At 41.4% G+C, this 144,179-nt stretch overlaps 2 protein-coding genes across 12 annotated transcripts; both read left to right on the forward strand.

The window, feature by feature from the left end:
- Positions 1-6,388: 6,388 nt before the first annotated feature.
- Positions 6,389-50,469, forward strand: VPS36 (vacuolar protein sorting 36 homolog). 7 transcript variants are annotated; one of them, XM_036298229.1, is made up of 14 exons: positions 6,389-6,546; positions 22,557-22,625; positions 24,744-24,814; positions 30,897-31,011; positions 32,183-32,272; positions 32,995-33,081; positions 40,513-40,545; positions 40,668-40,745; positions 41,286-41,420; positions 43,417-43,482; positions 45,369-45,433; positions 46,215-46,299; positions 47,214-47,290; positions 47,371-50,469. In XM_036298229.1, the coding sequence occupies exons 1-14, from the start codon at positions 6,451-6,453 to the stop codon at positions 47,462-47,464; spliced, it is 1,161 nt and encodes a 386-aa protein (XP_036154122.1). In that variant the 5' UTR covers positions 6,389-6,450; the 3' UTR covers positions 47,465-50,469. The 7 variants fall into 7 exon arrangements, 6 of the variants coding, with proteins under 6 accessions (XP_036154122.1, XP_036154123.1, XP_036154124.1 ...); XM_036298234.1 differs by having other exon boundaries at positions 6,473-6,546; positions 24,744-24,819; positions 30,958-31,011; XR_004965894.1 differs by lacking the exon at positions 47,371-50,469 and having other exon boundaries at positions 45,341-45,433.
- Positions 50,470-52,741: 2,272 nt separating this feature from the next.
- On the forward strand, positions 52,742-114,143 carry THSD1 (thrombospondin type 1 domain containing 1). Of its 5 annotated transcripts, none has more exons than XM_036298851.1 (5): positions 52,743-54,410; positions 58,151-58,264; positions 65,628-66,593; positions 106,420-106,578; positions 112,522-114,143. In XM_036298851.1, the coding sequence occupies exons 2-5, from the start codon at positions 58,207-58,209 to the stop codon at positions 113,907-113,909; spliced, it is 2,571 nt and encodes an 856-aa protein (XP_036154744.1). In that variant the 5' UTR covers positions 52,743-54,410; positions 58,151-58,206; the 3' UTR covers positions 113,910-114,143. The 5 variants fall into 5 exon arrangements, with proteins under 5 accessions (XP_036154746.1, XP_036154744.1, XP_036154743.1 ...); XM_036298850.1 differs by lacking the exon at positions 52,743-54,410 and adding an exon at positions 57,200-57,905; XM_036298849.1 differs by lacking the exon at positions 52,743-54,410 and adding an exon at positions 57,200-57,458 and having other exon boundaries at positions 58,112-58,264.
- The last annotated feature ends 30,036 nt before the right edge of the window (positions 114,144-144,179 follow it).

Genomic DNA, 144,179 nt, shown 5'->3' on the forward strand with positions numbered 1-144,179 from the left:
CCACTGAGCCAAACCGGTTTCGGCTAGTTGTATTTTTGAAGTGGTTGTTCGAGGCAGCAAACTCCGGTGTTTACCTATGCCGCCATCTTGGTTTCTCTCCCTAAAATTCTTAGACCCATTTTCAAAGTGAGGGGTGCCTGAAACTGTTGCCCAGTTGGAAAGAAAACCAAACACCACTAGGAATGCATGACTTCAACCAATCAAACCCTGCCAACTTGGAACTCCTTTGTACTTTATGTTGCTCTTCCCATACCTTACTTCAATTGACTAAGTTCAGAATCACCCAATCAGATCCTCCTAAATTATAATTTATGAATAACTTCTTCTAATCCTCACCTCCTAAAACTTGTCTCCAGATTTTGTTAGGGGAGACAGACTTGAGCTTTTGTCATGGAACTGAACCAGAGTTCATTTGCCTGTGTGCACAAATGGAAAGAAATGTACAAGCAGGAGTTTACAGTGGTGAAAAGAATTAACTTATTAGGATTGGTGCCAAGCTGGAGAATGGTTGACTTCCTACTCCAAAATACCCAAGTCCCTGATGGCTTACAGACAAGAAAGAGACTTTATAGAGTAAAAATAATCACAAGTCATCCTGAGTAAGGGGCTTGGGATCATGGGTAAAACTGATTCAAGAATGAGGTGAGGGGAAGAGTTCCAGTCAAAATGACAATATAGAAAAACTCTGTGCTTGCCTCCTCCCATTACCACATTCTAATTACAAGTAAATTATAGAACAATCAACCTAGAGAACCATCCGAAGACTACCTGAACAGAAGTCCTGTAACTAAGTATATAAAGAAGCAGCCACTTTGAGATGGGTAGGAGTGGGTGGAGACATTAACCAGGCTGGCTTCATAGCCAGTTGTGGCAGTTGAGAATTGGGAGGGATAGTTCAGTGGCAGAGGTCTCCCGCTGAGAAACAAGGGATCCCAGCCCACACTTGGCTCCCCATCCCGGAGAAACAATGCCAGGAAGAGAAGCCCCACAACATCTTGCTGTAAAAATCAGTGGGGATTCTCCCGGATGAGATGGAAGGCTGCGGGAAACCCAGGTGTCCTCCTAAAAGGCCCTCACACAGGCTAACTCTCTCGTAGGCACTCACCCTGGACTCCAGGGAGAGACAGGGGCTGGGCTGGGCTGGGGGAGGGAGGACCAGAGACATACAGGGAAAACTGAGCTGGATGGCTTCAGGGCAAGGGCTGGAGGGACGGCCACCATTGCCTCTGTATTGAGCTCTTCTCTCACACAGCCAAATCTGAATCTGCACTAACCTGGTGAACACCATTCGCCCCACCCTGGTGACTCCCTGAGACCCTGCCTCACCAAACTTGCATACCACCTGGGGCTCTTTCAATAGCTGAGTCTTGTAAGCAGCCAGCAGGTGGCAGCAGACCTCAGCAAGCTCATTTGATGAGTGGCCTGAGGCTGGTACTGGTGGTAGCCAGCCTCAGTTCACAGCATGGCCTCTTCCACACATCTCCAGGCCCAGCACTTTGTAGCCCCTATGAAGTAGTGCCAAGGCTGTCATAGGCTGAATTTGGCCAACACCAGAGCCCCTTCCAAGAGGCCCCGGAAACAGAGGCCACATTCAGTGGCTGGTTTCAGACATCAGAGCACTACCCAATTAGCTACACAAGTGGCACACCAGAAGGGTGCTTTCAGCAGACATCAGAGCCCACTGGGGTGTCCTGCTCTGTGGAATCAGCCCCCCACCCCAGCAGCTTGTATGGGGTGGTTGCGGCCAAAACTTATAGCCAGTCAGCCTCAACCCCACCCACTGACATGCCAACAGCAATCAAGGCTCAACTATAACAGGAGGGCGCACACAACCCACACAAGGGACACGCCTGGAGCACCCACCTCAGGTGATCAGGAAGACTGTGCCACTGGGCCCCACAGAAAACCTACTCTATTAGGCCACCCTGTCAAGACTGGAAGATGTAGCAGATCTAACTTAATACATAGAAACAAACACAGAGAGGCAGCCAAGATGAGAGACAAAGAAACATGTCCCAGGCCAGCTAGCGTGGTTCAGTGGTTGAGTGTCGACCCATGAACCAAGGACACATGCTGGGGTTGCAGGCTCAATTCCTAGGAGGGAGCGTGCAGGAGGCAGCTGATCGATGATATTTCTCTCTCATTGATGTTTCTATCTCTATATCCCTCTCCCTTCCTCTCTCTCTCAAAATCAATAAAAACGTATTAAAAAAAAGAAAAAAGAAAAAGAAACATGTCCCAAATGAAAGACCAGGAGAAAACTCCAGAAAAATAACTAAATGGAATGGAGGCAAGCAATCCACCATATACAGAATTCAAAACACTGGTTATAAGGATTCTCAAGAAACTTAGTGAGAAATTCAATAAAGGTATAGTAAGCATAAAAAAAGAACATAGAAATAAAAAAATGAAGCAGTCAGAAATAAGAATACAATAACTGAAAGAATACACTATACTGTGATAATTATGTGTTTTATGGAGCCAGGCAGGTACTTGAAGCATCAGGGGAAGCACTCTGTAAAGTACATGATTTTCTAACCACTTTGCTGCACATTTGAAACTAATTGTGAATGTAAACTGTAATTGAAAAAAATAAATAAAAAATATTAAAAAAAGAATACACTAGAAGGAATCAACAGATTAAATGAAGCAGAGAATTGAATCAGTGATTTGGAAGACAAGGTGGCAGAAAACACCCAGTATTACAAGAAATGCTAAAGGGACTTCTTTAAGAAAAAGGAGGGGGAAAGAACATAAATATAAGTAATAAAATGACAATAATTACATACCTATTAATAATCACTTTAAATATAAATGGATTAAGTGCTCCATGCAAAAGACATAGGGTAGCTGAATGGGTAAGAAAATAAGACCAATACATATGCTGTTTACAAGAGAGCCACTTCAGAATGGAAGACACACAAAGACTGAGAGTAAAGGGATGGAAAAAGATATTTCATGCAAATGAAAATTAAAAAAAAAAAGCTGGGGGAGTAATACATATATCAGACAAAATAGACTTTAAAACAAAGGTTATAATAAGAGACAAAAAAGGACAGGACACTTCATAATGATAAAGGGATCAATCCAATAAAAGCATATAACCTTTTTAAACATTTATGCATCCAACATAGGAGCACCTAAATCTATGAAGAAAATATTGGTGGACATTAACAGAAGGGATCAACAGTAATAAAGTTATAGTAGCAGACTTTAATGTCCCTACTATGTGATCAATGTATTGATCTTCCAGACTGAAAATAAAAAAGGAAATAGTGGTCTTAAATGACACATTAGACCAGATGAATTTAATTGATATTTTTAGAGCATTTCACCCCAAAGCAGCAGAATATACATTCTTTTCAAGTGCAAATGGAACCAACATTGTTTATAACTAGAGGCCCATTGCATGAAGAGATTCGTGCAATAGGCTTTCCCTTCCCCTGGCTGCTGGCACCAGTTTTCCTCCAGCACCCGGGACCCAGGCCTTCGCTCCGGCCAGAGCCTTCAGTCTTCGCCGCTCCCACTCCGCAGCTTCGCACCTATGTATGCAAATTAACCGCCATCTTTGTTGGGTTAATTTGCATACTCTCCTGATTAGCTGGTGAGCGTAGCAGAGGGACAGTCAATTTACATGTTTGTATATTATTAGGTAAGATAGCTAAGATATGGAAGCAACCTAAGTGCCCATCATTGGACAATTAGATAAAGATGTGTGGTACATATCTACAATGGGATATTACTCAGCCATAAAAAGAATGAAATCTTGGGAGTGGCGGGGGAAGAGGGAAAAAGGAGACATATGTAATACTTTAAATAATCTACACTAATAAAAGAGAAACATGGTAATTGGCATACAACCGCTACCCTTTTCATTGGCTAATCAGCGAGATATGCAAATTAACTGTCAGCCAAGATGGTGGCCGGCAGCCAGGCAGCTTGAAACTAACATGAGGCTTTCTTGCCTCAGTGACGGAGGATCGTTGGAGGAAACCAATGTTTCCCGCCTGCGGCTGCAGGCCTCTGAGCTGGCAGTTTAAGAAACATTGTAACAAATACCTCCAGACTTTAGCCAGCAGATTCGCAACATTGTAAGCAAAGGCCAGAAACCTACTTTCAGCCACGGAGGCCTAAGAGCTGGAGCCAAGCCTCAAGCTAAAGCTGGCCCAGAATAAAAAAAAAGAAAAAGAAAAAAAGGAGCAGTTGGGAGCTTCAGTCACCCACAGCCTGAAAACAGCCCTCAGCCCCTCACCCAAACTGGCCAGGCACCCCAGTGGGGACTCCCACCCTGATCCAGGACACCCTTCAGGGCAAACCAGCCGGCCCCACCCATGCACCAGACCTCTACCCTATATAGTAAAAGGGTAATATGCCTCCCAGCACTGGGATCAGCGTGACAGGGGGCAGCGCCCAAAACCCCTGATCGCCCTGCGGCTCTGTGTGTGACAGGGGGCAGGGCCCCAACCCCCTGAGCAGCCCTTCTCTGTGCCTGATAGGGGGGAGCTCCCCAACCCCCCCCCCCCAACGGGCCCTGCTCTGTGTGTGATGGGGTAGAGCCATAACCTCCCCATCGGCCCTGCCCTGAGTGTGAGAGTGGCGGCACCCCAACCCCCTGATCGGCCCTGCTCTGTGGGTGATAGAGGGCGGTGCCCCAACCCCCTGATGGGCTCTGCTCTGTGTGTGACGGGGGCAGCGCCCCAACCCCCGGATTGGCCCTGCTCTGTGCATGACAGGGGGTGGCGCTGCAACCTCCCCATCGACCCTGCCTTGAGTGTGACAGGGGGCGGTGCCCCAACCCCCCAATCGGCCCTACCCTGAGCGTGACTGAGGGTGGCATCACAACCTCCTGATCGCCCTGCTCTGTGCATGACAGGGGGCGGTGCCCCAACTCCCCAATCGGCCCTGCTCTGAGCCCGACCAGGGGCTGCACCTAGGGATTGGGCCTGCCCTCTGCCACCCAGGAGCAGGCCTAAGCCAGCAGGTCGTTATCTCCCGAGGGGTCCCAGACTGCGAGAGGGCACAGGCCGGGCTGAGGGACTCCCTCTCCCCCCCGAGTGCACAAATTTTTGTGCACCGGGCCTCTAGTAATAATAATAAAAAAAGAATGAAATCTTACCATTTGTGATAATAGGGATGGACCTAGAGGGTATTATGCTAAGTGAAGTAAGTCAGACAGTGAAAGACAAATACCATATGATTTCATTTACATGTAGAATTTAACGAATAAAATAAATGAACAAACAAAATAGAAGAGAGCAAACTGATGGTTGCCAGATAAGAGAGGTGGTTGGGGGTTTGGGTGAAAAACTTGAAGGGATTAAGAAGTACAAGTTTACAGTTACAAAATAGTCATGGAGTTGTAAGTACAGCATAGGGCAGTGGTCGGCAAACTGCGGCTCGCAAGCCACATGCGGCTCTTTGGCCCCTTGAGTGTGGCTCTTCCACAAAATACTGACTTCTGCTCATGGGCCATGAAGTTTCAATCACACTGTACATGTGCGCCCGCACGTGGTATTTTGTGGAAGAGCCACACTCAAGGGGCCAAAGAGCCGCATGTGGCTTGCGAGCCGTAGTTTGCCGACCACTGGCATAGGGAAAATAGTCAATAGTATTGTAACAGCTATGTATGGTTACAGGTGGATATTAGACTTACCAATGGGATCACTTCATAAATTATATGAATGTCTAACGGTAGACTCTAACCACTACGCTGTATACCTGAAACTAATATCAAATAATATTGAATATCTGTAATTGAAGAAAAATTTTAGGACAGTAAATCATTTATTTCAGGTCTTGAGATCACCTTTGGTGTCCTTCAGTTTGGTTTCATGAGGATGTGGCTAGGGGGTCCGTCAGCTTCAGGAGCTGAAATACAACTCAGGTCATGATGTTATCTTTAGCTTAACAAACCCCTATCTTGCATCCATTCGTCAAGGGATGGCCATTGCTCTTGCTGCCTCAAGGGACTAATAACTAAGGTAAGGGCTTAACATTTAACGGCATGCTGTAAAGAAATTGAATAGAGTGCTGGGGCTACATATTAAATCAAAATCACACATTAAATCCGGACCCTCGGTTTCCATTGCAGCTGTGTAAAAACAATTCAGGCCATAAATATTCATTTGGGATGCAGGAATAATGAGCAATAAGGAAGTCCAAACTGCGGTCCCGGCTCCACCAAAGTCCCTTGTAAGCTCTGGGTTCCTGCCTCTGCGGGACAAAGGATGGGGTGGACAACCCGCCGGCCACTGGCGGAACGACAGCCAGGGGGCGCTGCAGGCACACTTGCACGTCCCTGGGGACCTTCGTGCCCGCGCACTCCCCAGGGCTCCCGCTGGCCGCTCCCTCCCCGCCCGCCGCCAGGGGGCGGTGCAGGCCACCCAGCGCTCACAAGCTGCCCGAGTGCGGCGGCGCGGGCGAGCCGGTGGGGCGGACCAGGCGGAAGGCATGGACCGCTTCGTGTGGACCAGCGGCCTTCTGGAGATCCACGAGGCCCTGGTGATCCAGCAGCGCGGGGTGCGCATCTACGACGGCGAGGAGAAGGTAGGGCGGCAGCGCGGCCCAGCCGGGCCTCGCTCTCGGTCCTCGGCGCGCAGTCGGCCGGCCTGCCGCGCGTCGGCGCCGCCCGAGCTGCGCGCTGGCTCCGAACTGGCTCCGACGCCGGGCCGGTGGTTCCCGGCGGGTGCGCACGGTGGCCCGCCCCCTCTGCCCCCCGAAATCTTCCTTAGAATGGCACAGCCTGCGCGGGCCGGGAGGGGCGCCGGCCGGGTCACCCGTCCTCCGCCGCCTGGTCGGCGCGTGCCCCGCGCTGGTGAGGACCCCGCCGGGGTCTCGTCCCTCCCACCGGGAGGGCGGGCCGTGCGGCCTCCCGGCGCCGCGGGGATTCCGGCCCAGCCCCCGGAGCGGCCGGCCGATTGCTTCAGTGGATTTCTGAGAAGAGGTCTCATCTCGTTGAGACGCCGAAAAGCTAAAGTTTTCTTTAAAAAAGAAATTTACGTTAGAAAGGGATTTTGAGCGTTTGTTTTGTCGAGTGATGCAGTGTAGCAGGCCGCGCCTCGTAATCCAAGCATACACCTTCGGAGATGGGTGTGCAAACCGAGGGGATAAGTGTCAGCTGTAAGCAGGCGTTCTGCGGGGACTTCATCTGACCGCCACTGCCCTCCTGTTCTGGTTGACCTGTGTGAGCTGGGAGTAGCAGAGCACGTAAACATCCACGTTCGTTTCCGGAGTGTCGCCCGCTCTGTCTCCGTCCTCGTTCTGCTGGTGACACTTCCCTCTGTACCTTCCCTGCCCCACGGCTGGTCCTGGCTGCGCCTGCGGGGGCGCAGGCTCCCCGCGGCCGGGATCGGAGGCTCCGCCGGCCCAGCTCTCCCTCCTCTGGGCATTTTCCATGTGCTGTGTTGTCTCCATTATGGAGGCAGGTCTTTTTCTTAAGTAATTTGCTTGGACTTAGCCATTTACTTCCTCAGCACTTTTATTGACTTGATTCCAAATCGGGTTTGCACTTTTTCGCTGGAGTGACAGCTAACTGTTTTTGTTTTTTAAACCAAGGTTACACCTTTGGAACCATTTTAAATGGGAAGCCTGAGTAACCCGGGTCTGATGATGCCCCGCTCTCAGAACTGAAAGCTGACAAGGGTAGATTAGTCTTCAGAGACTCCTCCAAAGCCACACCCTTCTGGAAGTCATGCTTTTGCAAAGCACAACACTCTAGTCTGTAGAATCCCAGCATGCAAATTAGGGACATCTTGGCTGACACGTAATGTAACTTTGATATATTTAAAATAATAAAAAATCAAAACCATTAATACCTGTATATGAAAAACGATTGTTAAACCAGCAAATTCTGTTTTTCTCTTAAAATTGTTTTGCTTCTTGGTTTAGCAGACAAGTAGATAATAGGTATCTGAAGATTAAGAAAAACTTGGTTGAGTTGAGACCTTTGATCTAGTCAAGAATTCTTAACTGTTCTAAACACTTGGGGTGGTGAAGGAGGGGTGTAGGTGTCTTGAAATGGAAACAGAACTCTAGGACAAGCCAGCTCACCACTGTGGCCCCTGGGCTGGAAATAGTCACTTGCTGAGGTGTTACTAGTGTGACTGAGGGCCCGACTGAGTCCCGGGGGAAAGCCCTGTGTCCTGGCCTCCTCCATCTGCTGGAAGGCTTCCAGATCTCACACGTCTGAAGACTCTAGGAAGCTGCAAGTCAGCTTCCAGGTCTGATCAAGTTTCCTTTCAAAATCTTTCACTGGCTGCCTTGACTGCTTAGCCTTCAGAGCTTTGTATCCCAACACATTTCCCAGACAAGTGTGCACAAGTGGCTGTCTAATAGACCAGGAGGGCAGGAAATCTGCCTTACTCATCCTTGTTTCTTCTGGCTCATTGTGGGTGTGAAATACATTGTTAAACAAATTTCTAAATAACTAGAGCACCTATTATATACAGGGCGCTTTATATACAATCTCATTTAATCCTCTCAATGGGTGTATGAGGTTAGTATTTCACTGACTGAGAAAAACTCAGAAAGTGACTTGCCTAAGTAAGATACATAGTTATCAGGAAAGACAGGAGTTAAACCTCTACTGATCAGACATGGGCCCATTATGGATGGATAATTTGTTATTTTCATAATCAGTATAGATAGGTTATTTGTTTTCATTCACAGAATCTTCTATAGCCTCAACTAATTTAAAAAATAATGTGATCAATAGCGTAAAGTGGCAAGTTGGCTGCATATACTATAAGATTTAGAAAATATTTCTTTGCTTTCATCTAGTTATTTCACTTTTAGGAATTTACCCTTGGTAAATATCCTATCTAATAATAGAGAAACATGGCAATTAACCGTAACTTCGCTACCCTTCCCATTGGCTAATCAGCGAGATATGAAAATTAACTGCCAGCCAAGATGGCGGCTGGCAGCCAGGCAGCTGAATCAAACATGAACATGAGGCTTGCTTACTCCAGTGATGGAGGAAGTCAACGTTCCCCGCCTGCCGCAGCTCAGCTCTGAGCTCCGGATGAAACAATGTTGCAATTATAGAATCTAAACAAACACAGGTACCTGCTTTCAGCCTGCAATGGCCTCAGAGCTGGAGCCTGCTCTCAGCTCCAGTGACAGCTATAGAAGGTAAATTAATCCCAGAATAAAAAAAAAAAAAGAAAAAAAGGAGAGGCTGGGAGCTTCAGTTGCCCACTAGCCTGAAAACAGCCCTCAGCCCCTCACCCAGACTGGCCAGGCACCCCAGTGGGGACCCCCACCCTGAAGGGTGTGTGACCAGCTGCAAACAGCCATCATCCCATCATCCAGGCTGGCCAGGCACCCAAGTGGGACCCCCACCTGAAGGGTATGTGACCAGCTGCAAATAGCCATCATCCCATCATACAGGCTGGCCAGGCACCCAAGCAGGACCCCCACCCTGATCCCGGACACCCTTCAGGGCAAACCAGCCAGCCCCCACCCGTGCATCAGGCCTCTATCCTATATAATAAAAGGGTAATATGGAAACTGACCCTAACAGCAGAAGGACTGGGAATGACTGATCACTATGACACACACTGACCACCAGGGGGCAGACGCTCAATGCAGAAGCTGCCCTCTGGTGGTCAGGGCACTCTCACATGGGAGGAGCTCTGCTCAACCACAAGCCAGGCTGATGGCTGCCAGCACAGCGGTGGTGGTGGGAGCCTCTCCTGCCTCCTCAGCAGCGCTAAGGATGTCCGACTCCAGTTTAGGCCTGCTCCCTGCTGGCAAGTGGACATCCCCCGAGGGCTGCCGGGCTGCCAGAGGGATGTTTGATTGCCAGCTTAGGCCCAATCCCCCGGGGAGCAGGCCTAAGCCAGCAAGTGGTCACCCCCGAGGGGCCCCAGACTGAGAGAGGGCACAGGCCGGGCTGAGGGACCCCCCATCTCCCCCGAGTGCACAAATTTTTGTGCACCGGGCCTCTAGTCTATAATAATAAAAGTATAATATGCTAATTAGACCAGATGTCCTTCCGGACGACCTTCTAGAGGAAGCCAGGGTTGCATGGGAAGCCTGGGTCCCAGGTGCCAGAGGAAAGCCGGTGCTGGCAGCTGGGGAAAGAAAGGCCTACTCTTGCATGAATTTTGTGCATCGGGCCTCTAGAGGATGTATAAAAATGTAACAAATGTGGATACTCATCTCAGCAATATTATATGTTATGTATTATTATGTATAGAGAAACATTGGAAGCAATCTGAATGTCTACCATAGGGATTGGTTAATTAAATATGACAGTCCTGATGAGGAATTGCTAATGATAGGCTGCTAAGTGAAAAAAGCATGTTAAAAAACTAACTATAAATATCATGACCTCTTTTTGTTTAAAGATTATACAAATGCACATACACATATATACACACATCACATATATGCACACACATATATGTGTATATATGTGTGTGTGTATACATATACTCTGGTATGATTATGATTGATTTCATTTTCTTTTTTAGTTTAAAAATTATTTTTCAGATTTTTTAACTGTCTGTTACTTTTATAACAGAAAAAATGTTAAATAAAAAAACAAAAGAGGGTAAGAACTTACTCATCAAATGCTTAAGTTAGATCAACGTTTAAGTAGTTAAAATTATTCAAGTGGTAGAAGCAAACCAGTCTAAACTTGTATATCATGTTTAACTCATAATCCCTTGGGATCCCTTGAAAGGGAGAGAGAGATAAAAATATCATTGATGAGAGAGAATCATTGATTGGCTGCCTCTTGCACGTCTACTCCTGGGGATCGAGCCTGCAACCTGGGCATGTGCCCTTAACTGGAATGGAACTTGGGACTCTTCAGTCCACAGGCTAATGCTCTATCCACTGAGCAAAACTGGCTAGGGCAAGATAAATAGCTCCTTAATCAAAACTATTATGCTCCAATGTAGCATCATGTACTACTCTTAAGTTGATAAAATATTTGCTGTTAGAAAAGGGCAACCTTATTGGCAAAAAGATTTAAAAAATATTTTCAATTATTTGGTTTTATATACACAAGATTAACCCAAACCTTTGAAACCAATCAGAATTAAGTGCCACTACTATGTATGTTTTACTTCTGATTCATAGGAAAACATGGAACTCATAAAATCTTTTCTCTGTGGTGTTGAATAATTTCTCACAGAGTATACAGTAGATGGTTCAGTAGGACTCTGACCATTAAAGTTTATTAACCATATTAGTTAATACTTATTAATATTAAGATATTGGTAATTCAGTAATGCCTTACTCTTAGAAAATAAATTTTTAAATTTCAACTCAAAAGTGTTGGTTTTTATTATACAAGGACTTTTTGGACAAAAGAATATTTCTGCATGTGTTTGATTTAACAAAAATCCTATCTAATAAAAGAGAAACATGGTAATTAGCGTACGACCGCTACCCTTCCCATTGGCTAATCAGGGCGATATACAAATTAACTGCCAGCCAAGATGGCGGCCAGCAGCTAGGCAGCTTAAACTAAACATGAGGCTTGCTTGCTTCAGTGACGGAGGAAGCTAACGTTCCCCGCCTGCCTTGCCGGCCTCTGAGCTTGCAGTTTGAAACATTGTAACAAATCTAGACGCTAAACAAAACCCCAGAAACCAGCTTTCAGCCGGCCGGGATCTCACTGTATCACTGGAGTTGATACAGTGTTTCGATTATAGAACCTAAACAAACCAGATACCTGCTTTCAGCAGCAGAGGCCTCAGAGCTGGAGCCAGAACTAAAGCTGGCCCAGAATAAAAAAAAATGAAAGAAAAAAAGGAGCGGTTGGGAGCTTCAGTCACCCGCCAGCCTGAAAACAGCCCTCAGCCCCTCACCCAGACTGGCCAGGCACCCCAGTGGGGACCCCCACCCTGAAGGGTGTGTGACCAGCTGCAAACAGCCATCATCCCCTCATCCAGGCTGGCTAGGCACCCCAGTGGGGACCCCCACCCTGATCCAGGACACCCTTCAGGGCAAACCAGCCAGCCCCCACCCATGCACCAGGCCTCTATTCTATATAGTAAAAGGGTAATATGCCTCCCAGCACTGGGGTCAGCGGAGCCGCGAGACCTCCAGGCACCGGGATCAGCGTGACAGGGGGCAGCGCCCAAACCCCCTGATCGCCCTGCAGCTCTGTGTGTGACAGGGGGCGGGGCCACAACCTCCCTATCGGCCCTGCTCTGTTCCTGACAGGGAAGGTGCCCCAACCCCCTGATCGGCCCTGCTCTGTGCCTGATAGGGGGAGCTCCCCAACCCCCTGATCGGCCCTGCTCTGTGTGTGACAGGGTGTGGCGCCCCAACCCCCCCCCATCCCCCCCACGGGCCCTGCTCTGTGTGTGATGGAGTAGAGCCATAACCTCCCCATCGACCCTGCCCTGACTGTGAGAGTAGCGGCACCCCAACCCCTGATCCGCCCTGCTCTGTGTGTGACAGGGGGTGGTGCCCCAACTCCCCTATCGGCCCTACTCTGTGAGTGACAGGGGGGAGCTCCCCAACCCCCCGATGGGCTCTGCTCTGTGCGTGACAGGTAAGGAGCCCCAACCCCCCTGATGGGCCCTGCTCTGTTCGTGACAGGAGGCAGCGCCCTAACCCCCTGATTGGCCCTGCTCTGTGCGTGACAGGGGGTGGCGCCGCAACCTCCCCATTGACCCTGCCTTGAGTGTGACAGGGGGTGGTGCCCCAACCCCCCAATCAGCCCTACCCTGAGCGTGACTGAGGGTGGCATCGCAACCTCCCACTCCGCCGTGCTCTGTGCATGACAGGGGCGGCTCCCCAACTCCCCAATCGGCCCTGCTCTGAGCCCGACCAGGGGCTGCACCTAGGGATTAGGCCTGCCCTCTGCCACCCGGGAGCAGGCCTAAACCAGCAGGTCCTTATCTCCCAAGGGGTCCCAGACTGCGAGAGGGCACAGGCTGGGCTGAGGGACCCCCCTCCCCCCTGAGTGCACAAATTTTTGTGCACCGGCCTCTAGTTACCTATATAAAAACCCAGCAACCCTTATGGCAGAACGACCAGAACGACTGGTTGCTATGATGTGTACTGACTACCAGGGGGCAGACGCTAAATGCAGGAGCTGCCCCCTGGTGGTCAGTGTGCTCCCACAGGGGTAGTGCTGCTCAGCCAGAAGCTGTGCTCATGGCTGGCGAGTGCAGCGGTGGTGGCGGGAGCCTCTCCCACCTCCATGGCAGCGCTAAGGAGCATCGAGGCAAGCAGTAAGGAATGAGCAGGTGGGCGGTTAGGAGCAAGGAGTCCTGGGTTGAGGAACCCCCCTTTCCCCCCAAATTTCATGCATTGGGCCTCTAGTTTATATATATTTTAGAGTTATGTGACATTATATATGCCTGTAATAAATTTTCTTAACTTTTTTATTAGACAAAGTTGTTAAATGTGGGTAAGCAAAAAAGAAACTTGAAATAATCAGTAATTTAACCACTAATAATGACTTTTGGTGTATTGTGTGTGTGTGTGTGTGTGTGTGTGTGTGTGTGTGTGTTTGCATGCACGTGTGCATGCTGTATGCTTATGTAATCATGCAGTGTATGCTATTTTGAAACCTGCTTTTTATATTAATATGAGTATCTTGTAATATAAGTGTCAACTACATTATGGTTATTTTTACTTATGTATGCTCTATAATGTTTGAATTGTTTATTTAATTGATAGACATCGCAACCACATTCTTTTAAACTCAAAAGGACTATTATTTGTAATAAACTGGACCCTCACTAAAATGCTTTTATTGAGTTTGTGTTGTAAGACAGCCTTATAAACGGGATTAACCTTGTAACTTTTGAAATGACAAATTGTTCCTCAAAAAGATATAAGCAAGTCCTACGGAAGGGCAATTTCTACTTTCTAGTAATTAGAGTTAATAGAAGCTTCTAGTATATTTTTGCTTTTAACTGAAATGAAGTAGTTTGGTTTATTAATCTCTTGGGTTGCAACTGTAAAATTTGCTTATTTATATAATTTTCAATGCATAGTAACAAATAATGGGGATTAAAAGTTTGGTCCTAAAGACTTAGCTGGCATTTTTTGTGATTGTATTATACTTAAAAATTTTTTTCCCCAATTTTTCATTTACAGTTGATGTACAATATTATATGAATTTCAGGTGTACAACCCAGTGATTAGACACTTATATAACTTATGAAGTGATCACCATGATAAATCTAGTCCCCATGTGATACCATACATAGTTATTACAGTACTAGAGGCTCTATGAACAAAATTTGTGCAAGAGTAGGCCTGGCTGCCTTGGCCCTTGCAGTCCCGTTCTGCTGTATGGCCCTTTGGCAGATTTGCATATTACGCTTTTATTACTATAGATTATTGACTATATTCCCTATGCTATACTTTATGTCCCACGGCTAGTCTGTAAGTACTGATTTGTACTTCTTAATCCCTTCACCCTATTTTTTTCCATTGATTTTAGAGGGAGTGGACAGGCGGGAGGATAGGAGGAAGAGAGGAGAGAGAGAGAGAGACATCGATGTGAGAGACATATCAATTTGTTGCCTCCTCATGAGCCCTGACCAGAGCTGGGATCAAACCTGCAACCCGATACTTTGGTGCGTGGGCTGAAGGTCTAATCACTGAGTCATGCTGGCCAGGGCAATGCTTTTACCCGTTTTACCCTCCCCCTCTGCCCTCATCCCATCTGGCAACCATAAAAATATTCTCTGTATCTATGAGCTTATTTCTGTTTTGCTTGTTTTTTTATTTTGTATTTTAGATTCCACATATTAGTGGAATCGTGACATTTGTCTTTGTCTGACTTATTTTTTTTTTAAATATGTTTTATTGATTTTTTACAGAGAGGAAGGGAGAGGGATAGAGAGTTAGAAACATTGATGAGAGAGAAACATTGACCACCTGCCTCCTGCACACCTCCTACTGGGGATGTGCCTGCAACCAAGGTACATGCCCTTGACCGGAATCGAACCTGGGACCCTTCAGTCCACAGGCCAACGCTCTGTCCACTGAGCCAAACCGGTTAGGGCTGTCTGACTTATTTTAATCAGCACAGTACCCATATTGGTGCAGATGGCAAGGTTTCATTTTTTTTATGGCTGAATAATATTCCGTTGTATATATGCACCACTTCTTTATCCATTTATCTATTGATGGGCATGTAGGTTGCTTCCATATCTTTGCTATTGTAAATAATACTGCAGTGCACATATGGATGCATATATCTTTTGATTTAGTGTTTTGGGTTTCTTTGGATAAATACCCAAAAGTGAAATTGCTGGGTCCTTTTTGTCTCTTGTTTTCAAGTCTATTTTGTCTGGTAAAAATATTGCTCCCCTAGCTTTTTTTTTTCTTTTTCTCGTTTCTATTTTCATGAAATATCTTCTTCTTTCCCTTTACCTTTACTTTAAGTCAGTGTGTGTGTGTTTTTTTTTTAATCTGAAGTAAGTATCTTGTAGGCAGCATATTTAAGAGTCTTGTTTTTATCTGTTGAGATACTATATCTTTTGATTGGAGCATTTAATCAATTTACATTTAAAGTAATTGTTGATAGATATTTTTATTGTTATTTTATTATTCCTATTTTTGATCTTTTTCTTCAAAAATTTTTTATTCCTATTTTTGCTCTCTTTTCTCCTTCTGGTATCCCCATGAGGAGAATGTCGGTATCTTTAATGTTGTCCCAGAGACCCTTTAAACTGTCCTGATTTTTTGGATTTTTTTTTTTCTGTTTTGATTGCATGTTTTCTTCTAACTTATATTCTAAACTAGAAGCCCAGTGCACAAATTTGTGCATGGGTGGGGTCCCTCAGCCTGGCCAGTGATCAAGGCCAATCGGGGCTGTCTTGCCCAGTCCTAATTGGGGCTGGCTAGCCAGGGGGAGGGACCACAGGAGTTTGGCTGTGGGAGTGCACTGACCACCAGGGGGTAGCTCCTGCATTGAGTGTCTGCTCCCTGGTAGTCAGTGCGCATCATAACAACCAGTGGATTGATCGTAAATGGTTGCTTAGGCTTTTATACTAGATGCCCAGGGAACAAAAATTTGTGCACTTGGGGGGTCCCTCAACCTGGCCTATGCCCTCTTGCAGTCTGGGACCCCTCGGAGGATGTCCACCTGCTGACTTAGGCCCGCTCCCTTGGGAATTGGGCCCAAGCTGGCAGTCAGACATCCCTCTGGCAGCCTGGCAGCCCTCAGGACATGTCCACTTACCAGCAGGGAGCAGACCTAAGTTGCAGTCGGACATCCTTAGTGCTGCTAAGGAGTCAGGAGAGGCTCCAGCCACCACCGCTGTGCTGGCAGCCATCAGCCTGGCTTGTGGCTGAGCAGAGCTCCTCCCATGTGAGAGCGCCCTGACCACCAGAGGGCAGCTTCTGCATTGAGCGTCTGCCCCCTGGTGGTCAGTGTGTGTCATAGTGATCAGTCATTCCCAGTCCTTCTGCTGTTAGGGTAGTTTGCATATTACCCATTTACTATATAGGATAGAGGCCTGGTGCATGGGTGGGGGCCGGCTGGTTTGCCCTGAAGGGTGTCCCGGATCAGGGTAGGGGGGTCCTGCTGGGGTGCCTGGCCAGCCTGAGTGAGGGGCTGATGGCTGTTTGCAGGCTGGCCACACCTCCTTTAGGGTGGGGGGTCCCCACTGGGGTGCCTGGCCAGTCTGGGTGAGGGGCTGAGGGCTGTTTTCAGGCTGGCCAAGCCCCCCAGCGATGGAAGCTCCCAGCCTCTCCTTTTTCTCTTTTTTCTTTTTATTCTGGGATTTATTTACCTTCTATAATTGAAACTTTGTAGCCTTGAGTGGAGATCAGAGCCGGCCAGAGCGGGCGGGAAGCTTGGCTTCCTCCATCACCAGGGGCAACCCAAGCCTCCTGCTCGCTCCAGCTCCGTGGCCACGGCGGGCTGAAAGCAGGTATCTGGGGTTTATTTACCTTCTATAACTGAAACTTTGTTGCCTTGAGTGGAGCTGAGAGCCAGCCATGGCAGGTGGGAAGCTTGGCTTCCTCCATCACTGGAACAACCAAGCCTCCTGCTTGCTCCAGCTCTGTGGCTGCCAGCCACCATCTTGGTTGGGTTAATTTGCATATAGTTGCTCTGAGTGGCTGGTGGGCGTGGGTTAAGGCATAATGAAGTTATGGTCAATTTGCATGTTTGTCTTTTATTAGTGTAGATATTGCTGATTTGATCCTCTACTTTATCTAATCTACTATTGAGTCCCTCTAATGTATTCTTCATTTTTGACTGGTTCTTTTTTTATGTTTTCTATCTTCATTTTTATGTTTCCTATTTCTTTTTCTTTTTTTATATATATTTTTTCTTAATTAAATCTTTATTGTTCAGATTATTACATTTGTTCCTCTTTTTTCCCCCCATACCTCCCCTCCTCCCAGTTCCCGCCCCACCCTCCGCCCTCATTCCCCACCCACTGTCCTCATCCATAGGTGCACGATTTTTGTCCATCTCCCCCACCCCTTTCCCCCCCAAGAATAGTCAGTCCATTCCCTTTCTATGTCCCTGATTCTATTATGATCACCAGATTATTTATTCACTTGATTCTTAGATTCACTTGTTGATAGATGCATGTTTGTTGTTCATAATTTGTATCTTTACCTTTTTCTTCTTCTTCCTCTTCTTAAAGGATACCTTTCAGCATTTCATATAATACTGGTTTGGTGGTGATGAACTCCTTTAGCTTTTCCTTATCTGTGAAGCTCTTTATCTGACCTTCAGTTCTGAATGATAGCTTTGCTGGATAAAGTATTCTTGGTTGTAGGTTCTTGGTATTCATCACTTTGAATATTTCTTGCCATTCCCTTCTGGCCTGCAAAGTTTCTGTTGAGAAATCAGCTGACAGTTGTATGGGTACTCCCTTGTAGGTAACTGACTTTTTTTCTCTTGCTGCTTTTAAGATTCTCTCCTTGTCTTTTGCTCTTGGCATTTTAATGATGATGTGTCTTGGTGTGGTCCTCTTTGGATTCCTTTTGTTTGGGGTTCTCTGCGCTTCCTGGACTTGTAAGTCTATTTCTTTCACCAGGTGGGGGAAGTTTTCTGTCATTATTTCTTCAAATAGGTTTTCAATATCTTGCTCTCTCTCATCTTCTGGCACCCCTATAATTCTGATGTTGGTATGTTTGAAGCTGTCCCAGAGGCTCCTTACACTATCTTCGTATTTTTGGATTCTTTTTTCATTTTGCTTTTCTGGTTGGGTGTTTTTTGCTTTTTCGTATTTCAAATCTTTGACTTGATTCTTGCGATCCTCTAGTCTGCTGTTGGGAGTCTGTACAATATTCTTTATTACAGTCAGTTTATGCTTAATTTCTAGTTGGTCCTTTATCACAACCTCGAGGGTCTCATTAGATTTCTTTTAGGTCTCATTAAGTTTATCGCAGTTTCTAGAAAATTCTTGAAAAACCTTAAAAGTGTGGTTTTGAACTCTATATCCAGTAGTTTGCTTTCCTCCATTTCTGTCATTTGTGTCCTTTTTCTTTGTCTCCGCATTTTTTATGCTTCCCTGTGTTGATAAAGTGGTTTTCTGTGCTAAGTGTCCTCTAGGGCCCAGTGGTTCAGCCTCCCCAGTTGCCTGAGGAGGACACTCTTGGTGCACCCCCTTGTGGTCTTTGTGCACAGTCTTGTTGTAGTTAAGCCTTGATTGTTGTAGGTATCATTGGGAGGAATTGACCTCCAGGCCAATTGGCTGTGAGAATCAGCTGTGTCTGCAGTGGGAGAACTTCTGTTCTGGAGACACCCCTCTGGGGCAGGACTTGCTTCAATGGGGCTTTGGTGCTCAGAGTCTGCCCCCTGAGTGTGTCCTTTATGGTTCCAAGGAGCTGCAAACTGGATGGTCCCACTCTGACCTCTGGGTACACTGGCTCCTGGATCTCTAGGGAGGTGCTAATCTAGCCTCTGCCTTAGGCTATCCAGCAAAAGTCTCCCTGCAGGGCGTGGGCAGGGCGGGTCCCACGGGATCAACAGGGCGGGGCTAGCAGTTATGGCTGCTCTCAGAGGCCCCAGTTCTCAATGTCTTGGCAATTGCTGCAAGCCCCTCCGAGAGAAAGCTGCCCTCGAGTTCTGACCGATGCCAGACAGTCCTGCTTCTCCCGTATGAGTCTGGGTCCCCAGAGACTCACCCGGAACTGGAGCTCAGAGCCTGAGATCCCTCCCGATTGAAAACGACAGCCGCGCCCTCAGCCGCCAGCCTGCTCTGTGTCCGCCTCTGTACCTTAGCATTTTACTTCCGCAGTGCGCCTCCTCTGAGTCTCGGTATGCTTTTCTCTTTCCTTCTAGTTGTAGAATTTCCACTCAGCCAGCTTTCCTGTGGTTCTGGATGATGTCCGTTCCATCTTTTAGTTGTATTTTTGAAGTGGTTGTTTGAGGCAGCAAACTCTGGTGTTTACCTATGCCGCCATCTTGGTTTCTCAATTTATATTTTTGATACTTATTTAATATATTTAAATGCCATTTAACAAAGAAAAATCAACCAAAAAAATGAGTTCGCGTGTCAGATGGTTCATAGGTTTGCCATCACTGCTCTATGTAGTAGTTGTCCTGTAGGACCCAGTGGCACAGGGCTCCCAGTCACTCAAGCTGGGTGTTCCAGGTGCGCAGTCCCCTCTCACCACCCCATTTGGGCTCTGAGCACCCTCCTGTTGTAGTTGAGCCTTGATTGCTGTTGACACATCACTGGGAGGGATTGACCCCCAGGCAGATCCGCTGTGAGGACCGGCCATAACTATAGCGTAGGAACTGCTGTGCAGAGGCTGATTTCATGGAGAACTTGCTTCAGTGGGGCTTTGGTGCCGGTCGAGTCTGCCCCTTGAGTCGCTCATGGAGGTGGTTTGATGGTACTCTGGTGTGGTCTGAAGCTGTCCACTGGTTGTACTTGTTCTGGGGCCTCCCAGGAGGTATAGGCCAAGGTCAGCTGCTGCCTATGCCCTGCTCGGGACCACCTGATGAGCTACAAAGTGATTTGCAGATGATTGCCACTTGTGCTGAGGTTGGAGGTGCCTGTGAGATGCTAAGCTTCAAATTGAGGCTGGCTGCCACTGGTGCTGGGTTTCGGACTATTTAGCAAGAGTTCTGTGACGTGGTGAGGCCAGGTGCTGCTTGTTAAGTGTTTTTGAACCTTTGAGAAATTTTAGGAAGGTCTGCAGCATGAGCCAAGAGAGGTTGGTTGTATGGAAAAGCCATTGGAAGTGGCTTGGGTGGGCCTAAAAGTTGGGTGGGGTGGGTGTCTCAGGTAATCACCATGCCTGGGAAACAGTTTTAGCCAGGTTAATGGAGACTCAGATATGGCACCCTCCTGTGCTGACAGGAGGAGGGCTCAGCAAAGGAACAGTGGCTTTTCTTCCAGCACTTTGTCTGGTAGAAAGCTGCCCCTCTAGCCCTTGCCCTGAAGCCAGAGGATTTACCTCCTCCCCATATGTCCTGGCACTTTTCAAGCTGCCACCCAGTGCTGGAGCTCAGAGTGAGCAGGTCAGTCAGCGAGTAAGTCTGTGTGAGCCCTTTAAGAGGACCTCCTGGGACTCCAGCAGCCCTCCATCCCACTGAGCCACAATCCCAGCTGGTTTTCACAGAAGTTGGGGGGACTTCTTTAACCAGCACTGGAACCACGGGCTGGGAGGCCTGGAACCCCTTGCTCTTCAGGGGGACCTCCACCTCTCACAGCCAAGATATCACTTCTGATTTTTAGCCAACACACATGGGTGTGAGACCAGCATTGTCTACCTCTCTATCCTTCTTACCAGTCTGGATGTTGCTTCTTCTGTATGTCCTTAGCTTTAGGACTTCTGTTCAGCTAGACTTCAGGAAGATATCAATGATGGTTATTCTGTAGTTTTTTTGTAATTTTGATGTGGTTATGAGAAGATAAACATATGGTATTTACATGCTCTGCCATCTTGACAAGAAGCTCTGTATTCTAGTTTTAAAAAACACGTTTACATTTGTGTTTTGAGTAGATGACAAAAATTTCATGATAAAAATTAAAAACCCACGGCAAGTATAAAGTAAAAGTCTCCCTCCTACCCTGTCTCTTTGGCATCCAATTCCCCATTAGAGGCCACCAGTGCATCATTCTAGAGAGCTGTGCTACATAGGTATTTGTATGTGGAATACATAGGTATTTGTACTTTTGACAGATATTAATACACTGCCCTCCTGAAAGGTTAGCCTCCCAGCTAAGTGTGCAAATGCTTATTTCCCAACAATTCACCAACACAATCTTATGAAACTTTTGGGTCTCTGCCAATCTCATGGACGAAAGGGTATCTTGATATTGCCTTAATTTGCCTTTTCCTTATCAATGGGGTTGGGCATCTTTATGTACTTATTGTATTTGAAAATTTCTAAGATGCCATTGATTATAAGATGCATACTTATTAAAATGTGTGTATAAGGGATGTGCATTTAAAATTGATGAAATAAGGTAAATCCTATTAATGTGTTATTTGTGGTTCCTTTTTTGTGGACTTCCTGTTAATAGCCTTAGCCTGTAACCCATTAGAGAAACAGGCAATGTTCTCATTGATTTGTAAGAGTTCTTTATATTTTAAGGAAATTAGCCCTTTGTCTCTGATAGGAGTTACAATTATTTTTCTCAGTCTGCTAACTTTGCCCTTGGTGGGTTTTTCCATGAAGAATTTGTGTGCGTACATGTTTGTATAGTTGAATTTATTGATCTTTTCCTCTAATGCTAATTGGTTTAGTGTTTTTCTTACAAAGACCTTCTCCACTCTGAGATTATTTTAAAAATTCTCTCATGATTTTTTGGTATTGCTTTTATATATATTTTTAAACTCAGATATCTGATCCATCCTGTACTTATTTTGGTGCAGTATGTTAGGTATAAATCCAACTTTATGTTTATTGTTTTTTCCTACTGGGCAACCCACTTGTCCCAGTGCTACTGGTTGAATCTTCATTCACACTTACTTTTTATGTGTTTGTGTCTATTTCTAGATTTTCTTAGTATTTAAAAATTATTTCTAAAAATTATATGAGTGTTACACACGAATCCAATCTCATGAAAAAATTCAATCAATAGTGAAGTTTTAAAAAAGGACCCTTTGCTTCTCCCTACTCCTTCATCCTTTTTTTGAGATAATCATTGTTAATAGACCAGCAAGTATGCCATGTAGACCCTTTTCTATTACTTTTATGTATATGTCTGTAGTTTGAGGAATGTGGAGATTATGTTTGTGTGTCTGTCTGTCTGTCTATCATCTATCTATCATGTGTAATATGCTGTAAGTTGCTTTTCAACCCACTAACTCTATGTCTTAAGAGTTCCATGGCAGTCTGTGAAGTTGTACCTCATTATTCTTTTTAACCTCTGTATAGAGTCCATGTTAGGAATGTTCCATACTTGATTTAACCACTCCCTTATTGTTGCACATCAAGGTTGTTTGCAATTTTTTCCTAATTTTAGCAAGGCTGTATATATAGCTTATAAAGTGTGTAGCATTGTTTCTCTTTAATTTGTGATAACCCAAATTCTAAAATATTTATGTGTGAAAAACTATTGTATAATTTGTGCGGAAGAACAACTGGACCACATTGAGTGATACGTTATTAATATTATGTGATGATCTTGTCTTTCTAGATAAAATTTGATGCTGGGACCCTCCTTCTTAGTACACATCGATTAATTTGGAGAGATCAGAGAAATCATGTAAGATACAGTTTTTTACATCTGTTCTAAGTTTTAAATCACTGAATTTTTCTTCTTTTTCTCCCTTTTTGGCATACTATAAATAGATGCAGCAAATTTTTAATTTCAGAACGTTATTAGAGTGTGTATCCCATAAGATCTGTCTGAATGGAGTGCACATAGAGGGGGTATGGTGTTGTCCCTCATTCAGCTCCAGAAAAGTCTGTAGTTACTGAATAGAGAATCATGATGACTCCTGTTTTTAAAATACCCATCAGGTCCTACCTCATACCTGAATGTTCCATGTGTAACAGGAATAATTCTCCCATCAGTTTTTAGGGGTCCTTAAAAAGCCTCATTCATCCTCAAAACAACCCAGCTCTCTGATTGCTTTTGAGAATCAGGAGGATGGGTCTGCTGGGAAGTGCATGCTTTTACCCAGATATTGAGAAAAACAGCCTCTAAGTCACTCAGCAAGAGGAGAAACTCCTGTTTTTTCATTTCTAGGAAGGGAGAACAAGTTATGTGTATGCTAGTAGAGCTGATGTCTTTATTCCAAAGAACTTGAAAGTATTTGTGTTTGTGAATAAATTTCTGTGTTGCTGGTACAATAAACAATGTCTTCTACATTATTTTTATAATAGCTGTCTCTCCATGAAATTTTAATATCACAGGTAAACTGTATACTATACTGAGGCTCTTTGAAAGGTCACTAACCATTGCAAAATATAAGACTCTTTTTGGTTCCCAAGATCCAATTTTGTCCCTTTAGTGGTGATATTTCTGTTGTTGATAATGCATGCCTTAGAACTATTAATGTTTTCTAACTCTTTTAAAAGAAATATACACTCAAGAAAAACATTTTTTTTTGAGGGATAGGTGTCTTTAAACTGTGTGTTTATGAGTTAATCTTAGTATAATTTTTTGATTATCATATAAAGAGGCAAATTTAGAAATCCTTAAACCAGCCATTGAATGCCATTCATTTATAATTAAAAAATTAAATTTACTAATAAAGGAAAGCTATATTACTATTTTCTGTTTAAAATTTTGGGTGGGTGAGTGAACTATCTATACTAATAAAAGGGTAACATGCTAATTAGACCAGATGTCTTCCAGATGTCGTTCCGGACGTCCTTCTGGCAAAGCCACAGTGGCGGGGGCGAAGGCAGAGGTGGTTAGGGGTGATCAGGCTGACAGGGGAGAGCAATTAGGGGCAATCAGGCTGGCAGGGGAGGGCAGTTAGGGGTGATCAGGCTGGTAGGGGGAGCAGTTAGGGGTGATCAGGCCAGTGAGAGCAGTTAGGGGCGATCAGGCAGGTAGGCAGAGTGGTTAGGGGCGATCAGGCAGGCAGGCAGGTGAGCAGTTAGGAGCCAGCGGTCCCGGATTGCGAGAAGGATGTCCAACTGCCAGTTGAGGAGGATGTCCTTGACAGTCAGACATCCTCTGAGGGGTCCCGGATTGGAGAGGGTGCAGGCAGGGCTGAAGGACCACCCCCCCCTCTGCAAGAATTTTGTGCACCGGGCCTCTAGTAGGAAATTTTAAAGGAAAATGAATAACACTCTTTATCTTTGTTTTGATTTACCTGTTTTATTTTTGTTTTCTATATAAGAACATATTATAGCCTAGCTCTGGTGTGGCTTAGTGATTCAACATCAATCTATGAACCGAGAGTCACTGATTTCCAGTCAGGACACATGCCTGGGTTGTGGGCTCGATCCTCGGTGGAGGGCGTGGAGGAGGCAGCCGATCAGTGATGTGTCTGTTTCATTGATGTTTCTGTCTCTCTATCCCTGTCCCTTATTCTCTTGAATCAATAAAAACATATTAAAAAAAAGAATATAGTATATGTAAAAAGTCGCATATAAATATTACGTTTTAAAAATGTACCTACTGTGAAAACAAAGGTAGTTATAGCTGTTTTTAAAATCTTATGTTTTTCCACGTAGTAAAATGCCACCATAGCATTGCTTTCATTCAGTTATTCCTTAAATTTATTTAAGGAATAAAGTAACATAGTTATTATTTATTGTTTTTACTATTAAGTACCTTAAAGGTATTTGACATTCTATTAAGTGCTATAAAACAAGGATTTCTGACTGGTCTTATGACTCATATTTTCTATTGATTTCCTCCTAGGAATGCTGCATGGCTATTCCTCTTTCTCAAATTGTGTTCATTGAAGAACAGGCGGCTGGAATTGGGAAAAGGTAAGGTCTGTAAATTATAGTTTTTATTCACAAAATACATTTCCATTCAAGCTATTATCATTAATTTAGTTAATTTACTGCTGTGCCATGACTACATATGGGGACATGAATCTAATGATTGTGTTTGAGGGCTTTATAAATAACTGTCCTTGATCAGGAGTTCCCCTCGGAAGGTATTATCCTACCTTAAGCTCATTGATAAATGGAAGTCATTCTTAAAGCATGAATCAAGTACTAAGGTTTGCTATAATATCCGTGGGTCATAATAACTAAATGTGGTCCAGTTGTCATTGTATATATTTCCACAGACATTTACTTTTAAATGTCTGTGTATCTTATTTAGTACTTAAAATCAGAAATGAAGAAAGGAACTGATTTTGCTCCTATTTCTAGTTGATCATTAAGTTTCTCACTTATATTTTTGATATACCAGTGTTACGGTATCATAATATTTATTGTCCAAATTGGGACATTTATAAGTAATGGGAGTGCTGTTTATAATTGGACCAGTCAAGCATAAAATGGGACTGTCCCAGGCAAATCAGATGTGGCTCACCTGGTTTAAAACCACAGGTTAAAATGTTTCTGTTTACTCAAGGATATACAGAATTCTGGCTTTATAGTTTAAGTGTATGTAATTGAGGTCAACTTATGAACAGATATTGCTGATGAGGAATTTTTTTCCACATGGGCCCATTTTTAGCTTTAGCATAGTTAGATACTTTAATAGATGTTAAATAAGTGCTGAACTTCACTGGAAATGCAATGTATGCCTTAATTATAATGTAGCTAGCCTAAAAGATTGCTTACTTGACATAAAAGAAACTAACCAACATTTTGAAGAGTAATAAGGTATTTATTTTTAGAGTAGGCTATTTCTCTAATTTATGTTTTGCCCCTTGTCACTTCTTTCCATCTTATATGTTCTTTCTTTAAAATTTATTTTATTTTTTTATTGAGGTATAATTAACATACAACATTATATTAGTTTCAGTTGTACAGCATTTGATATTTGTATATGTTGGTTTTCTTTTTAAGTTCTACAAAGTAAAACTTTAAGAGTCTTTTAGATCATTTGAATTTTTCTCTGCGGTGTTATAAGGAAATCTAAACTGTAACAAATATATTCAAAATAGTTACCTTCATATTAGTGTCTTATTTTTAAACATCTCCAGTGAGGAGGAATTTAATAATTTGCCAAGTTAACTTTTTTCAAATATTCTCTATAGTTTCTAGCTCCCCCTGCCCCAAATATTTATCATATCTTATTGATTCAAAGATGTATGCATATTTTCATCCTTTAACAAAGAACCCAAGATGCTTCTTTGATTTGGTGGATTTTAAACTTAATGAAATATGATATTGAATGACTCAAGAAATGAATAGGTGAAAAAATTTGCATGAATCTTTTATGCTAACTTTGGAATTTTTAAACTTCATGTTGTATCATAATATTTTAGCTTTTCATTAGGTTTCATTTGACAAAATCTGATAGCAGGACTCAGGTTTTTTTAGTTTTAAAGATTATATAATGCTTTTGCTCAGTCATCCTATCCCAATGGTCATAGTTTAGTTGCTCTAGTTGGCAGTTCATTTCAAACAGTCCTGTGGTTCTGCTTGCAGTTAAAAAAAAATTTTTTTTATGGATTTCAGAGAAGAAGGGAGAGGGAGAGAGGGAGAGAGAGATAGAAACTGAATGATGAGAGAGAATCATTGACTGGCTGCCTCCTGCACCCCTTATCCCCCACTGGGGATCAAGGATCAAGCTTGCAGCCCAGGCACGTGCCCTGACTGGGAATCGAACCGTGACCTTCTGGTTTATAGGTCGACGTTCAATCACTGAGCCATGCTGGCCAGGCTGCTTACACAGTTTGTTTGCTTATTGCACTTAAAGATATTCACCACAAAGGAATAGATGAAGAGTCCTTACAAATTGGCCCCAGTTCACTAAACAAAACATTTGTTAAATTGAGGAGGCCCCACACATGGTATTTCACAGTGATATTTATGTAACCACCTGGGCCTAAACAAAGTTAAATTGCATTATAGGTGAATCTGTACTGTGGACATAAAGAAAAAGCTTTAAGCTAGATATCCAAGATATTTTGGCTAAGTCTTTTGATTTTGCTAATCTTTATAGAAGAAGATTGTTTATTGAGCAGGTTGGGAAAAAAAAGAAAAAAAACACATAAAACTGAACAAATATAGTGGTATTTTTAATAGCATAGAAGATAATGGTAGTCATAAAGATGATGGTAATTTGTGTTCCTAGAGCAGCACTGTTTTGAAAAATGTTTTTGCTACTGAATATTTTTCTAGGTCATACTGTTGATCAAGTGGCATTTTCCAAAAATGACAGTATAGAATGTTAGTTTTGGATGGTGTTTTAATAAAATGTCTGCTGGCCAGTTTTACAGAGATAAGTTTTTAAAAAAATATTTAAAATCTTTTTTATTTATCAATTACAGTTGACATATTAGTTTCCAGTATACACTCCAGTGATTTAGACATTATATAACTTACTAAATAATCATCCCAATAAATTTAGTACCCATCTGACACCATACATAATTATTAGAATATTATTGACTATACTAGAGGCCTGATGCACGAAGATTCGTGCAAGAATGGGCCTTCCTTCCCCTGGCTGCCAGCACTCCTGTCGCTCCGACCGGGAGCCACCTTTCTGCCTTCCCACGCTGCCCAGAGGCCCAGAGCGGCTGGGGGCAGTGTGGAATGCCTGCTCCAGCCACTCAGTGCCTGGGTATGCAATTTAACCCACCATCTTTGTTGGGTTAATTTGCATACTCCTAACTGGCTGGTGGGCATCACAAAGGTACGGTCAATTTGCATCTTTCTCTTTTATTAGTGTAGATTCCCTGTGTTGTACTTTACATCCTGATGACTATTCTGTAACAACCAATTTTTACTACTTAATCCCCTCACTCTTTTCACCCGTCCCTCCAACCCCCTCCCATCTGGCAACCTTCAAAGTGTTCTCTTTATCTATGAGTCTGTTTCTGTTCTGCTTATTTATTTTGTTTTGTTTTTTAGATTAATTTGTTGATAGATACATATTTATTCATATTTTTTTCCTTCTTCTTAAAGGAGACCCTTTAACATTTCATGTCGTATAATACTGGTTTGATGGTAATGAACGCCTTTAGCTTTTTCTTGTCTGTAAAGCTCTTTATATGTCCTTCAATTCTAAATGATAGCTTTACTGGGTAGAGTGATAATTGTTTTGTTTTGGTGTTTTTTTCTTGTTGATATGTATTTATTGCCTTTTTATTGCTCATATTTTTTAAATCTTTTTCTTCTTCTTCTTTCTCTTCTTAAAGAAAACCCTTCAACATTTCATGTAATACTGGCTTGGTGGTGATGTACTCCTTTAGCTTTTTCTTGTCTGTGAAGTTCTTTATCTGACCTTCAATTCTAAATGAGAGCTTTGCTGAGTAGAATAATTTTGGTTGTAAGTCCTTGCTTTTCATCACTTTGAATATTTCTTGCCACTCCCTTCTGGCCTGCATAGTTTCTTTTGAGAAATCAGCTGACAGTCAGATGGGTAGGTAACTAACTGCTTTTCTCTGGCTGCTTTTAAGATTCTCTCTTTGTCTTTTGCCCTTGGCATTTTAAGTATGATGTGTCTTGGTTTTGGCTTGTTTGGGTTCCTCTTTCTTGGTACTCTCTGTGCTTCCTGGACTTGTGCCAGTAAGTCTTTTTCTTTCACCAGTTAGGGGAAGTTTTTTGTCATTATTTCTTCAAATAGGTTTTCAATATCTTGCTTTCTCTCTTTTTCTGGCACCACCATAATGCAAATGTTGGTACACTTGAAGTTGTCCCAGAGGCTCTGTTGGGGTCCAGCCCCAGCAGGTCCAGGGGTTCCCAAAGGTGTGGACGGAGTCGGCGAAGAAGGAATGACATGGAGGCAGTGTTCAAGTGATCAGCATAGTTGGGTTCTCTCCAGGTTCTCCAGCCAGTTTCTCCAGCCAGGTTCTGTAGCCAGGTTCTGTAGCCAGGTTCTCCAGCCAGGTTCTGTCTCTAGGTTCTCCAGCTAGGTTCTGTCTAGAGCAGGGGTCCTCAAACTACGGCCCGCGGGCCACATGCAAATACAAATTTGTATTTGTTCCCGTTTTGTTTTTTTACCTCAAAATAAGATATGTGCAGTGTGCATAGGAATTTGTTCATAGTTTTTTTTTAAACTATAGTCCGGCCCTCCAGTGGTCTGAGGGACAGTGAACTGGCCCCCTGTTTAAGAAGTTTGAGGACCCCTGGTCTAGAGTGATATTTGTTATAGGTCTTTGCTTTTCATCACCTTGAATATTACTTGCCACTCCCTTCTGGCCTGCAAAGTTTCTGTTGAGAAATCAGCTGACAGTCTTATGGGAGCTCCCATGTAGATATACTGGAGGCCCAGTGCACGAAATTTGTGCACTTGGGGGGGTGTCCCTCAGCCTGGCCTGCCCCCTCTCTCAGTCTGGGAGCCCTTGCTCCTTACCACCCACCTACTTGCTGCTCTTTACCGCTCTGCTTGCTGTTCTTTAGCGCTGCCACAGAGGTGGTAGAGGCTCCACCACTGCTGCTGTGCTCACCAGCTGTGAGCCTGGCTTCTGGCTGAGCGGTGCTCCCCTTGTGGGAGCGCACTGAACACCAGGGGGCAGCTCCTGCATTGAGTGTCTGCCCCCTGATGGTCATTGCACATCATAGCGACGGGTCATTCTGCCATTCGGTCAATTTGCATATTAGCCTTTTATTATATAGGATAAGTCTGTTCTCTTGCTGTTTTTAAGATTCTCTCTTTGTCTTTAACCTTTTGCATTTCAATTATTTTGTGTCTTGGAGAGGCCTCTTTGGGTTCATCTTATTTGGGACTCTCTTCACTTCCTGGACTTGTGTGTCTATTTCCTTCACCAGCTTAAGGAAGTTTTCTGTCATTTTCAGGTTTTCAATTTCTTGCTCTTTCTCTTCTCCTTCTGGCACCCCCATGATGTGAATGTCAGTATGCTTGAAGTTGTCCTAGAGTCTCCTTACACTATCTTCATATTTTTGGATTCCGTTTTCTTTTTGTTGTTCTGATTGGGTGATTTTTTGCATCCTTATATTCCAAATCACTGATTTGATTCTTGACTTTGTCTACTCTACTGTTGAGTCCCTTTAAATTATTCTTTATTTCAGTTAGTATATCCTTCATTTCTGACTGGCTCTTTTTTATGGTTTTCATGTCCTTTTTTATGCTGTTGAAGTACTCTCTAAGTTCAACTAGTTTTTCCCTAAATTTTTTGAGCATCCTTATAACCATTGCTTTGAACTCTGTATCTGGTACTTTGCTTGCTTTTAGTTCTTTTTCTGGAGATTTCTTCTGTTCTTTCATTTGGGACATGTTTCTTTGTCTTCTCATTTTGGCATCCTCCCTGTGTTTGTTTCTGTGTATTAGGTAGAGCTGCTATGTCTCCCAGGCTTGATAGAGTGTCTTGTAGGGTCCAGTGGCACAGCCTCTCTGTTCACCTGAGCTGGGCACTCCAGTTGCGTCCCCTACCCTTGGTGGGATATGTACACCCTCCTGTTGTAGTTGAGCTTTGATTACTGTTGGTACCTCAATGGGAGGGATTTATCCTTCAGGCCAATCTGCTGCAAGGACTGGCTGTGACTGTGACCACTGGGAAGGATTCCATAGATAAGTTTTCACATTTTGTTTTCAAATGAGTAAGGTACTATGGTTAGGCAGAAATTATAGGCCCTGAGGTTACCTCTGTAGATGACTCTGTAGATGGACAACCCTAATCATAAACCAAAATCATAAACCAACCCAAATTTTGCAAATTTATTTTGAACTTATTTCCTGAAACCACATTATATTTAATCTATAGACCCACTAACTTGAACTTTTTTGTACATAGCTGGCAAGTTTTAAGTAGAGATATTTTTGAAAGGTTCATTAATACTGAATTAACACAAACTTTGAAAGGATAGTCTTTGTTTCTATGTGAATTTTAAAAGTGACCTGAAATATATTAAAAGTTATAAAAATAGATTAGTGATTTTTAAAAGGCAATTTAATACATTACATTTGCTTTTTCTTTAGTGCTAAAATAGTGGTTCATCTTCATCCAGCTCCTCCTAACAAAGAGCTTGGTCCATTACAGAGTAGTAAGAACTCTTACATCAAACTCTCCTTCAAAGAACATGGCCAGATTGAGGTAAGTATATGAATAAAATTGGGCCATAAATGTGTGCTTGCATATACTTTTGTTGTTTGTTAATACGATGGGAGGCAGTATTGTTTTCATATTGTTAATATGATGTAGGCAACATAGGTTTCACCACATGTTTATAACATTTTTGATAGCTTACGTCTTACCAGTAAAGTATATGAAGTTTGGGTGACAGTGGGAACAAGAAGCAGGAGTGTATGGTCACAAGGAAAGAGTGGAAGCCAAGTCATGCCATTAGGCTACTAGTGAAGTTTTCAGTGGCATATGTAGTCCAATTGAAGGCAGTGTATGAACTCTAACAAATCTAATCACTTGAGTGGTTCTTTTTTTTACATATAAGCACTGGTCCCTTTCCATTTCTGAGCTTTTCTGTTCCTGTGCCAATACCATATTATGTTAACACCACATTGTCATAATCTCTATAGCTTCAGAATTATGAGATTTTCAATTTCTCCACAATAATCTCTATTTTTTGTTAGTGTCCTGTCGTTATTAGCCCTTTATTCTTACGTATTAATTTTAGAATATAGTTTATATGTCCTGATTAATAAATTGCTATATAAATATTTTTAGACATTTATTAGTGTGTTTTTATCTTCCCATTGATGTCATAACTTATTTATGTTCTTTTTCAATGGCTTTGCACCCAGTGCTCTTCACAACAATAGGCACTAAGTAAATATAAGTCACTAACTGAAGTCAGTCTCACTGTAGGTGAAAAATATAGTTGATTTTTTTGTGAGCAGAGGCACACAATTTCTGACTACACGTTTTAACTAGACAAATTATTCTTAACTTTCTTCATGGTTAATGGTTGTATATTTTTCTTGGCACTGTGTCTGTTTCACTATAAGTTGAAAACAATCCACATAGGCAGAATTGTTTAAAGTAAGTCTATTTATTTCATTGTCACTCATCTCTTTGTTGAAATAGCTCGCTTTATATAGAAGGTCAGTTCCTTCTTTTTTTTCTTTATTCTTTCTGAAGTTGATCCAAGAAGAGAACTTCCTTTGATTTTCTTTGATGTCTCTGAGAACTCTAGGCTTGTTGCAAATGATTGACTAGACCTTTCAACTAAAGAAATGTTAAGCAATTAATTCAATGAGGATACCACAACCTGACTGACCTATTTAAAGTGTATCTGTGTGTATACCAGTTTTATAGGCGTTTATCAGAGGAAATGACACAGAGAAGATGGGAGAATATGCCAGTTTCCCAGTCATTCCAAACAAATAGAGGACCACAGGTATTTTTAAAACTGTTTCTTAATCTAGTGTTTTCAGCTCTGTACTTGGATCTTCATTAAGTAATAAGATATCTGTGATTATAGAACTTTCCAGAAACAAAATAATGATATTTGGTTAAAAATTTATTTTCATAGAACCTAATTTAGTGCTCATAGACAGTAAACACTTAGTAAAAAATAATTACTACTTACCAAAGTAATTCCTGGAGTGGTAGAAGTTAGATTCCACTGACTTCATCCTGTTGTTCATAATCCGTGTGGCATCAAAGAGAACTGACAATAAATACTACTGGTGACATTTTCCAGGCCAGTCTAAATTAACCACCAACTGTGAACAGATGCTCATATGTGTAAAAGCAATTTGTACAATAACTATCAAGTACCAAAACTTTTAACTAGTTTTTGAGACCCTATTAAGTATCTGATACATACAAAATAGGTTGCCAAAGAACAAAAATGGATAGGAAATTTAATTTATATCTGAAATGAAAAGTAAAATATGCCATTTATTGTATCTTTGGTGCTTCTTTAGAATGATTTGAAGATTGTCATATACAGCAAGAAACTGACCCATGTTTTGAAAGGAAACTAGATGGAATTGTATGCTGTTTTTCTTTGGTTCTTTGTGGTCCTTTCCCGTCATTGAAAACACAGTGTGGTGGGTTACAAAAGATTGTGTCCTTCCTATTTTGTATGTTTTATTTTCTACTTTTGATTTTCAGCCAGGAAGAATAAGGGCGGTAGGAATTGTAGGTATTGAAAGGAAACTGGAAGAAAAAAGAAAAGAAACTGACAAAAACATTTCTGAGGTAATTCTTACACAAGTTCCGGTCATCTGTCTTTTTCAGCCATGTGTGTTTATTCTTTTGGATAAAACTGACTAATTCCATTCTGTATATTGGAATATTTAGTTTGCCTGAAGCTATACAGTATCTTATTCCATTTAACAGGTCCACTTCAGGTTGGCAAAATTTAGCCAAAATGTGTTTTGAAAACTATTTCTTTGAATAACAAAGAAATGCAAATCTGATTTTTGTGATGTTAGAAAATATCATGGAATATTGTGTGTAAATTTTAAAATCTAGATGAAATCGATTGGCGGATACTCTTAATGAATTCAAGGTCCACTTTATAATTATTTTGGTTAACTTAATTGAGGGGAAAATGCTATTCTGTGGCCCTTAACCCTGGTCAGACTGCACATAATATAATGCTCATAACTACTCAGGACCAGACACAGAAACAGTCAGGAATGGATCAAACCAGCCCATCTAACAGTGGTTCTCAACCTTCTGGCCCTTTAAATACAGTTCCTCATGTTGTGACCCAACCATAAAATTATTTTCGTTGCTACTTCATAACTGTAATGTTGCTACTGTTATGAATCGTAATGTAAATATCTGATATGCAGGATGGTCTTAGGTGAACCCTGTGAAAGGGTCGTTTGACCGCCAAAGGGGTCGCAACCTACAGGTTGAGAACCGCTGACAAGGAGAACAACCCTGAGTATTACGTTAGACTGTTTCTGAAACTTTATATGAGAAAATTCAAGCAAAGGGAACAGAACTGTGGTCAAGAAAACCAGTTATGCATCCAGAGACTTATTTAGACTCATATTTGATCCTTTTGGTAAGAGTAGAGGTCTGCGTTCTTTCATCAGGAGGCACATCATGTCTCTTTTTTAAAAATATATTTTATTGATGTCAGAGAGTATGGGAGAGGGAGAGAGATAGAAACATCAATCAATGATCAGAGAATCATTGATCAGCTGTCTCCTGCATGCACCCTACTGGGGATCGAGCCTGCAACCCCAGCCTGTGCCCTGACTGGAATCAAACCTGACCTTTGGTTAATAGGTCGACACTCAGCCACTGAGCTACACCGGCCGGGCAATGTCTCTTTTTATGATGTCAGCAGATGTTAATGTTCAGTGCATAAATCTATCGGTTTATTGGTGGTTGCAAATGGTGATAGTCAATGATTTATTTTTCATTTATTAGTTGGAATACTCTCTAAAGAGATGCTTCCCTTCATTTACTATTTAGCTACTCAGTGATATAGTTCATATAGGGAAGGCAAGGATAAGGGTTTTTTCCTCCCCTTTATTCTCAGGATAATAAATTGGTTCCTTATCCTCCAAAGGTGATTAACTAGGTTACCTTTTTTTACATATTACTATGAATTCATAAATTTTAACATATTTGATAAACTACAATATTATTCTATTTAAAGCTCAAATTGTCTCACCTTTGGCCAGTGGTAGCCTCTTCAGGTTGGCTCTTGAGTGCTTTTGAGGTGACTTGGTGGACTTTGGTAGCTTACTTACAATCTTGTGTGACAATAGTTCCAGGACCATCTTGAACATAGCCTGCCCCAGATATAGAATCAACCACACCTGAGAAGCTCTGCTAGTCTTTAGTAGGAAATGGCTATTTCAAAACCACAGTCTACCTGTTAAGAATATGCATCTATATTGGAGAGATCTTTATTTCTAGGCCTTTTCAGTGGAAAGAGCTAGGTTTTTTTTTGTGTTTTTTTTTGTTTTTTTTAATAAAATTGCTTCATGAGGTCATACTAATACTTCCTATTCAAGTTCAGGACTACACTAGCAAGTACTTATTAAAAAAGTTAAAAAGAATTTTTTTTTGTATGTGTTCTTCCCATGCTTTAAGAATAGGTGTGCTGCATCTACACTGTCTGACCATTCTGCCACTATATATACACTATTTCCCCTCTAGCTCTCATTTCATCACAGTTTTATAAGTAACTATTTGTGTAATGCTACCAGTCCTTATGCTGATCTCCCTCTATTCATTTGGATTGTCTGAAGTTCATTCTCTAATAGATTTTTCAGGAAGTGTTCATGGGAACAGTATTCCCTGAGTTCTGGCATGTTTGTATTCCTTAAATGTGAAAGTCAGTTTTGGTGGATTTAAAATCCTTGTCTCATATTTTCTTTCCTTGAATGCCTTCAGCATGTTACTTTTAATTTATTGTCTGGTGTGAAGTGTTGCTGCTAAAGAGTGATGCTCTTCTAATTTTTTACCCCTTAAAAGTCACTTGCTGTTTTTCCTAGATACCCAAAGGATTTTTTTTTTAAATAAAGCCTAGTAATTTTACTGGATTGTGTCTATGTGTTTACTAGAATGTGTTACTCATTCTTGGTTGTTATCCAATACTAGAAGCCTGGTGCACGAATTCATGCATGGGTTGGGTCCCTTGGGGTGGCCTGTGGGGATCCGGCCCCAGCTCGCACCCCTAGGCTCACAGCCCTGCAGTCCTGCCTGGCACCCCACCTTGGCCTGGCGCCGCCCCCTCACTTCCACCATCCCACCAGTGGGGTGATCGATCAGGGCTGGGCCCCCCGCCCGGCTCCCTCAGCATCTGGGAGCTGGGTGGCAGCCCCGCCCCCCGCTGCCACTGGTCCCTGTCTACAGGGTGATTGGTGGGGCAATCAGGCCCCTGCTTGCACCTGCCTTGGCCTGGCACTGCCCACTCACCTGTTCCACCATCCCTCTGTGGTCCCGCTCTCATCGGGGCCTATTGGGGCTGGCAGTGCCTCCACTGCTGTCCACTGCCAGCACCGCGTTGCCAACGCCTGCCATGATCTGTGCCGCCCCGTGGTGGTCAGCGCACATCATAGCGAGTGGCTGAACGAACGCCCAAGGGGTCAATTTGCATATTAGGCTTTTATTATATAGGATGCCTTCAGTATTTGGTTTCAGAAGTTTTTTCTTTTAATTTCAGGGAAGTTTTTCTATGTTGTAATTTTCTTTCTTTCTATTTATTTATATTTATTTAATTTAAAAAATTGTGTTGTGTTTTTTTTTTATTCTGAGAGTCCTCTTAGTTGTATTTGTAGCTTTATTGCCTATATTTATTTGTTGTGACTTCCAAACCCCTTTTATCTCTTTCTTCATTTCTTTTTTATTTAGAAAATGTTCCTTTTTTTCACCTTCTCTTACCACATTGTTTGCGGGTAGTTTTTATCGCGCTATCACATGCTAACAGGTGGCGTGGGCCATTTTTGCTAATTTTTTGCGCAAATGGCAATGTTCAGTAAAATTACGATAACTTTAGTTTACGTATTTATACGTTACCCGCATTCTACCGCTAGTCTATAAAAAACGTATTAATACATGTCCCGTGCTGCCCTACTACCAGTCAACGTAAAACGTATAAATATGTTTCCCGCATACAATGTGTTAAGATATCTGTTGTGTCCATTCACTGGTGTTCTGTCTAGTGTAGTCTTTATTTCAGAAATGATCAAAAAAATTCTTTCCTGAATCTTGTCACTTCATTTCTGATTTATATTGTCCTTTCATAGCCTGTGTCATTTTTTAAAACATCTTTTAGCTCATCCTATATAATAAAATTTTAATATGCTAAGTGTCTGGTTGTCTGTTCAACCAATCAAAATGTAATATGCTAATGATATGCTAAGGCTGCTCAACCACTCGCTATGACATGCACTAACCACCAGGGGGCAGATGCTCTGACCAGTAGGTTAGCTTGCTGCTGGGATCCAGCCAGTTGGGACTGAGCGAGATGGGCCGGACACACCCTGGAGCTCTCCTGTGGCCCCTCCCTGGCTGGCCAACCTCCCGCATCCCTCCCAGCCTCAATTGTGCACCGGTGGGGTCCTTCGGCCTGGCCTGCACCCTCTCATGATCTGGGGCCCCTCGGGGATGTTGGAGAGCTGGTTTTGGCCGGATCTTGCTCAGTGCAGGAGCTGTCCCCTGGTGGTCAGTGCGCTCCCATAGGGGGAGCGCCGCTCAGCCAGAAGCCAGGCTCATGGCTGGTGAGTGCAGTGGCAGTGGCGGGAGCCTCTCCTGCCTCTGCAGCAGTGTTAAAGATGTCTGACTGCTGGCTCCCAGTCAGACATCCCCCGAGGGCTCCCGGACTGTGAGAGGGGGCAGGCCGGGCTGAGGGACCCCTCATCCCCAAGTGTATGAATTTTGTGTACTGGGCCTCTAGTTTGAAATAAAAGGTTACATTTCGATCTGATCTGTAAACATGTCTTTCTGGCATGCTTTCAATGTCTGTAATGTTATTCTCCTTATTTTTCTCCTTTTAATTTTGTGTGGGATTTGACCTTGATACTTTGCTATTGCTCGTTTTCATGTGAAATTCATTTTCTTGAACTTTTAGAGCAAGAGCTAATTCAGGGTAGCTTTTCTCACTCCACAGAGCTCACTCTCCTGCTGTGTTCATACAGTGTTAAAAAGGTGGTGGCTGCTTTCTGTGATTTCCTGGCCCTGTTTCCATCCTATTTTTATCTGAACCTTTTTTCTCTTTCTCTCTGTTATCCCTACCTTGCTGAATTTTTGAGTCCTCTCTCAATTGTTTCTCCCCAGTGTGGGATCCTGTCCTGGAAGAGAAGCCTGAAGGGTCAGTTTCATGAGTTCATAGGCTGTGTCAGCCATTCCTGAGGACCTCTGTACCCACCCAGTATTGAAGGGGCAAAGCCCTTCCAGTGTGTTACTGTCCTCAGGGTGGCTCATCTCACTTTCCAGTGACCAGCTGTGGCGTCTTTTGGAGTTATATGATTTTAGATCTATCAGTTGCCCTGGTGCCTCCCTTTTCTTTCCGCTATCTAGATGCAGGTCTTGCGGCTCTTGGTGTTTTTGTGGATATCTTGTCACTTAGTTTTGTAGTATATGTTGTCTGTGGTTTTGAAATATAGTCACCCCGTCTGTTTTTATGTTGGGAATTGGAGAGATTAAAAGACTATATTGTCGTAGCCACCATCTTCTTGGAATCTTTTATTCCCATAAAATTCCAGCATTTTTGCATTAGAGGGGTTCTTACTATCCAGAGAACTGATCGTTTCAGAGCTAGTGACTAGATTTGAAACCAGGATTATGAGAACTCAGGTCTTTTGATTTGCAGGCAAGTATAGTCCACTACATCATGGCCATTCTCTTTGCCACCCAAAAGGTCCTATGACTGTCCTTTTTCAGTGACTTTTGTTGTCATCTCTTTTGTGTGACACTTTTGGAGATGGCATCAAGCAATGAATTAAATTTGCATTATTAGTGTTCATTTTTCTGAACGATACCATACTGCTTTAGTGTTCAAAATATTGTTATTAATTTATGAAATATTACTGTGTTTCAATCTAATTTCCACAGTTGCATTACTCAGAGTATTCTACACAAGCATTGTGCTCTCTCATGCAGGTCACTGATTTATTCAGTAGATAGTCCCTATTCTCTCCTTTCAGTGATCCCTACATCAGATGTTGTAGGTATTGCAGTGATGTGCCAGGTAGGCAGGCAGACTGGCTTTCTCTACAATGTGAGAAATATGTTAGAAGAAAATAGTGGCTGCAACAGGAAGACATAACGGGCCCTCTTCTGTTGGAGTCAGGGAAGGCTTGTTAGCAGAAGTAATGGAAGTCAAGGCCTGAAAGTTGAGCAGCTGCCAGCAGATGACCAGTAGGGATAAGAGGATCCAGGTAGAGGGAAAGGAATATGAAAAGGTACAGAATTAAGAATATTGAAACAGAAAATTAAGGAATATATTAATAGTTACAGAAACTAGTGACCAAAGTAATGACTAAAAGTCAGTAAAAAATAATGCTACAAATTGGCTTAAGAGAGTACCTTCAGGCTTTAAGGTAGATGCCACATTTTTTCAAAATTGGAACGGAAATTTGATTGTGGACATGGTAGAGGGATAGTAGGTTCTATAAATTGGCAAATGAAATAAAAGAATGAGCACGTGCATCTATTTTACATTTTTACCTGTATTGCTTTAAGTTTATTGTAGGTAGTTTCTCCACCCATTTTTTGGGATAGTTGGCTAATTTCAAATTTTAGAATAATAGAAATACAAATGAGGAAGCTTTTGTTTGTGTTTTATAATTAATGAAATTATTTTATAGGAAATTCTTCTATAAATATAAAATATTTATATTTGTATTTTATGAACCATAAGAAATAAGGGCTAATCTACGTATTTTGTGTGAATTCACCATTTTAGCATTTTCAAATGAAAATATAATATAGTAAATAAAGTGATTTATCATAAAAAGTTTAAAAGTATTGTTATCCTAGCTTCTCTTAATTTTCTTTCAATATTCAAAATAAAAACCTAGGTATGTAAAGTGTGAGTGTGTTTTATTTTTGAACACTGGGTTGGTGTGTGATTTGCCCTCCATTTAAGTGTTAGGATTGACTAAGTTTCAGAGCTGGTGCCCACAGTTTCCCACAGAAGGTTTCCTGCATCTGCTGGCTGTTGCTGATAAGAATCCAGTGCTTAAGCCTTTTGTTTATCTGAGGAAATTCCTGTTAGGTGTGTGCACATTCCCCTTTGTTTTCGGTATTAGCTTTAGTGAACTGGCCATAAGAATCCTACACAACACTTATTTTAGCAAAGTCCTTTTGCAGATGGGGAATGCTTTCCTGCAAATAATTAACATGGGAATGAGCTAATCAGAACCTATTGATTACTATTCTATGTGAACCAGAAGATTTTCAAATAATGATATATTGCTCAATTGGTTTTTAAAAAATAACATTTGTGTACATTAATTAGACAGAAGGTATTCTACACTGGAAGTATATTTTTGGTAATGTGTAACATTTATTATAAATATGTCTGATTAAATTTGAAGAGACCTTTGAAGTGTATATTCATTGTAATAAATTAAACAGTCAAAAGTTTTTATTTAGATATGTTTTTGTGGTATTTGAATGTTTTTCTTTTATGATATTCACTATATCCAAAACCACAGGTATAATATGTTCAGTATTCAGAGGCTGAGATTTATGGTTTCAGTTAAATCACACCTGCTATTAAAGCCAAAATTGTTATGCCTAAAGTATTCCTGCAGCTGCATATTGTCGTTTTCAACCAGGAAAGCTTTACAATGCCTCTTATCAGGAAATGGTTTTGGGAAAAGATAGTGACAAATTTTCTTATTTGTGTTAAAGAACAGTAAATAATATTTTCTGAACTATCACTTATGTCACCCTTTGTTTTTTTAATCACCTTTTAACTCTTTGAAATTTTGAAAAGTTGTTTTTGCAAGTTTTTTTAGGAAAATTTATGGTTTCTTAGCTAATCTGACTTAGAATAAGGTAGATTTATCACTTGTATAAATATTTATATAAAAATTTGAAGAAAAATTAATATATTTTTATCATAGGGAAGAAAATAGAGTGCTTTCATTGCTTTAAAACATTTTGATTCTTTAGACAGATTCCAACAAAACTAATTTCTCATTTCAGGCCTTTGAAGACCTCAGCAAGCTAATGGTCAAGGTATATGTCATTTAAATCTATTAAATTCACACCAATTATGATGCAGTTTTGGAAATATATTTTGTTAGCAGACTCTTTGGGGACAGTTCTTTCTTTTCACTCTTTTACTGTGCTCTTGACAGGCTAAAGAAATGGTGGAGTTATCAAAATCAATTGCTAATAAGATTAAAGACAAGCAAGGTGACATCACAGAAGATGAGGTAAATAGGTTGCTTTTTAAGGCATGAGAAACTACAGAAATAATGCAGTGATGTTTTAGTGGCTTACCAGATTGCTTTTTTAATGTAGTGGTTTATTTCTTTTAGAACTTGAGGACATAGGAAAGTGCTAAAAAAAGCCATAAAACTGTTAATTTTAGTGAGATTATAGGATATTTCAATAGCTTTGCCTTCAGTGTATAAGACATATATTGAAATATGTAAGGAGTGTCTATTTTATATATCATAAGTTTCATGTCTGTTTCATTAAATTTGTCTACAGTCTGGTCAAGCCATTTTTCTAAGATCTCAGTTGTATCATTTGGTTGGCATTAACCATAGCATAGTTATTTAAATCACCTCTCACACCAAACTTGTGAAGTAAAGGGAGTGTGAGATAGCAAGATGGAAGGAAGGATAATTAGATTTATGCAGGGAACTATGATAAGTAATTGAGTAGAATTGAATTTATGATGGAAGGATTTCAAATGTTGGGAGAGAATAATTTTGAATTGTCTTTTTGTGAACTTTCTCCTCTTATAGACCATCAGGTTTAAATCCTATTTGCTGAGCATGGGAATAGCTAACCCAGTTACCAGGGAAACCTACGGCTCAGGCACACAGTACCACATGCAGCTGGCTAAACAGCTGGCTGGAATATTGCAGGCACCTTTAGAGGTAAAAACAAAACCTACGTGGTCTTTTTAATTTGTGTTGTTATTTCTGCGTAATCAGAAATCTTAATAAGAGCATAACTCCTTTCATGATGTGGTTACTGTTTAACCATGTTTTTTTTCTCTCAGGAATATTAAATTAGTTCAGTGTACTTATTAATGGATTCTTTGTCAGTAATCTTCTAAATTGTTTTTAATTTTCACTTAAGATATCTATAGCTTTCTAAATCTAGTTGATATGAAGTTTTTCTTATCTCTTATTTTCAAAAGGAAATATATGATTTCTATATATTTAGCTATTTTTGTATATCAGTAGTCAATATACAGGGTGGGGCAAAAGTAGGTTTACAGTTTGTATGGCAAATAATACAATAATTAACAAATAATAATACAGGAATAAACTGTTTCACATACAGCTACCTACTTTTGCCCCACCCTGTATATGTACTATTAATTTCATAAGATTTCTCTTCTAGTCTAGCATTATTCAGGCAATCAAAACCTTACTTATTAAAGCACTTGCATTAAGAAATATTTCAAACATGAACAAATAGACTAGTATAATGAATCCTTATGTGCCTATCATCTAGCTTCTTCTGTAAGCCAACCTCCACTCAAGCAAATCCCTGATATCACAGCACTTTTATCTGTAAATATTTAAGTATGTAATTATGATAATAAACCTTGAAATGTAATTATAATCCCATTTTACACCTGAAAAGTTAAAAATAACTTTTTAATATTATTAAATATCTAGTTACTTTTCACATTTTCTCTTACAAATGGTGTTTCAAATCAGAACACATTGCAATTGGTTGATTTGTCTCTCAAGTTTTTTTTAATTCCATGGGTTTTCTTTTCTTCTATCCCTCCCCCCAATTTACTGATTAGAGAAATTAATAGTTATCTGATAGACTGTCTCAGTCTGGATTTTGTTGACTTGTATGTTAACATTGTTCCCTATAAACTGGTAGTTATATCTAGAAGTTCTTTTTTTTCTAATAATATTTCATAGAGGTTGTGTATTTTCATCAGGAGGTACATATGTCTGATTGTCTTTTCTTTATGATGTTAGCAGACATTGACAGTCATTATCCTCATTATTACTTCACTAGAGGCCCGGTGCACAAAATTTGTGCACTCAGGGTGGGGGGTGGGGGGGTTGTCCCTCAGCCCAGCCTGTGCTCTCTCACAGTCTAGGAGCCCCGCGATCAATCGACCCCACAGAGGGAGGTCCCACCCACCTGCTGCAGTGCTGCCGCCGGGTAGCCTGGGCCTCCCTCTTTGGCGTGATCGATCACGGGGCTCTGCCATTGACTGCCCCAAAGAGGTAGGCCCTGCCCACCCGGCCCGGGCTCTGCGATGGGTCGCCCCCACAGAGGGAGGCCCTGCCCACCTGCCACAGCCTGCTGGTTGGTGGCCTGTGCCTCCCTCTTTGGGGAGATCATGGAGCCCCCCAATTGATCGATCGACCCACCGGCCGGTGTCCTGGTACTCCCTCTGCAGGACGATCATGGGGCGATGGCTGGGCCCCTGACCAATCACATTGCACCTGCCTTGGCTTGCCTGGAGCCAGTGGGTCTCATAGCATGGTTGTCCAGAAGGTCATCCGGATGGTCGTTCTGCTGTTCAGTCGTTCGGTCAATTTGCATATTACACTTTTATTATTATAGCCTAGGAGTAGCTAAATGGAGATGTTCTTACTCAGTTCTATAGTTTCTTTGTTTATTAGCTAGAATAACTTAAAACACTTTTGAAACATGGTGGAGAGACTCTTTTTTCATTTAAGTAAATGTGAAAAGAGTAATAATGACCTTAAAATCTAGATATTGAATTTAAATGTCTCATGGTACCTGAGTAAGTTCTCCCGTGTGTAAATAGTATTTTTAAAAGCTTCTTAAGAAATTTTATAATTTCCAAATTCACTGATTATGTTTTCTAAGAAATGCTAATGTGCTAATTATAACATAATACTTTTAAAATTTTCATTATTTTAATAGGAACGAGGGGGTATAATGTCACTCACGGAGGTGTACTGTTTAGTAAACCGAGCTCGAGGAATGGAAGTAAGCATAGAATATTTAGATTTCTTTTTTTAAAAACTAAATATAGTCTTTCTTAATATAATACAAATTTCCCTACAGTGAATACAATTTGAGGAAGGGTTGTGACTATCAAAACTATTTTGAGAAAAAGTATGGTGCAGTGAAAGAATACGACTCTGTGATCTAGGAGGTAGATTCTCTTCCTGGTTTTGCTGAGTGAACTCGAGTAGCTTACTTAACCTCTCAAACTGTTTTTCTACCCTTTCTACCCTTTGGACTGACTGACAGCTTTCAGCTCTACTAGTCTGTGTGTGTATTGTGATTAATAAGTTGAACATGATGCCCTTTCTCTGGGATAGTTAGCTGTTTGACTTAATTGGGTTGGATACAGAGTGCCTGTAGATAACAGAGGGAAAGCTGCCATGCTCCTTTGGCTGTGAATCAGCTGAGGCTATTTTTCAACTTTCATTGACCCTTCACACCCAGATGTCCTTGGCCTCCAAGGTTCTGTCCCTACACTCCTTATGCCTTCACAGTCAAACATAGTTTTGTGGTGTCAACAGTTTGCTCTGTCTTTCCAGCGTTCACCCCTGACCCACAAATTAAGCCTATGCTCTTTTTATTTGAATAGTCATAACTGCTACTGATGAGTGCTTACTCTCCACCAGGCACTCTGCACGTTACCTCATTTATCCTCCCAATAACTCAGTGAGGCAGCTACTTTTATTATCCCAATCTGGTGGTAACCTGGGGTGAGGAAATTGAGGCTTAGAAAGATTAAATGATTTTACATAGATTGCACCTGGAGACTGATTTGATAGGGATTTGGACCCAGGCTGGGTTGGCTCCATAGCTGTTCTGTGTGACTCAGAGCTGTGCTTGTCAACCACCACACTGGGCTCCACAGTCTGGAAGGGTAGCAACTAGATAGCTACATGTGATGATTGTGAACTTAAAATGTAGTGAATCCAAATTGATGTAAGTGTAAATTACCTCATTTGGAAGACAGTACAGAATAAAGAAATCTTAAATATCTCATTAAAATTTTTTATATCGATTTTACAGGGTGGGGCAGAAGTAGGTTTACAGTTGTGAGTGTGCAAAACACAGTTTATTCTTATACTAGAGGCCTGGGGCACGAATTCATGCACCAGTGGGGTCCCTTGGCCTGGCCTGTGGAATTGGGCCGAAACTGGCTCTCTGACATCCCCCAAGGGGTCCTGGATTGTGAGAGGGTGCAGGCCAGGCCAAGGGACCCCACCAGTGCACGATCGGGGCTGGGGAAGAACTCGGGAGGTTGGCCAGCCGGGGAGGGACTGCAGGAAGGCTCCAGGGCGTGTCCAGCCAGTCTTGCTCAGTCCCGATCGGCCAGACCCCAGCAGCAAGGTAACCTACCAGTCGGAGCGTCTGCCCCCTGGTCGTCAGTGCACATCATAGCGAGCAGTTGAGCGGCCTTAGCATATCATTAGCATATTATGCTTTGATTGGTTGACTGGATGACCGGACACTTAGCATATTAGGCTTTTATTATACAGGATTATTATTTATTAATTGTATTATTTTCCATACGAACAACTGTAAACCTTTTGCCCCACTCTGTATACTGAATTTTTGGTCTATTGGGTATATAGGTGTTAAAATTAAATTCACCTGTTTCTTTTAATATGGCTACTAGAAAATTTAAAATTATATATATGGCTTACATTCTGTTTCTATTGGCTAGCACTGCTTTAATGAATAGAAGTTTTTGCTTCTTTGTTAATTTTTTGTTTTGTAGTGATTAAGCCACCTAAAATTCTTGATAAATGATAATTTAAAAAATTTCTCTTCTGTTTTAGTGGTCGTTATAATTATAAAGCATCACTCTATTAATTTGCAGTGTAAACTGGATTTTTTCCCCCCACTAGTTGCTCTCACCAGAAGATTTAGTGAATGCATGCAAGATGCTGGAAGTTCTGAAATTACCTCTCAGGTAAAAGAACCTCTGCAGGAAGTTTGCCAACTATGGCCACTATTCTTCACTAATTAGACAGGAAAGCCCTGCCAGGTCTGCCATCCTATTGGGTGAGCCAACATTTTGCCCCTCTTGAAATTCTATGTTAACAGAATTCACTTGGCACCACAAGCACCTCTGTCAGCCTGGCTTCCATCCTGTGCATGGCCCGAGGGGGGTAGTAATCCAACTCTTGTCCTTTTGGCGGAGTGAGATAAGAATCTGGGCTCTTCCCATGAGGTCAGGGTAACTAGCTCCTCTTCCCTTAGACTTTGTGTTTGTCTCTGGAGACCCAGAAGTACAAATGTTCAGCTGTGAATTATATATTTTCCTTATCTTCATGGTTAAAAAAAATTAGCCAGTCAGAGATGTATTGCTTAGTGAATAATATTGTAATAACTATGGTGCCAGGTGGGTACCAGAATTATCAGGTGATAACTTCATAAATTATATAATTCTCTATTCACTACGTTGTACATCTGAAACTAATATGAAATAATATTGAATGTCAACTATAATTGGAAAATAAGAAAATTGAAAAAATAAATAGCCAGATATGTATTTTTTTAGTATGTAGATGATAGTTTATTCATGAGCTTTATAGTTATGTCATGGTTGCTTGTGATTAAGTTTCAAATGCTGTTTTGTGTTAATATTGCCTCATACCTGGGCATAAAAGAAGGTGAATAATATCTGTGCCTCCTTAGTGGTTGAAGGTCCTAGATATTCACAGCTTTGTTCTCCCGCCTGCTGTTTTTAGGCTCCGAGTTTTTGACAGTGGCGTCATGGTAATTGAGCTTCTGTCCCACAAGGAAGAGGAAATGGTGGCCTCAGCCTTGGAGACAGTATGTGAACCCAGTTTCCTCTAGTCATTAGGGCTTGCTGTGAGGACCCAAATGTCTAGCAACTTGAGAAACAGGATTTCCTTTTGAACTTAACTTTACTAAAAAGTAATGTTTGTTGGCCCAGTTAAAAATGGTTTATCATTAACAATGAATAAATATTAATCATAGTTATTCTCTGAAAGCTTTTTTGAAATGTACTAAGGAGAATTAGAATTAATGAGGTGTTTTCTTTTTGTTTGAAGCTGTCTTGAGAACAGGTTTTTTAACTTTGTTAATCAGAATGTTATCCATGATAGAACTTTTACTCTTAGTAGCAATTATATAAGTAGCATTACATATATAAAAAGTTGTTTTATGAAATAATTGTTTCAATATGAATAGCAACTGTAGTTTAGATGGATTTTATGCCAAACTGCTATTACTCATCAGGGTACTTGAACTATTACTTCCTTCATAGTCTCTATGGTGAGCCTGTATAATTTGAATAGCTTACATTTATTATACTTTTCAATTTAAACTAGATGAAAATACCTGAGACTATAGGTATTTTGACCACATACTTTAAACTACACCGATATATGAAGGTTCTTTATTGGATTGTGTAATATGAATTCAATTAGAATTTGTTATATGTTCCTTTTCAGAATATCAATTTTTTTTTTAGACTTTAGTACAGTGCCTTGATTATATTATAGAGGTTTTATGATATTTTAGCCTCTACTTTATTTGGTCTGAGTCCTTCTGCTTTTGTAGAATTAAACATTAGTGAAGACAGTTCTATAGTGGGTATTTTTTGGATTTTAGTAGAAAATTCAATAAATTATTTCCTGAGTATAGCTGGTAGAAATTCTTTCTAGGTTAGTACCTAGGTGGTCTAAATTATGACATTTTATTTTGCTGTGTGTTTCTGTTAGGTTTCAGAAAAGGGATCTCTAACATCAGAAGAGTTTGCCAAGCTTGTAGGAATGTCTGTCCTGCTGGCTAAAGAAAGGTAGGTAAGGTCCTTGTTCTTTGTTACAACTTGTGTTTCTGAATGGACAGGTGATTGTGGTTTTCTCCCTTGATTCCTAGGTTGCTTCTTGCAGAGAAGATGGGCCATCTTTGCCGAGACGACTCAGTGGAAGGCTTGCGGTTTTACCCAAATTTATTTATGACACAGAGCTAAGGGTTTTTTGTATTTGAAATACTTCTTATCCATGTACTTGCATCATGTAGAGGTTGTATGATACTGAGCTAAGGGTAAACTCTGATAAACTGAGGATTCACTGGAACTGTAAAACCCTTTTAATTTCTTCCTAATATTATGGGGTAGGAAGTTGATTTAGGACGAATATAGGAAAATACAGAAAAATGAATGCCAATGTGAATTTAAAATCATGCTACAGTTATATAGAACCCTCATAGTTTAACTTGAAATATAGTGGATTTTAACTTGGTCATCAAATCTAACCATTTTTAAGAAAGGAATTTAGTTCATGGGAGAAGAAAAAGAGAAGCTGCATGTTGAGACAGGTTAGTTTGTTATTTTGGTGTGACTAAAAGTCACTAAATTATAAATAAGTGAAGTTTTTGTCCAGTCTGGGGGGTTTTTATGAAGCAAGCCCTACATTCAGTGTAGTTTAAGAACCTGACAACATTGGAACAAAATATCAAACTGCAGCGTGCCATAGGAGGCTCCTTCTAAGAGCTTTTATTAGAAACAGTCATAACATGTCTTCAACAGACAAAGCACCTTAAAAAAGGAGAGAATTGTATCTGACTCACATATATATTACCTGACTAGTTTTTTTTTTAAGTGATGATTTCATGCCTGACATTTAAAGTATGCAACTATGTCATTTTGTTTAAAAAATGCTGTGGATCTTGAAACTGAATTAAAGAGCTGTACAGACATGCCCAGAGATATGATTACAAATCTGGGAAGTAGATGGCTCAGGAACATAAAAGTGGAAAAATAATATGTCTCCTTTTCTTTCCCTTAATGAGTTTCACACTGAACTTTAAAAATCTTCCTATCATATTCTAGCAATATTTTTTCTTTACCCCACACATAAGTTGTGTGGAGAAACTTTCCTGCTAAAAAGTATTACTGAGGTAACAAAAACTGGATAATGCTGAATTTAGATCGCTTGAGTGTTAAAGTGGACTCCCTGACTTTATATGTTCCTGCTGTACAGCATACAATATGCTGGGATTACCTCAAACTCAGGGACCCGCAGGCACAGAGGAGACCCTCTTTCTGAGACTAAGTCAGAAGTGGAAGGCAGTGATGATTTCTGGCCAAGCCTCCAGAAGGGATAGTATGTGTGCTGAGGGAACCATTGAGACCAGGAGGAGGCAATACCCAGGTTCACACTCTCAGATGTTCTCAGTGAGGTGAGTGCCACTGCCAGAGGCTGCTACAGGTGCAGGGATCCTCAGCTGCAGACCCAGGGAATCGCTCCAAGTGCAGCCAGAGTCAGTCCCTGATTCCTCCCAGAAAAGTGGCTGTTGCTGCTTCACATCCTCCAGTGTCTTGGGAATGTTGTGCCTGAGGCATCCTTCCTTACTCTTCATTTTCCAAATCTGTCACTGATTCTAAATTGTGATGACAGATCCCTTAATTCCTTCATTGCTCAGCCTCAGGTTTGTTTTGGGGGAAATTCAATGTCCGGCTGCCCAAGTCTTTCAGGCCATTGTGTAAGCTTGTTTGGACATAACTCCTCTTTGGGCTGCACAGCTAAGATTGAGCTACTGGGATCTCGCTCTAATGCTGTGGATTCATTACAGCAAACTCACATAATTCAGCATATTTATTTACATTAGTGTGACAACACATTAACAAAAATGGAGCAATCTGAATTGTATACAGTGAACTAAAGAAGCAGTAAAGTGACATGAATATACTAGTATTTTGCAAAAACACAAATGTGATTGCTTTCACTGTTTTCATTATTTTTTTTGTTAATCTTTATATGAGGATATTTTTTCCATTGTTTTTTTGTTTTGTTTTGTTTGTTTTTTTTAGAGAGAGTGGAAGGGAGAGAGGGTTGGAGGGTCGGGGGGAGAGACAGAGAGACAGAGACATTGATTGGTTTTCTCTCAAATGTGCCCTGAGCAGTCCGGGGATTGAACCTATGACCCTTTGGTGTGTGGGCTGATGCTCTTAATCACCGAGCCAAACCAGCCAGGGCAGCATTGTTTTATTCTTAACATGGGCATTCTTCACATTTTCCAGACCTCAGTAGATATACTTTTCTTTTTTCAAATAAGGTGTTATTTTGGCCCTCTATTAGTAGAGGTTATGTTTAAATACAACCAATCAGGTCCTAAGTGCAAAAAAGTTCTGTCTTGGTGCTTATCACTGGTATAATTATTTTTTCTTTCCTAACTTTGCTCTTAGGAGCATTAATCTGTTGGTAGCTTTATGGTAATGGAATATTTCTAGTCACATACTGTCCAAAATTTTTTTACATTTTACAAGTGAAGATTGTTTTTTTGGTTAAATGATTGGTATTAATGTATATAGAATAAAGTTATTGCAAAATTTAAAAAATGATTTTTCTTAACTTAGTATCTTTTAAATACTCTTTGGAAAATATCTGGAAATCATAAACCTTTAATCAGAATAAGTCGGTATGTTATGATTTGTTCTTTTAGATTTGTAATCAAGAGTTGATTATCAATATTTTTTACCTCAAGCTCTTACTATTTTAGTTGTTTTAAAAGAATGGCAAATGGCTTATGAACTTTTTAAAAAAAATTCTTGATGTGAATTCCACTGTTGATTGACCAGGTGTATTCATGTGAATGCACTATATCTTGTTCCCTGTCACCAGACTAATACGGCCAGATGTGGATTCATCATGTCATTATTCACATGCTCATCATCTACTTAAAATGATTCTCCTTTGCCCAATAATCTCAGAGTTTTCATCTTGGAGTAGTAGAGTCATATCTTATAGGGTGGTTAGATTTTAAAGACTGTACCTAAGTATGAAATCGAACATGCTCAAAATGATCCTTGAAAATCTCTTAAATGCCAATAAAGTTCTACATATAGTCTTACATTAGAATCCCTGTAGTGATACCTGGGTATGAGTATTTTATGAATATGGTAAGTACAATATATAATAAAAACTACATATCAGCAGACTTTTATAGCACCAATAATTAAACTGTTTAAATGTGTTTGTCTCTTTTTTTTGCTGCTAGGTATGGTTGAATTTATGTAAATTTATTGCTAATCCCATCCCTTATGATAGATCTAGAGTATTAGCTCCACAAGAGCAGAGATTTTGATCTGGTACGTTCATGGACATAGCCTCAGAGCCTAGAACAGGGCCTGGCACACAGTAAGCACTCAATAAATATTTATTAAATGAACGAACTCTGGTGCATTTACCTATTAAAATTTGGCTTCACTTTACCCTACTTTATCTCCCACTCAATTCAATTAAGAAAACATTTTTTCATACATACCAACTTAGTGTGAGGAACTTTGTGGTCACTGGTGGTGGTGATGGTGGGATACAAAAGTGAGTAGGATAGAGCTCTTGCCCTTAAGAGGGTGGCCTACTTGGGGAAATGGATGTGAGTAAACTTAATTGAGGATGGAATGAAGTGTGTGCCATGGAAGGGGCACAGGTACCATGCGGTGAAAGACAGGAAGGAGCTCTTAGCTCTCATGGGGGAATCTGAGAAGGCCTGTGGGAGAGGAAGAGCTTGGTAAACTAGGCTCACAGGGACCAAGTAATCAGCTGTGGGTGAAAGGTCAAGAAACAGCATGAGGTGTGCCCCTTCCTAGTTCTGGGATGCATTTCCCTCGTCTGTCCAAACTTCTTTTATTACTTCTTCTCACTCACTTCCCCACCCCCATTCTCAATCATGTGCTCTCAAAAAATTTGTTTCCAGTACACAACTCTACTATTTCTAAATTCCATAAGAGTTGTCTGCCCAATATACTTGACTATATTTTGTATTGTTCTCTAATTATTTTAATGCCCTAAGAAAATAGAGAAATCGGGTTTCTTTAACTTCAAGGACTGTCATATAACACTTCTTTTGAATTCCCACTGGTCTAAGTCAGTAATTGTACATGGTATTGTCCTAGGTAAAGTATTAACTTAACTGAGTGATTTTTGGATTATAATGTGTTGACTTGCAAAGTTAACCCTTTGCGGTTGTATTAAATTTGGACATGGGTGTCATACTGGTCGGAATTAATTTCCATTGAAAGAGCAGTGATACATAACATGCAAGATTATGAAGGATAAACAAGATTTATTAATTCTTTTTTGGAACTACGTCACTACTAGTAGAATCACTACAAACGTTATCTATCACTTTCTACGTCAGAGTCAGTATTCAAGGTGCCAAAATAAAACTCTTCATCGTTACTTTCAGATTCGCAGTACACTTCTTTCGGTAACTTTCTTTTTGCCATTTTGGAGTATTATTTTGAAATATCTTAACAAGCGAGAATGCCTAATTACAGTTAAACGTACTTTGTAAAGCTTTATTTGAAATTCTGCGAAGTGTCTCCGAAGCTTGTCGATTTCTTCACTCTCAAAAGGCGACTGACTCGCCACGGTGTTTTGCATGGTGAGTGTGGAACGACCGCGTTTGTTTATATTGACTTTCGATATCTCCGATTTGTCGGGGCAGTGTTTTGGTTCGTGACAAGGTCGCTTAGACACTTCAGAGCTTTCAGAGAAATTATGAACTGATACATGAATGAATAGAGTTAAGATTCGTACGGTTCCTTGCTGTGGTGGCTGAGAGCAGACATACGACCGGAACGGTAAAAAAGCTTTGGTGGCTGAGAGTAGAGAAACGACCGCAAAGGGCTAAATCTTCATCCTTTACCCAGTTCCCAAGAGGCTTCTCAGGCAGCCTTGTCAGGGCTCAGCCTATCTGAGACACACTCTGTCTTATTCAATTTTTATAATATGGACCATATCCATGACGCAGGAGCACTCCAGAAAAGTCAGGTTAACACACATGTAAGATCTAGTTATTACACAGAAAATTGGGTCATTTGTGTTCTTCCTTGTGTCCTGATAATCATGAATTAGTTAAACCTTTTCTCTTAGTATTACCCCTAGGGCAAGAAAAGACCTCTCTGTATAAATTGATGTTATTGAGACAGTGAATAAATTTTACACAATTTGCACAACATCATTAGAGCAGTTGCTGACCTTGAAAGGGAACTGAAGATATCTTGATAGCCAGCTTGTTTTAGTTCATATCACTGACAAGACCACTGTTCTTTTGAAAGCTTTTTTTTTTCTTTAATGTCTGTGGCGCCTTCTTTTATTTTTGTTAATCCTCACCAGAGGATATTTTTTCCTTTGATTTTTAGAGAGAGTGGAAGGGAGGGAGTGGGGAGAGAGAAAGAAACAAAAATGTGAGAAAGACACATCAATTGGTTGCCTCCCGAACATGCCCCAGCCGAGGGGCCGGGGATTGAACCTGCAACCCAGGTATGTGCCCTTGACTGGGAATTGAACCCATGACCCTTCAGTTCATGGGTCAACACTCTAACCATTGAACTTCACTGGTCAGGGCTATGTTGCCTTCTTTTATAAAAGCTTAAACTATCTTAACTGTCCAATAAAGACAGTAATACAGCTTGGCAAGGATTTTTATTAAGGCAAAAATGACGGAAGCACAGTGATTCAGCCATTTGCATCCGGATTTAGGTCCTTCCACCTCTCAAGAGTGGGTCTCTGAGGGAGGGTGTGTGTCTGAAAGATTAATGCAAAGTGCTTTCTACATGTTTCACTCAGTCACCAAGAAACTTCAATGGAACTCATACTGTATGCCTTTTACAGTGGAGGGAAGGAGGGATTGTCATTTGCCCAAGGTTACAGAGGCTAGTCTTTCCATTGAGCTTTTTGCTTTTAAAGCTGAAAATGCCAGGGACCTTGGCATGTAGTTAGTTGAAAAGAAATTCCAACTTGAGTTGAATGGATATTGGACTAGTTAATTTTACTGGGAGTGAAAATGAATGATGGCCTTAAAGCCTTTTTTGAAACTTTGGATTTAGTATTGCTAGAATTAGTTATTTGACAAGATAAGTACTTAACAAATTTGGTATCTCTGACAACCTTTGATAATTCTGATAATTGTGCTACCTTTTAAAGACTAAGTGATGGATTCAAGGATGTATTTTAAGAGTTTTAAGAATTGAGGTAAAATTCACAGTGAAATGCAGACCTTAAATTGAGTAAGTTTTGATAAATGCATAATCCGTGTAACACACACTCCAACCAGTAGAATTTATCTGTCATCCCCAAAAGTTCCCGGGTGCCTCTTCCCAATCACCTGCTCCCAGAGGCCACTAGTATGCTGTGATTTCTATTACCATATTAGTTTTGTCTGTTGAAGAAAACCAAATGGTAAACGGTGTTGCACATCATAGTGTACTCAAAAACAACCATAACTGTTGAACAAGGTGGAAGTCTATCCTCTTCAAACGATCTTAACCTGCAGATCAGAGTTTTTAAAATGTGAATTTAAAATTAATTAAATAACCAACACTGGCTCCTGAGAAAGAAAAACAAATTCACCTTACCTGAACTGTTTTCTTTTAAAACTCTTCCATAACATTTGGGAAACCAAGTATTTTGGGAAACCATGTTTACAACCCACCAGTTAGTCACTTCAATGGCTTACTTTGTGCTCCCCCAGAAGAAAATGACCCGGGAGAGAAGTGATTAAATCTGAAAAGTCAGGAGACTGCTGGCTCGCCCTTAAAGCCCGGGTCCCACCTGCGGGCTAAGGGGGTGTGTGCATTGGCGGGGTCTGGGCCCCCTCCTGCTGGCCCCGGCGGTCCGCGCGCGTTTCCTGGGGGGTTTCCTGTTCCCAGCGGGGCGCAGGCAGGAAAGGATGCGCCGCCCTGGACACGGGGCGGGCCTCGCCGGCTCGCGCAGGCCCCCGCCCTCTGAGTGCCGCCCACCCCGCGCTGTCGGAGGCGGGTCCGGGTGGGGCTGCGGTCGGCGAGCCGCCGGGCTAGGGCGCGCAGTCTCGGGGCGCAGGATGCTTCGCGCACTACCTCGCGGGCCCTGAGGCTTCTGGCCCGCGCTCTCCTCGCCACCACGCGCCGCTGCTCCCGCCAGTCCCGAGAGGTAAGAGCCTTCCGCGCGCCCCGGCAGGCGTTCCTGTGCTGCAGGAACTTCCCCGACCCTGTCGCCTCCAGTCTCCCCGCAGCCCGAAAGCACAGGTAGGCACTCGGTGCCAGCTCCTCGACGCACCCAGTCGCCTTCCCTCACTACTTGGTGTTCAGCCTCCGCCCCGGGGCGACAGGCTCTGCATGTGTGCGCCCCGGCGCTCCCCAGGCTCAGGTATTGCTGAGGGACGGAAGCTGACTGTAGACTGTAAGTCCGAATTGTTGAGACCCTTGAAGAATACGTCTTAGGTTACTAAGCGTTTGGGAACAAGTTAGCTCTTTTTCCCAAAAGAAATCCTTTTTGGGATATAAGCATTTCAAAACGGTCCTCATTTTAAGAGAGCTTTCTCTGACGACACAGGCAGGGCTGGATTTGCAAGCATGAACTTGACTTTCGAGCCTTTGGAAAGCTGGGTGGATGTAGGGAGCACACCGCTTCCCAGGGAAGCTGCGTCCAAAGGGTGGGAGGGTGGGACCAGGGCAGAGCCGACTGGACTGCATATGTAAATAAAGCCAGTTTACACGAGCTGCTTTGGAATTAGGGATTTCCTCCTAATATTATTATTAGATGTATGCGCACACAAACATGTGCAGGTTTATCAGAGGGACAAAATAACTTTGCTTTTTCTTTTCCCCTTTATTTATTTATGTATTTATTTATTTATATATCTTTATGAATTTCAGAGAGGAAGGGAGAGGGAGAGAGAGAGATGGAAATATCAATGATGAGAGTGAATCATTGATTGATTGCCTCCTGCACTCCCCCTACTGGGGATCAGCCCACAACCCTGGCATGTGCCCTTGACCGGAATCTAACCGGACCCTTCAGTCCTTAGCCCACGCTCTGTCCACTGAACCAAACCAGGCAGTGGTTCTCAACCTGTGGGTCGCGACCCTTTGGCGGTCGATCCACCCTTTCACAGGGTCGCTTAAGACCATCCTGCATATCAGATATTTACATTACGATTCATAACAGTAGCAAAATTACAGTTGTGAAGTAGCAACAAAAATAATTTTATGGTTGGGTCACAACATGAGGAACTGTATTTAAAGGGCCAGAAGGTTGAGAACCACTGAGCTAGGGGGGTCTTTTCCCTTTTATTTTTAATAAGCCATTGGTGGTCTGTCCTGAGCATAATTCATTGTCTTTTCCTGCGATTACGAAGAAACTGTGGGGATTATCTTAGCTGGTTTCACCAAAAACATGAAATCTGAGCTTGGTGTGATACCATTAGCCATTGAGAATATTCACAACTTCTACCTACCCTGTAGTTGATATATTTAGAATTTGTCTGTGAATGCTATATAGAAGTATTTTAAAATGTGTATAAAGTATACTTAAGTTCTTATTTTCTCAAAATGATTCTCAAGTCAAACATTGTAAGTAGCAAGTACTGTATTGGGAACAACATGTTGGGATAAATTGAGCAAGCAAGTTATTAAAAAAAAAGCATGCTATAATTTTTTTTTAATGTATTGCTTTTCCCGCAGTAATTAATTCTGTTTTGGGATGCTCTGTTAAACTATTCAGATTAGTGGTTGCGCTAGTAAAATTTCAGCATATATTTTCAGAAGCTTGAGAATACAAAAAAAAATAAATCTATATTATGATTTCAGGTAGGATGGTTTATTTTATAATTTCATTTCTATTCAGTTCTAAATATAGATTATTACACTATTCTAGGTTTTACTGGTCATTTTCTTAAGGAGAAAAATGTGTTATAATCACAAAATCAGTTGTAATTAGGAGCTTCATTAAAAAAAATAGTTATAACGGGGAAGCAAGCAATTTGGGAAAAGCCATTCAACTTTTGGGAGCTATGGATGCTTGTTTCTTCTGACTTTGGTTACTAAGCATCGCTGACTTAAAGGAAGCTTTTTAATTGCCCCAAATCCTATGCTTGCTGGGGAGATACATGATGTTCACTTGCTGTCTTTGCCCAAGTTTCCCAATCCATGTTCAAAAAAAGGATTAAGGTCAAATCTGTGCCTAATTCCAGCAAAATTGAATTTTTTGTTTTGTTTTGTTGGTGGGGTGGAGGGAGTCCTAATCATCTGCATAATTACGCTTTAAATCTCTGCTTTCCTTTAAGGAAGTACAGCACATATTTCCTTTGTTCAACCAACTCCCACTAAAAGAAAGCTAATAAACACATATCAGTTCTCTTTCTATTGAATTTTTTATTATTCCAATCATTCCCTTTAAGTCCATTATTTTTCTATCTTATTGAGTGGATATAGCATACTTATATTTGGAATAAAATATATTTATTAAAATTATTAACTGGATAATGGGAATATGGACATTAAGTAAATATATACTTGGTTATGTTTACTAGCCCATTTTTACTAGATTCTAGTATGAAAAACAAAGGGCACTTAAATGCCCACTATTCGTGGTCTAACAGTTGTTTATATTAAAGTGAGTGCCTCCTCCCACAAATCATTGTGAAGCACAGGCCAACAAGGTCTTTCCTGCTCTCCTAGGTGGTCTGGGAAGATTGCTGCATGAAATCATCTGTTTCTTGATGTGTAACAGCAGCAACAAGTATTTGAGGACTGACATATGATGATAATTGTTATTTCTCTGTTTTCTCTTTAGAGCAGTGGTTCTCAACCTTGGCTGCACATTAGAATCACCTGGGAATCTTTAAAATCCTGATTTCTGGGCCTCATCCTCCGGAAATTCTGTTTCTTTGTTACTAATGTTGAGGCCCCACCCCATAACAAAGAAACAGAATTTCTGGAGGATGAGGCCCAGAAATCAGGATTTTAAAAAGATTCCCAGGTGATTCTAATGTGCAGCCAGGGTTGAGAACCACTGCTTTAGAGTAATCTAAATAAGGGAAGTCAGAGCCACATGAAGTTCACATTTAATTGACTACTCTGGGTATCTTTTTTAAAGGTTTGATAGTTTTGGTACAGTTCCTAGGCATTAAGAAATGAAGCAATTCAGATAATACACCGATTGTACAAGGAAGATAGTATGCCCGTTTGTGGAAGCAAGGTAGGACTTTTCTACATAGCATAATGCTAAAAGAAAGTTTGACAAACATTTAATCAATTTACTAAAGTTTAGTAAATCAGTGTGAAATACCAAGCAGATAAATATGTGAAGATGTATTATCAAGACTGGCGCCCTTGCTGGTTTGGCTCAGTTGACAGAGCATTGGTCTGCAGACAGAAGGGTCCTGGGTTCAATTCTGGTCAAGAGCATGTTCCTTGGTTGTAGGCTTGGTCACGTGTGGGAGGCAACCAATCAATGTGTCTCTTTCACATTGATATTTCTCTCTCTCTGTCTCCCTCTCCCTTCCACTTTGTCTAAAAATCAATGGGAAAAATACCTTTGGGTGAGGATTAACAACAAAAAAGATTGGCTATTAGCTTTGATGAAGTTAAGAAAATAATAATAAATTCTCCACTGAAAGATGTGCTACAAAGATGTTCTGCAAAGGTAATCTTGGTGTTGAGCACCCTGAATATTCTTAACAGGTGATCTATAATGGAAGAAAGGGGAAGTGTATAATTACAGATCATTTCCCCAGTGAAAATGAGTGTCCTTTGTATGCTCTTCTCAGTACTACCTAGGAAGTTTGATTTCTTAGAATGGTTTTTGTAATTTCATGATTACTATTTTAAGAATATCATCATTTTTCTGAGGTTCTAATTTCAGGTGTTTTTGAAAAAAAAAATTCACAGTTTAGATGTGAGAAAGGACATGAGGAGACCAAAGACCTGGGATTTTGCTGATCAGAATGAAACAAATGTTGAAAGACTTTTCAAATCTATTGTTGGTGGTGCTCTGTGACTGTGGTGAGTATTGTGAGTGTACTTAATGCTATGGGAACCAATGAAGAAACATCATTGACAAGTTTATAAATGCATTGACGTTGATGACCTGCATGAGGAGGCAGGGCAGGGTTTACAATGCAGTACCTTTCAAACTATGATCCTTGTAACCCTGGGTTCTGTTAAAGTTCTGAATTATGGATTCAAATTTCACTTTAAATATATTTTTAAATCTTAAAAAGATAATAGAAACAACTCACTTTCAATTTAATAAATTGGAGACAAGCCTGTTACATGATGTTTTATACATTGAGGTTTGATGTAAGATTGCACTTGACAAGAGAGTTTTGCTGCTATATTATCATTGGAACCACTTTGAATTTTCAGTCTTTGCCAATTGTATACCTTAGATAAGTTTTTTAAAAAAATATGTTTTTATTGATTACAGAGAGGAAGAGAGAGGGGGAGACAGATAGAAACACCAATGAGAGAATCATGGATTGGCTGCCTCCTGCACGCCCCCTACTGGGGATCGAGCTCAGGGCATGTGCCCTTGACCGGAATTGAACCGGGATCCTTTAGTCTGCAAGCTGACGCTCTATCCACTGAGCCAAACTGGCTAGGGCTTTAGATAAATTTTTAAATTCCTTTCAACCTTAGTAATAATATTGACTTCACAGGGTTGTTGCTATGGTAAAATAGTTAAGAATTGGAAACACCTTGAATGGTTGAGCATACAGTGGTATTTAATGTTAGTTTTCTTCATTCAGTTTCAATTAAATATTGAGTTCATTTCTCAGACATGCAACTACTGAACCAATGGAGTCAATAATGCTGGTTTCCAAATATTTCATAAACATCTAAGCAGTTGATGGTATGAGAGTAGAAGTTGTTTCCATTTTGATGAAAAAATTATGATCCAAGAGAAGGAGAATCCTGGCTCGTGTAATATCGATGGCACAGCCAGTTAAATGGACTAGAGTTCATACTGGTCATTTTGTCCAGTGAATCTTCTCAGTAATTTTTTTTAAGAAGTTTAATTAAACAAGTTTTTCTAGAATGCCCAATCTGGGATTCATTTCTTTTAAAGTCATTTATCCCTACTTAAAAACTGATTGCTGTGTATGTAACAGCCTCATACAATAATTTATAAGTGTCCTTGTTTTCATAGTGATAAATAAAGACATAAAATCTTCCATTTATTTTTTTAAATTTTTAAAAAATTTCTTTATTGATTAATTTATTGCATATGTGTCCTTCCTCCCCATTCCCCCCCCCCCCCCACTAAAATCTTCCATTTAAATAAAGTCGGCAAGGATATTTGTCATTGTCTTTTTAATTAATTTATTTATTGATTGATTTTTAAGAGAGAGAGTGAGAGAGATTTGTTCCACTTATTTATGCATTCATTGGTGGATTCTTGTATGATTCCCTGAGTGGGAATCGAACTCCCAACTTTTGCGTATCGGAATGATGCTCTACCCAGCCAGGACCATGGATGGATGTTTATCATTGTTGAGCACAAAATATCTTACTGGAATATAAAGATAAAAATTGAATGAGCATAAAATAGAGCATACAGCATAGAAGCTGAGTGCATAGGCTACTAATGGAAGAACAGCTATATTTATAGGTCTAGGTTTTTATTTCCCCTTCTCTATTTGATGTTGATAAAAATATACCATTACCAATAAGATGGTTTTTGTTTTTTTTAATCCTCACCTGAGGATATTTTTTCCATTGATTTTTTAGAGAGTGGAAGGGAGGGAAAAGACACAGAGAGAGAAACATTGATGTGAGAGAGAGATGCCAGGAATCGAGTCTGCAACCGAAGTACGTGCCCTTGACCGGAACCAAACCCATGACCCTTTAGTCTGCTCTATCCACTGAGCCAAACCAGCCAGGGCTAGGTTGTTTTTATTAAGCAACATGTTTATATTGAGGCAACAGTCCTTTAAATACAATAAAGGAATGGGGAGAGAAGAAATGAAATCATAGAGAAAGCTATACTGTAGTAGTCAGTATGGCAAACAATCAAATTGCAGTTTTCTAAATGAAATGATATTCTTGTCTGAAAAAACAAGAGTTGTAAAGTAGTAAGCTCTCTTTTTAGTACTCTATGCTGGAACCCATTGTATCTTTTTTCTCCATTTCCAACTGGGCATGTATGTCTCTTTCATTGATTGGTTGCCCATCAAATCAGAATTTGATCCTCCTCATTGACAGTCCCTGGCATTGACAATAGGCTTTCATTAGTTAACTAAGTGGTATATGCCTCTTTTTTTTTTATTGTTTAAAATATTACATATGTCTATTAGTTAACTAAGTGGTATATGCCTCTTTTTTTATTGTTTAAAGTATTACATATGTCTTGTTTTTCCCCGATTGACACTCCCCCACTTTGCCCTCCCCCAGGACAAGCCCCCACCGCCCCAGTATCCGTTGGTTATGCTAATATGCATGCATAAAAGTCCTTCGGTTGATTTCTTACCCTTCTGCCCCCCCACACTTTCTCTCTGAGGTTGGACTGTCCAGTGTTTCTTAGTTTCTGGGTCTATTTTTGTTCATCAGTTTATGTTGTTCATTATATCCCACATATGAGTGAGATCATGTGATATTTATCTTTCTCTGACTGGCTTATTTCACTTAGTATAATGCTCTCCAGGTCCATCCATGCTGTTATAATGGTAAAAGTTCCTTCTTTTTTATAGCAGCGTAGTATTCCATTGTATAGATGTACCACAGTTTTCTAATCCACTCATCTGCTGATGGGCACTTAGGCTATTTCCAAATCTTAGCTATTGTAAATCGTGCTGCTGTGAACATAGAGGTGCATATGTCCTTTCTGATTGGTGTTTCTGGTTTCTTGGGATATATTCCCAGATGTGGGATTACTGGGTTGAATGGGAGTTCAATATTTAATTGTTTGAGGAATCTCCATATTGTTTTCCACAGTGGCTGCATCAGTTGCATTCCTACCAGCAGTGCAGGAGGGTTCTCTTTCTCCACATCCTCGCCAGCACTTGTCCTTTGTTGAATTGTTGATGATAGCCATTCTGACAGGTGTGAAATGGTACCTCATTATTGTTTTGATTTGCATTTCTCAGATGATTAGTGACTTTGAGCATGTTTTCATACGTCTCTTGGCCTTCTGTATATTCTTGTTGGAAAAGTGTCTATTTAGGTACTTTGGCCATTTTTTGATTGGATTGTTTATCTTCCTTTTGTTAAGTTGTATGAGCTCCCTGTAAATTTTGGAGATTAAATTTTTATCTGAGTTAGCATTGGCAAATATGTTCTCCCATGCAGTGGGCTTTCTTGTTGTTTTGTTGATGGTTTCTTTTGCTCTGCAGAAGCTTTTAATTTTGATGTAGTCCCATTTGTTTATTTTCTCCTTAGTTTCCAATGCCCTAGGAGCTGTATCAGTAAAGATATTGCTACAACATATGTCTGATATTTTGCTGCCTAAGGAGTCTCCTAAGATTTTTATGGTTTCCCATCTTATGTTTAAGTCCTTTAAGCATTTTGAATTTATTTTTGTGTGTGGTATAAGTTGGTGATTTATTTTTATTTTTTTGCATGTTTCTGACCAATTTTCCCAGCAGCATTTATTGAAGAGACTGTCTTGACTCCATTGTATGCTCTTGTCTCCTTTGTCAAATATTAATTGAGCATAATGGCTTGGGTCTATTTCTGGGTTCTCTGTTCTGTTCCATTAGTCTATATGTCTGTTCTTGTGCCAGTACCAGGCAGTTTTGAGAACAGTGGCTTTGTAATATAGCTTGATATCTGGTATTGTGATTCCTCCAACTTGGTCTTCTTTCTCAGGATTACTGTGGCTATTCTGGGTCTTTTTTTTTTTTTTTCTTCCAGATGAATTTTTGTAGAGTTTGTTCTAGGTCTGTGAAATATGCTGTTGGTATTTTAACGGGAATTGCATTGAATCTATAAATTGTTTTGGGTACTATGGACATTTTAATGATGTTGATTCTACCAATCCAAGAACATGGTATGTTCTTCCATCTCTTTATGTCTTCCTCTCTCTCTTTTTTTCAATGTCCTGTAGTTTTCTGAGTACAGGTCTTTTACTTCCTTAGTTAAGTTTATTCCTAGGTATCTTAATTTTTTTGGTGTAATGGTAAGTGGGATTGTTTTTTTTTAGTTTCTCTTTCTGTGAGTTCATTATTGGTATATAAAAAAGCCATAGATTTCTGGGTGTTAATGTTATATCCTGCTAAATTGCTGAATTCATTTATTAAGTCTAGTAGTTTTTTGTTGTTTTTTTTAAAATATATTTTATTGATTTTTTACAGAGAGGAAGGGAGAGGGATAGAGAGTTAGAAACATCGATGAGAGAGAAACATCGATCAGCCGCCTCCTGCACATCTCCTACTGGGGATGTGCCCGCAACCCAGGTACATGCCCTTGACCGGAATCGAACCTGGGACCCTTCAGTCCGCAGGCCGACGCTCTATCCACTGAGCCAAACCGGTTTTGGCGAGTCTAGTAGTTTTTTGATGGATTCTTTAGGGTTTTCTATGTACAATATCATGTCATCTGTGAATAATGACAGTATTATTTATTCTTTTCCAATTTGGATGCCTTTTATTTCTTCTTCTTGTCTGATCGCTATGGCTAGCACTTTCAGTACTGTGTTGAACAGGAGTAGTGAAAGTGGGCGTCCCTGTCTTGTTCCTGTGGGGAAATGGTTTTAGTTTTTGCCCATTGAGTATGATGTTGGCTGTAGGTTTGTCATATAAGGCTTTTATTATGTTGAGGTATGATCCCTCTATTCTCTCTTTGCTGAGAATTTTAATCAAGAAAGGGTGTTAGATTTTTGTCAAATGCTTTTTCTGCATTGATTGATATGATTATGTGATTTTTGTCTCTCAATTTATTTCTGTGATGTATCACATTTATTGATTTGCAGATATTGTACCATCCTTGCATCCCTGGAATAAATTCCACTTGGGTCATGGTGTATGATCTTTTTAATGTAATGCTGGATCTGATTTGCTAGGATTTTGTTGAGGATTTTAGCATCTATGTTCATCTAGCATATTGGCCTATAGTTCTCTTTGTGCTGTCTTTATCTGGTTTTAGAATTAGGGTAATGGTGGCCTCATAGAGCTTAGAAGTGTGCCTTCCTCTTGAATTTTTTGGAATAGTCTGAGGAGGGTAGATTTTAGTTCTTTTTTGAATGTTTGGTAGAACTCCCTGTAAAGCTGTCTGGACCAGGGCTTTTGTTTTCTGGAAGATGTTTGATTACTGCTTCAATTTCATCAGTAGTAATCTGCCTATTCAGGTTTTTTGATTCTTCCTGATTGAGTTTTGGAAGCTTGTCTTTTTCTAAGAATATGTTCATTTTGTCGAGGTTGTCCAGTTTGTTGGAGTAGAGTTGTTCGTAGTATTTTAGTGGTGTATGCCTCTTAGTCTTAATTCAGTGAGCACTGGAGTCTCTTTAGCCACCTGTACACAAAAAGGTACCAGCTCTGCTATGAACTACCATTCTATGAACTGCACCAGAATTAGCCACCTTTTTCAATCTTAACCTTGAATTGTTTACATCTGAAAGGAAGTATCCTTCAACTTCTGTTTTGACTAAATAATTTTTTAAAAACCCCACAACTGTATTTTACTAAGGTTTTCAAACAATTGGTGATCAAGCATTCAGGACTATCCAAGTTTTATATCTTTTCTTTCACCCCATCTTAAATAAGAAATGGAAGCTCTAGTTGATTTGGCTCAGTGGATAGAGTATCAGCCTGTGGACTGAAGGGTCCCAGGTTCGATTCCAGTCAAGGGCACATGCCTGGGTTGTGGGCTTGATCCCCAGTGTGGGGCATGCAGAAGGCAGCCTATCAATGAGTCTCTCTGATCATTGATGTTTCTCTCTCTTTTTCCCTTTCCCTTTCTCTCTGAAATCAATAAAAATATATTTTAAATAAATAAATAAATAAATGTTTCTTTATTTAAAAAAAAAGAAATGGAAGAATTGCTGAGCTAATTAAAAGAAAACCCCAAAATTTCTGTGTGCCAATATATTCATGTGTTGATTCTAAAAATCATTTACTGAATACATGTAAGGGTAGCTTTAAAGACTACCAGCCCAAACAACACATTGAGACCCTTTGGATATATATATATATATATGTCATAATATGTATATATTATATACATATGAATATATATATAGTAAGGTAAATGAATTCATACTTACACATTGTTTTTCAAACCATAATGGTACTGTAGTCCCTAAAACCTAGAATGGTTTCTTACCCTAGCCATGGCCAGCTGATTGTGGCATTGCCAAATTCTGTCTTCTTTGATGTGTATTTGGATAGGGTTCAAAATAGAAACAAAGTTCTATGTTTTTTACAGTCTTTACTTAGTTGTTTTTATGGGTCTCTTTTTTAAAAGATATGATTGATCCTAACAGCATACTAGCAGGCTCGTGGTCATCCATCCTATCTGGGGCAATAGCAGTTTTATAATGTCATTAAAATTGCCAAGGACATGCCTAGTTGTTTCATAAAGTTTCATTCTTTCCTTGGATGACCCTTGGAGAACAGAGTGTCAACATTTCTTATTTGTCCAAAATTTTCTGCCTTGTATAAACCAGGATCATTGGTTTCTTTACAGTGAAATTGTCCAACAAAATACTTGCCTTGACTACCTGAAAAATAAATTTGAAGTATATTTAGGGTCTGAAATTTTAAGTTACCTAGAGAAGTGTATATTATACCATTTAAACCAAGCTTTCTCTGCCTTGGCTGGTGTGGCTCAGTTGGTTGAGTGCCATCCCATGCACTGAAAGGTTACCAGTTCGATTCCCGGTCAGGGCACATGCCCAGGTTGTGGGTCCAGTCCCAGTTGGGGTGTGCATGGGAGTCAACCGATCTATGTTGCTCCCTCTCAGTTTCTCCCTCTTCCTTCCTCTCTAAAATCAATAAAAACACATTAAAAAATAAATAAACCAAGCTTCTCTGACTTCACTGTAAATCCATCTCCCCCAAATACCTGAACACCAGAATATGATTAAAATGAGAAAAGTGAGGTATTAGATTTTTATCTTGAACCTATAAATTGTTACTCTTTCTTTATAGATTTTCATTGCAGACACATTATATTGTTGAATGTTATGAATTCAGGGTATTACTGTTTATTTTAAACATAACCATAGAAGAGGAAGATAAAGGAACAGATCCATTTTAAAATTGAAACAGTATAGTGCCCACCTCCCTGAATCAGCACTCAGCATCATTTTATATCATTCTTGGCTCAGTTCAAACTTCTCTTGTGTCTATAATGATTTTTTTCTTTGATGTCTCCCATAGTGCTGCTTAACCATGCCTTTGTAAAACCCATTCTGACCATTTCATTTCAGTTCTTGGAGAAGCTGAATATCTCCTCTTGGGAGAGCCAGGACATGTAGCGCTAAGCAACACCACAGTGTCTGTGGATTTCCAGTATTTTGATGGTGCTAATGGGACCCTGAGGAATGTAACTGTGCTGTTGCTGGAGGCTAACACCAATCAGACTGTGACCACCAAATACCTCCTGACCAACCAGTCCCAGGGGACACTCGAGTTTGAATGTTTCTACTTCAAGGAGGCTGGCGACTACTGGTTCACAATGACTCAGGGAGTGACAGATAGTAGCACTCCAGTTCCCTGGTGGGAGAAAAGTGCCTTTCTGAAGGTGGAATGGCCCGTCTTTCAGGTTGATCTGAATAGGACATCCAAAGCAGCAGAAGGCACCTTCCAGGTGGGCCTTTTCACCAATCAACCACTATGCCTGTTCCCTGTGGACAAGCCTGACATCTTGGTGGATGTCATCTTCACCAACAGTCTTCCCGAGGCAAGAACAAGTCAGGAACAACCACTGGAGATAAAAACCAGCAAGAGGACAGAACTCTCTCAAGGCCAGTGGGTTGAGTTTGGCTGTGCACCTGTGGGGCCAGAAGCCTATGTCACCGTGGTGCTGAAGTTGTTTGGCCGAGACTCAGTCATTACCTCCATAGGACCGATTGACCTGGCCCAGAAATTTGGATACAAATTGGTGATGGTGCCAGAACTCACATGTGCGTCCCGGGTGGAGGTGATGGTGCTGCCCCCACCATGCATCTTCGTCCAAGGAGTGATTGCTGTCTTCAAGGAGGCCCCCAGACGTCCTGGGGAAAAGACCATTCGCCTGGCTGAAAACAGACTGACTTTGGGACAGAGGAGAACAGTGTTCAATTGCACTTTGTTCGACATGGGGAGGAATAAATACTGCTTTGACTTGGGCATTTCAAGCAGAAGCCAGTTTTCCACAAAGGAGAAGGAGTGCATGCTAATTCAGAGAAATATAGGTTGGTATTGAGATTTAGATTTTTGAAAATCAAATTAATGCCTTTATGCAGTCAAAGTTACTATTTTGAATTTAGGTGAACTTAATTTTCTGTGAACTATATCGGCATTTTTATGGATCACTCCTCATAATGGCACTAATAAACATTAGCATTATTACATCATATGGCAAGTCCATGACAGGTGTGATCAGAGTTCAAAGCTAAATCCCAAGCTGTATTTAGTAACTTGCTGGTGTGCTCAGCTGAGCATGTCTTTTTCCTCTTAAGCCCTTCATTATAAGAATGAAGCCTCTTTAGTGAGCTTTCAAAACAAGATTTCTAAAAGCTTCAAATTCTGAATTATTTGCATAAGCCCTACCTAATCACAAAGAAGGGCTATTACAATCCCATCCATGCCTCATGCCCCTCTTTACATTTCTTTCCCTTTTCCTGGTTGCAAGCCTGGTCTTGGCAAGAGGGTTAACCTGACAGAGATTGTCTGGTTCACTTACATGTGGCTCTGTCGGCATCCCCACGGAGCTGCATGTCCCTCGACAGCCAAACCTCTATCCAATCATCTTTGTAACTCCAAGTGTGTCTTAGAGGAAGTCCCTTTCTTTTGACTGTCATTCCACCCACTGGCCACTTCCCTGCTTGCATTTACCTCTCTATGCAGCCCAGATTACATAGCCCATCTCATCAATCACTCTCCTACCCACATCCTCAACTCTACCTTGTTGTCCTTCTGATGCACCTGCTAGGCCACCGCCCAGCACTGCATGGATCCAGCTAACTGCAGGCTACCCATTGCACTGAAGCTGCACAAGAAGATAGCACTAGGCCAGTATGGGGGATCATGCATACACCCTCAGCTGTACCCAGCAAGGCACCATGGTGGGTTCTGCTTCAGTTCTCCACAACTGCTCTTTCGACCTCCTCTCCTCGCTTCCCTCAAACCTCACCTCTTCCCCTAGTTAACTCTCAGAGCTGACTTTGCCTACCATACCAAGCAGCTGGAAGCCTGAGGTGCGAGCTCCCTCACCCTCCCACCAAAATCTCTGTGAGGCTATCAGCTCTATCCTCTCCACATCCTGCTTTCACTGGGGAGAAGTGCCATTCACCTGTGCAAAGTCAACCCTCCCCTCCACTGTGGAGCCCTGCCTCTCTGCCCATTTTAGGAACCTTCTGTTAATCATTATCCCTTCTCTCTCCTCTGCCTCCAACTGTCCCTTCTTTACTGGTTATTCCCATCAGCTTTGAAATATATTTATCTAAATTTCTAAAGTTTTTAGAAATCTTGCTTTGAAAGTTCACTAAAGGGGTTTCATTCTTATAATGAAAGACTTAAGAGGAAAAAGACATGCTCAGCTGAGCACACCAGCAAGTTACTAAATACAACTTGTGATTTAGCTTTGAACTCTGATCACACCTGTCATGGACTTACCATACCTCCTATATAATAAAAGGGTAATATGCAAATTATCCCCTCAACCAGGAGTTCAACAGGAGTTTGATCAGGGGGAAGGGCCCCTACCCCCAGCTGGCCTGGCCTGATTGGCCCCGATTGGGGTGGGCCGGCCGGACTCCACCCGTGCACAAATTCATGTACTTGGTCTCTAGTGATGTAATAATGCTAACGTTTATTAGTGCCATTATGAGAAGTGATCCAAAATATACTTAACTCTCTTATCTAAAAACAAAACAAAATCACCCCTCATAACCTGGTTCTTTCTCAGAAATCACACTCTTTGTATATATATTGATTTCAGAGAGGTAGGGAGAGAGATAGAAACATCAGTGATGAGAATTATTGATTGGCTGCCTCCTGCAAACCCTCCACTGGAGACTGAGCCGACAACCCTGGCATGTGCCCTCACCAGGAATTGAATCATGGTCCGTGACCTCCTAGTTCATAGGTTGATGCTCAACCTCTGAGCCACACTGGCTGGGCAAGAAATCACACTCTTAATCTCTTCTTCCTTTTATAGTCCAGGTTCTTGAAAAAGCCATCCATACTTTGGGGTTCATTTTCTCACCTCACATTCACTTTTCAACCCACTCCAAACCCATCATCCTACCCTAATGCTCTCATTAAAGTAGCCTGTGGATGACTTCTGGGTCCCAAAATCCCTAGATGTTTTTTAGTTTGTATCTTCATTGACCTTGAGTCTGTGATGTTACACTTGCTTTTTACCTCCTGTTTTCTGGCTGTCCTTCATGGTCTCCTTTGCCTGTGGCTTCTACCACCTCATCTCATCCCTTAAGTGTCAGACTTCTACTTCTTGTAGTAGAGTGTCTGCATTTCTTACTCTTCACACATGGTTACTATCCTGATGCTGGTGACTCCAGATTGTCATCTCTCCCCTACATTCAGGTGTTTGTGAATAGCTGTCACCCCTCAGATGTCCCTGAGGCACCTCAAAAGCAACATACCTGGATTTAGACTCATCATCCTACCCCCCCAACCCTGCTCCTCAGTACAGGACTCCACCATCCATCCCTTGTTCAACGCGAAAACCCAGGAGTCTTTCTCTTCACCTTCCTAAAATAATTCACTGTGTCCGGTAGATGTTGCCTCCTCAAAGAACTTCTGAATGTCTGAATCTCTGAGTCTCCCTAGTTTCACTGACACCAGTTGGTTTAAGCCTCCATCATCCCTTATCTGCATTCCTGCAACAGATTTCAAAATGGTTCCCCCCCATCCACTTTATTCTCTCACTGTCGCCAGAGGGGTTGTTTAAAATGCAGGTCACTGCATTTCCCTGCTTAAAATCTGTCAGTCACTGGGCTTGACAGGCTCCTCCATGGCCAGACTGCCCACCCTACAGTCACTCTGGGCTGGAGCCTGGGACAACCTCACCCCACCTTAACCTGATTAAAATTAACCCATCCCCCAAGTCTCCAGTTGGGTTACTCCTTCTCAACCCAGACTAGTTAAATTGCCGTGCTATAAGCTGGCACACCATTCTTGGGATGTTTCTCATGGCATTATCATTTCTGTTATTGCTTGTTCAAGGTCTTTCTTCCCCTGACGTGCTCCCCCTCCCCCCTCCCAATTAGGGACGCTCATTTGGTGGCAAAAGCCAACCTGTGCTGCTATGAAGCTATTTATGGTCTTTATTTGGCTCACTTAGTATGTCTGGCACATTAACAGGTGCTTAATACATGTTTCTTAAAATAAAAATTGAACTCAGATGTGGCTAGTCTCACATTAGTAGGAAAACAATTGTGTTAAACTCATTAAAAATAACTCAAGATATGCTTGCCTTTTCAGAAGTTACTTGTTAAGAGAAAAAAAATTCTAATTGACTGAATTTAATGAAAACAAACCAAGGGGAGTAAAGACATTTGGGTCATTTGATGAAAGGCATTGGAAGTCTACCTGGTTGGTTCTCCCAGCTGCTGAGTTTCCCCCAGATTCTTCCACTCAATGTCTAAAGACTGGGTTTTCCCCCGCAGCAAGGTGTGTGTGTGTGTGTGTGGGTGGGGGGGGGGGCAGACACTGGGAAGAGGCAGAATAGGAAGTGGTTCTCTTAGCATCCACACTGAGGGTGGTCAGGGGCTCCCCTGTGGGGCAGTAGCCACCAGATACAACTGGAAGCAGTACCTGGAGGGGCTAAATGATCCTGGAGACCCCAACAGTGGCTCTGACTCTGGCTGATCAGTGAAACTTATGCTAGTGATAGGAATCTCCATGTCTTCCCATGTTTTTAGTATAAAAATATATGATTGAATCAAGTTCTCTTATAATAATTTTCCATTTCAATTGACAGTAAAGACTGCCTTTTTTGTTGTTGTTGTTGATTCTAACTCAAGGATATTTTTCTCTTTTTTAAAAATTTATTTTTAAAATTTTTATTTTTGAAAGTATTACATATGTCCCCTCCCCTCCCATTAACCCCCTAATTGTCCTGCCCCAGGCTTTCACCACCTAATTGTCCTTGTCCATGGGTTATGCATATACACATACAAGGTCTTTGGTTGATTACCTCCCACCTACCCACCCTCCCCTGCCTTCCTCTGACATTCCGCATTCTGTTCCATGCTTTCATGTTTCTGGACTCTCTGTTCATCAGTTTATTTTGTTACTTAGATTCCACATATGAGTGAGATCATGTGATACTTGTATTTCTCTGACTGGCTTATTTCCCTTAGCATAATACTCTCTAGGTCCCTCCATGCTGACTCAAAGGGTAAGAGAGTCTTCTTTTTCACTGCTGCATAGTAATCCATGGTATAAATGTACCACAGCTTTGTTTTCCACTTATCTATTGATGAGCACTTGGGCTGTTTCCAGATCTTAGCTATTGTAAGTAGTGCTGTTATGAGCATAGAGGTGCATATATTCTTTCTGATTGGTGTTTCAGGTTTCTTAGGATATATTCCTAGAAGTGGGATCACTGGGTCAAATGGCAGTTACATTTTTAATTTTTTAAGGAAACACCATACTGTTTCCATAGTGGCTGCACCAGTCTGCATTCCCACCAGCAGTGTACCAGGGCTCCCTTTTCTCCACATCCTTGCCAGCACTTGTCATTTGTTGATTTGCCGATAGTAGCTGTTCTGATACATGTGAGGTGATACCTCATTGTCATTTTAATTTGCATCTCTCTGATGATTAGTGACTTTGAGCATTTTTTCATATATCTCTTTTTCACTTATTTTTTAAACATATATTTTTATTGATTTCAGAGAGGAAGGGAGAAGGAGAGAGAGATAGAAACATCAGTGATGAGAGAATCAATGATCAGCTGCCTCCTGCACACACCCCACTGGGGATCAAGCCCACAACCTGGTCATGTGCTCCTGGCCAGAATCGAACCTGGGACCCTTCAGTCCGCAGGCCAACTCTCTATCTACCGAGCCAAACGGGGCTCTCTTGGCCATCTGTATGTCCACCTTGGAAAAGTGTCTATTTAGGTCTTTTGTCCATTTTTTTTAAAAATATATTTTATTGATTTTTTACAGAGAGGAAGGGAGAGAGATAGAGAGTTAGAAACATCGATGAGGAGAAACATCGATCAGCTGCCTCCTGCACATCTCCTACTGGGGATATGCCCGCAACCCAGGTACATGCCCTTGACCGGAATCGAACCTGGGACCTTTCAGTCCGCAGGCCGACGCTCTATCCACTGAGCCAAACCGGTTTCGGCACTTTTGTCCATTTTTAATTGGATTGTTTGTCTTCCTTTTGTTAAGTTGTATGAGTTCCTTATATATTTTGGAAATTAACCCCTTATCAGATGTATCATTGGCAAATATGTTCTCCCTACAGTGGACTCCCTTGTTATTTTGTTTGATGGTTTCTTTTGCTGTGCAGAATTTTTTTATTTTGATGTAGTCCCATTTGTTTATTTTCTCCTTAGTTTTCTTTGCCCTAGGACAGTGGTCGGCAAACTTATTAGTTAACAGAACCAAAGATCAACAGTACAACGATTGAAATTTCTTTTGCGAGCCCAATTTTTTAAACTTAAACTATATTGGTAGGTACATTGTTATTAACTTAATTAGGGTACTCCTAAGGCTTAGGAAGAGCCACACTCAAGGGGCCAAAGAGCCACATGTGGTTCGCGAGCTGCAGTTTGCCGACCATGGCCCTAGGAGATATATTGGCAAACATATTGCTGTGAAAGATATCTGAGATTTTGCTGCCCATGGTTTCTTCTAAGATTTTTATGGTTTCATGACATATTTAGGTCTTTTATTCATTTAGAGTACATTCTTGTGTATGCTGTACATTGGTGGTCTAGTTTCATTGTTTTGCATAGATCTGTCCAGTTTTCCCAACACCGTTTATTGAAGAGACTGTCTTTACTCCATTATATGCTCATGCCTCCTTTGTCAAATATTAATTGAGCATAATGACTTGGGTCGATTTCCGGAGTCTTTGTTCTGTTCCATTGATCTATATGCCTGTTCCTGTGCTAGTACCAGGCTATTTTGATTATAGTGGCTTTATAGTATAACTTGATATCTGGTATTGTGATCCCTCCCTCTTTATTCTTTTTTCTGAAGATTGCTATAACTATTTGGGGTGTTTTTTGGTTTCATATAAATTTTTGGAGTATTTGTTCTAGCTCTGTGAAATATGCCATTGACATTTTAATAGGGATTTCATTGAATCTATAATTGCTTTGGGTAGTATGGCCATTTTAATTCTATCAATCCATGAACACGGTATATTCAGCCATTTGTTTATATCTTCTTCTATCTCTTTTTTAACTTCCTGTAGTTTTCCTAATACAGGTCTTTTTCTTGCTTGGTTAAGTTTATTCCTAAGTATCTTAATTTTTTTGTTGCAATGGTAAATGTGATTTTTAAAAAGTTTTTCTTTCTGAGAGTTCATTATCTTATATAATAAAAGCCTAATATGCAAATTGTTGACCGGGAGTTTGACCGCTTGCTATGATGTGCGCTGACCACTAGGAGACAGTGCGGAACATGGCGGGCGTCAGCGACATGGCGCTGGCAGCGGGCAGCAGTGGAGGTGCTGCCAGCCCTGATGGGCCCCGATGAGAGCGGGACCATGGTGGGATGGTGGAGCAGGTGAGCAGGTGGCACCAGGCCAAGACGGGTGTGAGTGGGGGCCCAATTGCCCCGCCTATTTCCCCGCCGGCAGGATGGTGGAGCAGGTGAGAGGGCAGCACCAGGCCATGGCAGGGTGCCAGGCAGGGTGGCAGGACTGTGGGGCTGTGAGGCTGGGGGCGCGAACTGGGGCCCAATCACCGCAGGCCACCTGAGAGACCCCACCCGTGCACGAATTCTTGCACTGGGCCTCTAGTTGGTGTATAAAAATGCCATCGATTTCTGGGTGTTAATTTTGTATCCTGCTTCATTGCCAAATTCATTTATTAAATCTAGTAGTTTTTTGGTTGAGTCTTTAGGGTTTTCTATGAACAATATTATGCCATCTGTGAATAATGACAGTTTTACTTCCTCCTTTCCAATTTGGATGCCCTTTATTTATTTTTATTCCTGTCTGATCACTGTGGCTATGACTCTGGAGAATATTTTTTCTATTGATTTTTAGAGAGAGTAGAAAGAAGGGAGGGAGGGAACAAACAAAGGAGGGAAGGAAAGAAAGAGAAAGACCTAAATGTGAGAGAGATACATTGATTGGTTGCCTCCTACATGTGCCCTGAGCAGGGCCAGGGATTGGACCTGCAACCCAAGTATGCCCTTGACTGGGAATTGAACCTGTGACCCTTCCATACGTGGGCTGACACTCTAACCACTTAACCACACAGGCCATGGCAAGACTGTCTTTTTGAAAATGGCATTATTCAGGGACCCCGTTGAACTTATGGTGACTTATGTGAGCCACTGACTCTACTGAATTTCTTATTTGTTCCTTTTGAAAATGGAATAATAATGTATTTTATGTATATGTCTCTGTGCAAATATGTCTTAGGACCTTAAGATACTATGTAAATAACAATTTACAGCAAATATATAATAGATGTTGCCAAAAATGATTTATTATCTTCATTTATCCTACTTAGTGTGAAAGTTTATATTTTTCTCTGCAGAACTATTAATATGTGTGATTATGAGATGCTGCCCCAGATCCTGCTAGGGGAGTGTTAGTAATATATGACACAGGCACTATAGTAACTTACAAAAATCTAAATTGAGAAGTTCTAAATTCTGAACACATCTGCCTCAAAGTTTTCTGCCAGGGAGTATGGGCCTTGTATCTCAAGGCACAAAATATATTTAGGGCAAAGTTAGAATTAATGAGAAAGGGTATAAATTCATATTTACATAGTATTTTTGGGGGAGGGGCTAATAAAAATAATGTATAGTTAACAGTTTCTTGATAATTTAGAATTTTTGGCCATCTTGTGTCTATGATTAGATGGTATTGCTTTTCCTTCATAATGACTGAACAATAGCTTTTAACCAAGAATAGGAGTAATTATCTCTGTCATTTTGTTCTTATTTTCAGGTGCTTGCAATAATAGTATTATTTTTACTTCTTTGCCAGAATCTTCTTAAGCCACTTGTCTACCTTGTGAGATAGTTTACCTAAAGTTAGAAAATATAATTTAAAAATTTCATATGAGCAGACTGTTGCATGCTTTAATACTCTATAATTCTCTGAAAATGAATGAACCAGTAAATCCTTTCACCTAGTAGAACTCCTACTCTTCCTTCGGGATTCCTTTACGATATCTGACATAGTGTTTGTGACCATCTAGCATTAAAAAAACTCACATTGATATAGTGATTGCTGTCCTAAGTGCTTTATGAATGCTAACCCATTTAATTCACATAACCCTGTGAGTTAGGTTTATTATGTTGTCAATTTTATAGGTGAAGAAATGGAGGCACAGAAAGGTTAAATAATTTGCCTAACATCAATGGTGACTTGTTAGACTAGCTCAGCCGTGGGCAAACTACGGCCCGCGGGCCGGATCCGGCCCGTTTGAAATGGATAAAACTATTGAAAAAAAAGACCGTACCCTTTTATGTAATGGTGTTTACTTTGAATTTATATTAGTTCACACAAACACTCCATCCATGCTTTTGTTCCGACCCTCCGGTCCAGTTTAAGAACCCATTGTGGCCCTCCAGTCAAAAAGTTTGCCCACCCCTGGACTAGCTTGAGACTTCCCTTTTCCACTATACATACTGCTTCTTATATAATCACCTGTTAATTCAGGTATTTTACAGTATAAAGCTCTTAAATTGAAAAAATAGTTCTGATACTTTTTACTTTGCTGGTTCATCTTGTGCTGTTCAGTACTCTTAAAGACATGTAACTCACTTTGAAGTCAGTTGGCCCAGGCATAAGCACAATTGATTCAGTATGAGTGATTCTGCATGGAAGGTCTGTGCATGGAAGTTCTGAACTTCTTATCCAGGTACCTTTGCTCCTACTGGTACTTTTAGTTACTCATTTGTCTATAAGCATTTTTTGTTTAGTTACCTTAGTCTCTTGAGCAAAATGTCTTGCAGATGTGAATATTTCAGAGGCTGTATTACTTCAGAGAGTGTTCGGGGTGGAAACAAATCTCCCTTTCCCTATTCCAGACAAATTTTTCTCATTTAGAATTAATATTCTCTAGAGTGGCCAGAAAGACATTTGTCCTGGCCGAACAGGTTTGTTATGTAGTGTGAACACATGTACGGACAAAACACAACAGCCTTTCAATTATGAAGTAAGATTTTTGGGATATTGGTAATCTTGCTTTTTATTTCTAAAACATGAACTACAGTTATCTAATGAGTTTCCATTTTTCCAAGTATTTTCCTCAAAGTTATTAGCAGAAATCTGCAGGGAATAGGTAGAGTTACTTAAGGCATTTTAAAAAATTTGCCTGATTAGTCAAGGCCGGTTTGGCTCAGCGGATAGAGCGTCGGCCTGCGGACTGAAGGGTCCCAGGTTCGATTCCGGTCGGGGGCATGTACCTGGGTTGCGGGCACTTCCCCAGTGGGGGATGTGCTGGAGGCAGCTGATCGATGTTTCTCTCTCATCGATGTTTCTGGCTCTCTGTCTCTCTCCCTTCCTCTCTGTGAAAAATCAATAGGATATATTAAAAAAAAAAAAAGAAAAAAAAATTTGCCTGATTAAATTTGTTAATTGCTTTATTTGAGTGATTTCCTATTTCATGTTTGAGTAATTTGATTTAGAAATAAAAAGGCATAAAACTTAGCTTAAATATTTATTTTTTAATTGTTGATTATCCTCCAAGCCATGATTTTACGTTTCAAGGGAAAAAGACATTTCAAAATGAGATTTTTGACATTAAGATTCATGCTTTTATCAGAACTTTGTTTTTTCCTGGCCCCCACTAATGAAATTTTTAGTTTGACAAATGACTTTGTGTATTTAAATAAGTCATATTTATGTAAAGTATAGAAGAGTTTAAAAAGAATAGCATAAGGACTTAGCTTTTGTTATATCTACCTTTAGTGGTCTTAAATGTGAGCACAAGAGAAGGATAAACTATACATTGACTTAATTTTCAATTTAGATTTCACAGTAGTGGAATTACCAGTAGATTTTTCAAAAATAAATCACAATACTTTAACTCGAGAGACTTTAATATCATGTTCCCAAAGCTATGGAAGTGCTGGGGGCTTAGTGTCTGAACAGCTCTGAAGCTTGAGGCCAAAGCCGGCTCCTTGTTCTACCATTTGAGGAGCTGTAGTGTGATTCGGGAGGCACAGAACCAATATTGTGTTCAGTTGAACCTGTGGATGGAACATAATTACCACACCTCAGTTTATGTTGGTCCAGGATACTGGTTTGTAATATTCCTACTCTTGTGTAATCCAAGAGACTTTTAATCGCTGTCAAGAACTAATATTCCATGACTCATTCCAAAGATTGCGCCACTTGGCTCACCTGAGAATGTATCTGTCTTACACACTCTCCTTTTTTTTTTTTTTTGTAGTGCTTTGTGTTCCTTTGACTGTATTGTGAAACTTTGCTCATAAAGGATGAAGAGAGATCTTTATGCAGAGAATGCTTTGGAGCCCATTGTTGGCATGACTAGTTCCCTAGGCCCGTGGTCGGCAAACTGCGGCTCGCGAGCCACATGCGGCTCTTTGGCCCCTTGAGTGTGGCTCTTTCTAAGCCTTAGGAGTACCCTAATTAAGTTAATAACAATGTACCTACCTATATAGTTTAAGTTTAAAAAATTTGGCTCTCAAAAGAAATTTCAATCGTTGTACTGTTGATATTTGGCTTTGTTGACTAATGAGTTTGCCGACCACTACAGCCATTGGGTCTTGGGGTTGGATGGGTGCTGATAGAGAAGGAGCTTAGGATAATCTTTTATAGGGAACTATTCAATTATTCTATCTGGCAGTGATTGCATATGTGCTTGGAAGAGAAGTTTGCATTTATCAGTCAATAATAACTGTTCTGGGAGTGTTTTTTATGTATTTTGAAGCTCTGGTGTTAGGTATATCCCCATTCAGGATTGTTAGAGCTTAAAGCTCTTTGCTGAGTTCACCCTTTTATCATTATGTAATGTCCTTCTTTATCACAGATAATATTCCTTGTTCTGCAATCTACCAGTCTTGTCTGATGTTAATTTAGATGCTCCAGTTTTTTTATTTCTTAAAATCTTTTTAAAATTAAATTTATTGGGGAGACATTCTGCCGGGGTCCAACCCCAGCGGGTCCAGGGGTTCCCAAAGGCGTAGACGGAGTCGGCGAAGAAGGAAGGACACGAAGACAGTGTTCAGTTGATCAGCAGCCTAGCCAGGATCTCCAGCCAGGATCTCCAGCCAAGTTCTGGTCTGGATCTCCAGAGAGGTTCTGCTTCGGATCTCCAGCCAGGTTCTGTGTCCATGTTCTCTTGCTAGGTTCTCCAGGTTCTCCAGCCAGGTTCTGTAGCCATGTTCCCTCGCTATGTTCTCCAGCCAGGTTCTGTCCAGGTTCTCCAGCCAGGTTCTCTTACCAGGTTCTAGTCAGGTTCTCTTGCCAATTTCTGTAGTCAGGTTCAGTCCAGGATCTTTTGCCATGTTCTCTCGCTAGGTTCTGTCTCTAGGTTCTGAGGCCAGTTTCTGTCCAGGAACTTTTGCCATGTTCTCTCCAGCGAAGTTCTTCTGTCTCTAGAGAATGTTCTGTGTAGGTTCTGTGCCTAGGTTCCGTCTCTCTTGGTTCCGTATTCTAAGTTCTGTCTTCTAAGTTCTGTGTTCTCAGTTCTGTCTGTGTTCTAAGTTCTGACTCTTGCTGTCTAGTTACAACTGTATTTATACCAGTTGATTCAATCCTATCAATCTCTATTACAAAGGTTAGGGCGTTTCTTATCTCCATTATGTAGCTTAAGCATGATTGTTCATAGTTAAAGTGATTAATTACCCGCCTGGCACTTAGTTAAGAGGTTTTATTCCCTCCCTAACTTCAGGGGAAAATCCCTACCTGGGGAAACAACCTTTCTCAGAGACCTTGGTTAAAACACATAGTGCCAAGAAGGTGAGCAAACATATTAAAAACAGTATGCCATATATGCCAGGTCCCTTGAAACAGCAAGCATGGACCGGCTCCCGGCAAATTCCCCCTTTTTTATTTTTTAAAAGCGGGCATTAAAAAGAAAACCCCGAAATGCTCTCTTGTATCCATTTTAAGAGTAGGATTGGCGCTTTCCACTATTACCTGAGTCCTGATCTATCACCCCAGGGAGAGCTTGCCAATCCTGCACTTTCCCGGGGTGGAAAGGCTGCAGTGGGGTTAAGGATAAGGCTCCTTGGGCCTACCTCCTCCCATGCCATTACATTTACCTTTCCTTCCTCAGAAAAGCATGGACATATTTCTTGTATAAAACGTTCTGTCTGACTGGGAGTAACCTTAATTCCTCTGCTAGCAAGCGTATATGTTAAAAGATCAATACAGAGTCTTCTTTCTTTGGACTCAGTATGGCACATCTTCTCAATCTAAGAATCAATACAGAGTCTTCTTTCTTTGGACTCAGTATGGTACATCTTCTCAATCTAAGTTCTGTACTATCCACCTTCTTACCCTACTTATCCTCTATAGGGGGGTCTGCAATACCCTGGTGGAGTCCTATCCGTCCCGAGTGTGGGGTTCTCAATGCGGGGGGGGGGGGGGGCGCTTACCTAGGGGAATCCTGTTCCAGGGGGTTCCCAAAGGTGTGGACGGAGTCGGCGAAGACTATCCACCCTCTTCCTATGGTGGAGTCCGATCCGTCCCAATTGTGGGGCAAAGACTATCCACCCTCTTCCTACGGTGGAGTCCTATCCATCCCGAGTGCGGGGCGCTTACCTAGGGGTCCCTGTTCGGGCGCCATTTGCCGGGGTCCAACCCCAGCAGGTCCAGGGGTCCCCAAAGGTGTGGATGGAGTCGGTGAAGAAGGAATGACATGGAGACAGCGTTCAGTTGATCAGCAGCCTAGCCAGGATCTCTAGCCAGGATCTCCAGCCAAGTTCTGGTCTGGATCTCCAGCGAAGTTCTGGCTAGGATCTCCAGCCAGGTTCTGTGTCCATGTTCTCTTGCTAGGTTCTCCAGCCAGGTTCTGTCCAGGTTCTCCAGCCAGGTTCTCTTACCAGGTTCTAGTCAGGTTCTCTTGCCAATTTCTGTAGTCAGGTTCAGTCCAGGATCTTTTGCCATGTTCTCTCGCTAGGTTCTGTCTCTAGGTTCTGAGGCCAGTTTCTGTCCAGGAACTTTTGCCATGTTCTCTCCAGCGAAGTTCTTCTGTCTCTAGAGAATGTTCTGTGTAGGTTCTGTGCCTAGGTTCCGTCTCTCTTGGTTCCGTATTCTAAGTTCTGTCTTCTAAGTTCTGTGTTCTCAGTTCTGTCTGTGTTCTAAGTTCTGACTCTTGCTGTCTAGTTACAACTGTATTTATACCAGTTGATTCAATCCTATCAATCTCTATTACAAAGGTTAGGGCGTTTCTTATCTCCATTATGTAGCTTAAGCATGATTGTTCATAGTTAAAGTGATTAATTACCCGCCTGGCACTTAGTTAAGAGGTTTTATTCCCTCCCTAACTTCAGGGGAAAATCCCTACCTGGGGAAATAACCTTTCTCAGAGACCTTGGTTAAAACACATAGTGCCAAGAAGGTGAGCAAACATATTAAGAACAGTATGCCATATATGCCAGGTCCCTTGAAACAGCAAGCATGGACAGGCTCCCGGCAACATTCATCAATAAGATTATATAGGTTTCAAGTGTATAACTCTATAATGCATCATCTGTATGTTGCATTGTGTGCCATCCACTCAAAGTCAAATCATCTTCTGTTACCATATATTTGACCCATTTACCCTTTACTATCCCCTAACTGTTCTTCCCTCAGGAAACCATCATACTGTTGTCTGTGTCTATGAGTATGAGTTTCCATTTTATATTCCACATAAAGTGAAATCAGATGGTTCTTATCTTTTTCTGACTGAAGTATTTCACTTAGCATGATATTCTCACGGTCCATCTATGTTGTTGTAAATGGCAGTATTTTATCTTTTTTTATGGCTGAACAGAATTCCATTGTACATAGGTACCACATCTTTTTCTTTAAAAAAAAAGTTTTTATTGATTTCAGAGAGAGGAAAAGAGAGGGAGAAATAGAGATAGAAATATCAATGATGAGAGAGAGTCACCGATTGGCTGCCTCCTGCACACCCCCACCAGGGATGGAGCCCACAGCTTGGGGATGTGCCCTGTCCAGGAATCCAGTCATGACCTCCTGGTTCATGGGTTGATGCTCAGCCACTGAGCACACTGGCCGGGCTTCTTTATCAAATCATTTATCGAAGGGCACTTTGGTTATTTCCATGTCTTGGCCACTATGAATAATTCTGCAGTGAACATAGGGGTGCATATGTCTTTGAGAATAAATGTTTTCAAAATTTTTGGTAGATACCCAGAAAAGGGATTGCTGGATCATATTGTAACTCTATTCTTAATTTTTTAAGGAGCCTCCATACTGTTTTCCATCGTGGCTGTACCAGTTTACATTCCTACCAACAGTGAAGGAGAATTCCTTTTTCTCCACAACCTCTCCAACACTTGTTATTAGTTGTCTTGTAGATAATAGCCATTCTCATAGGTGTGAGGTGGTATCTCATTGTAGTTTTGATTTGCATTTCCTTAATAGCTGTGAAGTCAAGCATTTTTTCATGTATCTATTGGCCATTTGTATGTTTTCTTGGAAGAAGTGTCTGTTGTGTACAAATACAGTTTTCTTTTGATTAATGTTCACAAGGTGTAATTTCTTCCATCCTTTTACTTTTAAGCTGTTTATATATTTATATTTAAAGTTTCTTTTAAACAAAATATAGTTGGGTCATACTTTTTTAACCCAATCTCAAAATCTCTCTTTTAACTGATATATTTTTATTATTTATATTTAGTGTAATCATTAAGTGGTTAGATTAAGATCTGTCATCTTGCTAGTTTTGTACTTATTTGTTCTTTTTTGTTTTTTTTAACTTGAATTCTTTATTGTTTAAAGTATTTACATATGTCTCCTTTCCTCCCCATTGACCTCTCCCCAGCCGCTCCCAACCCCTCCCCCCCCAACACATGCCTCAGCCCCCTAGTGTCTGTGTCCATTGGTTATGCTTATATGCATGCATACAAGTCCTATGGTTGATCTCTTACCCCCACCTCCACCCTCCCCTACCTTCCCTCTGAGATTTTGGAGCTCTGTTTGATGCTTCTCTGTCTCTGGATCTATTTTTGCTTATCAGTTTATGTTGTTCATTATATTCCACAAATGAATGAAATCATGTGATATTTATCTTTCCCTGACTGGCTTATTTCACTTAGCATAATGCTGTCCAGTTCCATCCATGCTGTTGCAAATGGTAAGAATTCCTTCTTTTTTACAGCAGCATAGTATTCCATTGTGTAGAGGTACCACAATTTTCTGATCCACTCATCTGCTGATGGGCATTTAGGCTATTTCCAAATCTTAGCTATTGAAAATTGTACTGCTATTAATATAGGGGTGCATATATCCTTTATGATTGTGTTCCTGTTTTCTTGGGATATATTTCTAGAAGTGGGATTACTGGGTCAAATGGGAGTTCCATTTTTAATTTTTGGAGGAAACACCATACCATTTTCCACAGGGGCTGCATCAGTATGCATTCTCACCAGCAGTGTAAGAGGGTTCCTTTTTCTCTGCATCCTCACCAGCACTTGTCATTTGTTGATTTGTTGATGATAGCCATTCTGACAGGTGTGAGATGGTACCTCATTGTTGTTTTGATTTGCATCTCTCAGGTGATTAGTGACTTTGAGCATGTTTTCATATGTCTTTTGGCTTTCTGAATGTCCTCTTTCAGAAACTGTCTATTTAGGTCCTTTGCCCACATCTTGCTAGTTTTATATTTATCTGATCATTTTTTTTGTTAAAATTGTTTTTTTTCTGTATTCTTTTGGATTAATTGAATTTTTAAAATGATTTACTTAAACTGCACTATTGTTTTATTGTTTATAATTGTTTATACCTTAAAATGCTTTTTAGTGATTGTCTTAAGAGTTTTCAATATACATCAAATTACTCTCAATCTGCCTTCAAATAATTTAGTTTGCTTCATATGTAGTATAAGGATCTTATACTAATACACTCCCACTTATTCTTCCCATTCTTTTTCTGATTGTTGTCATACACTTTATATAGGCTATAAACACATAATGCATTATTACTATTTTGCTTTAGACCATCAATTATATTTAAAGCATTTAAACATTTTAAAAGGAATTTTATCTTTATAAATGCCATTTCCAGCACACTCTTATTTTTTTATATAGATGAAAGTTTTTGTCTGGTATCATATTCCTTCTGTCTGAAGGATTTTCTTTCTTCTTCTTTTTCTTTCTTTTTTTTTGGCTTGTTTATTTATTTATTTTTTTAAATATATTTTATTGATTTTTCACAGAGAGGAAGGGAGAGAGATAGAGAGTTAGAAACATTGATGAGAGAGAAACATCGATCAGCTGCCTCCTGCACATCTCCTACTGGGGATACGCCCACAACCCAGGTACATGCCCTTGACCGGAATCAAACCTGGGACCTTTCAGTCCGCAGGCCGACGCTCTATCCACTGAGCCAAACCGGTTTCAGCAGTTTATTTATTTTTGACAGTTAAACAGAACTTAAATCATCATTCCAATTTAAAGTTAATGATTGCCTTGTATACCAGAGATAGATTAGATAATTCCACAAATACTGAATACATTAGAAAAAGATAATAGTGGAAAATACTAGAAGAAGGGGGAGTAATACCTGTGAGGGAAGTCATTTATTTCTAAAACTAGGGAGGAAAGATCACAGTAGACAGCTAAATTACACAATACTCCAGGTGGGTATGCAAGCATTTAAAAAGAGGATATTTACTAGCAGAAGTATAAAATTGCTTTTCTAAGGCTTTTAGCAATTTGATGAGTCAAATATTCATTATATCAAACTTTATATTTTTTAAAATTTTGTATTTATTTCAGGTGCACAGTATAATGGTTAGACAATTATATAATTCAATAAGTGATCTTCCTGATAATTCTAGTACTCACCTAGCTGGCATCATACATAGTTATTACAATACTAGAGGCCCGGTGCACAAAAATTTGTGAACTCGGGGGGGAGGAGGGGGGCCCCCTCAGCCCGGCCTGTGCCCTCTCGCAGTCTGGGACCCCTCGGGAGATAACAACCTGCTGGCTTAGGCCTGCTCCCGGGTGGCAGAGGGCAGGCCCAATCCCTAGGTGCAGCCCCTGGTTGGGCTCAGAGCAGGGCCGATTGGGGAGTTGGGGCACCGCTCCCTGTCATGCACAGAGCAGGGTGGATTGGGAGATTGTGATGCCACCCTCAGTCACGCTCAGGGTAGGGCCGATTGGGGGGTTGTGGCACCGCCCCCTGTCACACTCAAGGCAGGGTCGATGGGGAGGTTGCGGTGCCACCCCCTGTCACGCACAGAGCAGAGCCAATCAGGGGGTTGGGGCTCCGTACCCTGTGATGCACAGAGCAGGGTCAATCAGGGGGTTGGGGAGCTCCCCCCGTCACTCACAGAGTAGGGCCGATAGGGGAGTTGGGACACCACCCCCTGTCACACACAGAGCAGGGCGGATCAGGGGGTTGGGGCCCTGAAGGGTGTCCTGGATCAGGGAGGGGGTCCCCACTGGGGTGCCTGGCCAGTCTGGGTGAGGGGCTGAGGGCTGTTTTCAGGCTGGCAGGTGACTGAAGCTCCCAACTGCTCCTTTTCTTCTTTTTTTTTATTCTGGGCCAGCTTTAGCTCTGACTCCAGCTCTGAGGCCTCGGCTGCTGAAAGCAGGTATCTGGTTTGTTTGGGTTCTATAATCGAAACACTGTATCAACTCTAGCTCTGAGATCCCAGCTAGCTGAACGCAGGTTTCTGGGGTTTTGTTTAGCTTCTATATTTGTAACTATGTTTCAAACTGCAAGCTCAGAAGCCGGCAAGGCAGGCGGGGAACGTTGGTTTCCTCCGTCACTGAAGCAAGCAAGCCTCATGTTAGTTTCAAGCTGCCTGGCTGCCGGCTGCCATCTTGGCTGGCAGTTAATTTGCATATCGCCTTGATTAGCCAATGGGATGGGTAGCGTTCGTACACTAATTATCATGTTTCTCTTTTATTAGATAGGAGTAGAGGCCCGGTGCACAAAAATTTGTGCACTCGGGGGCGAGGGGGGTCCCTCAGCCTGGCCTGTGCCCTCTCGCAGTCTGGGACCCCTCGGGAGATAACGACCTGCTGGCTTAGGCCAGCTCCCGGGTGGCAGAGGACAGGCCCAATCCCTAGGTGCAGCCCCTGGTCGGGCTCAGAGCAGGGCCGATTGGGGAGTTGGGGCGCTGCCCCCTGCAATGCACAGACCAGGGCGATCGGGAGGTTGTGATGCCACCCTCAGTCACGCTCAGGGTAGGGCCGATTGGGGGGTTGGGGCACCGCCCCCTGTCACACTCACGGCAGGGTCGATGGAGAGGTTGCGGCACCACCCCCTGTCATGCACAGAGCAGGGCCAATCCGGGGGTTGGGGCGCTGCCCCCTGTCACGCACAGAGCAGGGCCCATCAGGGTGTTGGGGCTCTGTACCCTGTCACGCACAGAGCAGGGCCAATCAGGGGGTTGGGGCGCTGCCCCCTGTCACGCACAGAGCCGGGCCCATCAGGGGGTTGGGGCACTGCCCTCTATCACCCACAGAGCAGGGCAGATCAGGGGGTTGGGGCGCCGCCACTCTCACACTCAGGGCAGGGCCGATGGGGAGGTTATGGCTCTACCCCGTCACACACAGAGCAGGGCCCGTGGAGGGGAGGGAGGTTGGGGCGCCGCACCCTGTCACACACAGAGCAGGGCCGATCAGGGGGTTGGGGTGCCGCACCCTGTCACACACAGAGCAGGGCCGATCTGGGGTTTGGGGCGCCTTCCCCTGTCACGAACAGAGCAGGGTGGATAGGGAGGTTGTGGCCCCGCCACCTGTCACACACAGAGCCGCAGGGTGATCAGGGGGTTTGGGCGCTGCCCCCTGTCATGCTGATCCCGGTGCTGGGAGGCCTCGCGGCTCCGCTGATCCTGGTGCTGGGAGGCATATTACCCTTTTACTATATAGGGTAGAGGCCTGGTGCATGGGTGGGTGCCGGCTGGTTTGCCCTGAAGGGTGTCCTGGATCAGGGTGGGGGTCCCCACTAGGGTGCCTGGCCAGCCTGTGTGAGGGGATGATGGCTGTTTGCAGCTGGTAACACATCCTTCAGGGTGGGGGTCCCCACTGGGGTGCCTGGCCAGCCTGGGTGAGGGGATGATGGCTGTTTGCAGCTGGTCACACACCCTTCAGGGTGGGGGTCCCCACTGGGGTGCCTGGCCAGTCTGGGTGTGGGGCTGAGGGCTATTTTCAGGCTGGGGGTGACTGAAGCTCCCAACCGTTCCTTTTTTTCTTTTTCTTTCTTTTTATTCTGGGCCAGCTTTAGCTTTGAGGCTTGGCTCCAGCTCTTAGGCCTCTGGTGCTGAAAGTAGGTTTCTGGCCTTTGCTTACAATGTTGCGATCCTGCTGGCTGAAGCCCGCCAGGTTTCTGGGGTTTTGTTTAGCTTCTATGTTTGTTACATAGTTGCTTGCAGTTCAGAGGCCTGCAGCGGCAGGCGGGGAACGTTGGAGTCCTCCGTCACTGAAGCAAGCAAGCCTCATGTTAGTTTCAACCTGCCTGGCTGCGGGCCGCCATCTTGGCTGGCAGTTAATTTGCATATTGCCCTGATTAGCCAATGGGAAGGGTAGCGGTCGTATGCCAATTACCATGTTTCTCTTTTATTAGATAGGATTATTGTCTATAATACCTAAACCGTACTTTACATCTCCATGACTATTTTGTAACTTCTTACTCCCTTCACCTTTTGCATCCATCTCCCCTGCCCCTCTCTCATTTGTTCACTGTATCTATAAATCTGTTTGTTTTGTTTGTTCATTTATTTTGTTCTTTAGAATCCACATATAAGTGAAATCATACAATACTTGTCTTTTTTTGCCTGATTTATTTCAGAAACTTAGCATAATACCCCATGGTCCATCTATGATAACAATTGTGACAAAATGGTAACATTTTTTTAAATGACCAATATCCCTTTACATATAATCTATCTTCTTTATCCAGTCACCTATTGATGGGCACTTGGGTTGCTTCCATATCTTGGCTATTGCAAATAGTGCTGCAGTGAACATAGGGGGGTGTATAACTTTTCAAATTGGTGTTTTGGATTTCTTTGGATATATTCCCAAAAATGAAATTGCTGGGTTATAAGGTAATTCTAGTTTTAGTTTTATGAGTAACCTCCACACTGTTTTCCTTAGTGTCTGCAACCAATTTGCAATCCCACCAACAGAGAACCAGAGTTCTCTCTTCTCCACATCCTTACCAATACTTGCTGTTTGTGGATTTGTTGATCATAGTCATTCTGACAAGTGTGAGATAATCTCTCATGGCGGTTTTAATTTGCATTTCTCTCTTGATTAGTGATGTTGAACATCTTTTCATATATCTTTTGGCCATTTGTATGTCCTCTTTGGAGAAATACTTATTTAGATCCTCTATACATTTTTTATTTGGATAGTATATTTTTCTGGTGTTGAGTTATATGAGTTCTTTATACATTTTAAGATATATATATTTTTTTATTGATTTTAGAGAGGAAGGGGGAGGGAGAGAGATAGAAACATCAATGATGAGATTGAATCATGGCCCTATTCAGGGTCCTTTGTGATTCCATCTAAATTTTAGGATTACTTGTTGTAGATTGGTATTTTGATTGGGATTGCATTGAATTTATAGATTGCTTTGGGTAATGTGGACATTTTAACGATTTTTATTGTTTTTATCCATGAGTACAGTATATGCTTCCACTTATTTGTATCTTCTTCAGTTGCTTTCTTAAATATCTTATAATTTTCTGAGGACAGGTCTTTTACCTCCTTGGTTAAATTTATTCCTAGGTATTTTATATTTTTGATGAAATTGTAAATGGTATTGTTTTCTTAATTTCTTTTTCTGATAGTTTATTATTGGTGTATAAAAATGTTAATTAACTTCTGAATATTAATTTTGTATCCTGTTACATTACTGAATTCATTTATCACTTTTAATAGTTTTTTGGTGGAATTTTTTGGGTGCTCTACCAGTAGTATCACACTGTCTGCAAATAATGATAGTTTTACTTCTTCCTTTCCAATTTGGATGCCTTTTATTTCTTTTTCTTGTTTGATTGCTCTGGCTAGAACTTCTAATATTCTTAAGTAAAAGTGGTGAAATTGGACAATCTTGTTTTGTTCCTGTACTTAAGGATAACACTTTTAGCTTTTCCCCATTGAGTATGATGTTACCTGTGGGTTTGTCATATATGGCCTTTATTATGTTAAGGTATGTTCCCTTTATTGCCAATCAGCTTGGAGTTTTTATCATAAGTGGATGCTGGATTTTGTCAAATGCTTTTTCTACATCTATTGATATTATGATACGGTTTTTGTCATTTTGTTTATGTGTATGTTAATAGATTTGTGGATATTGAACCAACTTTGCATTCCAGGCATAAATTACACTTGATCATCGTGTATGATTTTTTTTTAAGTGTGTAGAAAAATAAGTCCGTTATTACTCTTTCAAACACTGAGGATATGAGATTAGGAGACTCTATTTTGTTTCTTTCTTTTTTTGTATGTATGTGTGTTTTTAAATGTATCTTTATTGTTGAAAGTATTACAATTTCCCATTGACCCCCTCCACCCCACACCCGCCCCTCCCAGGCCTTCACCACATTATTGTCTGTGCCCATGGGCTATGCATATATGTATATAAGTTCCCTGGTTAATCTCTTCACCCCTTCCCACCACTCCCCACCCCTGCCTTCCCTCTGCAGTTCATTAGTGTGTCTGTTCCATGTTTCTGTGTCTCTGGATCTATTTTGTTCATTAGATTCCACATGTGACTGACATCATGTGATACTTATCTTTTTATGACTGGCTTGTTTTGCTTAGCATAATACTCTTCAGGTCCATCCATGCTGTTATAAATGGTAAGAGTTCCTTCTTTTTTACAGTTGTGTAGTATTCCATTGTGTAAATGTACCACAGCTTTTTTATCTACTCATTTGCTGATGGGCACTTGGGCTGTTTCCAAATCTTAGCGATTGTAAATTGTGCTGCTATGAACATAGGGGTACATATTTTCTTTCTGTTTGGTGTTCCGAGTTTACTAGATATATTCTTAGAACTAGGATCACTGGGTCAAATGGGAGTTCCATTTTTAATTTTTTAAGGAGACCCTATACTGTTTTCCACAGTGGCTGCACCAGTCTGCATTCCCACCAGCACTGTATGAGGATTCCCTTTTCTTCACATCCTCGCAAACACTTGTTATGTATTGATTTGGTGATGCTAGCCATTCTTCTAAGATTTGTATGGTTTCACAACTTACATTTAAGTTTTTTTATCCATTTTGAGTTCATTCTTGTGTATGCTGTAAGTTGGTGGTCTAGTTTCACTTTTTTTTCATGTATATGTCCAATTTTCCCAACACTATTTATTGAAGAGACTGTCTTTACTCCATTATTCTTGCCTGATATCCACTGTTCTTGCCTCCTTTGTCAAATATTAATTGGCTTTGGTCGATTTCTTGGATCTCTGTTCTGTTCCATTGATCTATATGCCTGTTCTTGTGCCAGTACCAGGCTGTTTTAATTACAGTGAATTTGTAGTATAACTTGATATCTGGTATTGTGATCCCTCCAACTTTGTTCTTCTTTCTCAAGATTGCTGTGACTATTTGGGATCTTTTTTGGTTCCATATGATACCAATTTTTGGTTTAGTTCTGAGTTCGCTGTCTTGCAAAATCAAAGAATGAGTTCACAGACAAAGAGGTAAGTGAAAGCAAAGTTTGTTGAGAGATAGCAGGGAGGAACCCAAATGGGTTGCTGTGGAAGCTCTCTGTCGCAGCGGTTCTGAACCTGTGGGTCGCGACCCCTGAAAATACATCCTGCATATCAGATATTTACATTACGATTCATAACAGTAGCAAAATTACAGTTATGAAGTAGCAACGAAAATAATTTTATGGTTGGGGGTCACCACAACATGAGGAACTGTATTAAAGGGTCACAGCATTAGGAAGGTTGAGAACCACTGGTAGGGGCAGATATATGCCCTGCTGTCTTCTGATTGGTTCTTTCAAAGAAATATGCTTTAGCAACATTCATATATTTTAAAGCTCACATTTCCCAGTTGTGCTTCCTTCCCGCCCAGCTGGATTGCCTCAGCATCCCGCCAGCTGGGTTCAGTTCTAGGTTACTTGGTTTTTCTCTGTGCATTTTTTCTTAGAATGGCGCAGTCAGCAAGCTGCATCCTGTCCACATCTGCCACGGCCTGATATTATAGAAATTACCCATTTTTCTTCCCTTCACATAGTCCCATCCTGACTATCTAGCCTTCTTATATCTCCTCACATATAAATTTTTGGAGTGTTTGTTCTAGATCTGTGAAATATGCCATTGGTATTTAAATATGGATTGCATTGAATCTATAGATTTGTTGGGTAGTATGGACATTTTAATGATGTTCACTCTACCAATCCATGAACACGGTATATCCACCCATATTTATATCTTCCTCTCTCTTTCAATATCCTATAATTTTCTAAGTATAGGTCTTTTACTTCCTTGGTTAAATTTATTCTTAAGTATCTTATTTTTTTGTTGTTGTTGCAATGGTAAATGGGATTGTTTTTATTCGTTTCTCTTTCTGAGAGTTCATTATTGGTGTGTAAAAATGCCATCGATTTCTGGGTGTTAAATTTGTATCCTGATATGTTGCAAAATTCATTTATTAAATCTAGTAGTTTTTTGGTGGAGTCTTTAGGGTTTTCTATGTACAATATCATGTCACCAGCGAATAATGACGGCTTTACTACCTCCTTTCCAATTTGGATGCCTTTTATTTCTTCTTCTTGTCTGATTGCTATGGCTAGGACTTACACCACTATGTTGAATAAGAGTGGTGAAAGTGAACATTCTTGTCTTCTTCCTGTTCTTAGGGGAAATAGTTTTAGTTTTTTCCCATCGAGTATGATATTAGCTGTAGGTTTGTCATATATGGCCTTCATTATGTTGATATATGATCCCTGTATTCCCAATTTGCTGAGAGTTTTTTTTTTTTAAATATATTTTATTGATTTTTCACAGAGAGGAAGGGAGAGAGATAGAGAGTTAGAAACATCGATGAGAGAGAAACATCGATCAGCTGCCTCCTGCACATCTCCTACTGGGGATGTGCCCGCAACCCAGGTACATGCCCTTGACCGGAATCGAACCTGGGACCCCCCATTCCGCAGGCCGACACTCTATCCACTGAGCCAAACCGGTTTCTGCCTGCTGAAAGTTTTTATAAAAAAAAAAAAAGGGTTTGGATTTTGTCAAATGCTTTTTCTGCATCAATTGATATGATCATGTGATTTTTGTCTTCCTATTTGTTTATGTGATGTATCACATTTATTGATCTGTGAATATAGTACCAGCCTTGCATCCCTCAAATAAATCCCACTTGATCATGGTGTCTGATCTTTTTAATGTATTGCTGGATTCAATTTGCTAATATTCCATTGAGGATTTTAGCATCTATGTCCAGCAGAGATATTGGCCTGTAACTCTCTCTCTCTTTTTTTTTTTTTTTTGTAGTGTCTTTATCTGGTTTTGGAATTAGGATAATGCTGGTCATAAAAAGAGCTTGGAATGATTCCTTCCTGTTGGAATTTTTGGAATAGTTTGAGGAGGATAGGTTTTAGTTCTTTAACTGTTTAGTAAAACTCACCTGTGAAACCATCCAAATCAGGGCTTTTGTTTGCTGGGAGTTTTTTTTTTTAATTATTATTGCTTCAATTTCATCAGTGGTTATTGACCTATTCAGGTTTGCTGATTCTTTCTAATTGAGATTTGGAAAATCATATTTTTCTAGGAATATGTACATTTCATCCAGGTTGTCCAACTTGTTGGAATATAGTTGTTCATAGTATTTTTTAACTATCCTTTGTTTTTCTGGGAGGTCAGTTGTTACTTCACCTCTTTTGTTTCAGATTTTGTTTATTTGCATCCTCTCTTTTTGTTTCTTGATGACTCTCGCTAAAGGTTCATCAATCTTGTTTATCTTTTCCAAGAACCATCTCTTGGTTTTAATGATCTTTTGTATTTTATTATTATCTGTGTCATTTATTCCCATTCTGATCTTTATTATTTCCTTCCTTCTGCTTACTCTGAGCGTTGCTTGTTGTTTACTTTCTAATTCTTTAAGTTGTAGGGTTACTTTATTAGAAGTTTTTCTTGTTTTTTAAGGCAGGTCTGTAATGCTATGAACTTCCTTTGTCAGGACTGCTTTTTCTGTTTCCCATAGAATTTGGGTTGTTGTGTGTTCATTTTCATTTGTTCCCACGAAATCTTTTTAAATTTCTTCCTTGATCTCTTTGGTAATGTATTCATTGTTTAATGACATGCTATTTAGCCTTCATGTGTTTGAATGCTGTTTGAGTGTTTCTATTGTAGTTGATTTCTAATTTCATGCCATTGTGACCTGAGAAGATGCTTGATATGATTTTAATCTTCTTGAACTTGTAGACTTAGTTTGTGTCCTAACATGTGGTCTATCTTTGAAAATGTTCCATGTGCACTTGAGAAGAAGGTCTATTCTGTAGCTTTGGGGCAAAATGTTCTGAAGATGTCAATTAGTTCCATCTCATCTAGTGTGTCATTTAGGGTTGCTGTTTCCTTGTTGATTTTTTGTATAGAAGTTCTATCCAGTGATGTCAGTGGTGTTTTAAAGTCCTCTACAATGATTTTATTGTTGCCACTCTCTCCCTTAAAATCCTCCAGAAGTTTTTTTTTATATATTTGGGTGCCCCTGTACTGGGTACATATAAGTTTACCAGAGTGTATCCTCTTGTTTATTGATCCCTTTAGTATTATGTGATGACCTTTGTTGTCTCTTGTGATGGCCTTCATTCATTTGTCAGATATGAGTATTGCTACCCCAGCTTTTTTAAAATTTCCATTTGCCTTGAAAATTTTTTCCCATCCCTTCACTTTCAGTCTGTGTGAGTCCTTTGTTCTGAGGTAGGTCTCTCATAGACAGCATATATATAGGTCATGTTTTCTCATCCATTCAGCTATCCCATGTCTTTTGATCGGAGCATTTAAGCCATTTACATTTAAAGTTATTATTGATAGTTACTTATTTGTTGCCATTCTTATTCTTTATGCCTGTGTTCTTCTCTTCCTCTCCATTTCTTCTTCTTATAACAGTCCCTTTAGCATTTTTTTGCAGTGCTGGTTTGGTGGTAATATTCTCTTTTAGCCTTTTTTGTCTGTGAATCTTTTTAGATTCACAATTTTGAATGATAGCCTTGCTGGATAGAGTAGTCTTGAGTTTAATCCCTTGGTTTTCATACCTTTGTATACTTCATGCCATTCCCTTCTGGCCTGATATGTTTCTGTTGAGAAATTCACTGACAGTCTACTGGGAGCAGTAGTCTTACTAGGTAAATTTCTTTCTCTCTCTTGTAGCCTTTAAGATTCTTTTTTTTTCTTTAATGTTTGTCATTTTAATTATTATGTGTCTGGGTGTGGGTCTTTTGTGGTTCACTCTGATTGTGACTCTTTCCTGAACTTGAGTAACTCTTTCATTCACCACATTAGGGAAACTTTCTGCCGTTATTTCTTCAAACAGGTTCTCTATTCCTTTTTGAGATTCTTCTACTTCTGGTACCCCTATGATTTGAATTTTGTTACATTTCATGTTCTCCCAAAGCTACCTTAAACTCTCTTCCTCCTTTTTAATTTTTTTCCATTTGCTACTCTGAATATGTGGGTTTTTTTCCTATCTTGTCTTCTATTCGCTGATTTGGTCCTCAACTTCTTCTAGTTTACTGTTGAATCCTTCTAGGGCAGTGGTTCTCAACCTTGCCTGCACATTAGAATCACCTGGGAATCTTTTTAAAATCCTGATTTCTGGGCCTCATCCTCCAGAAATTTTGTTTCTTTGTTACTAATGTTGTGGCCCCACCCCATAACAAAGAAACAGAATTTCTGGAGGATGAGGCCCAGAAATCAGGATTTTAAAAAGATTCCCAGGTGATTCTAATGTGCAGCCAAGGTTGAGAACCACTGTTCTAGGGTTGTGGTCAGCAAACCGTGGCTCCCGAGCCACATGCAGCTCTTTGGCCCCTTGAGTGTGGCTCTTCCACAAAATACCACGTATGGGTGGGCACATACAGTGCAATTGAAACTTCATGGCCCATGCACAGAAGTCAGTATTTTGTGGAAGAGCCGGTATTTTGCAGAAGAGCCACACTCAGGGAGCCAAAGAGCCGCATGTGGCTCGCAAGCCGCAGTTTGCCGAGCTGCAGTTTGCCGACCACTCTATCTAGGGTGTTCTTTATTTCAGCTATGCCATTTTTTCATTTCCAATTAATTCTTATTATTTCACCCTCTCTTTTTATGTTGGTGTAGTTCTCAGTAAGTCCCTTATAATTCTTATTAAGTTGCTTGTGGTTCTCACTGAATTGTTTGAGCACCCTTATCACCATTACTTTGAATTCTGTATCTGACAAATTGCTTGCCTCCATTTCATTTAGTTCTTTTTCTAGCAATTCCTCATTTTTTTCATTTGGAGGTTGTTTCTCATCTCCCCAGTTTTGCTGTCCCTTTGTATTCATTTCTATATATGGGATCACACTGCTGTGTCTCCCAGACTTTGTGAGGAATGGTCTTATGTAGTAGGTTTTTTGTGGGACCCAATGGTGCAGTCTCTTAGATCACCTGACCTGGGTGCTCTAGGAAAGCCCCTTACTTGAGTTATTTAGTTTCTCCTATTTTAGTTGAGTCTTGAATGTCATTGTCCCATTTATGGATGGAATCACCTCTCAGTCTGGCTGTGTGGCTCATCCCCGACCATGTCATGGAAGCTATTGTGGAGGTACTGACAGAACAGAACAAAATACAACACCACAAAATGAGAAATAAACAAAACACACACACAAGATCCTTACAGCAACAATAAAAGCAACCACTGGAGAGGAGAGAATTCTGAAAGAGGAAATAGAGCAAAAATGATAGAAGAAAAGAAAGAAAGAAAAAATATGAGGAGAAAAATAACAAAACAAACAACAAAACACAAAAAAAACAGGAAAAAAAAAATAAAAAAGGGGGGGTAGAGAAAAGGAAATATGTAGGTGCAGATCTGAAATAAAGAAAATAGGAGTAAAGAATTAGGGGAAAAGGAGAAGGAAAACAGTTTAAAATAAAGGAGGAAGAAAAGAAAAAAAAATTGAAAAGGAAAATAGATAGGAAAGCAGAGAGACCCAAAATAAGAAAAGGAAAAAAGATGAGAAAGCAGGAGAAAAGAAAAAGAGAGGAAAAAAGAAAAGATTGAGTAGGAGAAGGGAAGAGGAAAATTAGAGATATGAATGAAACAATAGAGAAAGTCTCCAGGTGTTTTCTGTCCTTTTATATAAGTCTCAGCTGGACCTCAGTTGGTAATTCCAGGTGTTTGTTCCTCATTCAGTTTTATTTCCACTCTGGCCCTGGAGAAGGTCTGCCTATTTGGCTGCAATTTTCTCCTCCTCCATGGTGTATGATTTTTTTTTTAATGTTTTGCTGAATTTGACTTGCTAATATTTTGTTGTGGATTTTTGCAATTGTGTCTATAGGGGAAATTTGTCTATAATTTTCTTTTTCTGTAATGTATTTGTCTTGTTTTGGAATTCAAGTCATGTTTGCCTTGTAATATGAGTTTGGGAGCCTTCTCTCCTCTTGAATTTTTTGGAACAGTTTGCAAAGGCTAGATATTACTTCTTTTTTGAATGTTTGGTAAAATTCATCTATGAAGCCATTGGATCCAGGACTTTTGTTTTTTGGGGAATTTTTTTATTAAAGATTTTATTTTGTTGATAGTAATCAGTATGTTCAGATTTTCTGTTTCTTTTTGACTCAGTCAAAAGAAGATTGTGTGTTTCTAGGAATGTGCCCATTTCTTCCAATTTGTTGGCATATTGTTTGTAGCATTTTCTTATAATTCTTTGTATTTCTATTATGCCAGTTGTCACTTCTCCTCTTTTATTTCTGATTTTATTTATTTGGGTCATCTCTCCTTTTTATTGATGAGTCTAGTTAAAGTTTTATCAATTTTGTTTATTTTTTTCAAAGAACCAGCTCTTGGTTTCATTGATCTTTTGTATTTTTTTAGACTCTGTTTTTAAAAATTTCTGCTCTGTTCTTTATAATTTTTTCCTTCTACTCATTTTGGACTTTGCTTATTTTTCTTTTATTTATTTCTTAAGGCCTATATTGCTATGAATTTCCCTCTTAGGACTGCTTTTGCTGTGCCCCATATGTTTTTGGTTGTATTTTCTTTTTTTTTTTTTTTTTTTAATTAAATCTTTATTGTTCAGATTATTACATTTGTTCCTCTTTTTTTTCCCCCCATAACTCCCCTCCTCCCAGTTCCCGCCCCACCCTCCGCCCTCACTCCCCACCCACTGTCCTCATCCATAGGTGCACGATTTTTGTCCAGTCTCTTCCCGCATCTCCCACACCCCTTTCCCCCCCAGGAATAGTCAGTCCATTCCCTTTCTATGTCCCTGATTCTATTTGTAATCAACAGTTCATTCTGTTCATCAGATTATTTATTCACTTGATTCTTAGATTCACTTGTTGATAGATGCATATTTGTTGTTCATAATTTGTATCTTTACCTTTTTCTTCCTCTTCCTCTTCTTAAAGGATACCTTTCAGCATTTCATATAATCCTGGTTTGGTGGTGATGAACTCCTTTAGCTTTTCCTTATCTGTGAAGCTCTTTATCTGACCTTCAATTCTGAATGATAGCTTTGCTGGATAAAGTAATCTTGGTTGTAGGTTCTTGGTATTCATCACTTTGAATATTTCTTGCCACTCCCTTCTGGCCTGCAAAGTTTCTGTTGAGAAATCAGCTGACAGTCGTATGGGTATTCCCTTGTAGGTAACTGAGTTTCTTTCTCTTGCTGTTTTTAAGATTCTCTCTTTATCTTTTGCTCTTGGCATTTTAATTATGATGTGTCTTGGTGTGGTCCTCTTTGGATTCCTTTTGTTTGGGGTTCTCCGCGCTTCTTGGACCTGTAAGTCCATTTCTTTCACCAGGTGGGGGAAGTTTTCTGTCATTATTTCTTCAAATAGGTTTTCAATATCTTGCTCTCTCTCATCTTCTGGCACCCCTATAATTCTGATGTTGGTACGCTTGAAGCTGTCCCAGAGGCTCCTTACACTATCCTCGCATTTTTGGATTCTTTTTTCATTTTGCTTTTCCGGTTGGGTGTTTTTTGCTTCCTCGCATTTCAAATCATTGACTTGATTCTTGCGCTCCTCTGGTCTGCTGTCGGGAGTCTGTATAATATTCGTTATTTCAGTCCGTGTATGCTTAATTTCTAGTTGGTTCCCCAATATAAGATCGAGGGTCTTATTAGTTTTCTTGTAGATCTCATTAAGTTTATCGGCGGCTTCTAAACAGTTCTTGAGAGACCTTAAAAGTGTGGTTCTGAACTCTATATCTTCCATTGACAATTTTGTCCTGTTTCTTTGTCTCCGCATTTTGTTATACTTCCTTGGTGCACCCCCTAGTGGTCTTTGTTCGCAGTCTTATAGTTAAATCTTGATTGTTGTAGTTAAATCCAGGGAGGGTTTGACCTCCAGGCCAAGTGGCTATGAGAATCAGCTGTGTCAGCAGTGAGAGAACTTCTGTCCTCTAGGGAGGTGCTAATCTGGCATTTGCCTGAGGCTATCCAGCAAATGCCTGTGTGCAGGGCTTGGGCGGGGCGGGTCGCACAGGATCAACAGGGTGGGCCGGAGAGAGCAGTTATGGCGGCTCTCAGTCCTGTCCCCAGGGGCTCTGCCTCTCTGAGTCCCAGCACCCGCTGCAAAGCTCAGAGAGAAAGCTGCACTCACTCTGACCGAAGCCAGACAGTCCCGCTTCTCCCGTTTGAGTCTGGGTCCCTAAAGACTCGCCCGGATCTGGAGCTCAGAGTCTGGGACTCTCTCCCGATTGAAAACGCCAACCGCGCCCTCCGCCGCCAGCCCGCTCCGCGCACTCCGCACCTCAGAATTTGACTTCAGCACTGCGCCTCCTCTGAGTGTCCGTATGCGTTTCTCTTTCCTCCTAGTTGTAGGACTTCCACTCAGCCAGCGTTCCTGTGGTTCTGGGTGATGTCCCTTCCGTTTTTTGGTTTCACTTTTGAAGTAGTTGTTCAGAGCAGCAAACTCCGGCGTTAACCTATGCCGCCATCTTGGTTCTCTGTGTATTTTCATTTTCATTTGTCTCAAGGTATATTTTGATTTCTTCCTTGACCTCATTGTTAACCCAGTCATTGTTTAGTAACATATAATTTAGTTTTCATGTGTTTGTGTTTTTCAGTTTTCTTCTTGAAATTGATTTCTAGTTTCATACCATGATGGCTGGAGAATATGCCTAACACGATTTCAGCCTTTTTAAATTTATTGAGACCTGCTTTTTGGCCCAACATGTCTATCCTGGAAAATATTCCATGTGCACTTAAAAATAATGTATATTCTGCTGGGTTGGGGTGAAGTGCTCCAAAGATATTAAGTAAATCCATTTGGTCTAATGTGTCATTTAAGGTCACTGTTTTCTTGTTGATTTTCTGTCTTGAAGTTCTATCCATTGATGGCAATGGGGGTATTAAAGTTCTCTACTATGACTGTATTGGTGTCAATCTCTCCCTTTTCATCCATCCATATTTGCTTTATATATTCAGGTGCTCCTGTGTTGGGTGCATAAATGTTTACAAAGGTTATATCCCCTTGTTGGGTTGATTCCTTTATCATTATGTAGTGACCTTCTTTGTCTCTTATTACAGCCTTATTTTGTCTGATATAAGTATTGCCCCCCCCCCCAACTATTTCCCCCCAATTTCCTGAAATATCTTTTTCCATTCCTTTACTTTCAGTCTGTATGTGTGTCTTTCAATCTGAAGTGGGTCTCTTGTAGACAGCATATGTTTGAGTCTTGTTTTTATTTATTCATCTACCCTATATCTTTTGATTAGAGCATTTAATCCATTTACATTTAAAGTAATTATTGATAGGTCATAATTATTGCCATTTTATTGTTCATATTTATGTTTCCTTTTTTCCCTTCTTCTTGGAAAGAAGTCCCTTTAACATTTTTTTTGTAATACTGGCTTGGTTGTGATGAACGCCTTTAGCTTTGTCTTATCTGTGAAGCTCTTTATCTCTCCTTCAGTTTTAAATGATAGCCTTGCTGAGTAGAATAATCTTGGTTGTAGGTCCTCGCTTTTTCCACTTATTTTAATCTTTTGGGGTGTAGGGGGAAATGTGGAGACTTTGGGAGGGTCCATGTACCAGCTGGATGGGACCTCAGTTGGTCCCCTCATCTCTGGGTCCTGGGGTATGGGCAGCCTTACCCCCAGTGTAGGCCCTTGCTTTTCATCACTTTTAAGATTGTATGCCAATCCTTTCTGGCCTGAAAAGTTTCTGTTGAGAAATCAGCTGACAGTTTTATGGGAGGTCCCTTGTAGGTAACTGTCTTTCTCTTGCTGCTTTTAAAATACTTTATACTTGTCATTAATCATTGCCATTTATTATTAATATTTTTTTATTGAGTTCAGAGAGGAAGAAGAGGGAGAGAGAAATAGAAACATCAATGATGAGAGAAAGTCATTGATTGGCTGCACAACCCCTACTTGGGATTGAGCCTGCAACCCAGGCATGTGCCCTTGACCAGAATCAAACCCAGAACCATTCAGTCTGCAGGCTGATGCTCTATCCACTGAGTCAAACCAGCTAGGGCATCATTGCCATTTTAATTATGATGTGTCTTGTATGGGTCTCTGAGTTCATGTTGGTTGATACTCTCTGTGCCTCCTGGACTTAATATGTTTATTTCCTTTGCCAGGTTAGGAAAATTTTCAGTCATTATTTATTCAAACAGGTTCTCAATCCTTTGCTTTCTGTCTTCTCCTTATAATTCCCCTATAATGTGAATGTTGTTATGCTTGAGGTTGTCCCAGAGGTTCCTTAAACTCTCCTTATTAAAATATATATATATATATATATATATATATATATATATATATATATATATATTGCTGTTCTGAATGGGTGTTTTTTGCTACCTTGTCTTCTAAATAGCTGATTTGATCCTGTGTTTATCTATTCTGCTGTTGATTCCTTCTAGTGTATTCTTAATTTTAGTTATTGTGTGTGTGTTTTTTAATATATTTTATTGATTTTTTACAGAGAGGAAGGGAGAGGGATAGAGAGTTAGAAACATTCATGAGAGAGAAACATCGGTCAGCTGCCTCCTGCACACCCCCTACCGGGGATGTGCCCGCAACCAAGGCACATGCCCCTGACCGGAATCGAACGTGGGACTCTTAAGTCCCCAGGCTGATGCTCTAGCCACTGAGCCATACTGGTCAGGGCAGTTATTGTGTTTTTCATTTGACTTTTTTAAATGTTTTTAATATTTTTATGCTTATTATTTCTTTGTTGCAGTTCTAAGTTTCTTGAGCATGCTTATAACCAGTGTTTCTTTTCCCATGTATCTTTTTTTGTCAATTATAGTTAGTTAGCATTCAATCTTATTTTTGTATTTTCAGATGTAGAACATAATGGTTAGACAATTATATACTTTACAAAGTGTTCCCCCTGATATTTCCAGTACCCATCTGGCTTCATATGTAGTTATTAACAGTTTTATTGACTATATTCCCTATGTTGTACTTTATATACTCATAAGTATTTTGTAACTACCAATTTGTATTTAATCTCTTCACCTTTTTTAGCCAATCCCCTGAAACCCCTACCCTATGACAACTATTACTCTGGTTTTTTTTTTCCAGTTTGTAATTGTCCATTTATTTTGTTTATTAGATTCCATATATGAGTGAAATCATATGGTATTTGTCTTTCTCTGACTGACTAATTTCACTTAGCATAATATCATCTAGGTCAGGGGTGGGCAAACTTTTTGACTCGAGGGCCACAATGGGTTCTTAAACTGGACCAGAGGGCCGGAACAAAAGCATGGATGGAGTGTTTGTGTGAACTAATATAAATTCAAAGTAAACATCATTACATAAAAGGGTACGGTCTTTTTTTTTTTTTTTTAGTTTTATTCATTTCAAACGGGCCGGATCCGGCCCGCCGGCCGTAGTTTGCCCACGGCTGATCTAGGTCCATCTATGCTGAAATCTGGTAAGATTTCATTCTTTTTTATGGCTGAGTAGTATTTCATTGTTATATGTACCACTTCTTTATCCAGTCATCTATTGATGGGCACTTGTTTGCCTCCATATTTTGGCTATTGTAAATAATGCTGCGATGAACTTCAAGGTGTATATATTCTTTCCATGCGTTTTGGGTATGACCAGTATTTTGATTTCTGTATCTGGTAGATTTCCTGCCTTCATTTCATTTAGTTCTTTCTGGATATTTTTTCTGTTTTCTCATTTGGGACATGTTTATTTTTCTCCTCATTTTGGCTGCTTCTCTGTGTTTATTTCTATGTGTTTCCCAGTCTTGACACTATAGTCTTATGTAGTAGGTGTCCTGTGGTGCCCAGTGACATAGTCCTTCTGGTCACCTTAGCCAAGCACTCCACGAATGTTCCTTGTGTGGGTTATGTGTGACCTTCTGTTGTAGTTGAGCCTTGATTGCTGTTAGTGGGATTGACCCTTAGGTTGACTGGCTGTGAGGACTAGCCACCACCACAGAATACGATTTGCCGTGCAGTGGCTAACCCCATGGAACATGTTTCACCCTAGCAGGGTTTAGTACTTGCTGATACCTCCCTTTTGGGTGTGCCACTTGTTGAATAAATTAGGTGGTGGTCTGTTGTGGTCTGAAGCTTGCCACCAGATGTGTTCTGGGGCCTCTTAGGATGGTCTCTGGTGCAGGTTAGTGTCAGATGCTTCCTGTGACTGTCCTGGGGCTACCTGTTAGGCATTATAAAGCGATCACAGTTAGTAGCTGCCTGTACTGGGCCTGGACGCATATGGGAGGGACCACACTGGGAACCAAGGCTAGCTAACACCAGTATCAGGCCTGGGGCAGACCAGCGAAAGGTTCAAGGCACCTTGAAACAAGCCTCAGCCTCTCAGCTGCCTCTAAGGCTCAGCTGCTGACTTGCGGAATATGAGTTGGGTTAGCCCAGTCACAAGGAGTCATTGGGGTGGAGCTGGTGGAGTTCACCCGACTAATGCAGAATCAAGTTTTGTAACCAAAACACATGTTCGGCTGCCTGCCATAACGAAAGCCAAACTTGTGAGACAGGTGCTGGTGCAAAAGGAAAGATGTTTATTCAGGTACCGTGACTTGGAAGAACAGTGGACTCCTGTCTCAAAGACCATTCCCCTTCCTGTTCAAGCCTGTGGTTCTTACAGGGATAGGGAGAGGATGGATTTTTTTTCTATTCAGTTATCTTGCTAGCTTTTGGCATGCTCAGGCCCTGTCCATTCATCTTTCTTGCGTTTGTGGCAGGCCCTATCCATTCATCTTTCTAGGTTTTGGTGTGCTTAGTGTAAGAACCTCTCCCTGGACCATCTTGGCCAGTGTGGAAGACTCCCCAGCACTCCCGGACTGTCTATGGTATCAGGATCAGTGGGGAGGGTGGGGGCCACAGGACCTGCTATCAGGAAGCCCTCAGGCCATCACCTGGAGCTGGATATGGCACTCTGAACATCTTGAGGAGCCCATTGGGGCACCCCTTGATCCTGGTGTGCCTGCATCCTCTGTGCAGACCCTATGCGGCCTGCCCCTCTGAAGTGGCAAGCCTGGCCCATTCTCACCCTGTCACTAGCTGCCTGCTCTCCAATTGACTGTCTATAGCAGCGGTTCTCAACCTGTGGGTCGCGACCCCTTTGGGGGTCGAACGACCCTTTCACAGGGGTCGCCTAAGACCATCGGAAAACACATATATAATTACATATTGTTTTTGTGATTAATCACTATGCTTTAATTATGTTCAATTTGTAACAATGAAATTGGGGGTCACTACAACATGAGGAACTGTATTAAAGGGTCGCAGCATTAGGAAGGTTGAGAACCACTGGTCTATAGTAACAATTTGGGTGCGTCAGGGAGGCTCAACACAGGAGCAACGGCGGTGTCCCTCCAGCCCCCACCCTGAATCCATACAATTCAGCCTCTCCCTGCTTGTCTCTGGCAACCCCAAGCTTCACAAGAATTTCTCAAGAGTTTTAAAGGAAAGACTGCCAAGCAGGGTCAGGCTAATTGCCCCCAAAACAGCCTTGAGCTATGGTGAGTTGGATGGGGCAGGGTCTCAGTGAGTCATCAGGGTAGAGCTAGCAGAGTTCATTAAGCCAATGCTTGTTCAGATTTGCCCAGGGAGGGAGGGCTCAACACAGGAGTTATGGCCCCTGTGGGCCATGTGGGAGGAGGGTTCAACACAGGGACAATCACAGAAGTCCCTCCACCCCTTACATGGAAGCCACCCAACTCAGTCCCTCCCTGTATGTCTCTGATGCCCACCAAGCCACTCTCCCTCTGCCAGTGCTCAAGGTGAGTGCCTGCAAGTGAAAGTTTGTGTGTTAGCCCCTTAAGAGAACACCTGGGTTTCCAGCAGCCTTTCATCTCACTGGCAAAGATGGAGGAATTCCTGCTGATTTCCACAGATGAGTCCAGATGTCATATGGTCTCTTCCTCCTGGCTCTGGTGTTTTGGGCTGGGGAGCCCAGCAGGTTGCTGAGACTCCTTGCTCCTCAAGGGGAACCTCTGCAGCTGAGATATATCTTTGGACTCTTAACCACTGCACTTGAGTGTGTGGCCAGCCTGTTTTGTGTCTACCATTCCTACCAGTCTTGACACAGCTTCTTTTTTATTTTTTTTATTTTTTATTTTTTTTTAATATATTTTATTGATTTTTTACAGAGAGGAAGGGAGAGAGATAGAGAGTTAGAAACATCGATGAGAGAGAAACATCGATCAGCTGCCTCCTGCACATCTCCCACCGGGGATATGCCCGCAACCCAGGTACATGCCCTTGACCGGAATCGAACCTGGGACCCTTCAGTGCACAGGCCGACGCTCTATCCACTGAGCCAAACCGGTTTCGGCCACAGCTTCTTTTTTAAAGATATATATTTTTTATTGATTTTTTATAGAGAGGAAGGGAGAGGGATAGAGAGTTAAAAACATCGATGAGAGAGAAACATCATGAGAGAGAAATATCGATCAGCTGCCTCCTGCACACCCCCTACTGAGGATGTGCCCACAACCAAGGTACATGCCCTTGACTGGAATCAAACCTGGGACCCTTCAATCCACAGGCCGACACTCTATCCACTGAGCCAAACCGGTTAGGGCAACACAGCTTCTTCTTTATATCCTCTAGTTATAGGACTTCTGTTCAGCTAGTCTTAAAATGATTATCCAAGTTGGTTGTTCTATAATTTGGTTGTAATTTTGGTGTGTTCATGGAAGGAGGTGAATACAGCATTCAACTACTCCACCATCTTGACTGGAACCCCTCCTGAAAGATTTTCTAACATTTTTTGTAATGAAGATCTGCTGGTAATTAATTCTAAGTTTTTGTCTGAAAAAGTCTTTATTGTTGAAAGATATTTTCACTGAATATGAAATTCTGGGTTGCTTAGTTTTTCTTTCAGTATTTAGAGATATCACTCCATTATTTCTGAAGTGATAGCATGACAAGAAAGAAGTCTTCTGTTATTCTCATCGTTATTCTTCTGTGTGTGATGTATTTCCACATTTCCCCTTCCCTTCTGCTACAAAGTTTTCTGTTTGTTTTTTAGCAATTTGGAGATAGCATGTCCAAGCTTTTTGTTTATTTGCTTTTTAAAATTTATATGCTTGGTGTTCTCTGAATGTCTTGGTTGTACTTTAGTGTCATTAATTAATTTTGAAGAATTCTTGGACATTATTCTATTTTTTTAATTCTATTTTTTCCCTTCTGGGATTCTAATTGCAAATATAAGAGACTATTTGATATTGTCCCACAGCTTTTAGGTATTCTATTCTGTCTTATTCACTCATTGTTTCCTCTTTGTGTTTTAGTTTGAGTGATTTCTGTTGACCTGTATTGAAACTCATTGTTTCTTTCCTCAGCTGTGCTGGTTCTAATGATGAGACTGTAGGAGGCATTCTTCATCTCTGCTACATACTTTTCATTTCTAGCATCCCATTTGACTCTTGTTAGTTTACAACACTCTGATGAAAATTTTCATCTGTTCATGTTTCTTGTTCACCTTTTTCACTCAAATCTTTAATATGTTAATCATAGTTATCTTAACTTTTCTGTCTGATAATTCCAATATTTGGGTCACGTCTGAGTCTGGTTCTCTTGATTACTCTCTTTTTTAAAAATATATTTTTATTGATTTCAGAGAGGAAGGGAAAGGGAGAAAGAGATAGAAACATCAATGATGAGAGAGAATCTTGATCAGCTGCCCCCCGTGCCCCCCACTGGGGATTGAGCCCACAACCCAGGCATGTGCCATTAACCATAATTGAACCTGGGACCCTTCAGTCCACAGGCCGAGGCTCTGTCCATTGAACCAAACCAGCGATTACTTTGTTTCTTGATAGTTTGTTGTTTTTTTCTTGCTTCTCTGTGTGTTTCATAATTTTTGGTAGAAAGTTGGACCTCTTACTTAGAGCTGTATATATTGATAAATAGTATTTTCCTGGAATTGGGCATACCCTGTTTTTACAGACCTTTAATGTGGGGATTGGGTCAATCTAGTAAGGAATGGTTACCTTCAGTGCATAACAGAATTCAAAATTTTCTAATGTTACTTTGTGTTCACGGTAGGATAGGGTGGCCAGAGGGTTTTACTCCATACTTCTGTTGTATCTCAGCTTTAGGCTTGAGTCTGCATATCAGGGAGTTTTCATCTGTTACTCTTGCCCCTGCCACAGTAGTACGTTGTTGTTATTTGATACTTGGTAATCGCTAATACGGTGCAGGGTTGAGCATGGGCTATGGAGGTTGGAGAGCATACTCTTGTGCCAGTTCAGTCTTAGTCTTAGGCAAGTACTGTGCCCCTGAGTCTCAGTGTTGGGGCCTTCTTGATGATCCTGCCCCTCCCTAGTGGTAGAAGCCCTCTAACAATCAAGGCCCAGGATATTTTTTGCTGCTATCTAGGAGTGAAGGATTTTCTTCTCTTTTTATTTCCTCGCAACACTGGGTACTCTTAGAGTGACAGGGTTTTCTGCCTTGTCTCCAGTGGTTGAGGCTTTTGTTGATAGAGCAAATGGGGAGGAGGATCTGGGTGAGGTTTGAGTATTTCCCATAGTGCTGTCCCTTCCCTCCTGAGGCCTCCAGCTAGAGAGGGAGCCTTTTTCTACTCTTGCACCTCCCGTAAGTCCTTCTTGTGAACCTCTGGTGAGATCTGTGGCCTGCAAGTGCGTAAAAACCCCTCTTGAGTTCGTGGCTCCCAGGGGTTCTGTGTTTTCATGCTAGCCCCAATTAGGCAGTTCATTACATTCTTAATTAATGACTTCTCTTCACCGGCTTGTATGAAGCCTGGCACCTGCCCCAGAAAGCAATGTTTGCATCCTGTCTTTCCTTAGAGGAGCTGTCTTTCCTTATATTTCAGGCCATTTGGCTGCCGTGTGACTTTAATTCTCTGAGGGTTCTAGAAAGGTTAATATTTTGAAGTTTATTCAGCTTTCATTCGTTTTACAAGCAAGGGCAACAACACTCTTTCCAGCTTCTACATCTTTGAGAATGTTTTTATTTACTGACTTTTCAAGGCCCAAGATTTGAGTTTTGCTGCTTCATTTGGGTGCAATTAAATTTTGATTCTCAAATGAACTAGCATTAAAAGCATGGCTAATGTCCTTGCAGAAACTTGGGGACTGTGGCAGCCGTGGAGCCAGTGTAGTGCCACGTGTGGGGATGGTGTCAGAGAGCGTCGCCGCCTGTGCCTGACTTCCTTCCCCTCCAGACCTGGCTGCCCTGGAATGTCCTCGGAGACCTCCCGGTGTTCCCTGGAGGAGTGTGCTGGTAGGTATTCTTCTTCCTTTAGGGGTCTCTCCCAGAGAGATTGTTGAGCCAACGCCTGCCTGAAAATGACCAGTCTGAGTTCAGGAGTGACTCATAAAATTCTGTTATTTCTGTTGACTGTACTAACCCTGTACTCATTAGTGTGTCATTGACTGAGAATAGCTCGTAGTGAGATGACAGGGCACTTAACACTGCAGAAGATAGGAAAATGACAAATAAATTTATCTAAATTAAAGGTTCAGACATATGAAATTATTTTTTAAAATATAAAAATGGGAGAGGTGATCATTTTCCCCCAAGATTTTTTGTTTTTACTTTTGTTTTATTTCTCCCTCCTTTACTTCTCCTCACCAAAATTGTGGAGAAACATTAAAATTTTATTCTTCCCATCATCCCAGAGAAGCTGCAAGGGACTGTACAGTCCAATGTTTGTCGAAATGGGGAAGACTTATCCCCTGATGGCCCTATATTTATACTTGCCAGCCCTATCCAGGAGGAGAAGGTGGGGAGAGTTCTTCTTGCCATCACCAAGAGATTGGCCTTCTCTTCACCCTCTAAGCATCTTGAAGGCTCAATAAGAATTTGATGCGAATTGACTCTAGATGTGATGCTCACATGGCTCAATTAGTTTGCTTTAGTCTATGGAGTGGAATCCAATTCATTTGCCACAGGTTGCAGTAATAAAGAGCCCTTGTTCTTCCTATACACCATTCCACCTTCTGATATATAACCAGTTGCCCATTAAGTTGGCCAGCCTTTGCTCTGGTCCTGACTCTTAGATAAAATCCTCCTGTCAAGTCCTGACTTTTCCCACTTTCCAACTCCAGGTGAGAAAACCATTCCTACTTCCTTGTCCCTTCTCATCTTGAGAAGTTAGCTGTTTTTCTGTGCTTGGATCTCAGGGTATCTTTTAGCCAAAACTACAGGCACCTGGCAGCACTTTGGTCAGTGCCCAGGTCTGTGACCTTAGAAAATCGTTCTTGCTATCTTGTTTTTCCAGCCAGTGCTACAGTCCTTCTTCCCTTTATTCCAGTATCCTAAAGATGTTCTCACCTCTGTATTTTTTATATTACAGCTTCAGACCCAGGCTCTTTCCTAGCCCTGAGCTTGCCTCTCTTTTTTCATAAGCCTTGGGCCACACCCTGAGTCTGTCCTTTCTCCAGTTACCTCTCATACTGTTTTCTAAGGCTTTCTTCTCTGTCTACTCTTTTCTTTATAAGTTTCCTCCACTTTCCACAGTTTTTTCCTTCTGTATAACTTTCTTCAGATACATTTATTCCTTTGAATTCTGAAATGTCAGGTTGTGTTAACATATTCCATCTAGAGTTCATAATTCTCAAGTGAATTTAAAGTTAATTGCCACTGGCTTTAACTGCACCTTGATATTATTGGAGTGACCATTTACTGACCATCTGCTATGTGCCAGCACTTTAAATACATCATCTCTAGAACAAAATAGATCCAGAGACATAGAAGCATGGAACAGTCTAATCTCAGAGGGAAGGGGGGGAGGGGGAGTGCAAGGGAAGAAGTTAACCAAAGAACTTATATGCATATATGCATAACCCATGGATGGACACAAGAAAATAGTGTGTGTGGTGAAGGCCTGGGGAAGGGGATCAGGTGTGGGCTAGAAGGTGTCAATGGGGGAAAAAGGGGGCATCTGTAATACTTTCAGCAACAGTAATAACAACATCAAATACATCATCTCACTTAAAGCTCTCACCTCTACAAGGGAAGGATTATTATACTGGGCTCAGATCTTGAGAGCGTGCTGCCTACCCAGCATTTTCCTAAGTGCCTTGCACACATGAAGTAAGTACATCGTTATCTTCACATACAGATGAGGACTTTGTGGCATAGAGAGGGTGAGTGACTTGCCCAAGACCATACAGCTGGAAATCAGGGGACTAGATCTGACTCCATAGTAAGCTACCTTTCTTGAATACTTTGCCTTTATATACAGGCCAATGTAGCTTTCTAGAAACAACCTGAAATTAGCAATCATTTTTTAAAATATATTTTATTGTTTTTTTTACAGAGAGGAAGGGAGAGGGATAGAGAGTTAGAAACATTGAGGAGAGAGAGACATCGACCAGCTGCCTCCTGTACATGCCCCACTGGGGATGTGCCCGCAACCAAGGTACATGCCCTTGACTGGAATCGAACCTGGGACCCTTCAGTCTGCAGGCCGATGCTCTATCCACTGAGCCAAACCAGTTAGGGCTAGCAATCATTTTTGAGGATATGTGATGTTATTTCATGTTCTGGCATCTAAACTCTTTAATGAGTGGGAATTAGAAATCTGTACATTATAAATTAGCAAAAAGGGTAAGTGCTACAGGCATCCCTACTTCTTCTATAGAGGTCCTCAGAAAAATGCTTATGTGGATAAATATGATAATTTCTTTCAAGTGTTCTCTGTCTCCTAATCAACCTACCTTCCACTCCTTGGAAATATAGAGGTCTGTTTGCGGGCTACTTAGCATCAGGAAATCTACATTTCAGGTGAAAGAGGAAAGATTAGATGAGGCCGAGATCGACGAGGGTGGCAGCTTTTGGGCTTTTCACCTGCTGTGGCTTTGAAGGGATCCAGCCATGTCACAGATAACAGCTAAGTGAAGAGCCCTCACTTAGCTGCTATCCCTGAGCTCAGCAGCCACTGAAGATGAAAGAAGTGATAAGTCAGGAAACAAGTCTTTCATTATTCAACTATTTTCACTTGGTTGAGGATTGAGAGTTTTGTTTGGCTTTGAAAGGATGTTTTCATGCCAAGGTCTGAGTCTAGTTCTTTGTTAATTTGGTCCATCTTGTTCAACACAAGAGGAGGAGGATCCAATTGCCATTGCACCCACATTCCGTAGGTGCATATTGGTCATTTTGCTATTACCTTTTAAATAATGAATTGATTAATCATTCATTTATTGAGTACCAGTTATGTGCAAGTTACCGTGACTGGGGTTGATAATATATAGAGAAGACATACCCTGTCTGGAAGGGGCTTATGATAGGTTGCTCAGCAGATACTTAAACAGGCATAATATGCAGTACAATATAGAGCCTGCACTGATAAAGGTATCCACAGCTTGCTATGGAAGCTCTCAGAGATGATAGCCCATGCTGGGAACACCTCTGTTCTCGGAGGAGGTGATATTTGAGCTGAAGTTGGAGAGCTGAGGAGGTGCTACTGAGGTGAACTTGGTGAGAAGGGAACTTTTAGCAAAGGGAGGAATCAAGCATGGAAGAAGATGGTCCGGTGAAGTGGCTAGAGGACAGTGTGCCAGGAGGGAGTGGTAAAAACAAGGCTGGACAAGCTGGCAGGAGCCAGATCCTGAGGGGCCTTAACGATTTGGACATGTGTTTTGGAGGGATCTCTTTGCTGTAGTGCAGAGTACAAATTGGGGTGGGGGGGAGTGGCAGCAGCAAGGTCTGTTAAGAGTTTCCCAGTGACCCAGGTGGAAAATGAAGCCCAGTGTGGGTTGCAGAGGAGGGAGGGATTCACAGACTCTGGAAGTGGCAAATGACAGAGAGGGAAGCATCAGGATGAAACCCAGGATTCTAGGACTGGCCAGTGCACAGACAGTGCTGCCATTCCCTTGATATCAGGTATATTGCAGGAGGCATAGGTTCTGGGGAAAGATGGCGAGTTCAGCCATTAGGTTATTAATGACCGCAACAGAAGCCCTTTAAACCAGCAGTCACCAGCCGGTGGTCTGCAGACCACTGGTGGTCCGTGAGGTCCAAAAGGTTGGTGAGTGCTGCTTTAAACCACTGGAATCCCCAGGAGCCAGAGGTGAGGATGTGGAAGTAGTAAGTCAGCAAAGGTGGACTCCTCTTTCTGTAAGTTTAGCAGGGAAGACAAGGAACAGGCTGTGGCTGTGGCAGTAGTGAGAGGATTCCAGAGATGTCTTTTCCGAGTGAGAAGAGCTTGAGCATGTTTCTGTGGCACTGCATGGAGGAGATGCGGGAGATAATTGGTACCGAGGGGCAAGCCCCCTGGAGAAGGGCAGCCTAGAGAGCACTTGGTGTACTTGCCTTTATAGGAGGACACTTCTAATTCTGTAGAGAAAGAGGTAAATAGAGGTGCAGTTGCTGGTAAGTTTGTGGCAGGGAGAGTATAGCAGAAGCAGCTTGGGTGCTCTCTAGGCCACCCTTGCCTGGTAGCTTCTATTTTTTGTGTGACCTAGCAGACTGCCGAGGAAGAGGATTGGGTAGGGGGGTTGAGAACGTGTTGAAGCTTTGAAGCAGTATCGTAGATGTTGGAAGAGAGAGTTGCTTAGGAATCCATGGAAGGATTTGGGTACTGTCAGCAAGTGGAGGCACTGGCTTGCTGAGTGAGTTATTTTCTTCACCAGGGCCTGGCTGCAGCAGCTGGAATTCACATGTCTGAGTTTATCTAGGAATGGACTTTTGTTGTAGAGCAGGAAAAGGGGTATAACTCAATATTAGAGGTCAGAGAGTTGAGTTGTAGGGAGAGAAGAGAGGCCAGGATGTGGCTGGCAGATTGGGAGAAAATGGAGGGGTTGCAGAATCAGAAATTGCAGTGAGCTTGAACAGCCAATGTAGTGACAGTGAGTGAGAGGGAAACACAGCCAGAAAGCGGGCTATGAAATGGAAGCCTTCAGAAGAGGAGCCACGGCAGGCAGTGGGCAGGTGTGATATGTTGGGTGGACACCGAAGTCACCTAGACGGTCCTAGCTTTGGGATGGTGAAGAAGACGGGGACCCAGGTCCTAGCGACTGATGGCTGCCATGAGGTTGGGAGTTTACAGTATTTAGGGAGGAGTAGGGGAGTCATCTAAGTGGATGGCTTCTAATAAAAAGAGTAGAAGTTTTGTATGGAGGTGAACGAATTGGTTGAAAGTGGCAATTGGAAAGGAGAGGGAGGACACACCTGTTGCTGGCCCTATTTGCTTATAAAGTTGGTGTCCAGCTTCCCCTCAAGAGTGTGGAGGAGAAGCTGTGCCCTGCAGTCATCCAGGCCTCAGGTAAGGCCAGGAGGTGAAGGGAGTGTCTGGTGGAAAGATTCTGGATGTTGACGAGCTTGGTTGTCAGGTGTCCCAGAGGGACCATAGGAAGGAGAAGAGAGCAGTGGGAGGACAGGTCCAGGGCTGGTGACAATAAGACTGAGAAAAAAGATCAGACAAGTGACTGGAAGGACTTGAATGGTGGACAGTGACCAAGGAGGAAAGAGAGGTGAGGTCTGGTGGCATTAGTTGGTCTCAGGTTCCCAGATATCTCAGTGGCAGTTCAGGCTGCAGCTTCAGATGGCGTCTGAGTATTGGTGAAACATTTTGGTGACTGTGGGGCAAACCAGTTTGAGAGAGCAGGGAAGAAGAAGAAAAAATCCAATGCCACATGGAAGTATGGAATGGGAGTGGAGAGCTGAAAATGGCCAAGTGAGAATGAGGAGGCTTAACACTTAGGAAAGTCAGTTCCTGGATATTAGAAAGGAAAACTGAGTGACATCGTCAAAAGTCTTATTTTCACGTATGAATTTCTCTTACAATCTACTTAAATTATTTTGCATTTTGAGTTTTATACTTGTAAGAATTTCCTGATGTACACCTATCTCAAAGGTACACTTAACTATTGCTGTCCCATGTACCTTAAATGAAAACTTTCATTTTACCTTAAAACTTTCCTCATGCCGCTTCTGTGTAGAAAATTGGAGGCAATTGTCAGCAGGAGCTGTGAGCCCAAGTCACCTTTATTGTGGCTTATCTGGTCACCTCACTTCTATGGGTCTCCGTTTTTTAGTTTGGTTTAAGCTGCCAGCAGAAATACATAGTCAAGACAAATTCTAGTCCTTGATTAGTTCACTTTGTCTTTAACTTCCACATAATTAGAGCAAGCCACTCAGAGATCTTAAAACAATGCAGAGAAAACAATTCTCAAGAACACATTTGTTTTTCCTTTTTTTTTTTTTTTTTTTTTTTTGTAGTTTTCCAGCCATCTAGTCCATCTCCTCTTCAGCCCCAGGGTCCAGTGAAGTCCAACAACATTGTGACGATCACCGGGATATCCCTGTGCTTGTTCATCATCGTTGCCACCGTCCTCATCACGCTGTGGAGGAAGTTTGGCCGTCCCCCGAAGTGTGGCACCCCCGCCCGACACAACTCCATCCACTCCCCAAGCTTCCGGAAGAACTCCGACGAGGAGAACATCTGTGAGCTGAGCGAGCAGCGTGGGAGCTTCTCGGATGCAGGTGACGGGCCCTCGGGGAGCCCGGGGGACATGGGCATCCCCCTGACCTACAGGCAGAGTGTGCCAGTGACTCCTGAGGACGAGGCCTCTGGCAGTGAGAGCTTCCAATCCAACGCCCAGAAGATAATCCCCCCTCTATTTAGCTACCGGCTTGCCCAGCAGCAGTTGAAGGAGATGAAGAAGAAAGGCCTGACCGAGACCACCAAAGTGTACCACGTGTCTCAGAGCCCCCTGACAGACACCGCCATTGATGCTGCCACGCTGCCCTCAGACCTGCCCTTAGACCCAGACAGCCCAGAGGACGCTGCAGCAAACAAGTTCCGGATCAAATCCCCCTTTCTGGAGCAGCCTGCAGTGGGCGCCGGGGAGAGGCCTCCCTCCAGGCTGGATGTGCCTGTCTCTCAGGCCAGTTGTGCTGTAAGCCCCAGCCAGACCCTAATCCGCAAGTCACAGATGAGGCACGTGGGCAGCCGAGGGGGGCTGTCGGAGAGAAGCCACCCCAGGAGTTTTCATTTCAGGAGGACGGCCAGTTTCCACGAAACCAAGCAGGCCCGGCCATTCAGGGAGAGGAGCATGTCCACGCTGACGCCCCGGCAGGCCCCGGCCTACAGTGCGAGGACGCGGCCCTGGGACCAGGCCGAAGGCAGATTTAGACCTCAGAGTCGAGGTGCTGCCCTGTTTCCTGAGAAACGGGACCATTTCCAAGGAGCAAGTGGAACCAGTGCTCCATTAAGCTCTCTCCCTAAATCCTGCACCTTCAGGCAGCCCGTGAGGAAACCAGACCTAGGGTTTCGCCAGGCAGGATTAGTGGCGGGAGGTGAGAGAGCAGAGCCTCCCAGAGCTCGGAGGGGCCCGTCCCCCAGTCAAAGGAGTGTCTCAAGGAAGCAGCCTTCACCCACTGCTCCCAAAGATAGCTACCACAGGGTGAGCCCTCTGAGCCCTCCTCAATGTAGAAAAGACAGGTGTCAGAGCTTCCCGGCTCACCCGGAGTTCGCCTTCTATGACAACACGTCATTCGGCCTCACTGAGGCCGAGCAGAGGATGCTAGACCTCCCCGGGTATTTTGGGTCAAACGAGGAGGATGAAACCACAAGTACACTCAGCATGGAGAAGCTGGTCATCTAGTCCAAGCTCAGCCTGAGACTTTACACACCGGTGTCCTTTGCCCAGCTCGTGTTATTCTGTGGATTGTTCCGTATAACTGTACAGTAGGACAGAATGTAGGCAGGAAGTAACGTCTGTGTGCAAGCATTGTAATTCATAAGAAAGAGGCTATTTATCCTGAATTTTTCCCTTTGTTATCCTATTTCTATTGGTTTATTACTAATAACTACAATAATAAAATTTGAACGAGTGAAATAGGGCTTGGTCTCTCATGTGGGTATGAAAGATGACAGAAGGTGATTTGTGAGTGGGAAATGCTGTGAACACTTCTTCGACGGTTTCCAACTTGAAACAAATTTGGGAGTCTCAGCTGTAAAAAGGGCTTGAACAAAGTGAACTTGCTAACCCAACTCTGACTTCTAATTTATTGTTATAAATACTTAAGAATGTGACACCTACAGGGGCATTATTGAACATGTTTTGCTAATTAAGTCAGTTCTGACTATTATGTGGTCGGCTATCTGGACATGGTAATACTGCGGGATATTCCAGAAGAACTTTCAGGCCAGAGTTGTGTGATAGCTTATGTGTTTTTTTTTTTTTTTATTCAACCAAGAGTTCTGGTGACTTGTCACAAAATTATGAGTTAATTCTGCTTTGGAGAAATAATATAAGAAGCCGATTGTTCAGGTACTGAATCAAATGAAGACCTATCCATACATCCATCATTGTTCTGAGCAAAAAGTAAACATTTTGGAAAGGGAGGTATTGTGTCCTGAAAGAGCATCAGCGGGAGCATGAGCCGTGGGTGCTGTCCACCACCCTGCCTGCATCAGCATGGCTGCCAAGACCCCAGGGGCTGTCTGAAACTGGATGTGTGTGTTTCTGAAGATAATGCTATCATATTAATCAGAAAGTATGTGAATTAATCTCAGGTATATGGAAAGTAGGTGGACTAGATTATGCTCTTACGGCTTGATCTTTTTTAATTGGAAGATAGAGTAAAGAGGAAAGTCTTTTAGAAATTTAGAATCACTTTATTTTCTGATTCAATCTGCCTGTCACATTTTACAGACGAGGAATTTGAGGCTTAAGGAGGGTAATTCACTCCTGCAGAGGTGGATGAACATGGACTCATTTTTACTCTAATTACTAAGCTCTGTGCTCTACCACCACGGCCTTGGCAAGTCTTCTCTCACAGTGGCAACTTCAGGAAAAAGCTGAAAAAGCTGGCCCTTTGGCAGGAGGAGGACAGAGAGATGCCTTTACTAGTTTTTCCCAAAGAAAGGAAGCTTTCTGCTGCTTGTTAGAACTGGTTTTGCAACTTGCTTTGTTTGGAGGTGAGGGCTACACAAAAGAACCTAAAGGTTGGGCTCCTTCAGTGGAAGTCTGCCATCAGGTACCATGTGGGCACTCTGCAGTAGGGTGTATTCTGCAAGAGCAATCTCAGCCCTTGAACCTAAAGCCTTATCTGCATACACTTGAGTAGCTGCACTTTCCTTATTGTTCCCCATGACCTCTCTGGCTGCCGCACCCACCCTGTCCATCAGCCCGTTTTCCTTCTTCCTCTTCGTGTTTATCAGGATGTCAGCCTGCTGGCGAGATGTTGGAGAGCATTGGAGAGCGTGGAATTAGATGGGACAAAAAAATCACAGATGCAAATACTGTATTTTTTAAAGTTTCTCTTCTGTTTGTTGTATTAGTGCTTCATTTGTGCCATTATTATTGAAAATTAAAGCATACTTCCTTTTGGCAATGCTTTAATAATAACTATCTACCTTTCAGGAACAGGAGGAGTAGATTATTCAGTGGTGTCTGACAGCTGGTATGTGCTGATACAGAAAAGAGGAAACCAAACTTTTTAATTTCCATTTTCTTTGTTTATCATACTAGAACGCTTTGTTCTCTTTCCAAGTTCACAGGCTTATTGCCATCCTGTGAGGACAAAGGGTACATACTCACTTATTTCAGACCTCAGTGAATACCTCTACAGTGTCAGACCAAAATATCCACAAGGAATGTGAAGAGTCAAGAAAAACACTATGAACAGAAGGATTTTCTGTTAAATTATGTTCTTCCACAGTATTTATTTGTCTAAGCTAATATCACAGTTGCCTAATACCAGCATATACCACATTCACCATCTATCTAGTCCAGTGTTCTGTGCCTCTTGCTAAGAGTCAGTCTCTATATTTCATAGTTAAGTTAATTTGGCCTCACCTCTGAGAAACAGAAAAGTAGATGCTTCAGCATTGTCTTTGGTGGATAAGTGCTAACCTTCATTAGAAATAATCTTATATTCTGCACCATGTGTCCCTAGGTCCTAACCCCAGTGGCTGCCAGTAGGTAGGAGCTCAATAAAGATCTATGGGACAAAAACGAGCTACTCAAAAGCCCTCAAACTATATTTGTGGTTGAACTAGAACAATTCTAATACTTTAAATATTAAACCATTGTGAATAGGATGTGTTCCTATGTGATATTGTGGAATTTTAGTTTCTAGAAGTCCCCCAGAATGAAAGCCTCACCTTTTGGGGATATTACCCTCATTGAAGAAGAAAGTATCTCTGGAGCCTATTGTAGTGTCTGTACACAGTAGTTGCTTAATAAGTATTGGATGTTTGAGAAAGTGGCATCCAAGTGAATGGTGTCCCCTACCTTTCTAGTGAGTCTCTTCCATTCACTCCACTACTCTGGAGTCTGCCCCACCTCTTTGGGGCAATTGCTCCCCAATTGTGACTTCTAACGTGGATTTGATAGTGCCCAGAGCATTCCGTATGCCAAGCCCTTGCCACCACTACCTGAATGCTAATCCAGCCCTTCCTATCAATTTTTTCTCCTCAAGCACTAGTATACTTCATCCTGACCCACAAAATATAAAACTGCTACTACTTTGATGATTTCTTATTTTATTCTAGATATGTAACTTGTAAAGCGACATTGTACAGTTTGTAGTCTGTGCAGTCTCTGAGTCATTTGTATATACTAATGACACTGTTTAAATATTATAGTATTATAGAAACATAGTATTATAATACTATAAATTTATACCATCTGAATATACACTCAGGTCATACCAGCTGAGTCATGATTTGGACAAAAATAAGTAGTTTGGCACAGTCAAAAGCATACAAGTTGAATCCTGACCCTTCTCTTTCTAGCTGTGTGATCTTAGGCAAGTCATTTAATCACATGAGCCTCCATTTTTCAGATGTAAAATGGGATAACCCCTGCTCCTATTATTGGTTTAGGGTGGGGACAAGCATACATAATTATTTCCTCTCCCCCATAGGACTCAGTTAAAATTATAGAAAAGGTACAAGATCAAAAAGTTTAGAAGACAAAAGGATAAGTGATTTCAATGAATTTCTTTAAAAAAATATTTTTATTGATTTCAGAGAGGAAGGGAGGGGGAGAGAGAGAGAGAAACATCAATGATGAGCCCTAGCTGGTTTGGCTCAGCGGATAGAATGTTGGCCTGCAGACTGAAGGGTCCCAGGTTCGATTCTGGTCAAAGGCACATGCCCAGGTTGCTGGCTCAATCCCCAGTGTGTGTGTGTGTGTGGGGGGGGGCGGTGCAGGAGGCAGCTGATCAATGATTCTCATCATTGATGTTTCTATCTCTCCCTTTCCCTTTCTCTCTGAAACCAATAAAACTATATTAAAAACAAAAAAGAAACATCAATGATGAAAATCATCAATCGGCTGCCTCCTGCACACCCCCTAGTGAGTATCGAGCCCACAACCCAGGCTTGTGCCCCTGACCGGAATCGAACCCAGGACCCTTCCATCCACAGGCTGACGCTCTATCCACTGAACCAATGAATTTCTGTAAGACAAAGTGCATGGGAGAACACCAAGTGGAAGAAATTATAGGTCAGGTTATGCTTGGAGGGTCAGAGAAGATGAGGGAGCCTCCCTATGTGGTAGAACCGTGCAGAGGTTGGGGATTCTAGGTTGCTAGAATGAAGAGAAGACAAAGACAGTGAAGATCTGTATATGGAATGGTCACCCTCCATCACTGCTCCTCAACTCTGGTGCCAAGAACTCCCTGCAACTATGTGTTCAACCAAACACAAAAGCAAAACTAACCAACCAACCAGGAAATGACCAGAGGGGACTTTTCTAAAAACAGTGAAGGATCTTTCTGAGGAAACTTGGGCAGTTGGAGCTGTCATTGGTATCCTAGTGCAAAGCCATCTGTACTCTGGCATTTGGAGGCCTTGCAGTGGTTCTCAACCTTCCTAATGCCGCGACCCTTTAATACAGTTCCTCATGTTGTGGTGACCCCCAACCATAAAATTATTTTCGTTGCTACTTCATAACTGTAATTTTGCTACTGTTACGAATTGTAATGTAAATATCTGATATGCTATATGTGTTTTCCGATGGTCTCGACCCACAGGTTGAGAACCGCTGCTAGAGCAATGATCAGATTTCCGACTGTTCACCCTAAATGGAAGCCTGCCAATCAGCCAGTTCCAATCATGGTTTAGAGTTCTAGTCGGCCTTTCTCCTGTCTCATTTTTCAGAATAGCCTGACAACTGAGAATCTCCAAACATTTGAGAAAGCCTCCGGTATGATGAAGAAAGATAAGTAGAGAAAAACTGACCCCAGAGGAAACATATAATCTAGGAAATTCAAGAAAAATTGTATAAAAACTCTGCAAAACTAATTATAAAGAATGTTCTTATTTATTAAAGAAGAACATGATGCTGTTAAAAAAATCAGAAAATGGGAAGGAACCCTAGGAAATGAAATATTTAATGGGAGATTGCAAGCTAAATTAGAGAAAATCTCCCCAAACCTGGAGCAAAAATATGTAAAATGAGTGTATTACACACACACACACACACACACACACACACACACACACACACACACAAGATCAATCCAAAGGGGGTCCAATAAGAGTAATAAGAATTCCAGAAAGAGCTGAGAAACCAAGGGGAAAAGACATTAAAGAAATGATACAATGAAAATTTCCAGAATGAAAGATGTGAACTTTCAATCAAAAAGGGCCTCCTGAGTTATGATTAGGGGCAATGGGAAGGGCCACATATGACTTGGAAGTTTTAGTTCAATAAGCTATACAGAGAAATCCTAAGAGCTATCTTGGGATGGAGGAGTGCAAACTCCTACAAAAAACAAAAATCATGTTGGCATTAGATTGTTATTAGCTATACTAGAAACAATGGTATAATATCTTCGAAATTCAGCAGGAAATAATTTTCAACCTGGGAAACCTATGCTTAGTCAATTACAGTGGGGCCTTGACTTAGGAGTGTCCGGACTAACGAGTTTTTTGAGATACCAGCTGTCTCTCGGCGATTTTTTGCATTGAGTTGATAGAGTAATTTGAGTTAACGAGCTCCTTAACTAGCTCGGTCTCCGAACGAATTAAACTAGTAAGTCAAGGCCCCACTGTACTAGTGACAAATTACTAAAGACATTGTTAGACATGCAAAGACTGAGCCTACTTGCCATACGCTTTTTTCTTGAGAAGTTATTTGAGCACGTACTCCATCAGTAGCATAACAGAGCAATACCAGGAAGACATGGGATTTTAAAAACAGCAGAATAGGGCTCTAGGAAAGAAAGAAATGTCATAGAACATAGAGTTGGAGGGTCTTGGAGATACACTACAGGCAAGAAATGCATGAAAAGAAGAAAAACTGGAAAATTTTTAAAAGACTCAGTACAAGTATGAATCAAATTAGAAATGGATGTCAATGGTCTACAAAAAGAAAAAGGGGGGCAGAATTCTAAGCAATAGATAGAATGGGTAAGATGGTACAGGTTTCCTCTTTCAACAAGCAAAGAAAACACTAGGGCAAAATCAAGCAATCATGATTTTGAGCAGTTGAGCAGCACAGGGCTATGACACGATTACAGAGAAGGAAACACTTCCTGGTTCTGTTGCAAAGGAAAGTTTTCATAAACTTAATGCTGTTTATGGGTTACTGTCTGTTAGGCTCTAACCTAAGGACAAACTCTAAAAGACTTAATTATGGATATAGAATGATGTGTAAGTACTCTTCAGTCATGGAAACCTCAGAGTAAGAATACAGTTGGCCCCCCATATCCGTGAGTTCTGCACCCGTGGATTCAACCAACCATAAATTTTAAGAAATCCAAAAAAACAACAACAGTATTTTCTATCTGAGTTTGAGAGTCTGTGGATACAGAGGGCTGACTGTGCACTGTTCTACACCATTTTATTTAAAGAACTTGAGCATCCATGGATGTAGGTATCTGAGGGAGATCCTGGAACCAATCCCCTGCAGGTCTGTAAGAATTACAGTATAGCTTTACAGAAAGTTTGGAGGTAGAAGTAGAGGTGGGTAGTCTAGCAGTAGGAACTCAAATATCCTCCTCTCACAAAATGAAGAGCCAAGAGATGCTCTCTGTATTTGAGAGATTTAAAACCAAAAGTTTAAGGAAATAAGTGTTGCAAAAGCAAACAATAGAACTACTAGTAAAAATAGTGATGTGTGTGTGTGTATGTGTGTGTAGGTGACATTAAGTAAGCTGAACCTTCATCATTGCTAGAGTCAACAAGTAATGCTATAAATAACAGCTCAGTCAAATTTGTACAGTGCGAGAGCCATCAGCAGGAAAATAAAACCCAGGAAGGTAAAGTGGTTTCACTTGCAAAGCGGGATTGAGGCTGGGAATTGAAAAGCAAGGAACCATTGCTTTTTGTTGTAAATCCTTCTGTGCTATTTGCCTTAAAACACACACACACACACACACACACACACACACACACACACACACACACACCCCAAATCAAACCAAACATAACAATGCTACCTTACAGGGTTATGATGCGGGTCAGGGATAATCTATTACTAATTCCTGGAAATGTAATCAGTGAGTCATCTTGAGGCAATAGAATTTGCTCCTGATGTTGCTACCAACTAAACCCACAAACTGCCCACTCTCTTTGTTTTTCTTCCTTGGGAATCCGGATGGCTCATTCCCACAGCTGCCCTATCAGGTCTACTGTTACTATTTATGTGGCATTCCAGTGGTGAAAATTGTCTCTCACTGCCCACCTCTCCTCTGGATGCCACCTCAGCTGCTGGTGTGGGGGTCCCCATCCTTGTTATTGATATTGTCAATTTCTCTCACAACTTCTGCCAAAACATATCAAACACCTTATTACTACAAATTGATCGATATAAATTTATTTTATCAATTCAAATACATGCACTTAGAAACTTAATTTTTAGCCTACAATCATAATATTACTCAATTAAAAATATAGTTAATCATAAACAAAACTTTGTATGTTTTTGCTGTTTCTAAGCTTTATAACCATAGAACCACTTTAAAAATATTTTTCTTTAAAAATAAAGCAATATTGCTCATTATGAGGCATTTGAAAAATAGACATAATTGCTCTATTCCACTTCATCAGCTTGGGGTACAGAAAAAAATCATTAAAAAATTTTCTAGCCCTTTATTTCTCTGTGAAAAGAAACAAAGGAATAAAATAAAAACGGCACAATTGATACACACACGAGGGGAAGGAAGAAAGTGAAGTGGAGAAGCAGATGGAAAGGCGATCCCCATTGCAGCAGCAGGAGCCAGTGACCCAGATGCCCACTCTCTAGCCCAGTAGCCCCTCCTTCCCAGGGCCTCTGCCCTGTCCCGCCTTCTGCCCGTTGGCAGGTGGACAGTGAGAAGTTGGATTTAAGGGCTAAGGAGAGGATGACCATGCTGGGAGAAGGGGACTCCAAGTTCCTAAACCACTTTTTTTTTTTTTTTAAGTGTTTATTGATTTTAGAGAGAAAGGAAAGGAGCGAGATATATAGAGAGAAACATCATGTGAGAGTGAGACATCAATCAGCTGCCTCCTGCACGCCCCCTACTGGGCATCGAGCCCACAACCCGGGCATGTGCCCTGACTGGGAATCCAGCGGGTGAACTCTTGGTTCATGGGCTGCTGCTCAACCACTGAGTCACACTGGCTGGGTAATTTCTAAAGAGAAGGTCTCCCTTTCCTCTTTGAATACTTTGTCTTGAGATATCTTACCCCCCTCCCCGCTTCCTCCCAAGGGATGTTTATGCCTCCTCTTCCTGAAGTGTCACTCCAGCCAGAAATCAGGAAGTCATCCTAAACTACTCTTTCCTCTTCATTCTTCAGATCTACTTAATATATAAAAGTACAATTAGAGCATTGTGTAAAATATTCATTCAAAACTCTTGTCTCTGTGTGGTTATCTTACCAATTTGATGCACAATTTGTATAATTTGTTTCAGTGTGTTTTTAATGTTTGCTTGTTTTTTAAAAATATGTAAAACATTTACATGGATCACAAATTAAAACTCTATAAAAGATATACTCAGAAAAGCCTCTCTTCCATCTCTGTCCTTTCTAACCCTTTTCTCCACATCCTTGCCAACTCTTGTTGATTGTTGATTTGTTGATGATAGCCATTCTGACAGGTTTGAGGTGGTACCTCATTGTCATTTTGGTTTGCATCTCTTGGATGATTAGTGACTTTGAGCATTTTTCATGTGCTTTTTGGCCTTATGTATGCCCACTTTGGAGGTCTTTTGCCTATTTTTTTAATTGAAATTTATCTTCCTTTTGTAAAATTGTATGAGTTCCCTATACATTTTGGAGATTAACCCTTATTGGAAGCATCATTGGCAAATATGTTCTCCCATGCAGTGGGCTACCTCGTTATTTTGTTGATGGTTTCTTTTGCTGTGCAGAATCTTTTAATTTTGATGTAGCCCCATTTGTTTATTTTCTCCTTAGTTTCCATTGTCCTAGGAGATGTATTGGTAAACATATTGCTATGAGAGATGTCTGAGATTTTGCTGCCTATGGTTTCTTCTAAGATTTTTATGGTTTCATGTCTTACATTTAAGTCTTTTTTATGCATTTTTAGTTTATTTTTGTACATGGTGTAAGTTGGTGGTCTAATTTCTTTTTCTTTTTTTTTGCATGTATCTGTCCAATTTTCCCAACACCATTTATTGAAGAGACTGTCTTGACTCTATGCTCTTGCCTCCTTTGTCAAATTAATTGAGGATAATGTCTTGGGTCAATTTCTGGGTTCTCTATTCTGTTCCATTGGTCTATATACCTGTTCTTGTGACAGTACCAGGCTGTTTTGAGTACAGTAGCTTTGTAGTATAGCTTGATATCTGGTATTGTGATTCCTCCAACGTTGTTCTTCTTTCTCAAAATTGCTGAGGCTATTTGGAGTCTTTTTTGATTCCACATAAATTTTTGTAAAGTTTGTTCTAGGTCTATGAAATATGCTGTTGGTATTTTAATATGGATTGCATTGAATCTATAGATTGCTTTGGGTAGAATGGACATTTTAATAATGTTGATCCTACTAATCCATGAACATGGTATGCTCTTCCAATCTCTTTTTTCAATGTCCTGTAGTTTTCTAAGTACAGGTCTTTTACCTCCTTGGTTATGTTTATTCCAAAATATCTTAATATTTTTGTTGCAGTGGTAAGTGGGATTTTTAAAAAATTTTTAATTTTCTCTTTCTGAGAGTTCATTATTGGTATATAAAAATGCCATCAATTTCTGGGTGTTAATTTTATATCCTGCTATGTTGTCCAATTAATTTATTAAGTCTAGTAAGTTTTTGATGGAGTCTTTAGGGTTTTTTATGTATAATATCATGTCATCTGCGAATAATGACAGTTTTACTTCCTTCTTTCCTATTTGCATGCTTTTATTTCTTCATCTTGTCTGATCGCTATGGCTAGCACTTCCAGTACTATGTTGAACAGGAGTGGTGAAAGTGGGCATCCCTGTCTTGTTCCTGTTCTAGTTTTAGTTTTTGCCCATTGAGTATGATGGTGGCTGTAGGTTTGTCATATACGACTTTTATTATGTTGATATATGATCCCTCTATTCCCATTTTGCTGAGATTTTTAATCAAAAAGAGGGTGTTGGTTTTGTCCAATGCTTTTTCTGCGTCTATTGATATGCTTGTGTGATTTTTGTGTTATAATTTGTTACAGTGCTGTATCACATTTATTGATTTGCAGATATTGTACCAGCCTTGCATCCCAGGAATAAATCTCACTTGGTTATGGTGTATGATCTTTTTAATGTATGCCTTCTGGCATAATATGCAGATGTTGCTGGGTCCAATTTGCTAAAATTTGTTGAGGATTTTAGCATATATGTTCATCAGGGATATGGGCCTAGAATTCTTTTTCTTTGTAGTGTCTTTATCTGGTTTTGGAATTAGGATAATGCTGGCCTCATAAAAAGAGCTTGGAACTATTCCTTCCTCTTGGATTTTTTTGGAATTGTTTTAGGAGGATAGGTGTTAGTTCTTTGAATATTTGGTAAAACTCCCCTGTGAAGCTGTCTGGACAAGGGCTTTTGTTTGCTGGAAGTTTTTTTTATTTTTATTTTTTATTACTGCTTCAATTTCATTAGTAGTTATTGGCCTATACAGGTTTTCTGATGTTTCCTGATTGAGTTTTAGAAGGTTATATTTTTCTAGGAATATGTCCATTTTGTCCAGGTTGTCCAGCTTGTTGGAATGAAGTTGTTCATAGTATTTTTTTTTTACGATCCTTTGTATTTCTGTAGGGTCAGTTGTTACTTCACCTCTTTCATTTCTGATTTTGTTTATTTGGGTCCTCTTTGTTTCTTGGTGAGTCTGGCTAGAGGTTCATCAATTTTGTTTCTCCATTCAAAGAACCAGCTTTTTTTGTTTGTTTGTTTCTTTGTAATTTATTTACATCTGATTTTTATTATTTCCTACCTTCTACCTACTCTGGGCTTTTCTTGTTGCTCTCTTTCTAATTCTTTAAATTGTAGGGTTAGATAACGTAATACAAGTTGTTCTTGTTTTTTGGGGTAGGCCTGTAGAGCTATGAGCTTCCCTCTCAGGATTGCTTTCACTGTGACCCATAGATTTTGGATTGTTGTGTTTTCATTGTCATTTGTTTCCAGGATGCCTTTTATTTCTTCTTTGATCTCTTTGGTGACCCATTCATTGTTTAATAGCATGCTATTTAGCCTCCATGTATTTGATTGTTTTTTTTTTTTATTACTTTTATTATAGTTGACTTCAAATTTCATGCCATTGTGGTCTGAGGGGATGCTTGATATGACTTCAATCTTCTTAAATTTGTAGAGATTTAGGTTGTATCCTAAAATGTCATCTATTTTTGAAAATGTTCCATGTGCACTTGAGAAGAATGTATATTCCATAGCTTAGGGGTGAAATGATCTGAAGATGTCAGTTAGTTCCATCTAATCTAGTGAGTTGTTTAGGATTGTTGTTTCCTTGTTGATTTTTTTGTCTAAAAGGTTTATCCAGTGATGTCAAGAGGAAATGAAGAATAGCAGAGCTGTAATAAAGAACATTCTGGAAGGTTTCAACAGTAGAGTAGAAGAAGCTGAGTATTAAAGTCCCTTACTATGATTGCATTGCTGTTGATCTCTCCCTTGACACCTTCCAGAAGTTTTTTTTTTAATGTATTTAGGTGCTTCTGTATTGGGTGCATATATGTTTACCAGAGTTATATCCTCTTGTTGTATTGATCCTTTTAGTATTATGAAGTGGCCTTCATTATCTCTCGTTATGATCTTCACTTTGAAGTCTATTTTGTTAGATATAAGTACTACTACCCCAGCTTTTTTCTCATTTCCATTTGCCTGAAGAAATTTTTTCCATCCCTTCACTTTCAGTTTGTGTGAGTCCTTTGTTCTGAGATTGGTCTCTTGTAGATAGCATATATATATGGGTCATGTTTTCTTATCCATTAAGTTACCCTATGTCTTTTGATTGGAGCACTTAATTCATTTACATTTTAGATTGATATTGATAGGTACTTGTTTGTTGCCATTTTTATTTTTTATGCCCGTGTTCCTCCCTCTCTTTCTATTTCTTCTTCTTACAACAGTCCTTTTAGGGTTTCTTGCATTGCTGATTTAGTGGTAATAAACTCCTTTAGCCTTTTTCTTTCTTTCTTTTTTTTAGCTGCAAAGCTCCTGATTTCACCTTCAATTTTGAATGATAGCCTTGGTGGATAGAGTAGTTATGGGTTCAGTCCCTTGCTGTTCATTACTTTGTATACTTCATGCCGCTCTCTTCTGGCTTGATGTGTTTCTGTTGAGAAATCAATTGATAGTCTAATGGGAGATCCCTTGTAGGTAACTTTCTATCTCTCTCATGTAGCTTTTAAGATTCTTTCTTTGTTATTGACATTTGCCATTTTAATTATAATGTGTCTTGGTGTGGGTTTTTTGGGGTTCATCTTGTTTGGAACTCTCTGTGCTTCCTGGACTTGTGTGACTTTTTTCTTCCCCAAGTCAGGGAAGTTTTCTGTAATTATGTCTTCAAACATGTTTTCTATTCCTAGCTTAGCTTCTTCTCCTTCTGGCATAATATGCAGATGTTGTTTCATTTCATGTTGTCCCAAAGCTCCCTTAAACTCTCCTCCTGTCTTTTAATTTTTTTTCCCAATTGCTACTCTGATTGGGTGTTTTTTTTCTACCCTGTATTCTTACTTGCTGGTTCGGTCTGAGCTTCTTCTACTCTACTGTTGAAACCTTCCAGGGATTTCTTTATTGCAGCCATATCATTCTTCATTTTCTCTTGATTCTTATTCATGTTGGTGTATTTCTCATTCAGCTCATTATAATTCTCATTGAGTTACTTGTAATTCTCAGTCAGATGTTTGAGTATCCTTATTACCATTACTTTGAATTCTTTATTACTTGCCTCCATTTAATTTAGTTCCTTTTCTGGCAATTCCTCCTTTTCTTTCCTTTGGGGATTGTTTCTTTGTCTCCACATTTTTGCTGTCCCTTTGTATTTGTTTCTATATCTTAGATCAAACCGCTATGCCACCCAGATTTTTTGGGGGTGGTTCCATGTAGTAGGTGTTTTGTGAGACCCAGTGGTACAGTCTCTCAGATCTCCTGAGCTGGGTGTTCTAGGAAAGCTCCCTACTTGAGTTATTTGGATTCTCCTGATGTAGTTTGGTCTTTAATGTTATTGTCTCATTCGTGGATAGAGTCTCCTCACAGGTTGTCTGGCTATGTAGTGCAAGCTGTTGTGTATGTACTCTGTGTCCTGGCTCCTGTGGTGAGGCTTGCCTGTGAAGTCCCACTGGTGTGCGACCTGCGACCTAGAGACCCAGTGGGGGTGGTGTGCGACTCCATGACTCACTGCATGGGTCCAGGGTGGTGTCCAAGGCCAGTCTGGGTGGTGGTGAGGCTATGCTCCTAACCACCACTGCTCCCTCCTTCAAGATGGCCTGGTTTCCATGCCAGAGCTGCACCTACATAGGGAGTGCCTGTGGTGGTAGCAAGAGCTCTTTGACCGTGAAAGCCTGATCCTTCAGCTCCCCAAAATCCTGCGAGATCTAACTGTCCATCACACACACACACACACACACACACACACACACACACACACACACACACACATTATGCATGTCCACACACTCCCTTACTCACTCACACTCTTTTCCTCACTCCTGTCCTGCCGGCCACCATGATTGATGTCTATATATTTTCATTTTTATTTCCCTCATTCCTTACAAAACATTTAAAAGTTTTGGTATGTTAAAGTATTTTAAATGTATGAGTTTGAAACTCTCTACTTTAAAAATCTGTGAATATGGCTCATATTACATACTACATATAAACTTAAGAAATTGCTGCTTCTACAAGCTATAGAAGCAACCCATGGGCCCATAAGTAGATGAGTGGATAAAAAAGCTGTGGTACATTTACACAATGGAATATTACTTAGCCATAGAAAAAGAAAATCTTATCCTTTGCAGAAACGTGGATGAATCTGGAGAGCATTATGTTAAGTGAAATAAGCCAGTCAGAAAAAGACAAGTACCATATGATTTTACTTACATGTGAAATCTAATGAGCAAAATAAACTAACAAATAAAATAGAAATAGACTCATAGATACAGAGAACAGACTGACAGTTGTCAGAGGGGAAGGGTTTGGGGCTGGGTAAAAAAAAAGGAAGGGATTAAGCAAAAAAAGAAATCATAGACACAGATAACAGTATGGTTATTACTAGAGGGGAAAGGGGGTAGGAGGAGGGTGAAGGGGGTAATAGGGGAATATATGATGTTGAAAGGAGACTGGACTTGGAGTAGTGAATACACAATACAATATACAGATGATGTATTATAGAATTATACACCTGAAACCTATATAACTAATGTCACCCCAAATAAATTCAATAAAAAATTGCTACTTCTAAATGATAAATGTTGGATACATATTTTAAAATAAACTGGCAGTGAAGGATACCCATTATATCATCATGAGACCTTATTAATGTTTTATCTTTGTCATTCCTGTTCTCTCTCCCTGCTTACCATAAATATTTAGTTGCCTGGGATAATTTGCAAGCCTGTATTCCCACAGTACTTGGTTCATAAAGCAGTTTTGCATCGATCTCATTATTTTATAGTTGTTTATATGCTTTTCTTAAAAGCATGTGAGAACTGAGAGCAGGGATCTTATATCTGTCTATCCTATTCCTCTCTGTATCTCATGCAGCACATTGTTGGGGAAAGTTCACTGTCCCTGGAATCTTGGCTCTTCCACTTCCCAGCTGTGTGAGCTTGTCCATGTTACTTAACCCCTGTGGACTTCAGTTTTCTCATGTGTAAGTAAGAATAATCTCTTCTTGCCAAATCATTGATAACATTGAGTGAGATAATATGAGTGAAGGGCACAGTGTATGGCCCAACCATCCTCTGAACTCTCAGTGCCATTCAGCCACTATTTTCCTTGTCCTTAGATTCAACTTCCATTTTCATTTTTGACATCAGTTTTTTTTAATAAATTTTACACACTGATTTCTTTATTATCTGTGTCCCAACCAGTTGAAACACCTCATGATATCCCTGGGCTCTCTATTGAAAATGAATGTCCTTGCTTCCTAGTTCATAACAAAATTGGAGTTAATGGAGAGGGAGAATTGGAAACACCTTGTTTCATAACTCCAGAGATCAGCATGCCCGCAGACCACAAGCCAACAGGGTCCCTGGGGTTGTGCAAGTTCACAGCCCCACTTCCTGGCCTCCAACCGACAAACTGTTTCTAAATGGTTCTTAGTCTACTTTTCTCCATCCCTTCTGCCTGTACTTAAGACCTCATTCCTTCCCTTTATCATCAGGCTTCTTGGAGGAGTTTTTACCTCATTTTCTCCTCTTCCATCAGCTCTTTTCCCCTTCCTTTTCCTCATTCACTAATCAACTCATTGCAATCTGGCTTTTAACTTCACTAGATTAAAAATGATTCCAATAAAAATCATACTAATTTCAAGGCCTTTATACTTGCTCACTAAAACCTTTTAATCACTCTATTTTACACTGGATCCATAACTTTCCCAACCCTAACTCTGTATCTCATTACCTACTAGAGGCCCGGTGCACAAAAATTTGTGCACTGGTGGGGGGGTGGGGTCGGGGGGGGGGTGGTCCCTCAGCCCTACTTGTGCCCTCTCACAGTCTTGGACCCCTCAGGAGATAACCACCTGCTGGCTTAGGCCGCTCCCTGGGTGGCAGATGGCAGACCTGATCCCTCGGTGCCTGCCCTGCCTCCCTGGGTCGTGCACACGGCAGGGCTGATCCGGGGGTTGGGGCGCCGTCCCGGGTTGGGTCGCACACGGGACTCCCGGGAGGGCCGGCGGATCACTGCTGCCCTGCCTGGATGCCCTGGGTCAGGTCGCACACGGGATGCCCGGATGGAGGCCGGGCAGGCTGGCTGATCGCTGCTGTACCGCCCGGCCGCCCCGGGTCAGGTCGCACACAGATGCCTGCCCCACCGCCCCAGGTAGCAAGTAGCAGGCCCAGATGGCGGCGGGGCAGGCAGGATAGTGCTGTCCCACCCTGCCAGCAGTATGCAAATTAGCGGCCATCTTTGTTGGTGGTTAATTTGCATATCGTGCTGATTAGCCAATTGGAGGCGTAGCGAAGGTATGGTTAATTACCATGTTTGTCTATTATTAGATAGGATTATATTTTTCCCATAGTATTTATCCAATGTATTAAAATTTTACATATTTATTTATTTCTGTGTCTCCCACTAGTAGGTAAGCCTAGAGGGCAGAGATTTTTATTTTCTACTAGAGGACCTGTGCATGAAAATTTATGCACTGGAGGGGGCGTCCCTTAGCCTGGCCTGCCCCCTCTCACAATCCAGGAGCCCTCAGGGGTGGGAGGTGACCTGGCGATCAGGGGAAGGTGATGCCCGATCACACCTCTGCTGCTGCCACTGCCAGAAGTTCAAGCCTCGGCCAGCCCTGGTTACCTGAGCCTTGGGCGGCCCTGGGTTGCTGGTCAGCCACCATCCGAGGCTTGCCTGTACCTCGGGCCAGCCCTGGGCGGCTGGGCAGCCGACATTTGAGGCTTGCCTGTGCCTCAGGTGTCGTCTGGGCAGCTGCCATCCAAGGTTTTCCTGCACCTTGGGCCGGCCCTGGGTAGCTGGGGAGCTGAGGGGACTGGGGGACTCCAGAGGCAGGTTCGCGGAACTGAGAGGACTGGGTGCTGCCATCTTGTGGCTATGGGCACCACCATCTTTGAGGGCGGGGCAGTCAATTAGCATATTCTCTCCTTATTGGCTGTGGGCGCTGCCATCTTTGAGGGTGGGGCAGTCAATTAGCATATTCCCTCTCATTGGCTGTGGGTGCTACCATCTTTGGGACAGCGTGAGGGTCAATTAGCATACTTCCTCTTTATTAGAATATGCACTTAATAGGTGCTTAATGCATATTCACTGACTTGAGCAAATAAATGACTATCTGGTTTTCAAATTCATTGTCTCTGTTTCAGATTGTACCCTACTTGGCCTTTTGGTGACATTTCACACTAGCTTCCCTGTGTTTCTGTGACCATATTCTTTCCTAGGTTTCCTTCTGTTTTCAGACCACTTTTATCTCCCTTTGTCAGCGTCTTTTCTTCTTCTTCTTACTCTTAAATATTGGCCATCCTGATATTGTTCTTGTTACTTTTCTCTTTTTACCCTTCACACTTTTCTAGGCAAGCTTATCCACATTCAGGCTTTCAACTCACATCCACAGGATGAAAATTCTCACACATGTATTTACAGCTCTTGACTGCTCCTTCTGTCTTCAGAATGGTCATCTCAACCTGGATTCCAACACACCATTTTTCTTTCTCCAAACTGCTCTACATTCTGGAAGCACCACCATACAACTGCTACCCCCTACCCCCACCCCAATCAGAAACTTAGGAGTAACTGAATTTTTTTGTTCTTTTACTAGCTTCTTGCACCTAGTAAGTCCCCCCAAAATGGTGTCAATGTTATTATCCTTGTTTTTTCTAGTCCCATTGCACAGCCTTATCTTTCTGGCTTGTACTATTTCATTAATTTTCTAAAATTCCTCTGCCTCTAATTTGCCCTCCTCTAATTCATTCCACACATTCTTTTAAAAATGTAAATCTGACCATACCACTCCCTTAGGAAGTATCATTTGGTGTCTGCAAAATTCAACCCAACTTCTTAGCATGGTACAGAAGGCACTTCAAGATCTGGCAAATCTACTATCTATCTATCTATCTATCTATCTATCTATCTATCTATCTATCTATCAAAGCCAAATATGCTAAGCGTCCGACCGATCAGTTGAATGTTTGGTTGACCGCTCAACCAGTCGCTGTTATGCACACTGACCACCAGGGGGAGATGCTCCAACTGGTAGGTTAGCTTGCTGCTGGGGTATAGCCAATCAGGACTGGGCGAGATGGGTCGGACACCCCCTGGAGCCCTTCCATGGCCCCTCCCTGGCCAGCCAACCTCCCATGGTCCATCCCTGGCCAGCTGGCCCCCATTGTCCCCGATCGGGACTGGGCAAGACGGTCCCGATGGATCAATCAGCCCTCATTGCTGGCCAGGCCAAGGGACCCCACCCATGCGCGAATTCGTACACCAGGCCTCTAGTTTTCTACCTTGACACAAATATCCTGTATACTGTGTGCAGTTCCTTAAAGAAGACACAAGCTTTCTCATTTCCTAGACTTTTCACATACTGTTCTTTTTTTATTTTTTTATTTGGTATGTTTAATTTTTAGACTCTTCACATGATAGAAGTCAAGTTACTTTTTTTAAAAATTTATTTTGTTGTTTACATTTTAAAATATATTTTATTTTATTTTTTTCAGTGTTTTATGTATTTTATTTGAATATCTGAAAGTAATATTCATTTTACATTAAGCAATTTAACAAGCAAATAGTTCTCATTTAGTTAACCACTTAATAGTCTAAACATTTCTAACATTTTGAGCATGTAATTTTGAATATGAAAATTTTTCTTGTTCTAAGAACTACTGAAAACCTTGATTCATGATTAGGTTGGAGAGAAGGAAAGGTATTAAAATTAGCTTAATTAATTTTACATAATAGACAATCATGTATAACTTTTTCATTTGCTATGCAACATTTTCTTTTTTAAAAATTGATTTTAGAGAGAGAAACATTGATTTGTTGTTTCACTTATGCATTCATTTGTTGGAGTATTTTTTTTCTTTCTTTTTTTTCTTCTTCTTTTTTTTTATTGCTTAAAGTATTACAAAGGGTATTACATATGTGTTCTTTTTTCCCCCCCGCCCTTGACAGTCCCCTAGCCTCCCCTATCCCCCAGTGTCTTATGTCCATTGGTTATGCTTATATGCATGCATACAAGTCCTTTGGTTGATCTCTTACCCCCCTCCCTCCTGCCCCCCAACCCTCCCCGGCCTTCCCGCTGCAGTTTGACAATCTGTTTGAGGCAGCTCTGCCTCTGTATCTATTATTGTTCAAAAGTTTATAATGGTCTCTATTATCCATGAATGAGAGAGATCATGTGGTATTTTTCCTTCATTGACTGGCTTATTTCACTTAGCATAATGCTCTCCAGTTCCATCCATGACGTTGCAAATGGTAAGAGTTCCTTCCTTTTTAGAGCAGCATAGTATTCCATCGTGTAGATGTACCACTGTTATCTAATCCATTCATCTACTGATGGGCACTTAGGCTGTTTCCAGATCTTAGCTATGGTGAATTGTGCTGCTATCAACAAAAGGGTGCATATATCCTTTCTGATTGGTGTTTCTGGTTTCTTGGGATATATTCCTAGAAGTGGGATCACAGGGTCAAATGGGAGTTCCATTTTCAGTTTTTTGAGGAAACTCCATACTGTCTCCCATAGTGGCTGCACCAGTCTGCATTCCCACCAGCAGTGCACAAGTGTTCCTTTTTCTCCACATCCTCTCCAGCACTTGTCGTTTGTTGATTTGTTGATGATAGCCAGTCTGACAGGTGTGAGATGGTACCTCATTGTTGTTTTGATTTGCATCTCTCGGATGATTAGTGACTTTGAGCATGTTTTCATATGTCTCTTGGCTTTCTGAATGTCCTCTTTTGAAAGGTGTCTATTTAGGTCCTTTGCCCATTTTTTGATTGGATTGTTTATCTTCCTTTTGTTAAGTTGTATGAGTTCCCTATAAATTTTGGAGATTAGGCCCTTATCAGATATGACATTGGCAAATATGTTTTCCCACACAGTGGGTTTCCTCGTTGTTTTGTTGATGGTTTCTTTTGCTGTGCAGAAGCTTTTTATTTTGATGTAGTCCCATTTGTTCATTTTCTCTTTAGTTTCAAGTGCCCTAGGAGCTGTATCAGTGAAGAAATTGCTTCGGCATATGTCTGAGATTTTGTTGCCTTTGGATTCTTCTAGAATTTTTATGGTTTCCTGTCGTACATTTAAGTCCTTTATCAATTTTGAGTTTATTTTGTGAGTGTTGTAAGTTGGTGGTCTAGTTTCATTTTCTTGCATGTATCTGTCCAATTTTCCCAACACCATTTATTGAAGAGACTATCTTGGCTCCATTGTATGTTCTTGCCTCCTTTGTCAAATATTAATTGAACATATTGGTTCGGGCTGATTTCTGGGTTCTCTATTCTATTCCATGGATCTATATGCCTGTTCTTGTGCCAGTACCAGGCAGTTTTGAAAACAGTGGCTTTGTAATACATCTTGATATCTGGTATTGAGATCCAACCTACTTTGTTCTTTTTCAGGATTGCTGCAGCTGTTCGGGGTCTTTTTTTATTCCAGATGAATTTTTGGAGAGTTCGTTCTAGATCTGTGAAGTATGCCGTTGGTATTTTAATGGGAAGTGCGTTGAATTTATAGATTGCTTTGGGTAGTATGGACATTTTAATGATGTTGATTCTACCAATCCATGAACACGGTATGTTCTTCCATCTGTTTATGTCTTCCTCTATCTCTTTTTTCAACGTCCTATAGTTTTCTGAGTAGAGGTCTTTTACCTCTTCAGTTAAGTTTATTCCTAGGTATCTTAATTTTTTTGGTGCGATGGTAAATGGGATTGTTTTTATAATCTCTCTTTCTGAAAGTTCACTATTGGTGTATAGAAATGCCTCAGATTTCTTGGGGTTAATTTTGCATCCTGCTACACTGCCAAATTCATGTATTAAGTCTAGTAGCTTTTTGATGGAGTCTCTAGGGTTTTGTATGTATAATATCATGTCGTCTGCAAATAAGGACAGTTTTACTTCCTCTTTTCCAATTTGGATGCCTTTCATTTCTTCTTCTTGCCTAATTGCAATGGCTAACACTTCCAGTACTATGTTGAACAGGAGTGGTGAGAGGGGGCATCCCTGTCTTGTTCCTGTTCTTCGGGGAAATGCTGTTAGTTTTTGTCCATTGAGTATGATGTTGGCTGTGGGCCTGTCATATATGGCTTTTATTATGTTGAGGTATGATCCTTCTACTCCCCCCTTACTGAGAGTTTTTATCAAAAATGGGGGTTGAATTTTGTCAAATGCTTTTTCTGCATCAATTGATATGACCATGTGGTTTTTTTCTTTCAATTTGTTTATGTAATGTATCACGTTTATTGATTTGCAGATATTATACCATCCTTGCATCCCTGGGATAAATCCTACTTGGTCATGGTGTATGATCTTTCTGATGTACTGCTGGATCCGATTTGCTAAGATTTTGTTGAGGATTTTGGCATCTATGTTCATGAGGGATATTGGCCTGTAATTCTCTTTCATTGTGTTGTCTTTACCTGGTTTTGGTATTAGGGTGATGCTGGATTCATAGAATGAGCTTGGAAGTGTTCCTTCCTCTTGGATTTTTTTAGTAGTCTGTGGAGGATAGGTTTTAGTTCTTCCTTGAATGTTTGGTAAAACTCCCCTGTGAAGCCGTCTGGTCCTGGGCTTTTGTTTGCTGGAAGCTTTTTGATGACTGCTTCAATTTCTTCCATAGTTATTGGCCTGTTGAGATTTTTAGATTCTTCCTGATTGAGTTTTGGAATGTTGTATTTTTTCTAGGAATTTGTCCATTTCCTCCAGGTTGTCTAGTTTGTTGGAGTAGAGTTGTCCATAGTATTTTTTAAATAATCATTTGTGTTTCTGTGGGGTCTGTTGTTATTTCGCCTCTATCATTTCTGATTTTGTTTATTTGGGTCCTCTCTCTTTGCTTCTTGGTGAGTCTGGCTAGAGGTTTGTCAATCTTGTTTATCCTTTCAAAGAACCAGCTCTTGGTTTCATTGATTTTATGTATTGTTTTTTTTGTCTCTATGTCATTTATTTCTGCTCTAATCTTTATTATCTCCTTCCTTCTGCTCACTCTGGGCTTTTCTTGTTGCTCTCTTTCTAATACTTTGAGCTGTAGATTTAGATGATTTACTACCATTTTTTCTTGTTTTTTGAGATAGGCCTGTAGAGCTATAAACTTCCCTCTCAGGACTGCTTTCATTGTGTCCCATAGGTTTTGGATTGTTGTGTTTTCATTGTCATTAGTTTCCAGGATGTTTTTAATTTCTTCTTTGATCTCATTGGTAACCCAATCAATATTTAATAACATGCTATTCAGCTTCCAGGTGTTTGAGTATTTTGGGTAGTTTTTATTGTAGTTTATTTCTAATATTATGCCATCGTGGTCTGAGAAGATGGTTTTTATGATTTCAATCTTCTTGAATTTGGGGATACTTTGCTTGTGACCCAATATATGGTCTATTTTTGAATATGTCTTATGAGCACTTGAGTAGAATGTATATTCCCTGGCTTTGGGGTGAAGTGTTCTGAAGATGTCTATTAAGTCCATCTGATCTAGTGAGTCATTTAGGATTGCTGTTTCTTTGCTGATTGTTTGTCTAGAGGACTTATCCAGTGCTGTCAGTGGTGTATTAAAGTCCCCTACTATGATTGTACTGTTGTCGATCTCTCCTTTGATATCTTCCAGGAGTTTTTTTTATGAATATGGGTGCTCCCGCATTGGGTGCATATATGTTTGCCAGGGTTATATCTTCTTGTTGTATTGATCCATTTAGTATTATGAAGTGGCCTTCCTTATCTCTTGTTATGGCCTTCACTTTGAGGTCTATTTTGTCCGATATAAGTATTGCTACCCCAGCTTTCTTTTCCTTTCCATTTGCCTGAAAGATATTTTTCCATCCTTTCACTTTCAGTTTGTGTGAGTCCCTTCTAATGAGATGGGTCTCTTGTAGACAGCAGATGTATGGGTCATGTTTTTTTATCCATTCAGCCACTCGATGTCTTTTGGTTGGAGCATTTAGTCCATTTACGTTTAAATTTATTATTGAAAGGTACTTGTTTGTAGCCATTTCTTTTTTTGTGTGGCTGTTTTCTTTCTGAGCTTTTTACTTCTTCTTTTTACACCAGTCCCTTTAGCATTCCTTGCATTGCTGGCTTGGTGGTGATAAACTCCCTTAGCCTTTTTTTTGTCTGTGAAGCTTCTTATTTCCCCTTCAAGTTTGAATGATAGCCTTGCTGGATAGAGTATTCTTGGATTCAGTCCTTTGCTTTGCGCTCCTCGGGCAGTTGCAGTAGCAGCTGCTTCTCACTTGGCAGCAGCTCCTCTGGTGGGTGCTGTTCACAGCTATGGTGGCTCTTCTGGCTGGTGGGGGGAGGCTTCACGTAGAGCTTCTGTTCCTCAGACAGAGGGTGTGGTGGTCAGGAGGCTGCTGTTGCTTGGATCTGCTGCGTTGATTTAAAGGCACAAAATTCAACACAATAAGGCACCACGTACCAGGCACTAAACACATATATATTCACGATATTAATAACCCCAAATAAAGGTGACCACCCGAATTAAGAGAATTAGGGGATAAGGAAGAAAGAAGAGAAAAAGATAAAAGAGTAAAAAGAAAAGAAAAAAAAGTAGGGAAGAAAAAAAAGGAGTGCAAAAATGAAATTGGGAAAAAGGTCGAGGAAAGAAAAGAGAAAAAAAAAGAGAAAAAAAAGAGCTAAAAGAGAGAATGAAGTAGAAGAGGGGAAGAGGCTATGTATATGAGGAGAAAACTCCTATAGAACCGCCACTAATCCCAACAAATTCCAGCAACAGCTCCCTGGAGATGAATGCAAACTAGAAACAACCAATAATATCAAGAGAGGCAAGGGGAAACAGAAGCACAAAAATAACTGGGGGTGGGGGGTGGAGGAAGGGGAAAAACCAGCAGAAAAAAAGAAAAAGAAAAAGAAAAACAGCCTCACAACCAGTCCTAAAACACACACACACACACACACACACACACACACACACAAAAGAAATAAACATCAACAACAACAAAAAAACCAATATAGTCAACAATCAAGCAAACAGCAACAAAACAATAGAAAGATAAAAGAAGAAAAAAAATTTGGATAGTAAAGAAAGATAAGGGATATGTGTATAAGGATTTAGAGCAGTGGATTGGAAATAGGATATATAAGTAGGGTGAAATTTTGAGAGGAGGTAAACAGAAGGAATAGGGAAAATCTAAAGCAGGAATAGGGTAAGAGAAACAGGACAACAAAAGGGGAAAAGTGAGGGAGAGGGTTTTAGCATAGAGGTAAAATTGAGGTAGGGAAAATTGATGCTAAAGGAATGATGAAAATAGAATAGAGAACACTAATCCCAAAATAAAATAAAGAGAAAATAAAATGGCACTTTAAAAAATGGTAAAATGGTAGCAGTAATAATACTGGTTAAAAATAAAAATGTAGTAATTGAAAGGGTAAAATCAGGTGATGGAAAAAGAAGAAAAAAATTGATTTTGTAGTTAAAAGGTGAAAAAAGAAAAAAGAAGAAAAAAAAATTGCAGTAGTGAAGGTCCTTCGGTTCTTCTACTCGTCAGTCTGGCTTGCCTTAGTCCTGTCAGGTATTCAGGAGAGTATTGAATTTCCCTGCGGTACACTGTTCCTCCGTGTTGTAAACCACAGTCCTGATTTTAAAGCAGGCCGGATTTGTTTCCCAGACTGCCTTAATTTGTATTTAGCTAAGAGTCAGTTTGTGGCTCAACCTCTGGGTGGCAGTGTTTTTTGGGTTGGCCTCTGAGGCTATAGGGCCTCTCTGTCCAGTAGCTTGAGTTTATCGTCTCTACTGCACTTAAAACTGGTGTGGGGAAGTCCACTGCCCAGAGCTGGTTCCTTAATAGTTACCCTCTCTGTAAATATATTTTATTGATTAAGATATTACATATGTGCCCTTATCCCCACATTACCCCCTACCCCCGCCCCCGCCCCCGCTCAGGCCCTCACCCCCCCCCGCCCCCATTGTCCATGTCCATTGGTTAGGCCTATATGCTTGCATATAAGTCCTTTGGTTGATCTTTCCCCCTTACCCCCACCCTCCCTTCCTTCCTTCCAAGGCCCGACAGTCCAATCAATGCCTCTCCGTCTCTGGATCAGTCCCTGTTCATCAGTTTATGTTGTTCATTATATTCCACAAATGAGTGAGATCATGTGGTATTTATCCTTCTCTGACTGGTTTATTTCACTTAGCATAATGCTCTCCAGTTCCATCCATGCTGTGGCAAATGGTAAGAGTTCCTTTTTCTTCTTCCTCTTAAAGAATACCTTTCAGCATTTCATATAATGCTGGTTTGGTGGTGATGAACTCCTTTAGCTTTTTCTTATCTGTGAAGCTCTTTATCTGACCTTCAATTCTGAATGATAGCTTTGCTGGATAAAGTAATCTTGGTTGGAGGCTCTTGCTGTTCATCACTTTGAATATTTCTTGCCACTCTCTTCTGGCCTGCATGGTTTCTGTTGAGAAATCAGCTGACAGTCGTATGGGTACTCCCTTGTAGGTAACTGACTTTTTTTCTCTTGCTGCTTTTAAGATTCTCTCTTTGTCTTTTGCTCTTGGCATTTTAATGATGATGTGTCCTGGTGTGGTCCTCTTTGGATTCCTTTTGTTTGGGGTTCTCTGCACGTCCTGGACTTGTAAGTCTATTTCTTTCACCAGGTAGGGGAAGTTTTCTGCCATTATTTCTTCAAATAGGTTTTCAATATCTTGCCCTCTCTCTTCTTCTGGTACCACTATAATTCTGATGTTGGTACGCTTGAAGTTGTCCCAGAGGCTCCTTACACTATCTTCATATTTTTGGATTCTTTTTTCTTTTTTCTTTTTCGGTTGGGTATTTTTTGTTTCTTCGTATTTCAAATCTTTGACTTGATTCTTGGGATCCTCTTGTCTGCTGTTGGATCTCTATATATTATTCTTTATTTCAGTCAGTGTATGCTTAATTTCTAGTTGGTCTTTTTTCATATCCTCCAGGGTCTCACTAAACTTATTGGCAGTTTCCAGAAAATTCTTGAAAAACCTTCTAACTGTGGTTTTGAACTCTATATCCAATCATTTGCTTTCCTCCATTTCTGTCATTTGTGACCTGTTTCTTTGTCTCTGCATTTTTTATGCTTCCCTGTGTTGGTAGAGTGGTTTTGTGTGCTAGGTGTCCTATAGGGCCCAGTGGCTCAGCATCCCCAGTTACCTGAGTTGGACACTGTTGGTGCACCCCCTTGTGGGCTTTGTGCACAGTCTTGTTGTAGTTATGCCTTGATTGTTGTAGGTATCACTGGGAGGAATTGACCTCCAGGCAATTGGCAGTGAGAATCAGCTGTGTCTGCAGTGGGAGAACTTCTGTGCTGAAGACACCCTTCTTGGGCAAGACTTGCTTCAGTGGGGCTTTGCCCCCTGAGTGTGTCCCTTATGGATCTGAGGAGTTGTAATCTGGGTGGTCCCACTCTGACCACTGGGTACACTGGCTCTTGGATCTAAGGAGGTGCTAATTTAGCCTCTGCCTGAGGTTACCCAGCAGGAGCTACGAAGAGAACTGCAGATTCCCCTTCCTTGTTTGGAGTTTGGAGGTGCCCAGATGAGGCCCAGCTGTGAAGCAATGCAAGCTGCTGTGAGGCCTTGGGCCTTCTCTTGGAAGTTCTGGGTCTGTCTGGCCCAGCTGCAATTTGTTAGGTAATTTTCAGGTTGCAAAGTGTCAGGGCATTCATATGCAAAAGCCTCTACTGCAGCCTGGGTGGGGAGGGGTCTCAGAATCAACAGGTGGAGCAAGCAGCTATGGCAGATCCTCAGCCCTGCCCTAAGGGATCCAGCATCTCAGTGTCCCAGTAGTTAATGCAAGCACCTCTGAGGGAAGCCGCCCTCAAGTTCTGAGTTCTGCCTGCTGCCAGACAGTCCAGTTTCTCCCTGTATGAGTCCTGGGTCCCCAGAGACTTCCTGGAACTGGAGTTCAGAGCAGTCGGGAGCTTGTGACTCCCTCCTGATTCAAAAAGACAGCCGTGTCCTCAGGTGCCAGCCCCTTTCCCCGCACGCGCTCGAGCCTCCGTACCTCTGCACTTTACTTCTGCAGCTCCTCTGGCTCTCAGTGTGCTTTTCTCTTTCCTTCTAGTTGTAGAATTTCCACTCAGGCAGCCTTCCTGTAGTTCTGGATGATGTCCGTTTTGTCTTTTCATTGTATTTTTGAAGTTGTTGTGGGAGGCAGCAATTTCCGGTGTTTACCTATGCCGCCATCTTGGTTTCTCCCTCACATACTGTTCTTAAGAAACACAGATGCCTTTCCATGCTTTGTCCATCTGGTGAACTCCCACTTAGGTCATTCCTGATATCCCTGGGCAGAGATGAGGAGCTTCTTCTTTGCCCCTCCCACCATTAAGTACCCACCTTACAGAACTGATTACATCACAGTAATTGTTTTTCACATTTGTTTTCCCCAAGAAAATCATCTTTGTTCCTAAGGGCTCAGGGAAATGACTGGCATAGAGTTTTCTTTCAGTCAAATTTATTCAATTGAACAAAAGACTAATCATCATCATCATCATCATCATCATCTCACATTTAACCTGATATTCTAATTTAATATGTTTTGAAACAATGTTTGTGTGGCCCAGCTTTGAGCAATTGCTATTTAGTGCAGAAAGGAGGAAGCCATCTGTATGGCCTGTCAAGTCAGGAGCTTGAATTCGTCTCTCTATGCCTCTATGTGTATATTTGGGGCATTTAACTGGTCAAGCTTCAGTTTCTTCAACTGTGAAATGAGAACAACCTGACTTCTGGGAGCAAACAAAGAATGTAAATGGAACTAAAGTAACAGCCACAACTCTGCTATAACAACCAATTTAGAAAGTTTAGTGTGCTCGAATCAGCTCTGTATTTTGTCTATTTTTGTAGTGCAATTGCAATTACATTTATCTATTTTATGTCTACCAGAGTCACAGGTGGCTATTTTAGATTGCAAATTCCAGAAGGGCAAAAGGCCTTATAACCTTCAGCATATGGTTGAGCCATATACTTAGGCTTGAACAGTGTTCAGAACAACTTTCAGGCAACCTCAAAAATGGCAATGTTAGAAGCAGATTTGCTGTGATTTTACTTATCCTATCTAATAAAAGAGAAACATGGTAATTAGCCATACGTCCGCTACCCTTCCCATTGGGGTGATATGCAAATTAACTGCCAGCCAAGATGGCGGCTGGCAGCCAGGCAGCTTGAAGCTAACATGAGGCTTGCTTGCTTCATTGACGGAGGAAACCAACGTTCCTTGCCTGCCTTGCCGGCCTCTGAGCTTGCAGTTTGAAACATTGTTACAAATATAGAAGCTAAACAAAACCCCAGAAACCTGCTTTCAGCCAGCCGGGATCTCAGAGCTGGAGTTGATACAGTGTTTCGATTATAGAACCCAAACAAACCAGATACCTGCTTTCAGCAGCAGAGGCCTCAGAGCTGGAGCCAGAGCTAAAGCTAGCCCAGAATAAAAAAAGAAAAAGAAAGAAAGGAGCAGTTGGGAGCTTCAGTCACCCGCCAGCCTGAAAACAGCCCTCAGCCCCTCACCCAGACTGGCCAGGCACCCCAGTGGGGACCCCCACCCTGAAGGGTGTGTGACCAGCTGCAAACAGCCATCATCGCCTCACCCAGGCTGGCCAGGCACCCCAGTGGGGACCCCCACCCTGATCCAGGACATCCTTCAGGGCAAACCAGCCGGCCCCCACCCTTGCACCAGGCCTCTACCCTATATAGTAAAAGGGTAATATGCCTCCTAGCACCGGGATCAGCAGAGCCGTGAGGCCTCCCAGCACTGGGATCAGCATGACAGGGGGCAGCGCCCAAACCCCCTGATCACCCTGCGGCTCTGTGTGTGACAGGTGGCGGGGCCACAACCTCCCTATCCGCCCTGCTCTGTTTGTGACAGGGGAAGGCACCCCAACCCCCTGATCAGCCCTGCTCTCAGCCTGATAAAGGTGAGCTCCCCAAACCCCTGATCGCCCTGCGGCTCTGTGTGTGACAGGGTGCGGCGCCCCAACCCCCTGATCGGCCCTGCTCTGAGTGTGACAGGGTGCGGCGCCCCCTCACCCCACGGGCCCTGCTCTGTGTGTGACGGGGTAGAGCCATAACCTCCCCATCGGCCCTGCCCTGAGTATGACAGGGTGCAGTGCCCCAAACCCCTGATCTGCCCTGCTCTGTGTGTGACAGGGGGTGGTGCCCCAACTCCCCTATCGGCCCTACTCTATGAGTGACAGGGGAGAGCTCCTCACCCCCCTGATTGGCCCTGGTCTGTGGGTGACAGGGGGGAGCTCCCCAACCCCCTGATGGGCCCTGCTCTGTGCGTGACAGGGGGGAGCTCATCAACCCCCTGATTGACCCTGCTCTGTGCGTGACAGGGGGTGGGGCTGCAACCTCCCCATTGACCCTGCCTTGAGTGTGACAGGGGGCGGTGCCCCAACCCCCCAATCGGCCCTACTCTGAGCGTGACTGAGGGTGGCATCGCAGCCTCCTGATCCACCCTCTTCTGTGCATGACAGTGGGCAGCACCCCAACTCCCCAATCAGCCCTGCTCTGAGCCCGACCAGGGGCTGCACCTAGGGATTGGGCCTGACCTCTGCCACCCGGGAGCAGGCCTAAGCCAGCAGGTCGTTATCTCCCGAGGGGTCCCAGACTGGGAGAGGGCACGGGCCGGGCTGAGGGACACCCTCCCCCTGAGTGCACAAATTTTTGTGCACTGGGCCTCTAGTAAGTAATAAGAAAAAAACGTTCTGCTTCTAACAAATGGAAGGCATTGGTTTATCTAAAGTAATAAGAAAGGAAACGGATGGATGACCTGATTTGCTAACCCCAATCCTGTTAGTGAAATAGGGACTTAAAAATGGAAAAACCTGCCTAGATAGCTTTGGGTTTTGTTTTTTAAGTATGTTTTTGTTGATTTTTAGAGAGAGAGGAAGGAAGAGGGATAGAGAGATAGAAATATCCATGAGAGAGAAACATTGATTGGCTGCCTCCTGCTCACCCCTTACTGGGCATTGAGCCTGAAACCTGGGCATGTGTCCTGAGTAGGAATCAAACTGGTGACCTCTTGGTTCATAGGTTTACACTCAACCACTAAACCACATCAGCTGGGCATAGATTCCTTTGAGATGTTTGGTTCATAGTAGGCACTCTCTAAACACCTGTTAAGTGAATGTTGAATGACTCCAGCTCCTCCACTGCATATAGCTTTAATGAGTTCCTAGGAGCAGCTAGCCATATCCCTTACTAGTGCCTTACTGCTGACAGCTGCGTGAAATGTATGGTGTAGCATCATTGCTAGATGATGGAAGAAGAGAAAGAAAAATCTTTGAATAAACATCTAGAAATTCAGCAAGAATAGTTCAGCAAAAACCAGCATAAAACTGCAAACAAAAAGACTATATACCGGTAATGTCAATCTCCTTCAGTTAGGTATACAATTAAACAAACAAACAAACAAAAAAACACCCCAAAACAAAAGCTGGTGTCTGTTTGCCTGAAGATTGACTTTGGCCTACGAAAAGTTTTAATTTGAATCCTCTTTTGGTGGGCCTTATGGAATCTAGTTTTCCAGTTCCTAAAAATCCCTGTTATCTTGTTTGGTCATTTACATAATCCAGGAGATCCCTGAAGGCAGCAAGCCTTGGTTTAGTGGCAGCAGAAACCAGAGAGAGACCATTGGGT

This window comes from Myotis myotis, unplaced genomic scaffold (assembly GCF_014108235.1).
Source record: "Myotis myotis isolate mMyoMyo1 unplaced genomic scaffold, mMyoMyo1.p scaffold_m19_p_3, whole genome shotgun sequence".
NCBI lineage: Eukaryota > Metazoa > Chordata > Mammalia > Chiroptera > Vespertilionidae > Myotis > Myotis myotis.

Bases quoted from the DNA above. Each gene is read 5' to 3' on its own strand.
- VPS36 (XM_036298229.1), top strand. From the start codon at position 6,451: ATGGACCGCTTCGTGTGGACCAGCGGCCTTCTGGAGATCCACGAGGCC. The intron at 40,546-40,667 runs GTATATGTCATT...TGCTCTTGACAG, and splicing joins TCAGCAAGCTAATGGTCAAG to GCTAAAGAAATGGTGGAGTT. The intron at 40,746-41,285 runs GTAAATAGGTTG...CTCCTCTTATAG, and splicing joins GTGACATCACAGAAGATGAG to ACCATCAGGTTTAAATCCTA.
- THSD1 (XM_036298851.1), top strand. From the start codon at position 58,207: ATGAAACAAATGTTGAAAGACTTTTCAAATCTATTGTTGGTGGTGCTC. The intron at 66,594-106,419 runs GTTGGTATTGAG...ATGTCCTTGCAG, and splicing joins GCTAATTCAGAGAAATATAG to AAACTTGGGGACTGTGGCAG. The intron at 106,579-112,521 runs GTAGGTATTCTT...TTTTTTTTGTAG, and splicing joins TTCCCTGGAGGAGTGTGCTG to TTTTCCAGCCATCTAGTCCA.